Below are 141,261 nucleotides of genomic sequence, written 5' to 3'. Positions count from 1 at the left end.
AACAACAAGCTGTGTGGCAATATCAGGATGCCACTGTAAAACTGAGCACCGTCTTCTAACTGAATCTGAAAAGCTGTCATTTCAAATATGATACACCAGGTTATCAAAAATTTTGCATGCCCTTTACAAAACAAAAGCAAAAGATGGTGAATCAATAATTAGCCATCAATTTACCTTATCACTGGCTTTTGCTTCTTTAGATCCCAGACCACTGGAAAAAATTCAAAATGTTCAAAAAAAATGAAATAAATAAATCTAGGATTCTAACCAAAATATGGTTGGGAATAATGTAAAGAAAATTTTGATAATCTTTTCTCACCAGTGGTCCCATTATAAGATGTTGATGCTAAAATGTGCTGGACTTTACTATTCCATGATAAGAATGAAACTTCCCCCTGGCTAGCAGATCCACTACCCTGCACCGTAATTATATACACTAAGATGTGCTGGTTCATCCTTAAAACTATATAAATAAAAAAAAAAAAAAAAGGACAGACATTCAAAGATAGAGCACAGATTTATCTAGTAAAACGCTGGCATTTCACAGGTACGCACTCAAAGGAAGGAAATCTGACCTTGAGTGGCGGAAAATGAGTGGGCTCCAAAGGATTGGCCAAATCCCATATGCAAATTTCACCATCATCAGCCCCAGATGCAAGAAGATTTGGTGCAATAGAATTAAATTCAAGACCTCGAACCTGAAACATAAAATTCAGAGGTAGCATTTTTTTTTCAACAGTTCAAGAAAATAATACATAGTCTAGATGAGGAAGAGCATTTACGAACTGCAGGCTCATTCAAATAGGAAAAGAAAACTTACAGGTCCTTTATGTCTCTCAAGGTGTGCAACAGAAGCATTTCATTTGCTTCCGAACTGAGAAAATAAATCAAAAAAGTAAGTTCATTAGAAAAACAGGAAAATTTGTGTGCAACCTTCAAATGAAAAAAATCATAGAACCAAACATTCAGTTTTACGAATCTTTGGATCAATAATTTAAATCAAATCGAAGAGAATCTCCAAACTAGCAATCATGCACCCTTTGGTTTCCAAAGGTCAATGGCTATCCTTTATTTTCAAGACAACCATAAAATACATAATGATTTGAAAGTACATCATTTTTGAGTTAGGATCAATTATCAATTAATAGAAGTAAAATAGCCAGTATTAAAATCAATGCCCACTCACGTCGCCCGGAAAGAGACCACCATCCATCTAATTGCTCAGCAAAAATGGAAAACAAATAACATTAAATTCACAACAAATCAAATTTAGAACGATTTTCAAACAACGGTGCAATATTTCAACGATATATTGTTGTTTATAATTTTAATCTGCATCTCTTTTCCTTCCATATTTTCCCACCAAACCTACTCTTGGAGGAGTTGAAAGAATTTTTTTCAACATGCGCCGTCAAAAAGAAAGGTCAGCGAACGAACACAAAAGCACAAGAAACTTGAAAGAATTACAATGGCAAAATGCATGGTATACAATTAGCGGCAATACAATATCAAACAAAATTCCTATTCTAACTCAAAATAACAAGACATCAAGTAATTATTCAGAAATCTTCAATGCACTACACGGAAGAGCATCACAATACATGAAAGTTGCCAAATATCTAGTTGAATGCAATCAGCATAAAGAGCTTATAATCCTATATATCTTCATCGCACTCCATTCCTGAATTACTTAACTTTAAACAAGTATCTAATTTATGCATCTAGAGGCGGAGCGCTAATCAGTTCATAATCCTTGAAAGCCATTTAGCGTGGATCCAGTAACAAACTGAAAGACGAAGTTTCAAATTGTCTTTTTGAAACTCTAACGGCAGGTCCCCTCATTAAAAACACTAAAACAGAATAAAATAAAGGAAGAAACATCCTCGACGACATTCAATTTCGAAGGTCGACCAAGAAACAAGGCTCTAAAGCAAAACTCAATTACCGGATCAGAGTAAGGGGATTCCAGATGTCAATGTTCCCATCAACCAGTCCACCGGCAATAAGGCCGAGACCAAAACCTTCAGACGAAGAACTGTTGTTCCCCCAAGATAGACGATTGAACCGCTCGGAACTAGGAAACTCGGCGACCAAAGGCAGTTCCTGATCATCCGACTGAAAATCAAGCTTAAATATTTCAAGATTGGCAGAGGAGCTGAATGACAGATCAACCGCCCCCGCCATGGTTCCGGCCGCCATGTAAGGATCGTCCGGCGCCAGAGCCACAGAGGCCGATCGATTCACCCCTTTTATGCACGCCATTGGATTCGGAAAAACCTAATCGCCCCCAACTAAAAACAAATTCAAGTGCTCACTCAGCAAAAGAAAAAATTGGATCTTAGAGATGGAAAATTGCGAAACTAACAATTGGGCAGATTTCGATCTGATCTGTGAAATGTGTGAGCGAGAGGGCGGAAAACACTCTCTCTCACGCTTCGCCCTTCTACTACTTCTTCTTCTTCCTAGCCTTCCTCTTTATTATCCTTCGCTTCCGTTTCTGTGTTTCAATATCAAATTTGCATTAACGAGGGCTATGGAAGCGTGTTCGAGCTTATTTTCTGAGTTAATTTCTTCAACTTTGTGCGAGAGGCACAACTTCGGGCTTTGGATCAGAGAGACCAAAGGTAAGGGACTAAGGGTAACTTTGTCCGAGATGGACAACTGTCGGAGCTGGTGTATGAGGGGTGTACGTTAGAGACGCTGCATCAGATCCTAACCCCTTAAGGGAATTACAGGCATCGTCAGATGGACCAATTAGAGCTTGACGTGTCGGACATAATATGCGATTAAGGGAGCTTTTCTCTTTTTCTTTCTCTTTTCTTTTCTTTTTTCTTTTTGGGGATGAATTTGCCGAAAGAAATAGAAATGTCGACTTCAAGAGTTTTGTTAATTACATCATCCATTCCCAACTTAATAAATAATATTGATTGATATTTAATATAAAAATTACTTGCCTGATTTAAATAGATTAAAAAATCAAATAAACTAGTTGTATCCAACAAAAAATCAAATAAACTAGTTAATTATAATAAATATGGTAAAATCTATCTAAAATACTTCTACACTAAATTGTATCAGTTTATAAGTAAAATAAATTAGTTTGAAAAAATAATAAATATAAGAGATAAAGTATATTGAATAATATTATGTTTAAGATCAAACCTAATCATCAACTTGCTCTTTATATTAAGAAATAGAGACAGTAATAAATAATATTTTTATTAATTCTGTATGTATTTAATGTATCTATATCAACCTATTATAAAATTAAAATGTAGAATAGACCTTCTATCCAAAAAAAAATGTATAATAAACCATACTATTTATAAGTTAGTAGTAATGCAAAATCACTCCGAACTTGTTTGATTAATAAAGTAGAAAGCAATGTGTTCAAGGAGATATCTCATCCATGCATTCGGAAACAGTTATTTAAAATGATAGCACACGGGTTAAGAAATGATTATTGATTAATTAATGTAAAAAATTTATAAAATGACTAAAATACACTCATTTAATGGGCTATTTTGAGCTATTTATTCCATCTTCTTCTCCATTGATATTAATGGTAGCCTTAGGTTACTTCAAGGGTGATAAGGGGTTAATAATTTTTTTCTCCACATGTGTGTCATGTTATTGAAGATAATTCTATTTAATACATTGTTAAGAGTAACCCTTTACATTAGACACAATCCATATTGGTTAAGAGGTTTAGAATTAAGATAAAAAGGTGCTATATTTCCTTTATACCTTTTAAGAGAATAGGCACTTCTAACTCAAAATAATCCAATTTCAAAGTTGGGTCACGAGTCCAAAATCAATGCCTATAGGGCCCAATAACTTTTGAATCACCAAAATTCAAGTTTAAGAAAATAAAAAGAACTTACATATCAATAAAAATTAAGTCTAGTAGATTCGAGAGTGTTTGGGTAGAAACCAAACCATGGTTTCAAAAGTGTTTTTACGGATTACCAAGCAAATATGTGGAGAAGGTTACCTCGTTTTGCGGAAAAATGCTTCTGAAACCGCGGTTTTAAGAATGCCAAACACCCCCGAAGTTGGATTCAATAGAAAGATCCTTGTGCTTAATGGAGAAAAAAAGACACTTATAATTCTACGATCCAAAATGTCCAAAAGGTTCCATATATAGAATCCAAAATATTCAATTGATGGTATCTATGAAGAATATCACTATCAATCATTTAAAACAAAGCCAATCCCAACTCCACGTAATGGAAATTTGCACAGGAAATTCACCAAAAATCAAAGACCACTAACTTTCAATCCACCAATACCAAAATCATATTCGAATAGACAGATCAAGATTATTCACGGCATAATCCCCAAATTTCAACACTTTATCATAGGGTTTGGCCCAACAAGCAAAGAACCTCAGATTCCACCCATTAAATTCATAACCAAGAGCAAACTTCATATAGTGATAAACTACAAATTACCATCATAAGCAATTTGAAACCCTAGTTGCCAAAATAGAAATCCTTATCAATCCACAAAACAGTCGTATATGATATGATTATCATGGCTCATCCGATGTCGGCTGAGCCATGCTAATCATATCACTCACTCAATGCTAGTCGTATTCCAAAATCTGAATCTAAAAGTCATTATTGTTGTCCAACATTGGCTGAGTCCCTACAACTAGCTAGATTTATCTGGTGCTGATATGACAAGATTTTAAGCTTTTCATTTAATTTACCAAAATTTCCCTGTTATTCCACTTCCTCCTAACCCTTTCAACCCTTAAGTCACATCAAAGACTCTCAATTCGATCAAAAAGACAAACTGGGATGTTAATTTCTTTTCAAAATGTGTGTGGAGATATATAATTTCGGGTATCTAAATGTTATGGGTAATAAGCCGGCAGAAAAATTTCATAATTGTTGGCATCCTAAATATATATATGGTGTGCTACAATCGTCCCATATCAGTATTGTGGATGCTTTAATTTGTTTATTTTCATTCCAGTAGATGTGTGTGCATGCATTGGGCAGAAAGGGATATAGGATTATCAGTTCTAGGTTGGGTTTCATGATCTTAATTTTATGTTGTTAGATGTTTTAAGATTGGAATGTTTTGTGGCTCAGTATTAGATGTTTTAAGCTCTAATTATATTTGTTACAATTCTTTTGAATAATTAAAGTTAAAGGTAAGACTAGGGATTGTTCTTTTTGAGTAGCCTCTACATAAATTAATCTATTTGTAATTCATCTGCATTTATATCGAGTGTGATAGTAATGAAATCGAAGAATTAATTATAACGGCAATAATTAAGCACACTAGCCATCAGGGTGTCTTTCACATCATAAAACAAAGATCTTGTTGGTAGTAGCTTCTCTAATTTGGACTTCTCTCAGCTCTTGATCAAGAGATTAGAGATAATAATAATATATATAATACAATAAAAATAATATAGAATATGGTATATGTTGTTATTGCACCAAAGGTATTAGTAACTTAATTAATTAGTTTGCTATCTTGCCTCTGGTATGTAAATGATTGATTAGTTTAATTACTTTGGATGGATCATCGACGACGTGAGGTATCTTTGTAGAGCTTGGAATGAAACTTACTTTAATGCTAATTTAGCCGGGGGGGGGGGGAACCAAAGAGAAGGAAAATAAGAGTAATAGAAGAGTAGAGGATGATAAATTAAAAGAAAACATGATAATAAAAAAGATAATTATAGGTGGTTAAAATAATTATCGAGATAATCACTAAATGAGGATATAATTAAAAAAAAATGGCTATCGACTATACCTTGCATTTATAAGTTAACAAAAGTTTTAAAACAAAAAAAAAGAATAATTTTTTAATGGAGGAAGCATATAAAATCCATAACAAATTATTGTATTATATGAACTATGAGTAACATGTAGCACATTATTTCTTCATGGGTTACAGAGATATGATTTGTCAAGAGCTTCCTAGAGACTCAAAAAAAATGCCGTTGCTTCATTTATAAATAAAAAAATTATAAAAAAACACTTGTTAAATTTCAAAATGACAAATAGGTGATTTTAACATGTCAAAACCAATACAAAAGAATATAGTCAGCATGAACTATCTGTCTTTTTAAAATTCAACAGGTATTTTTTTGTCTTTTTTTTTTTTTTTTATAAAATGAGAGTATATACTTTACCACAATAAAACACATGTAGGGAAAAAGTAGGGAGAATGACTATGAAGAACATTAATTTATAAGAATATTAATGTAAAATAAGAACTTAGAAGTTGTAAATATACAGAAGTTAGATTAATAAAATTTGAAATTTCAGTAGTAAACAGGTGCTTATTTTGTATTAATTTTTCTATAGGATCCTTAATTGTCATTCTTCCAGGAAAAATATAGCACACGCACACAAAGCCAACTTTGTTAATTAGGGTACATAACATGGTATAAACCAAATGGATAGAGTTTGTTGCATAAGTGAGCTGATCATGAGAGAATCATATTGATTTTGACTAGAAACTAAAAGGATTAGATTGAGATGCAATAATAATTCATCATGTGTATCTGATGTTATATATTAAATAATCCTCTTAATCTATTAGTATATACAATTAATTTACAAAGTGATTTGTTAATTTATATGCATGCGTGCTTGTTTTTTAAGGATGATATGATGAGAGCATGCCAGAATTCCCAGCGACACCTAAAATAATGTGTGTTTTGTTGTCAAGTTCATGCTTATATACAAATGGAGAAACAAAAAGTCTATTGTTCACATGTCTTTATATATTATCCTTAACATATGTTTTGGTCCCATTTGTCTTTCTGGTTGTTATACCATATGATTATTAATCAAAATACTGATTTATTTCATTTACTAGTCTGACTATGATAAAAAAAACATAATAATTAAATTCACATATGTAGTGAATGAAAAAAAAAAAAGAATAATTATGTGAGCCCAAATTGGAAAAAAGGAGTAATTTGGTTACATAATTTATACTGCTACTGCTATATATTTTTCAAATATGTGAGACATATTTTATAAAATCCTATGTTAATCACTTTGTCCTCAGAGTATACATATCAAAATTACTTATCCCTTACTTAACAAATAATTAATGATTGGTAGTATTAAAAAGGGTAAAGTTGAACAAATCTAGAATCTTAGCTATCTAACCATTTTCTTGATTCGTATGTTTTAGTTAAAAATGTCTTCTAGTACTCCTTCTCATCTCAAATACAAGAGTTATTAATTAAAGAGACTTTTTTTTATCCTGAATATATCTAAGACTTTCATTACTTTATCTTCCAAAATTATAATTTTTTTCCTAAACTCTCTCGAGGTTTTGTCTCCTATCATATATCAAAAAGCAGTTTCTAATGCAAATAATTAAAACAAGTATTTTTAAAAAAACAAACACATAGTCATTATAAATAATTAACTTAAATAATTAATTATTGTAATGCCTACATACTATTTTCCTAGCTATTATGTTTAAAAACGGACAAAGTAGTAGTATTTTGTTAACAAAGGAAGAGGGGAGTTAAGAACTAAGAAGGTGAATGATTTTGATATTGCACGGCCGGGGCAGGTGCTTTCCAAAACTGGCCGGTCGGGGACCGGTCGGGACGTTTTTGTTCAATTCAAGTTTAGTGTGAAATTGTGAATTTCTCATATTCACATTCTCCGGCAATCCCTTGTCATCACTTAATAAATTGTCGCTTAATATAGTGCTTAAATTTTTGTGAAAAAAATTGATTACAAAATTTTAATTTAATATAAAAAAACATCGCTTCATCGCAAACACTTTTGGATTATATTATATATGACAAGTCGTTCTATTATTGAAAAAAATAATGTTTCATCTGAAATTTTGTTCAGATATATACAAGTAATCACCCAAATTTTTTAAAATAAAAAGTCACAATAAAAAACATAATCTTCACATAAAAATTGACCATGATGCAAATAAAGATTGGTCCACCAAGTAAAAGGTTTACTCATTATAGCTTATAAGATCAAAAGTTCAAATCACGGTACCAATATAAAGACTTTGTTAGTAGGTAATATATAAATATTTTTATGCGTACTCTTTAAATAATTAAACCTAAAAGTATATCCTAACCATGATAATCTAACCCAACTCACCTGATTACTATGAGAGGTGTGGGGCCAATTTTTAATCATTAAAAAAAAGTATATATTTTTCTAAGTGAACTATTAATAAAATAATATTTGAAACTCACAAAATAAAGAAATATATATATTAATTATTTAATTCTACATACCTGGTAACCTGGCTTACGCCATTGAAACCTCATCTCCTCCACTTGGGGTATTCTCCGGCCCCAAGAAAACGGAGCAAGATTTCCAAAATTCACTTATTTCCCTTTTTATTTGGTTATTTCAGTCTGGACACTCTTTTTGTGAGTTTGACGCTATCCAATTAAAAGCAAATTACAGAAATTCATGGGAAGAAGTAAAACATGAATCTATCCAAACGCTCTTAAAACGTGATTATATGTTGGTGTTTCCCATTTATTTCTGCTTTTGTTTGTGTAAGAAATCGCTCTGCTAATTATGATACTGCGTGTATATTTAAAATTAAATAAGGATTGAAGTTACACTTTTTTAAATTTAAAATTTAAAATTAAAATATATAGTTAAAGGACTAGCTGCAACTTTGTCATCTATATAATAATATTTCACCTTAAATTTTACAAAAATTTCCCTAAACCTGTAACATTTATGTGAATAACTCTCACTAAGATAGGATTTAGATTTAACATAAAATTTACACATCACTTAAAATTTTTAAAATCATCTATATACATAAAGCTAAAAGTTTAAGGGGTTATTACAGAAAAAGTCGAATAAGAAACATTTCGTCAATAATATATTGTATTTTGATATTAAAAAACAGAATAATGCAACAGAAAGCCATTCATAAACAGAAAAGTTTACGAAGATCCAATATAAATAAATATAAAATATATTAATTTAATAGTCACGACTAGTTTAATCACATGGTCGGTTTAAGTTTTTTGATCAAACCTCCATCAACTTAATGATTGGCTCGGATTTTAATACCCTAAAATGTTAGTAGCAACATATGTGATTGAAAAAGCAAAAAGAAAAAAAAATTAATCTTTTGTTTCATAAATTCTGACTCAATACCATTTCATTCCCAAAATTTTAAATCAGTTATAACTCAGTCCTTAAACTTTTAACTCAATCCTTCAGCGTTTACACGATGTGATTCAATTCCTGTATAGTTTAACAATTTAAATTGTTAGTCTTTATGTTTTATAAAATAAAATTACATATTTCACGAAATTTAGAAACCAAAGTTTTAAATGATTTAGATAAGTTAAAATTCAAGGACCTAGTTTCTGTAGAGCCAAAACGATAAGTACTGAGTTACACAAAGTCGACGTTAAATGACTGAATTATAACTGAGTCAAAATTACGGTTAGGAAAATATTTAACTTGGGCGAACCAAAAAACATGGGGAATGAGGCGGGGGGAGTTATAAAGTTGAATAATAACGCATGGGCAGTCCAGAAATAAGGGGAAGAAAGAGGAAGTAAGGGTGAAACAGAAAGGAAGAAATTTTGGGGAGTGATGGAGGCGTGTTATGTCAGGAAGCAGAGAATGAGAAGGTGTGAGTAAGTAAGTGAGAGATTTGGTTTAGGTGACACGTGAACGACAAAGACAAACACAACCCCTTGGCTTCTCCGACCTCTTTCTGTATAACCTACGTATGAAATTATGTATGGCTGCTAATAACTCCTACTAACTTGTCCTAAACAATCACCAATTTGTTATAACTTTGATGTAAGATCCATCATCATGTGCCACCCCCTCCTCCTTCACGTTCTCCTCCTCCCCTACTCAATCACTTTCTCTTTATAAATACCCTCCTTTCTCTCCTCATTTCTCTCTCGATATCTATCCCCCTACGTTTTCCTCGTTCTCTGTGTGTGCGTGCGTGTGTATATATACACAAACTGGGGTGTCGAATAGCCGCATCCCAGGCCACAAGCTTCAATATAGTAGTGCTCTCGATCGCCTGAGATTAGCTCGAGATCCTAAATAGCTAGCTAACATGGCCATCATGAGCTCTCAACATACTTTGGCCCTTACCTTTGGCATCCTCGGTATATATATGTGGTCCTTTCTCTTTCTAGAGTTTGTCTGTTTTTCTTTTCTGGCTCTGGAATTTCTTATACCAGTTGGTTTAAATTTTCTACTTTTCCATCTTTGTAGTAATCTCTCTCTCTCTCTCTATCTTGTAGTTGAACTCCCTGTGCTTCAAATTAAAAGTGACTTATATATGGGAAGGGTTTTGTGAGTCCTCCGCTGGTAACTTGATAAGGAAAGCGGGGTTTATTTATTAAGTTTGGGGACTTCCCTAACCAACTAGTCTTTTAGGATAGGCTTCTCCTGTGGGTCATGATGCAGTATGTTTTGTAGCCTTTACTTCTAATTGATGAATTTTTTTAACTGGAGAATTCTACGTGTGTGTTTGGCTTGGCGTTTTGAAGCCCAAAAGTGGCTTCTTGATATCATAAGTACGATTGTAAATTTTATAGGTGTTTGGTGGGGTTTTTAGGCCATCCCACTTATGGCTAAAAAATAGGATTGAATCACACAAATTGATATGCTCCTAATAGTAGCTTATTTTGAGTTTTACCGTGCTTGTGATTGGTAGGAGTATACAATTGAAACAATTATTACACTATCATATTTTCTCACTCTTTCCCTTACTTTATTCTCTCTCATTCTCTCATTATTCAAAAGCTTTTCATGCTGGTTCTTATTATTAAAATAATATTTTAAAAATATATTTCAGTGATGAAATTTTGCTTCTCCACATTAAAATAATTTAAATTTATTTTATTATGTAAATTTATTTTCTTAATCATTTATCATTATTTAATAAAACTCATACTCATTTGGGTAATTTTAGAAACTAAACTTACTAATTTAAATTTATTGTATTATGTAAATTAATGTCTCTATTATTTTTCATTATCTAATAAATCTCATACCCATTTTGATAATTATGCAAACTAAACTTATTTTTATTCAATCATAATCCAAACAACATTTTATTCAAACTAACTTTTATAAAATTCAATCCAAACATAATTCACATTATCTAATTTAACTTTTTTAAAAGTCAAATTGATAATAAACTATTTTTCTAATTTCTAATCCAAAATGACCCTACATCTCCTGTACATTGGTAGTTGTTTATTTTTATAGCTCTGTCACAGCCAAGTGCTTAAATAGTTCTCTCGTGTTTGGATTCGCAGGGAACTTCATATCCTTCCTGGTATTTTTGGCACCTTTGTAAGTATATAACTTCTTCTCCCCCACAAACACCCTTAAGTTTTCGGAACTATCATATATATATGTGTGTGTGTGGGTGTGTGTGTGTAATAATGTGGAAGGATTTTAAGGTCGGTATATTAATGAATGATGATATGAGATTAATTTGGAAAAATGAAAATGAGGACAGGCCAACATTTTACCGGATATACAAGAAGAAATCGACGGAAGGATTCCAGTCAATCCCGTACCTGGTGGCGTTATTCAGTTGTATGCTTTGGCTCTACTATGCCTACCTCAAGACCCACGCCCTTTTGCTCATCACCATCAACTCATTCGGCTGCGTTATTGAGGTCATCTACATCCTCGCCTTCATCACATATGCCCCCAGGGAAGCCAGGGTATGTGATACACACACACCATGATCTTAATTGCTTACTTAATGAATATTAATAATTTGATTTGGTGTTGCAGAAGTTGACGATTAAGCTGATAGGAGCCATGAACTTGGGGTCGTTCGGTTTGATCATGTTGGTGACGCAATTTGCTATCCATGATGCTGCCTTACGTGTTCATGTGCTGGGTTGGATTTGCGTTTCCATTTCTGTCTGTGTCTTCGCTGCTCCTCTCAGCATCATGGTCAGTCAGTAACTCAATGGTTCCAGCAGAAGCTATTCCAACATGAAACCAATTACATGTTCAAGTCCTCTCCATATATCTCTTTCACTTCAATTAAATTGAATCTGTGTTTTGCAGGCACAAGTTGTTAGAACAAAGAGTGTAAAGTATATGCCATTCACCCTCTCATTTTTCCTCACATTGAGTGCGGTCATGTGGTTTGCTTATGGCCTCTTCCGCAGGGACATATGCGTTGCTGTAAGTTCATATATATATATATATGCATAAACTTTGATTTGAGAGAGAGAGATATATATATATATATATCCCTCCACTTACTAATATGAAAGTGAGGTTGCATTTGATCCTAAATACTACCTTTGCCTCTAAATATAAGAGCTAATTGACTAATTTGAATAAATTAAAGAAATAAGTTAAGTTAGTTATTTGTAATAAATAGGTGTTGTCTTTTCTAAGATATCCTTACTAATCAAGTTTATTGGTTAGAACTATCATTATTAGAAGGACTATCTTGAATAAAAAAAGGATTAATATGAGAAACAAATAGATTGATGTATTATATTTAGGCCAAAAAAAAAGTTAAGTGAGGTCTTGTATTAAAGACCGGAGGTAGTATAAGATATGAATATACTTTTTTGCTCATATTTGACATTCTCCTCTATATGTCCCAGACTAATTTACCTAACCTTTGAATAAATATATGTGTGCGCCATTTGGTATAATTAGATAATTTATTTGTATATCTAGGTGCCGAATGTGCTGGGATTTGCGTTGGGGTTGATGCAGATGGTGTTGTATGGGATATACAGAGATGGTGGGAAGAAGATGATGGAAGGAGAGAAAGAGGTGGGGATGGAGGCAGTGAAGGAGGTGGTGGTGGGAATGAACCAGAGAGGAAGCAGTGAGGTGTTTCCAGACCCAGTGGGAATCGTTGTTGCTGATGATGGGAATAATAACCTTAATGTTGCTGAGTTTAAGGATTGTCCTGTCTGAGTTTCTCGGATTAAATATACATATCAACTTATTATGAGGGAGAAGAGAAAGAGAACAAGTGGGGGATAGAGACATATATATGGCCAATTGGTTGCATTCTTTCTGTGGAACTTTCCATTATTAGAAAGACTCTTATGATCATCGACCAACACACACACACACACCAAAGCGGGATCATCAACAGTAGTTTTATTTTGCTTTTTTCTTCTGTCGTTATTTGCCTATATATGCTACTGCAGGTTTCCTTATCATCAATATTATCGTATTGCGTGCGTGCGTCGTATTTGTAACCTTTAATTTCTATAAATGGAAATTTTGATGTTTCTTTTTACTGCAGATCGATCATATCACCCTGTGTACGCGCCAAATCCTTTAGTTTTCCTCTTCTTCTTTACATATTATGAATATGTCTCACTTCATTTCATCACCTCGATCAACTTTCATGCTGTTTTCCTTCTTCGTAAAGGTGATAATTTTAGTTAATTTAGAGCCGTTTAAAGAGCCATTCTGCAATATTACTCCTGAAATTTCCAATACATGGAAAACCTTCCAAACAAGGAGGCTAAAGTAAGATGATATATCTGCGTATATATGTATGTATATAAAGCACCCATATATATACACACACAAACTACCTCTAATCCTTGATTTTAGAACTATTTAACTAATTTAAGTAGTTAAAAAAATTAATTAAGTTAGCTATTTAACTAATTTAAATTTTCTAAAGTATCATTTTAATCATGACACCGTGACGACATACAAAATAAAAATAATAAATCAGATCAAGATATTTTAGACTTTCGGTGTTTTAAAATTCATGAATTTCAAGATAAAGTAGGTTTATTCTCTGTTTACAATTTTTACTACAAAACTAAATTTACATATATTGTCTTTATGTTAAAATTTGCAGCTTAGGCTTTTATATGTTAAAACTTACAAATTTAAATAAACTATAACTTTCGGTGTTTTAAAATTCATGAATTTCAAGATAAAGTAGGTTTATTCTCTGTTTACAATTTTTACTACAAAACTAAATTTACATATATTATCTTTATGTTAAAATTTGCAGCTTAGGCTTTTTATATGTTAAAACTTACAAATTTAAATAAACTATAACTTTCGGTGTTTTAAAATTCATGAATTTCAAGATAAAGTAGGTTTATTCTCTGTTTACAATTTTTCCTACAAAACTAAATTTACATATATTGTCTTTATGTTAAAATTTGCAGCTTAGGCTTTTTATATGTTAAAACTTACAAATTTAAATAAACTATAACTTTAGTTATCAAATCTTCTTTTCATCCAAAGAGTTGAGCCACTTGGCCTCCTAGGCTAGCTATCCTGTTAGTTTGAGCTCAAGCAAAAATTCTGTTTTTTAATTTGTTTCTCATTTCTTTTCATTAACAAATCTTTTTTTTTAAAAGAAGAAAAAGAAATTATAGCAAGCAACTGAAAAATAGCCGAAATGGACCTCGGAGACACAGACAAAAATGAAAAAGGAAAGGAAAGGAGATATTCATGATACAAATAGATATTTGTCACGAGAAGAGTTCGAAAGAATACTAAATTATTCCTAAGAAAAATAAAACCTAAGAATACAGAGGCAGCTCAAAACCTTAGAATTTATGTCGTTTTCCCTCTTTTTGTCCTCCTTCGAACAGCAGATGGAAATGAGAAACAAACATGAACAGACATAAAAGAACAAAGGAACAGATATATGTAATGAAAATGAATCATGAAAGATAATGACAAGCTAGAGTGGCGATTATTATTTTGCATGGCGGTGGGCGGTGGCGTGGTTGGTTTCGACGGGAGGAGTGTGGTGGTCGGAGGGAAGCTTAAGTTTGCTGAGAGAAGAAGGAGAAGAAGGAGCAAGCTTCAGATCCTCACAGTTACAAACCTCAACCATGAAACCATCAGGATCGTTGAAGAATAACTGATTCATTACTGTCCCATCCTCTGCTTCCATCGTCTTCTTCATGTACTTCACATTGATCTTCTTCAACCTCTCCTCCATTCCTTCCATGTCCTCACACTGAAAAGAAATATGATTGTCCTGGGGATCCAACTGGTGAGTTTTGGAAGGCAATTTCTCATCATCCTGAGACTGAACCAGATGGATGCCTACTCCATAGTTAAACAACCAAGCTCCTTCAAAATCCAGAACTTGAGGCCTCTCTATCTCCACAAACCCTAGCACCTTCGTGTAGAACTCTATCGATTCCTTCACGTCTCTGCAAACCCTCGACACGTGATTCAGAGCCTTCAATGGAGCTGCTGCTACTTCTTTTTCCTCTGGTTTTTTCTCACCGTTTCTTTCTCGAACCTCCTGCGTCTCCGCCATTGTTGTTCTCAGGGTTATGGTAAATCACTTAGTTCTGAGATCTCTGAAGGGTTAGGGATGAAGGTGATGATGATGATGATACAAATTTGAGCTTTACTTGCAATGAGGTTGATGGATGTACGCAAATGTGAGGGGAGGTACGTGATACGTGTGTGAATCTAAGAACGACACGTCGTTTTGTTTGTGGGGGTGAGTGGGCTGATGAGTTCTGGAGGGATGCACACGTGTGTGCTGTTTTTGTTTTGTTCTTTCAAAAGAAAGTTAGCTATACGTAATTGGATTTCAACGTTGATGAAATTGGACTAGCTAGTTACCCACCAGAAAAACATAGTGCTTAATGATTGCTTACCTGCACTTATGAATCATTTTCCCAATATAATTTTTTCAGTTTTGTAAGAAGCACCGTCTTAGAAATGTTTTGTGTGGTTCTCGTGATAGCACTATTCATTTTGTGAAATGTGTCATCAGAAATTTCATACTAACAATATTATTTGATGTTATCAGACATTAAATACAGGCACATTTACTAACAAAAATTTAAATATTGTTTTTTTTGGGTTGCCTACTCAGTTTACTGGACTTTTGCTCCGACTATATTTAGATCTGACCCGCGTCGTGCACCTGGCTGTGGTAAGTAAATCTCCCAACAGGGATTTCTGCATACGCTGAGGATCAAACTCGAGACCTCACTTAAGTAATTCTAAGCTGCTTACTACTTAGACCAACTCTCGTTGGTAACAAAAATTTAAATATTGTGTCGGCATGTTATGAGTAACGAACCAATCATGTGAGATCCCATCCTAAGCTAGCCAAAACCTAAGAGGAGGCTACTGAGAACATGTGGCCTTAGGACTGTGAAGATTCAGTGAGACTCCACGGCCCACTCCAGTTTTATTTTTATATTCACTGGGCTTAGTCTCTTCTACGAAAAAAATGTAACAAAATGAATATAAGTGGTATGTTTTAAGAAAAATAGAAGAGTTGGATGTAGCAAAAAAAAATAAGTCTAAGTGAGTTAGGTTTAGGAGTTCATCAAAATCAGAGCATGCCTTCAAAATTAACACCAAATAATAAAGTCATCACATTAGTAATGAAATTTAAACTCACAACTTTGTAAATTATAAATTGACTTATTATAAACTAGATCAACTCTTGTTAAAAACAAGTTTTTACACTTTAGAAGAGGATCATGGTTGAGAGTAATAAGGAGGAGAAATTCTTTAAAAGGGGGTTGGCCCTTGCTGGGAACAAGTCAAAAGATCGCATACAACAAAATAAAGTGCTAGGGAAGGGAAAACAATGGAAACGGAATGAGTTTTGAATCAAGACCAACAAATACCGTAGTTTAGCAATAAAAAATGTCTGAGGTTTTCTAAAGTAACTTGAAGGTACCCTAAATTATACCTAAAAAATGTCTAAGGTTAAAATTTTAAATGTTAACAAAATATTTTTACTCTCTAGCACATTAAGGTTACTTTTTAAAATAATAATAATAAGCATAAAATATTATTTAGAGCTAATAACATTAGAATTAAAAGACTAAAAAGTACTTATAAAATTAAGAGAAAATTAAAATTTTTTATAAAATTAGAAAATAAAATGTATACTTTTACATTTCAAAATATATTATTATTCCAAGTTTTAAATATAAAATTCACTTTGTAGTGCAATTTACATTATAAAATAGATCTTATATTTAGGATAAGAGGTAGTATTGAATTATTTGGTACATGTCACTTTTTGAGATCAAATGAAAACTTTAAGGAACATCAATTTTACATCACATAATGTCTTCGTTTAACAAATTGTTGAAGGAGATTAGAAAGGAAAAAAAAATCCTCCATTTCGGTAATATTAATCAAAGTCAGTATATTAAAGTAAAAATATCACAAATTTTAAACACATTAATTTCGAATAACTGATTTCATCCTTTTATAATATTGTTGAATTATGTAAAAAATTCCTACATTTGTTAAGGAAGGAAATAATTATCGTTTACATACTCCGTCTCATTCTTAGCATAAAATCAAAAGTCGATAAGAGCTAAACTGTTAAAAGAAAATAAATGTTTTAGGAAAAATTGCTAAAAAGGTCCCCTAATATGTGAAATCACAAAATGGGTTCCTGAATAAACAAAATTACTTGTAGATACCAGGTCTTAAATTGTAATTATGAAATAATGGAGAAAATACCAAAATGCTATTTCTTTCTTCTTCTCTTCCTCCTCCTATTTGCTACTTCTCTGTCTCCCTCTCTTCCTCCTCCTTTTTCCTCCTCCCTCCTTCCTCTTCGGCTCTTCCTCCTCCTCCTCTCCTAACTCCTCCTTCCTCATCCTCACCCCCATCTCCCCTACCCCATTTCCTTATTTCCACCCTTAGCCTATTTCACATCTTCAACCCTGCCAAATCCCTAGCCATCTAAGAAATACAAAGCACTTATCATTGTTTACCATCAGACGCTATCATAGAGGGAGAGAATTACCATGACTGTCTCCCTTGTAACTTCTCTTGAATTTATCTCCTCCACCTCTCTCACTTGTTTGTGGCACTGTGAACATTGAACGGGCCACTAAGAAGTCGCCGCACGACCCCTATGGATCATTAAAGCGACAATGAAGAGCGTGTCATCTTTTGCCGGTAGCTTCACAGCATTTTTCAAGCATGATTTTCCACCAGTCTTTCAAATTCAAATGGCTAATTACATAAACTGGTTATTGTTAAAGCATCTCTGATTTTTTGTTATTTGACTTACCATTATTGTAATTTTGCTTACTAATGTTGTAACTGTAGATTTGTTACTATAATGGCAGCAATATAACATGAAAATATGAAAATATTAGTCTTTTGTTTATGGGCAGAACAATATTAACATTTTGTATTTATCAGTTCTAAATGGTAATAATGTATATCTATTTAATGTTATGAAGTTAATGAGACACCTAGTCATAGATTTGTAATTTCGCTTACCAAACTTGTTATTTGATTTGCTATTCTTGTCATTTAACAGTGAAATGTAGAAATAATGTTAACTTTCCATGAAAATTAATTTCATGAGAAACCTAATCATATAATTGTTATTTCGCTTATCATTCTTATCATTTGGCATACTGTTCTTATCATTTGGTAGTAAAATGTGAAAATAATGATGGTTTTTTAGCTTAATTTCGTCAGAAACCAAATCACAAGCTTGTAATTTCGCTTACTAAACTTGTTATTTGATTTATTGCTCTTATTATTTGGCTTACTACTGTTGTCATTTGGCAATGAAATGTGAAAATAATAGCAATTCAAATTGAAACATTTAATAATCTCAAATTCAAATGTCTTTTCAGCAATACATAACTATCATTAATAATTTATAACGGTGGTGCTTATCAACAAAGTAAAAAAATATTAGATATATCTTAAATGCAGTAACAGTATATACAATTTATCCTCATTTGCCTATTAACACTATCTATAGAGACATCCTCCATTTTTTGGTCTTTCGTCCCTTGTCAGCTCGTGCAAGTATAGCAAATAATAAATTAAGTATATCAAATAACAACTTAACTATTTTAAATAACAAGTTGAGTTTAGCAAATGACAACTTAAATATTACATATAACAAGTACATCAAATAACAATTTAACTATTGCAAATAACAAGTTGAGTTTAGAAAATCACTACTTAAGTATAATATATGACAAGTTAAGCATATCAAATTACAACTTCATTATTCTAAATAATAAGTTCATTTTAGAAAATCACAACTTAAGTATTATCTATGAGAAGTTAAGTATATTAAATAACAATTTCCCTATTACATTCAATTAAGCAAACCGTATACCGGGTCTTGCAAAATATTTAACATGCAATCATTGACAACTACATCTAATAGGTAGTATGAACTCAAATACCAAATCTGACCATCAGAAATTATGGCTAAGCCATCATAGAAACAAGTGTGTAGTTATAACACCACCAAGGGAAATTGCAATAATGGTATGTGAATAACAAAAAAGTAGTATGTATTTGATGTCAATTATTTTTTGTAATATTTAGTGATAAGTGCACACTAAGATGGTCTATCCACTTAATATTCTCTTACCACAAAACATATTACTTACAAAAATTGGTATGCAGATCTACCAACACCTTGGGCCGCTCATATTGGGCCCTTCTTGGTCCCAGTCCTATTGGGACGGGACAGGCCTGTCTCGAAATTCTTCAGGACAGGATAGAAAAGAGATTGGGATAGGATGGGACGTGGGACAACCTTGTCCTATCCTGGTCCCGAATATATTTATATATATATTTTTGTTTTGTTTTTCATTTTATTATATGTATAACATATATATTAATTAATATATAAATATATAATAAATGCAAACCCTTAATTGTATCCTTTTTTCTTTTACTGCGCTGCCCATCCAAACTCATCACTCTCTTGCCTCTTGCTATCACTTGCACAGTCAAATGGGAAATAAAACGGTAGAGACAAAAACGCCGAATAGGGAAGCACAAATCTCATCAGCTACTTGCTGCATGCACAAAGCAACAAAGAGAGATTGAAGGCAAGAAAAGAGGTGCGGGGCATGACAGAAGCTAAAGGTTTTTCCCCTCCCTCTTTGTGTTTCTTCTCCACTACCCTCTCTCTCCTTGATCTCACTATTTCTTCTTTCACTCTTCATCTTTTGTTGTTGGGTTATTGTTTTTTTTTTTTCATTCGGATTTTGATTTATTCTTGGGATTATTGTAATAGAGTTGAAATTTGAAATAATGAATCTCTTGGAAAGTGAAAACCCATATGTAGTTTTTGTCTTGCAGTCTTGCTTGGCTCTGTCCTTTTTTTTAGGGACGTCCTAGTCCAGTCCCTATCTTGACAGGATCGGGACAACTTCGGGATGGGACGGGACGAGACACGGGACCGAAATGCTATCTTGTGTGTCTTTCTTGGATGGGCCCGTCCAGTCCCATGAGTACCCCTACCAATACCCTTCTCCCAAAAGATTTATGAGGGGTGGAATTTATATACACCAAAACATTAGTTGTCCCACATCTAAATTAACTTCAAGATGAGTTAGAATTTTGACAAGTCCTCTTTGTGTGTCCAGATTAGTGACACCTAGTGCAATAGTAGACTTTTTTGTTTTGCAATTGTGATTTCTGCCTTTTAGTTCTTGGTTTCCCATCTTAGTCATGAATTTCTTGTGACAGTCTCAAAAAATTCTTAATCTTACCAGCATAATAACAAGTCAAGACGCATGTATTTAAATTACAGGTTTAGTTATTAAAATAACAAGTGTAGATATAAAAATTACAAGTGTAATATGTTAAATAACAAATATGGATACAAAAATCACAAGTGTCCTATGTCAAATAATAAGCATGTATATAAAAATTACAAGTCTAGTAAGTAAAATAACAAGTTTAAATATGAGAATTATAGATCTAGTAAATGAAATAACATGTTTGGATGTGAAAATTATAAGTTTATTTAGTGTAATAACAAGTCTGGATATAAAAATTATAAGTTTAGTTAGTGAAATAACAAGTTCAGTGTTTAAATAACAAGTGAAGCATAACAGATCATAACTCTATAAATAATAAATATTCCAAGTAACAAGGTTGAATATGAAAATAACAAATTCACTATTATAAATAATAAATAAAATATAACAAGTTCATGGTTAATTAAATAGAAAATTAAAAACAAAAAACAAGCGTTCATTATAGGAACCCAAATGATCAAAAACAAAAAATTAACAAACTAATCTCTAGAAATATTAAAAATCTGTCCATTTGTATTAGCAGCACTATACAAACAAATTAAAAACAAAAAAAATTAAAAAAATCCTTTCAAATTCAATTCCCCCAATAACTAATTTCCACGACGTCAAAATCATCATTTGCAAGTAAATCATAATTGAACCAGAAGAACTAAACCAAAGAGCCACAACAGTAATAAATCTAGAAAGAAAACTAAAGAATACTTGAATAGAGATGTGTAGAACCAAGGGGGTGTGGATTGATGAACCTGAAATGGAATGACGAGTTAACGAACAAGAAGATTAAGGAATGACACCAGCAATGTACTCGAAAAAGAACAAAGAGATGGAGATTGGAGAGACAAGCCACGGTGGCAATGGCAAAGTCGAAGCAAGGATGAAGGAAGCAAAGAAATAGGAGAAAGAAAGAGAGTGAGAGGGAGAGAGAGAGAGAGAGAGAGAGAGAACACTATGTGGAAGTGATGAAGCAAATTAAAATGAAAATACAAGATAGGTTTCAGAAAAGCATAAGGGCCGCTTTCTTTTCTTTTTTTTTTTTTTAATGGGGTACTTTGGTGTTTTTCCTAACACTTCATAATTACAGTTTAAGATCTGGTTTCTAACAGCAATTATGTTAATTGAGGAATCTATTTTGTAATTTCATACATTCAAAAGTCTTTATTTGCGATTTTTTGATGTTTTATTGTAATTCTAAAACATTGAAGGAGCTGTGTTTTTTTTTTTCTTTTTTGGTTGGGTAATGAAACCCCTATCAGATTTGGAGAGAAATTGTTGGCTAGACTCAGCAGGAGTTATTTTAGATGCTTCTCCAATATTTAATATAAAAGCTATTTGATTAGATTAAGAAAGTAAATAAATTAGTTAATTATAAGAAATATGACATGTTTTTTTAAAATAACATAATCATTCTCTTTAATATCATTCCTCCCATTCCTACTTAATTATGGTTGAGGAGTATCAATAGGATAATTTAGAAAAAAATTTATAAATATAATAAATAAGTTTTATATTTATAATCAAAATCAACTAAATAATTAAGTTCTATATTAAAAACCGAAAGAGTACTAAATAATTTGTCTTTACATTGTATATTTTTCATAGAGCTTTTATTTTATGGATCTTTGTCCTATATGGCTTTATCAGTTCATACTATGATTTTTTTTTGTGGCAAAAAAACCACTTATTTCTTTAAATACTTGCCAAGTAAAAAAGTAGTATTGATATCAACAGAGTTGTATCTAACGGAAAGGACTAACTTCTCACAATATAACAAATTAATATTTAAATTATGTATCAGGAGAGATACTCATATTTAATGGCCGAAAGTATTTCAAGTATAATTCTCTCCATGCTAGGAAATAAAATTAGTATTTGATGAGGAAGTCGTCTCATTTTGAGAAAACGAACAACCTATCATAAGATGCCAACAACCAAGACAAACTAGACAACGTACCAAAATGGCCATAGCTTCATTCCCTGTGGTTTCATCACAGACGAGTCAGCAAACTGTCAAGTTAAAGACATCGCCCCACACTCCGTGTTCTCCGAGACAAGAACACCCATGCGACGATGTCCCAACCCAAGTCTAAACTCTACGCAAAGCGACAAATTGAAAACTTTGCTTCCTCCTTATTCTTTTTTTTTTTTTTCCTGTCCTCTTTCTTTTTCCTCAATCTTGGTCTACTTCCACCACCACTCATGCTCACTACACCCACCCCTATTCACCACACAACCCAACCCACTCGACAACGGCAACAAACAACCACCCCATTCTTCACCACGCGTCACCACCCAGCCTGCAATATTGAACCCCCGCCACCACCTTCTCACAAACCACTGGGATTTATAGCAAATACTTATTGTTTTCTTCTTCTTCGCTGGGAAGATGTATAGGGACGTATCTAGCTGCAACACCTACAACTATGGTGACGCAGTCTATTGGGATGCTCGCTATATGCAAGAGGGTGGCTCATTCGACTGGTACCAGCGTTATGCTGCTCTTAGGCCTTTCGTTCGTAAATACATGCCTACCTCTTCTCGGATTCTCATGGTTGGCTGTGGCAATGCCGGTAAATTTCCTGACTTACTCTTAAACTTCTGGGTTTTTCTTTTGATCGATTAGTTTATATTGTGTTGTTCTAAGACGGGGTTTTAGCTGCTTGGTCAGTTGTTTGGTTATGGTGAATCAAGAGAAAAGAAAAGAATTTAGGGTGTTCTTGTTTGTTGACTGCTGTGATAAATCCCTTTAGTTTCTGGTTTTCGCGATTTTCATAAGATGCGATTTTGGCTGGGAGTCCTGTTCGGTTGTTGAGAATTCGGTAGAAAAGTGAAGAATCCGGGATGTCTTTTCTGGTTTAACTTTTCATATAAAGTTTAGGGTTCTCTTTCTTTCTCTGAAACATATACTTTTTCATGAATAAATCCTAATTTATTTTCGAGGCTAGTCTTATGAGTATCCAAACTCGAAGCTTCCTCAGATTCAGGGCTGATCTTATTATGTCCTTCAATTTCTGTGGCTGTGACATGAGGCCAATATGTGATAGTATATCTGGTGTTTTATTGATGATGGTACTGTTTTATTGTTTCAGAGTATCAAAAGAAGAGATTTTATGTTGTTTTAACACAATACAATTATTTGGAGCATTTGAATCATTTGACTCTATTGTCATCCATCTCCTAATAATACTATCTCCAGATTTATAAGAGATAACTTATACTTAATTTTAGCTATAACTTGTAGAATTGATCATTTCAGATAAATAAAAATGATTTCCTAACTGCGAAGAACATTTTTTCCCTTTCTCCCTTCAGTAGAAGTTCCATGTTTCTTTCCCTATCTGGGACTGCAACCTTGGTTTGTTACGTCAGAGGTGCTCCACTATCATGGATCGGACTTGATCTTTTGAGATTTATTCAATGTGTCCCCATTTATTGGTGAGACGAGGCTGAGAGAGGAAGAAAGCTGCAATTCACTTCTTTAAGAAGAAACCTGTAATAATGTTTAATCATCTGGAGCTAAAAGCTGGAATGTGTTCATATATCTGAACTCACTCCCATAATTCCAGTTAATTGCTCCAAAAAGTTTGCATGTGCGTGCGCTTATGATTATAATTATTTAATGAAAACCCCAGAAAAGATACAAACCTCTATATTTCTCCTATTCCAGTTGGATACAATGAAACAGTTCTATATAAGAGGCTCTCAATGGGGAACTAGTGAAAGAAAACTTAGTAGCAGGCTCAATAGACAGCTGAACCAGTGAAGAGGAAATGCAGGAAAGACAATGAGGGGCCTTTAAGATACTAGCTGTATCCCTTCAGGATTCTTCAGAATTTTAGCTAGCCCTCCAATTTTCTCCAAAGGCCCCCCTCCCTAACTGCCAAACATACCCTTCCATTTGTATTTGCATCCTCTGCATTTTCTTCGCTTGTCCCATCCTTTTCTCTAGAATCAGTTGCATAGCTGTCACTACTGCTGTCTTTTTCCCTACTGCCCCATTTACTCGTTTAGAGATATTCTAATATGCTACACCTGAGAAACTGGGCCTTAGCATTATTACTACTAAACTTATCAGCGAATCAAAGAAAGATTCGGTAATTTAACGCACAACAATAGAGGAATGGTTTCGGTGGATTTAAGCTGCATTCATATTGGAAATGGATAATGGTAGTGTAAAGTTTCTGCTCTATGAAAGAGTGAGGTTTTACTTTTACACGAGCGAGGAATTTGAAATAATTTAGGCAATTGGAGATAGTTACGGGTTAAACTCATCTTAATTCTGTGACTCCAGTTTCCATCCGGAGTACTTAACATGCTAGAAAGTAGGAACAGGTTTTGTTGTCAGGAATCCACATTATAATCAGTCATACCTTTTCATCTTCTTTTTGTTTGAATGACAGAATGGGAGATTTATTTTATGTTGAATTGTCCTTTCTAAAGAAGCTTACGTAGAGAATTGTTTTGCTTTGTAGTTATGTCGGAGGATATGGTCCAAGACGGTTATGAGGACATCATGAATATTGATATTTCAGCAGTCGCTATTGACATGATGAAAAAAAAATTTGAGTACATCCCGCAGCTAAAATGTATCATATCAATGATCTTATATTGATCCTTTTTTATAATCTTCATCTGTTGACCAAACACAACCTTAATCCTTATGCAAATTTCCTTAATGAATCTCAAGACATGCAGATGGATGTCAGAGATATGAGCTTCTTTCCTGATGATTCATTTGATGGTGTAATTGACAAGGGTATGAGTCATTTACTGCTCTTAGTGCAAACCTTGCCATTTTTTTTTTTTGTAGAATATTTAAAATTAATGACATACTTCATATACTGATGATACTTTACTCTTGCTGTTCATTTACACTTGATCTCCTCTGATGCTTGGTCTAGGAACTCTTGATTCATTGATGGTATGTACTTTATTGTTGATTCTTTTAAACTCTTTTATGCAATATTTGCATGCTCTAATCCTCATATTTGCTTTATCATCTTTTAGTGTGGTACTGATGCTCCGATTAGTGCTGCTCAGATGCTTGCAGAAGTGTGTAGGTTGTAGACTATAGTGAGATTGATTTCTTGAGATTCGTGCAAAAACTCTTTAAATAAGTATGCTTCATTTTTCAAATTCTCACTCTGGCCGGTTTCTTCTTTGTAGACTTCTAAAGCCAGGAGGGACCTACTTGTTGGTAATCTTACTTCCATGGATGAAGCTTCAGTTTTATCACTTTGTTATGCATTCTAAATGTTCAGAGGACCCAAATTGATTATCTAATTGCCATATGCAGATTACCTATGGTGATCCAACAGTAAGGATGCCTCATCTAGGACGACGGATGTATAATTGGAAAGTTACATTGTATAATATCCGTAAGTTTTTTTTTTTGCCTTTTCACTTAACTGAGAAGATATCTTTTACCATTGTGAAATTATTTATCATGGGTTGCATACAATTTTGTCTGTTGAACTGAGAGTCTGGATTTTGAGCTTTTGGTTGGTCAAGAATATAATAAAAAGCAGGAGAATTTGATTCAAAACTTGCATATTTCATATTTGAGAACGTAACTGATGATTACTGCAGAGAACCATCATTTCATGTTGAGTAATATAGATTAGATTGTTTGTTCTCTTATTATAGAATCTTACAGTAAGTGCTTCAAAATTGCTGCAGCTAGACCTGGATTTCAAAAGCCAGAAAGTTGCAGTTCATCAAGGAAATCATTGTTGGAACCGATTCCGCTGGATGAAAAGGGATTCATTCCAAAAGACTGGGTTTTGGAAGATCCAGATTCTCACTATATATATGTTTGTAGAAAGGTGGATGATGCTGAGATAGACGATCAACTGACCTACCGGTTAGCGGCCAATTTATTATAGGCCTCCTGTTCTTGCATTGAAGCAGTGGATGAAGGTAGCTTCTGTCTTGTTGTAATGCTTTGATATATACCACAGACATTTATATGGTGTTTTGCTGTTTGTTCAAAGACTGAAGAAACTAGGTATCCACCATCATTGGGATGTTTTGTATTAATATTATGTTCTCTTGAATCAAACCAGTGGTCTTAGCTTGTAGATTACTCAAATTATTGTGATCACCAAAGGGTTATTACAGATTGCTACACACATTGTGTTATATTGCTTTTATATCAGTTTGTGTGGTTTTTGTTGCATCGTTCATGGAAATAGGGTTTTTACGTATGAAGATTGTTCTTTGCATAAAACAAAATTGTTTGGGGAAAATTGGTAAAAAGTACCCAGTTTGAAAATTTTATTAATTACAAGGACTTAAATTGAGTGGGTGCAATTCTTTCTCAATTGGATGTAATGTATATCTAGTTATGTGTAAATGACTTTCGTTTTAGAGGCTTCTATACAGTTGAAGAAAAGTTTTATCCGTTGTAGATGAAATGTATCATATACCTTTAGCTAATAGACTTCTCAAACATGGATGTTTTACAAAATTTCCCATTTATTTGTTCCAAAAGGCATGTTTTAAAATTATTTTAAAGAATTTTAAAGCCTAATATGATAAATGCATATGGACAGTTCCAATTTCTGTCCGTCATTGGAAAATTTGTTATTAAGGTCATGCGGTCAACATATATGTCATCACTTAATTTTATATCTTTCCTTTCCTTTCCTTTTTTTTTTTTTTTTAAAACTTGGAAAGAGAATTTTATATCCTTTTATGGTTACGTGCATGTGTGGTCAAGACGAGCCTTAGCTAATCGGCTTAGGCCAATACCTGGACCATAATGGGCCTTAAGTAAGCTGGGCCCAAGTTGAGACCTACGCCTATGTGCATTAGGTCTTTCACATTTAATGTGCAGGAAACCATACTCATCAGCAATAAAATAGATGGCTATTAACATAGCAAGTTAGTTTTTTGTTTTTTTTTGCCAACAATTTAGCAAGTTAGCTAACTGATGGTAATATTACTTCCGGTCCTTAAAGATGAAAAACTACTCTTCCGGTTCTTAATATAAGATCATTTAACTAATTTGATTAGATTAAAAAGTTAGGTAAGTTAGTTAATTATAAAAAATATAACATATTTTTCTAAAACACCATAATCATTTTTCTTAATATCCCATCTTCCTCTTCTACTTGATTATGGTTAAGGAGTATCCATAAGGGTAATTTAGAAAAAATTGATAAATATGAGAAATGAATCTTATATTTAGAATCAAAACTAACTCAATAATTAAGTCATATATTAAGGATCGGAGGAGTAATAGACTAATTTGAGTAGATTAAGAAAATTAGTTAAGTTAGTTATTTGTAATAAATATGTGTTGTTTTTTCTAAAATACCCTTGTTAACTAAGTATATTAGCTAAAACTACTTACAATAACTATTTAGAAAAAAAGGATAAATATGAGACAAAATATATTGAAGTCTTATATTTGTGACCAAATTGAATGTCAAATTAGCTTTTACATTAAGGAGTAGAGATAGTAACAAGGTAATAATGAAATGGGTAAATTATGGTCTCTCGTATCATAATCAAAAAGAAATTTCCCCTTGTTTAAAATGCTATCCAAGCATTAAAATAATTTATTATTATTGTTTAGCTTTGATGAACAAAAATTGAGAAATAAACTTTCAAATTTATCTTAAATTTATTTTCTTGTTTTTATATTCATGCATTTTTTCAAATGACAAAAAGGGGTAGGTGTTATAGCTCTCCGAGACTAAAGTAGGTTTCACAATCACAACTTAATATATATTTATGGAGATATTTATAAATTATTAACCAACAAAGTCTTGATATTGATAACAAGATTCATAGATATATCCTTAATTGTTTTTTTTCCTTTTATATTCTTGCATCCTTAATAAAGGGGGAAAACGCAAACCGATATATTATTTATTTCTTTCTTTTTTGATAAAATTATTTCTTTCTTTTTTGGCCCTTTCCTATTAAATTCTTCCAACCACGAATATGGCTTGGAAAACTCTAGAATTAACCAAAACCAAAAGAAGCAATTAAATTCATACCAATTTAGGAGGGTCCACTTTGAGGCTTATGAGGGAAAAAAAAGAGGAAGATGAGAGAGAAAGGGATGGGAGCAAGCAAGAGGTGGATCATCTTCAATTCTTCACATATCATAAAAGGCAAAAAGACAAAAACTCTTAAAGTAACAGTTCTTCTCCACATTTTTCATCACTTTTCCCCTACTTCTCTTGTTTTGGAAACCATCTTTTTGAATTTTTTGACATTCCTCTATTTACCCTTTTGCCACTTCCAATATTTTCTTCTTTTTTTCTCCTTTTTTTTTTTTTTTGAGATTTAATGCAATCCTCATTCCTCCATATTCAATGCTTTCCTCTCAAGTCTTTTTTTTTTTTGGCCAGAGCTTCTTACCAGGCGAGCACCTACTTTTTGGTTATTTATTTATTTTATATACTCGATATTTTTGCAGGAAGCTAAATATAGATTATAAATAGCATCAACTTAGTTTGGCAAAGGGAATAGTATCAATTTAGTCTTCTTTGACTTTACCAAGCTGGAATATACCTTTGTTAAACACAAAAAATATAGATATATGTGTGTAAATATCTTTTTTTTTTTAAATGTAAATCTCGTTTACACATTTTGGTGGGATTTAGAAGGGATCTCAATTCTTGTGCTCCTAACAACAGAAGGAAAACTATCAAAATCCGTTAAATTTGATTTGAATAATTTAAAAATTAAAAATTTTGATATAAAGTAATATTGTTAAGTTTATAATTAAAAATATTTTTATTATGTATTTTTCTGCTATCTAATATAAAATCATTGTGAAAATTAAAATAAATAATGTAGAGCATCCTAAACATTTATTAAAGCAACAAAATATTCACAATACTATAAGTGGCCCAGATATCATTTCCAAAAATATTCAAAATGATTCAAAATATCTCATTAGATGCTAGTAAGATTTTTTTCCCTTCTCTTTTACTAATTATCGAAGTGAAAAATCCCATAGTGAATGAACAAGTGTCAACTAGTAACTCATCAATCCTTAATTTTAATAATTTTTAATTATTGCAATAAGGGCAAGTGTGCATGTTACGTATATTGGATTTGAGTCTTGGATTTCAATTTTTTCCCTCTCTATCTTTTTTGAATTAATTTTTTAGCAAATTGCTCCCTTTCTTTTCTAGTTATCCCATTGCTATTAACCATTTTTTTAAAAAAAGAAATAATTAACATAAAGGTGAATTTTTGCTATTAAAAGCATTGTGAGATGTTAACTTCTCACTTTCTTATACTTTCCAGAAGACAGAAAGTACCATAAGAACACTACTCTTGACCTAATTCTGGTGGTGCCTATGCTATTAATTGCAGTTGCCATAAGTGGCAAATAAGAAAGAAATAGAAACAAATCAGGAAAAAGAAACAACAGCATATCTGAACAATTTTTTCTCCTAATATGTCTATAAATGTAATATAAAAATTTTAACTAAAAGAATAAATAATTTCTCATAAAATATCTATATAATATGGAAATTACATCTTTTATTTCCAAGTTAAAAGCAACGACCTTTATCATAATTTATCTTTTAAATTCCACACAAGGTACGAGATTTACAATCTAATTCCTAACTAAAAGGTTAACATTTGAAGGGTTTTATGAATTTTGAATTCGTTGAGTAAAATAGGTAACACGAAAGAAGAAAAAGTGAATTGCCATTAAAAAAAATACAGATATAAAATTAGAAACAACCTGAAGAAGAAAATGGAAAAAGGAAATATAAGGAAGGAAGTGGGACCCAGCGGATACCCAATGGCACGAAAACACTCCAAATGTGGCAAAAAAGAGTCATGCACTACTCTAAATAGATAGATACAGAGCCATGCAAAGAAAGTTGCCGTTTCCAGTCTCTCGCCATTTGGGGTTAAAACGCTCTCTCTTCTTTCTCTCTCTCTCCATCTCTATTCCTCTTCTCCAAATTTAGAGTCTTTCCCTCAAAAACCCCTTCAAAACACCAAAGGGAGCTTTAGAAAATCCAGAAAGGAAGCTCCTTTAGGGGTTGCTAGAGAGGAAGAAAGAGAGCTCAATCAATTTCTCGAAACAGAGATCTCTGCATTGAACCCCGGATTGATCTTGACTCTGGTTCTGCTTCTGGGTTTTGATCAGTTGGGTCTCTGTGATTTCTTCTGAGTTAGAGAAATGGGTCGAGGGAAGATTGAAATCAAAAGGATCGAGAATGCGAACAGCCGGCAAGTTACATTCTCCAAGAGGCGTAATGGATTGCTTAAGAAGGCTCAGGAACTTGCTATTCTCTGTGACGCCGAGGTTGCTGTGATCATTTTCTCTAATACAGGGAAGCTTTTCGAGTTTTCGAGTTCTGGGTATGCGTTTAAATTTTTTTGAACTTTCGATTTCATTGCATGTTGTTTTTCACTACAGCCCCTGTTGTTTCTATAAACTAGGCTGGGAAATTTCAGCGTGTTCTTGGAAGTTTGGTTGACATGAATTATGTCGCTTTTGTTCCTCTTTTATATATTTACATTATTTGCATGCGCTATTTTCTTCCATTTCTTAAAAAAAAAATAGTAGACTTCTACATCTTTGGCCCTTACTGTGTTATGTAGAGTTCCTTCGTTTCTGGCGTATCTCAACGCATTTCTCTTCATTTTTCTAAAACATTGTCGTAAATCACTTCTTTTCTCTGTCTAAGTTTTTATATGATGGGTATTTGTGCTCCTCGAATTGATCATCTTATCACAAGCTTCCTGAAGTGAATTTGAAGTAAATGAAAACTTGAACTTTTTCTGTTTCCTTTTTCTCGTTTTTGACTTCGTTCATATGACCTCTATCTCATATTATGAACTTGAATTGCCTTTTGAAGTTGTGTTCAGCAACAAGATGGCATGCACTGTTTTACTGCAACTGGGTGTCTTCAAGATTTTGAAGTGCCATGTTAATTTTTTGCACTCCTGAGATTTATGGTGCAGATTTTATATTTTTACTAATTGTCGTTGTATAAGCAGCTTGAATGATAGTTTTTGACCAGAAAAATCTTGATCTCATACATTCATATGCATTTGAGTAAACTCAGCATATGGCCTAGCAAATGATATAACATAGTTCCTACTAACCAAACATGTGTCTTTGTACTTGCAATTTACTCTTGCAGTATGATGCGAACACTTACAAGATACAACAAATGCTTTAATTCTTCAGAGGCTGCTGTGGTGGAATGCAAGACAGAGGTACTCTGTCATATATCCATGAAACATGAACACAGTAAAATTCATAATCTTTTCCCTAATTTAAGGTAGTTCATGGTTTCCTGTCCATCCAGCTACAAAGTGTGCCTCCGGCCAACGCACATTATTTTGTTGTGATAGTTAATGTTGGGGACTTTCAATATATCTTCCTTGATTTAAATAATACGCAGTTACTCATCCTTCAAGCTACAGAACTTCGTTGTTTGTGGAACTGCTATGTTAATCTAGTTTGAATGTTTTATTTACTTGTGGGCTCTACCTACTATTTAGGTATAAGTAATTTATATTCTTGACCTTCATGAATAAGCATTATAGTTGCTATCAAGTACGGACTTTATTGAGGATCCTATTAGCAAGCCTAACATAACTGGCCAATCTCTTGATTTCGGCTTGCAATTGATGTTCCTATATATATGTGTAATCTTGAATATTTATGCCAAATTTTGACATGCTGTATATGATACTCCACTTTCTACGACTAGAGATGGGAAATGCTGAAAAGCGACGGCACTATTAAAATTACTCTGGTACAAGTCTGCTGCACTAAAACTCCAATATTTAAGAACTGCAGATGAAATTAGGAAAAATGATCTCCTATTCTTGCTCTGCAAATATTAGGAATTTTAAAGCACTAGTGAGCGTTCATTAAACAAACAACAAGAAGCGAATTGCTCCAGTTCAAATGGCAGCATCTAGCAATTAAAAATTCTTTGCTTTCTTAACCATTCTTCTATTGCTGCTTCTTGCATTAAGCAGTTGGTACTTCCTTATTGTCATTTCCTTTTGATCCATTCGTGGGATTATCATCTAACAATTTTCTTTTTTCAGAAGAAGGAAGATCCTAAGGCAGTGGAGACTCTGAAAGATGAAATTGCAAAGCTAGAAAAGAAGCAGCTGTATGTATTTTCAATGTGTTCTCGTAATCTCGTCTTGTTTAATATATTATGCTCATTTGTGCATTTCTCATGAATATTAACTCCTGATTTTACAGGCGGTTATTGGGTAAGGACCTGACTGGGTTGAATTTAAAAGAATTGCATCAGCTTGAGCAGCAACTTAATGAAGCGTTATTGTCTGTCAAGGAGAAGAAGGTTTTTCTCATTTTACTCTATTCTCTTCTGTCTTTAGAGTTTTTTCCCCCACTAATAAACTATAATTCATTGGTTGGTATGTGCCTTAATGTTTCTTTACAGGAGGAATTGCTTTTGGAGCAACTGGAGCAGTCGAGAGTACAGGTATATTGGAATCTGACCTTATCATGCAGACTTTTCTCAAATGAGATAAATTAACATTCAAATTTAGGAGACACCGCGAGCCTTTTGTTAGTAAAAGTCAGGAATTTTGTGTTAACAATGGATCATTGCAAGATTTGAGATTAGCCTGGAAGTATTCAGTCATGAGCCATGACCAAGCAAGCCTGAAAGAAATCAAGCTCCTTTTAATGGATTAGTTGTCAACTCTTGGATGGGAATTTATTAATAGTTGGTTTTCTCAAGTATTCCCTATGTACAAGAATTAGCTATGAAGTTCTTTGGTAAATAGTAAGTTTGTATAATGAATTTTTCTAGTTATTGGGCTTGAATCCTAAACCGTCAGAGTTTCTCAAATTGACACAAATGGATGCACTTAAATCTCTATCATCTTGAGGATTGTGTGCTGCTTCAGCATGCACTTATATCTTCTCAAAAGTCACAAGGGGCGAAAATATATCTCTTCCGTATGGTAATGAACTAATGAGTTTAATTTATTCTTTCAGGAGCAAAGGGCAATGTTGGAGAATGAAACTTTGCGCAGGCAGGCAAGTTTATTTTACCAAATGTGAAATTAATTATACAAAATTGTATGTCTGGAACAATGTATTTCTTATGACTCTGTTTCTCCTGAAATGTGTTGCAGATCGAGGAGCTTCGCTGTTTGTTTCCTATAACTGAGCATGTGGTCCCATCTTTTCTTCAATACCACCATGGGGAAAGAAGGGACGCCCCTGTAAATAATGGTGTCATAAGTTCCAACTTGGTCAGTAACTGTGAAAATGAGAATGGGGATTCAGACACTACCTTGCATTTAGGGTATTCTACTTCTCTTTGCCTAACTTAGAAACTGAGTTACTTGAAATCCTTATGCATTGCAATTTCTCTGTGAGCTATCATATTCATCAATCTCTTTTGTTGATTGCTATGTAAGCAATACCCATATATATCATTCATGTTTATGGTGGCCTCAGCTGCTTTGTGATCTACATTATAACTTGATAACTATCAAGGTTAGAACTTCAATGAATTTGCATTAGATGTTTAGCTATTATGTTTTCCTGCTAGGGCATAACATGTTGATCTTGTCTTCCCTAGAATTTTCGCATACTTAATTGCACTAAATTTTCTAAGGTGGGACCGGTCTTCAAAAATAGATCAAGCGAACCATAAAAAGACATTATTATAGTGTACATAATGGATCTTCGTTAAAAAGTGTATCTGACATGCTTACATGTTCATTCGTGATTAAGGGGGTATTTGGATGGAAATCAAACTATAGTTTCAAAAGTGATTTACAGTATACGAAGTAAATATATGGAGGAGTTTATCTCGATTTGCTGAAAAGTATTTTTCAAAAGCACTCCTCATGCCATCCAAACACCCCCTAAAACTAGTCTCCCTAAGTTCATAGGTTCCTTAATATATTCTCATATATGGCTCCTGTCCTGTAGGTTGCCTACTGATGTTCATCACAAGAGGAAGGCACCTGAGAAAGAAACATTCTCCAATGACTCTGAATCTCAAATGGCTCTACTCTGATCCAAATCAGGGACCAGAAGAGATGAGACTAATTTAGTGAAGTTATAGTTGTGCACAGTAAGAGTTTAGGCTACAGGTGAAAGGTAGGATCCCTAGGTGACCCCTAAAAGGAAAAAAGAACTCGTAGAAAGTAGATTTTGGCTCTTCCCTTGTAGGAAATTGATTCGCAGGATGCAGAATTTTTCTTCCCCGTTTTTTTAACCAAATTTGGGTGTAATGAGCTGGGAAAAATGAAAATCATGAACCTTGTTTTTGAAAGATCCCAGGAAGAGAATGATGCTTTTAGCTTTTAGGCTTAATTTTATCATCCAATGTTCATTTTTCATTGTCTTCTTCCTTTCTCCTTGGTCATTTATTATAGTTGGAAGCTTAGATGCAGCTGCATAAATCGGCATTGCGGAGATAAAAGGGTTACTTATCAATGGAATTTTAAATCATCCTTGGAAGTGTTATTCAACAGATACCTTGTGAAGCTAAATCTGTCACCTCCTCACCCTCTGGGAGATTGAAAAGAAAGAGTTTCTTAGCTAATGGGTTGAATTTCTTAACAAAGATTTTTTTCTTCGTAAACTTGGAATTAGATTAAATTAATCATTAGTAAACATGAGATTACATTACTGTATTTAGAAGAGTTATATTTAATTTTTGTTTTCTAATCAGATAATTGATGAGAAATTTATTTAAAGCATGTTTGGTCTTTGGATGCATGTTGCCAAGTAGGGCAGGTCATGAAGCACAAGGTCCCCCCCCCCCCCAAAAAAAAAAACGTAATGAAAATATTTCCAGCCCTACCCACTTTTTTCATGATTTGGCTTGGATAACATATTTCAATTTTTGGGCTGGACAGGTAGCCATTTAAGCCTTCAAGCACATTTAAAAGTGTGCCCGTGCCTCAAACACAATAAATAAAAAATCAGACTGGATATTAAACTGATAGAAATAGTAGTTTAAGAGTTATGTGATCAAACCAGAATCAACTCAGAGTCAAATCAGTCATATTAAAATAAAATAATTTACTTGAAAATAATAAAATACAATAACATCAATAATCATTAATAATAAAATACTAAGAAATACAACAATAATTTGGTTGTAATAAGATCAAAGTATAATAACATTAAGAGTTTTGATCTTTACAATTCATTAATAACTAAAATTAATAATTATTGATACCAAAATCACTACTAAAATTCATTCAAATTTATAGTAACTGAGATATTAAGAGTTGAACGGAAAAAAAAAAGGATCAATAGCAATATAATCATTTAAATTAGTTCATCATCAATTCACATAAGTTTTTATTAGTTTTCACCGGTTCACACTGATTTCATTGGCTCAATATCAGTTTAACTTGATCAATTCATTGCCTAAACCGGAACCAGCCGATTCAGTCTGATTTTGTTATTCTATAAGGGGGTTTGTTGTGGCTCCATTGACCAAAAAAGGATAATTTGTTTTCTTTGGATGAAAAAAGACAATTAATAATTATATTTATAAGATTTTTTTAAAAAAAGAATGTTAACAATAAAAATTTATCTTCTTTTCTTTTATACAAAAAAATTTAGACGGGTTGGGTTTCAAGAGTCGGCTTTTGTCTTTTGAACATAAATTGGGCTTTTTCTGGTTACACATAGATATACTCCTATTAAAGATAATCTTGTTTGAGAATAGAACAAAAAATCAGATTGAATTGGCCGATTTAATTGGAAAACCAGTGAATCATCCAGTGGTATCGAATTAGTCAAGAGCTGAGCTAGTATCAAATCAGTTTTTAGCTCTTGACCGATTCACTATGTAAACCAAAACTGCTCAGTTTAGTTTGATTTTTTTGTTCTGAGGGGAAGTTGTCGTGACTCCATTGAACAAAAAAGGACAATCTTTTTTTTTTAATAAAAAAGGACAATTAATAATTATATTTATAAGATTTTTTTTAAAAAAGAATGTTAATAATAAAAATTTAGGCGGATTGAGTCTCAAGAGTCGGTTCTTGTCTTGAACATGAATTGAGACTTTTTTTGTTTACACGTAGATATCTTCCTATTAAAGATAATCTTATTTAAGCAAAGAACAAAAAATCAGACCGAACTGGCCAGTTCACTTGTTTTAAACCAGTTAAGAGGTGAACCGATATCGAACCAATTAAACTGGCATGAACTAGTAAAAATTGATGATGAACTAGTTTGAATTATTATGTTGCTATTGATAGAGACAGGAATAATAGGGCCAACGGGTTTAAACGAGCCAATCCTACAAGGTTAAAATTTCAAAAATACTCTAATTTGTTAAGCTCGTTTGTTGACGGGCTTAATGCCAGCCCACAGGCTTTTAGCTCGTTTAGAAAAAATATTATTTTCCATATTTATTATATTTTTTAGTCAAAAAATGGAAACAAACTAATGAAATTATTAATAAAATATATAAATGTGAATAAAATTAAGTTACAAATACAAAACATTACTATATCTAAAGATCTATCAACATCCGAGAATATCTAAAACATCTATCAACCAGACAACAACATTCAAAAGTTTTATGAGTAGTGCAAATGTGTAATAAACAAATACTATTATTAATTTTTTAAAATTTCATCATCACTATAATCAATTGCTCTTCTTCATGAGTATGCTCTTTTTTCTTAGTAAAAATATCAAGTTTTTCTTCTTTATAGGAATTTTACTTTTAAATTTTACACTCTAACTATTATTTTACTTTAGTTTGACAAGTATTTGTTGAAACTCATAAATTTTTAATTCAAATTATAGAATAACAAGTAATATAAATATAAAAATACTCTCTTATCAAATATATATAGTTTTAAAATATCAACACATATATTATAAATCAAATCATTATTAAATTTCAAATTAACCCATTTTTTTAAAATTTAACTAGATAAATTATTGTCTAAAACCAAATAAATCAAATCATTTTGTGAAATTTAATTTCAAAATGATAATATTTAAAGTATCATTAACAATGTAAAAAAAATTAATAATATTAAAATTACAAAAAAAATTTGAAAAACAAAAAAATATAAAACGGCCTAAATGGCTGATTCTCGGCCCTGCAAGGCTAGTTTTTTTAAACCCTCGGTCCTATAGGGCCAACCCTTTTAAGCCCAACCCTCACAATTTTTGAGCCTAAATGAGCAGCCTTGACAAGCTCGACCCATTTTCCTCGCTCTAGTTATTGATCCTATTTTTTCTTATTTAACTCCCACTATCTCAATTACTATATATTTGAATGGATTTTAGTAGTGATTTTGGTATCAATAATTATTAATTTTAGTTATTAATGAATTGTAAAAATCAAAACTCTCAATGTTGTTGTATTTTGTTATTGTTACAATCAAACTATTATTATATTTTCTTATATTTGTTATTAGTGATTATTAATATTATTGTATTTTGTTATTTTTAATTAAATTATTTTATTTTAATATGACCAGTTTGACCCCGAGTTGATGTCAATCCAACAAACTAAGTCTTGAACCACTACCTCAACCAGTTTGTGTTCAGTCCAATTTTTTGTCTTGAGAGGCCAGTCCTGCCCAATGAAAAAAACACCGGATCGAACCAGTCGACTCAACCAAAAAATCAATGAACTGGCCAGTGATTTGGTTTGACGTAATCAATGAAGTAGCTACAATTCAAACCGATGGCAAACTGGTAAAAACTAACGTGAACCGGTTTAGATAATTATATTATTATTGATTCTATTTTCTCTGTTTTAGCTTCTAATATCTCAATAATTATGAATTTTAATAATAATTTTAGTATCAATAATTATTAATTTTGGTCATTAAGTAATTATAGAAATCAAAATTCTTAATATTATTACACTTTGTTATTGTTATAATCAAATTATTGTATTTTCTTATATTTTGTTGTTAGTGATTAGCATTGTTGTTATATTTTTTTAATTAAATTGTATTATTTTAATATGACAAGTTGAATCTTGACCTGACTCGTTAATTTTTAAACCACTACATCAGTTTAACTATCTTTATTTTTTTCTCCCCCGATCCCACCCCATATGCTGAAAAGCTCTCTCTGATCAGGGACCGGGGGTCAAGCAGCACGAACGGCCAAGATCTGTTGCAATGTTAACCGCTGAGATACTTCCTCAGTTGTCACGAATTAAAACGCTGCGTTTGAAAGGACGGCACCGGTAGCTTTCCTGAAACGCGGAACACGTCATCACCAGACGAATAATAGTAGCATAGTAATATAATAATACTGACACGGCAGGCTCATAGGGGCCCGATCAACCTACCAAGCAACTAGTAGACTACTATTCATTGTCAACACCTTAACGCGTAGAAATTAATCTTTTTGAAAAGATATAGGTAGCCAAAGCCAATTTCTTTTGAAAAATCATATATTCTTCAAAGATAAGTACAAAATCACTGTACTACTATTACGCAAAGAAATTACAAAATATTTACATATATTATTATTAGCATTACTAACATCAATACACCCAAAGGACAAAGACCCTTTAAAAAAGAAAAAAACTAAAAAAAAAAAAAACATAATCCTGCCAATCTTGAACGGTAAAATTCAGATCAAGCAACGGATTTTTTCCTAGGTGATCGGTCTCTGAATCTGAAGCAGTCAATCAATTCGTTTCTCTGTGTCATGACCTTGTTAAACATATCATCAACCTCCTTGCTCAGATCGTCCAGTCCTTTCTGGAACGAATCCACCTTCTTTTGTAACTCCAGGGCCGCATCATCTTTCGCAGCATCTTCAGAGTCGGAAGCAGCAAGAAGATCACCCACAGCATCGTTGATCTCTTTCACCTCCTTCAAAACCGGGAGTTTCTCACCGATTTTTGAATCTAGTGGGAGAAGAACCGAGCGAGATCCAGGAAACACGCATGATTTTTTCCTGATTTCCATATACGAGCCGGCATCGCCGGCTACAGCTGAGAGAACAATTCCACACACCCAGAATCCTACACTTCTTAGCTCACTAATAGCCTCTCCAAGAACCCTTTCTTTCCCAGAGAAATCCTTTGATTTCTCACTTCCACTGCTAAATCCACCCTCCAAATTGTGGGTAATCTTGTTATGATTCTTGCCAGAACCGATTTCAATTCCCTTCAGATGATCTTTCGCGGAAGAAGCCGATTTCTTGAGCTTAATCAACCCAAAAGACAGAGAAAGCCGAGATTGACCGATGTGAGAGAGAGAAGAAGAAATTACATTAAAAAGCTGAAGCAAACCCAAGCAGTAGTTGAGATACCCTTCGATAGAATCAGAGCTCCACTTACTGATCGGATAATCGATATCAACAGCCAGATTCGCAAACGCCTTGTGGGCAGCCGGTAACAGCCCAAAGCACTTGTTGATCCAGGACAAAGAAAGGTTCGGAGGGGAGGGATTTCCCAAACTGAACCCTAATTGCGTGACCAACTTGGAAATCTGGGACCGAAAATCCTGCAGAGAAGCAGAGAGAGCAAGTTCCTCCTGTGAATCATGACGAAGAGGAGGGGTTTGCTTCTGAAACCTGGCGAATTTCTGAAGCAACAGTGCCATCGGAGATAAGCAAAACACGAAACGAAGATTAGAGAGGAAGGGACGAGGTTTGAATGTTTGGTTGCTAAGGTTGGAGAGAGAGGGTGAGGATTAGGTTTTATATAAACGTTAAAAGGACGGAGGAAAAGGAAAAGTCAGAAACAAGGGGTGTGGCTTTTTGGTAGGGAGGTAGTCAAATCAGTCGACTCGGTTTTGCGTTAACGCTGGGGACACGTTGTTCTTGATCTCGACCGCATCGCCGAAAGTGGGTCCACGTGCAGAACCCGCAGGTTCCGGGAAGGAGAAGTTCGTGAGGGGGAACAATCTAGAGAGAGAAAATGTGTCTCCCTCTGTCTCTCTAGATTTTTTCATATACGACGGTAAAACATAAAATATCTTTGAAGCCCCGTGATGAAATTAATAATTAATCATCTAGATTTTTCCCATGAATTCAACGGTAGAATTATAAAATATCTTACACAGTAAACAAAATTAAAAAATATATATAAACGTACGTAAGGTTACTTATTCCCTTTGGGAAATTATTGTGATGGATTATAAAAGATCTCAAATATCCAAAATTATTTTGAAAGACTAAGGTCTTTATTATTTGCAAAAGAAGAAAATCATAAGCATAGTGACCAATTCATTCCTTACGAAGTGTTTAGGTGAAACCAAATTATAGTTTTAAAAATAATTTTATAATATACAAAGTAAATATATAAAATAAGTTTTATCATAGGGACAATTGCACTAAGGTCCCATACATCACAAAATACAATAAAAAAGTCCCACCAAATTCAGTAATGCCTTAAAAGTCCTAAAAGGACCTGATTGCATTAACAGAAAAGATGAAAATACTCTATTGTCCTTAGCTAATAGAAACACTAGATCTTATCAGGTTTTTTCCTTCCCTACCATTCTCCCCTTTTCTGTCGATGTGCAGAGGGAAGGGGAAAACCTGATAAGATTTAGTGTTTCTATTAGCTAAGGGCAATAGAGTATTTTTATCTTTTCTGTTAATGCAATCAGGTTCCTTTGGAACTTTTAAGGCATTACTGAATTTGAATTTGATGAGACTTTTTTGTTGTATTTTGTGATGTATGGGACCTCAGTGCAGTTGTCCCTTTATCTTAATTGGTGTGAAATCATTTGGCAAAAATGCTTTTTCTGCCAACGAAACACCCTTTAAATCAATAAAAGCAAAACCTATCAATATTGAGGATGAGCAATGCTAAATACTCTAAATTAAGTTGCTGCCCATGTTGAAGTGCGTGACAAAGCTGTTTCTAAACCACAAATCTTCGCACTTACGAACAATTCACATTTCACAATGTCCAAAGTTACGTTTTGCACTCAAAACGTGAATCCAAACAAGACGGAACCGAAACAGAGCAAAAGCCAAAGGGGTGACGTGACGGCTTTACTAATAATCTCTCGATTCTTTATTATAAGAGATATTTGATTCGTATGACATGTTTCTATATATAATAGACATTTAAAAATTGTTTCTATTTTTTTGTATTGATTTTCCATTTTATCCCTATTTATTTTGTCTCCAACTCATACTCTCTCTCCCTCTCATTTCTCTTTCTTTTAATAATTTAATTGTTCTCTCTCATACTCTCTCTCCTTATTAACAGGGGCATTGTTGGAAAAAAATATTATACTTTTTACACATTAATTGTTCTCAACTAATTTTAACTGTTTTTTATCAACGTAATTTGATTATTTGTCTCTTATATCAACGTAATTTGATTATTTGTCTCTTATACTAAAGAACAGAGGGAGTATTTGATCATATTTCGGGGGTCTTATTTTTCAAGCCATTCATCTATGGTTCTTGGGATGTTAGAAGTTGAGGAAGTGAGGGCTTGGTGATTTTGATTGTTAGTCATTTTTCACCTGTTCATTTGGATTTAAATAATTTAGAAAAGACCAGATTAAGTGTCCCGTTTGTTTAGATTCATCCCACTCCATTATATGATTAGGAAAGGAATATTTGAGACTAGGTTTTTGTATGAAAGTGTTGGGTTTTTAAGCATGTTCAAAATTAAAAATAATTCTCCTAAGATGTGTTGCACGCAATTTACCCTTGGAGTGTTTAAATAAATTCAGATAATTTTTGTCAATAAAGTTTACCACGAGAGTTTTCAGTAATTTTCCCATAACTTAATCACACATATAAATATACATATATAGGGAAAACGGTAAATAAACATCCTCAAAAAAATAAAAATAAAAATAATAAAAAAGACCGTCAATAAAAAAAATTACACACAAGGACTGATTTATAAAAATTATTATTAAAACTTATATTACTGTTATCAAAATACATACTGATATCATCATGGGTCTTTATTTATAATTTTTTTATTTTCATGGTCTTTTTCTGTTATTTTCCCAATATAAAATTGCGATTTGGAAAAAAGGGTGGGGAACGTATCACGCATGGTAGGAAATGAGCAGTGACTCAACGGATAGTGCGCTTCGGCCAAAAAAAAAAAATAAAACGGATAGTGCGCAGATAAGGACAATATGATGCGCCAGCTGTCGTTTGTCCATTTGTGAGGGGCAGGCATAGATGGCACAGAAGCGGGATCATAAGAGCAAGGGCAAAACAGTGATTTCGATGGTTGCTCAGGGACGCGAAGGTCAATGGGCGCATAATCATGTTGCGGGTGTGAAGTGTGAACTGCGTCATCATCGTCAATTTAACATTTAACAAATCAATAATCAATTCTATTAGTTTAATATTTAACTTGGTTTTAAACATTACATCTTAATTTATTTTATTTTTTATATTTATTTATTTTTAAGATAGTTTTTCTAGTAACCACATGTATTAAAAATTTCATTAAATAATATTTTTAAGTAATACACATGATTAATAATGATATTTTAGGAGAGATAACACTGATTTTTTTTTTGAGTAAGCAAGACCGATTTTATTACAAATAACTAATTTAACTAATTTTGTTAATCTAACTAAATTAGTCAATTAATTTTTATATTGAAGACCACAAAACGGAGGTAGTATTAAGCAATAGTTGGCAAAAAATAAAAATATTATCAATAGCAAAAATAAATAATATTTTTTAGGGGGGAAAAAAGGAAGGAAAGAGATGCTAGTTCAATGTTTGGCAACTTGTAGGGTGGATAACTCATAACAGGATAAGCATGCCGGGTTGCTTCCCTGAACATGCTATTCCAGTTTCAGTGCACCCAAATCCGAACTGGGATTATGTTCCCCCAATGCCAGTTTGGTTCTTCTGTATTCCTCTCCTATTTTATTTGTAGCCGCCCCTTCTGCGCTTTCATAGTTTCCTCCTAAGCCAATATTTTTTTATTATTTATATATCACTTCTAACATGAGATACGAACATATTTTGTGTTTGTTAACATTTTGAATTGTGAAATCAATAAGAATAATATTAAAAAATGAGTGATGGAGATAAAATATATAAGATCCTATTTATTTAGGGACAAACCACGCTCATCAGCTATATCTAATATTTAAGACTAATTAAATCCGGATCAGATCGCATGTTGGGATATGGGATTTGGGATCTATTTAAGCTATCAAATTGATCCACCAACCCAAAATAAATATTAAAAAAAGGAAGAGGAAGAAACAAATAACAATTAACAAAGAACTAAAATTGACATAAAACTTCAAAATGACAACATTCAATCATTCAAACAAAACGAGTAAGGAGAATAAGAACATCTGAAACATATTGATGGGCCTGAAATGAGTGCTTTGACTTCCACCTCGTCAAGTTAGCGCGGCAACTCTTACATGCGAACCAGCACGCGTTGCTGACAACTGGTAAGGGAGTTGTGTCCCTTAACCATCGCTTCTGGGATTCGATTCCTGGAGGGATGGGAATGGAGCAAACGTGCTGGGAGAGTCGGCCCTATTTTGGGCTCGACAGTACCCGAGAAATTAATCATTGGGCTCGCTCTGATAGATACCCTGGTGAAAACCAAAAAAAACTCTTATATGCGAAGTTTTTGTTCATTTCTCACTCTTTTTTTATTATTAAAAATATAATAAATCTAATATCTCGTGCCACATGGTAATATTTACACCTTATCCACAATAAGATTGGAATTCCTTGTTCCTACTTCCAAGGAATCATATTCCTGCGCTCATCTTTTTCTTTTTCCAAAAAAAAGGGGTTGGTCAACAATGACTAGAGGAAACATCAATTAAGATATGATGCTATCAAAATTTATTAATATGTTATTTATAATAATAATTGAGGCCAAAAATTCTTATTGGACCCAAAGCCAATGGGCTGAGTACAGTAAATTGTGGCCCATTCACAGAAACAATGATGAATGAATAAAGCCCACGTGTGACAGAAGTGGGTTCGTTATTGAGCTGACATTACAATGCGGTCATCACTGGATATTCTAGGAAGTCCAACATTTTGATCCAACTCTTGTGAAATTATATTACGTGACATTTACTAATAGAGGTTAAGTTTAATGGAAAGGGTTAGTGTGTCATAATATAATAAATAAATGTTCAAATTTTTACTAAGAGAGATATTTATATTTAGTGCCGGACAATGCTTCTAATATATAAATACCCATACTTACCAAAAAAAAAATATTATGTGACATTTCAGCTAATGTGTGAGACTTTTGTCTAAGATGAATAAAAGTTAGGTTACAAAATAGTACTGCCTCCGGTATATAAGAGTTAAACAACTAATTTAAAGAGATTACAAAAATTAGTTAAGTTGGTTATTTTTAATAAATGTATGTTGACTCCCCTAAATTACCCTTACTCAATCATTTACATTAAAACTACGTTTGAGTGAAAATACCTTACAATTAATAGGGATATTTTTGAGAGCACATTATGAATTTGAAAGATAAAGTGGATTAAAATCTTATATTTAAGATCATGAACTAATTCTTATATTTAGGACCAGAGATAGTATTAATTTAATGATATAGTTTAATTTAATGATATAGTTTCTCAATTAGAGCATGTGCAAATGAAAGAAGAAGAAGAAGTACCTTCTATTTTAACTCAACGGTTCTCAAATGTATAAAATATTTTTCTTTTGATCCCAAATATTGCATATAAAGTTAGATATGCAAATAATACCCATAAAAGTGTGTATAATTCATTTAACTTGTAGTCCCAATTTAGGGAAATGCCAACTAAGAAGCTTCCCAAAAGAAATAGGGTCCAGAGAATGCATGGGTATTCCCATCACTTTCTTATCCGAATTTGACACTTAAATTAATTGGTCCGTTCCTCCAAAAAGGTTTGGCTTTTTTTAATAATAATAAAAAAAAGGTTTGCATTTAATTGGTGCATTCCTTGAATATGCTCTATCATTTCCCACTCAAAGCCTACCTAATGCTCCATTAATTTTTCTTTCCCTTTCTAATTCTTCGTTTTGGCCTTCAGGTCAAAAAGCCTCTTTATTTCAGCTTTTGATGGTAGTAATTTTGTGCAAGAGCCACTTTGGTATTTTTGGTTTTTTATATTTATGTAGGGTCTTGTCACAGGTGATCAAAGGTGATTATTATTACTATAATGTTTATCTTTGTCATGTTTTTCTTTGATATACCAGAAATAAAATTGCCATGTTTTATGTATATAATCTCAGATCAAAGAATAATTTGCAATTTAAAATTTAAAATTTAAAAATATTTAGAATTGAGTTTCTTGATCATTATTTCATACTTATTGATTTGTTCAATATAAAGTAACATAACGAAATTTGTACTCCATATATATATATTTCATTTTTTTCATTGTTTTTAATAGCTATCAATAATAGTCAAAATTAATCTCTAACTTAAAGACTAAGTTGTTGTGATGAAATTGGAATTAATTTGAATGGGGCCTTGACCAATTACTTAGAAGTGTGAAAAATAGATATAAAGAATGATATACTTCATTTCTGATTCTGTGAGTCTCGCGTACACATTATCCTATTCTTATAGATGACCTTTCTTATATTTTTGTGCAAGTGGTAAGTTTTTTTTTTTTTTGACTTTTATATATTTGTGTAGGGTATTGTCACGGGTGATCAACGGCCATTATGATTATAACTTATCTTTGATTCTTTGCCATGTGAATATATAGATCCATATATATAGAATTTCAAATCGAAGGAATAGTTACACAATTTTAGAAATATAATACTATATATATAACATTAAAATATTTAGACAGTGGCGTCAAAATTGTTTTTACACCATATGTAATATAATTTCATATTAATTAGCTCATCAAACTAATCATCATAATTATGACCTAGCTTATTTTATTTTGCACAGTTTTCACCGTGGCCTCTGTGATCTGAAAAATAAATAAAATAAAAACAACGTTCACATGGGCTGATGATCTTATTATATACAAGCAGTATTAATAATATATCCATAGAATTTCTTAAAGTCATCATATATATGCAATATTAATTTTATATATAGTTGTTGTCAATGTGATAAAAATAAACTCGAATCGGTCTTTTGGACTGTACACTGAAAATCAAATTAGGTTTAGGATACTTCAAAAATTGAACTCCATAGAAACTAACCTAAAGCAGGCAAAATTCGTCGACAATTGATTCATAAATATTAGTTTTTATTATGATCTATATAAAATTAATAAACGTTAACCATCTGTTTGACTTACAGTTCAATCACGACTGGGGTCAATAAATTTTGAACAAGTGTCTTTAATGCCTCTTGATTTCTCTCCATTTTGATTCCTAAATCATCGGATCAATTTTTAAGGTCCATGTCAATCCCAATATGTTGAGCTTTCTTTTTTTTATATATATAATTATGTATTTATGCTATGAATTACAGCTTTTTTTTACCATTTTCTTTTGACTGATTTTCGAGTACTGTCCTTTAGGAATTAGGATGGCAAATTTTATCAGCCTAAGGTGCAATGTGTTGAGCAATATACTTGGGAATTGATGTGGGCTATCAAAATTGGTTCAATTAATGACCAAAAAACTAATATAAACAAATAAAAAGGCACTCTCAGAAGTCAATTAGAATCTGAAAAAGCTAGCTAAATGGGGGGAAAAAAGGATATTTCAGACAATTGACTTTTTGCTTTAAAAAACTCTAAAGTTAAAGCTTTTTTTTTTTTTTGGGTTTTTCGTGTTTTTTTCCCTTTCCATTTTAATTTTCTGAAACCAACTTTTCAATATATTATATAACCAAGTTTATGTTAAGCTGATTCTTTTATAAAAATTTGTTAAAACATAAATCATATTATGCTAATTCATCTTTACTCCTACTTTGCCGAAATCAACTAAGATAAATTTAAACAAGCCTTCTAGACGGGGAGGATTTGGCTTTTTTTTTTTTCCCCCTCCCTGTATCCCGAGAAAATTAAAATCAATCTCTGAAAGATAGTCTTGGTCAAAAAAAAAAAAAAAGAACAAAGCAATAATAAAAAGTCTTTGGCCGTTGCCACTCTCCTACTTTCACTATAAATTCACACACAGCTAGCTAGCTAGCTAGCTAACCCGTCCTCTTCTCAACTTGCGTCTCTTTTTCTTTCTCATCATCGACTTTCTTTTTGAATACTGATAATTTTCCCAAGAAACAAGACAAGCAATGGGAAGAGAAACTTGGTGGGTCCTTTTCCTTCTCTCAGCACTACTCTTTCCGGATGAAACCCATGGAAGCTGCAGAAGGCAAGAACAAGCCCTCAAGAATCTGAATAAGGCCAAATTCTGGGGAGGAGGTTCCATTGACAGAAGCAGTGAAACATCCTTGGAGGTAGATAAGGCTGTGTTTGGAGACTCCGATGATAATTCTCGTTACTACTACCCTCAACAAGGACTGAAAGAGAAAGATAGGATAGAGAGACTTCCAGGACAGCCTGAAAATGTCAACATCTCTCAGTATGGAGGGTATGTGACTGTGGATAAAGTTGCAGGAAGAGCTTTTTATTATTATTTTGTTGAAGCCCAACAATCTAATAGACACAAATTGCCTCTTCTTCTCTGGCTCAATGGAGGTATGTATAGTATATTACTTCTTGCTGTTTAATTGATTATTTAGCCATTTAGGTTTGTTTTTCTCTTCAGTTGCGTTTGTGGCCACCGTTGGAAAAGAGGAGATAAAATGCATATTGTAGTGGTGGAGCCTACTTATATGTTAGGTGCTTGTGAAGTTTTGTATGCGTCTGTTAAATAGTCAAACACAGCGCGGATGACCCGACAGTATTGCATAGAAAGAAAAAGTGAGAGGCAAACAAATTAAGCCGCTGAAATCATGGAGTATGTGTAATGACATGTTCATTTGCCTCTCTTGGTTTTGTCAATTACAAGTGTTTTAAACGGCTAGAAATCAATAACGATTTTGATTTCTTCTTATCTGTTGATGAGTGTGCAGTTGACGTTGACTGTGGAAATTAAAATGAATCACTAACTAGCCAGCTTCCAATAATAATCCTCGATCGTGCTGCAAATTGATTGAAAGATATATAGCAGGAATTAAGGTCGTGTTTGATAGGAAGCATTGAAAATAGGAGATAGGGACTTGGAATGTGATTGAAAAAAATCATTAAAAAAATCTTTAGCAAGAGTAATTGTTTGTTATATGGGATTGGACAAACTCATAGAAGTAGGATCGGGAAATACCATCTTCTCCCATGGTATTTCCCATTCCCTCATACATGCATGAGTTTATCTAATCCCATGTAACAAGTAATCTCTCATGCTAAATATTTTTTTAGTAGACTTTCTCAATCCCAATTCTAATTCCTATTCCTTATTTTTAATACCTCATACCAAACAGGACATAAAAGTTTCTCACATTAATTCTCTCAGGTCTGAATCTGATCCATTATTATAGGTCCAGGATGTTCATCTCTAGCATATGGAGCAATGCAAGAACTTGGACCTTTCCGAGTAAACAGTGACGGCAAAACACTTCAGACAAACAAATACTCATGGAACTATGGTACCTCTCTTCACATGATCAATATTAACATAAATTTGTGCTATACTATATTAATTCATGTCATTGTAAATGTCTATAATGATTGATATATATGGGGATTGGAGTTGCAGCTGCAAATGTATTATTCTTAGAATCACCAGCAGGAGTGGGATTTTCATATTCAAATAAGACATCGGATTATGACATTAATGGGGATAGAAGAACTGCTGCAGACAACTACGTGTTCTTAAGGAATTGGTTGAAAAGGTTTGCAGAGTATAAGAATTATGATTTCTACATTGCTGGGGAGAGCTATGCTGGGCATTATGTTCCTCAGCTTGCTCACAACATTCTCTACCACAACAACCACCCCAACTCCTCTTTCTTCATCAATCTCAAAGGCATCCTGGTATGTATATGTCCCTTCCATCTTCTTTCTTCTTGATCATATGGCTATAAGAATTGAAGATATATTATGGATCATGCAGATAGGGAATGCAGTGATAAATGATGAGACAGACAACAAAGGAATGTGGGATTTCTTGGCGAGCCATGCCATAATATCAGACCAAGCTGCGCATGATGTTACCAAATTCTGTGACTTCTCAGAGATTACCACTACTCATAGCGATGAATGCAAAGCAGCTTATGAGGAAATAGGCAAAGATACTTCCTTTATTGACATATACAATATCTATGCTCCTCAGTGCCTTAATTCCAACCTCACTTCCCACCCTAAGCCTCCCTCAGTAAGTATTCTACTTCTTAGATTTTCCTTAAGATATGTAAAGAAGTTGAACATGTAGAAACAAAACATTGTTAACGGCGACATTCCCAAATTGTATTATCAGAAAATAAGGTACATTGGCCAATGGATAGTACATATAGTATAATACTAAGATCCTTAAAGCTTAATTTGTTAAACTGTGAGTTTAATTTGTTAATGATATGTATATATGTAGGTAATGATAGATCCATGCAGTGAGTATTATGTGGATGCATACATGAACAGGGGTGAGGTGCAAGAGGCATTACATGCCAATGTCACAAAACTGACACATGAGTGGTATCCTTGTGTTGGTGTCCATTGGATTGATAGCCCTTCCACCATGCTTCCCCTCTTACAAGAAATCCTCAATCATAGCCTTCGTGTTTGGATTTACAGGTATATACATGTCCACTCACTAACCATATTTACTGTGTGATTTTATCAGAATGAGCTGTATTTGTTTATATTTTAAGAGGTAAAATTTAATCTTTTGGTATTTACAATTTTGACTCTGTTGTAATCCGGTATCTAAATTTTAACTTGGTGCAACTCAATCCCTATAATTCTGACATGGTTGTAACTTAGTCTCTGATGAATTTTGACTTGTTGCAACCTAACTTAACTATTGAAAATGTTAGTCCTATATTTCAATATGTGTACATATATATATATATATATATGTTTCATGAAACTTAGGAATTAAAGGTCTAAATAGTATCATTATTCATCATAATTTGCACAAACCACGATATTGTTGTTTTGTATTAATCAAAGTTTGGGACCATTAATAATTTTATTCATAAAGTATAAATGTAGAAAAATACATTTGTGTGTATTTAAAATAGTGACCTAGAATATGAGAAAATAAAATGCAGTGGCGACATAGATGGGATGGTGCCAGTAACTTCAACCAAGTATTCCATTGAGAAGTTGAATCTTCCTCTCAAGACTGTTTGGCATCCTTGGTTCCTAAATGGAGAGGTAATTAATAATTTATGCATTCACAATGTCACCCACAACTTTAAAATTCTTTTTCCAAAACAAAAGGTTATTTTATTACGTTGAAGTGATACTACCTCACATCTTAAATATAAGATCTTGAATCGGAGGAGTTTTGAAATTCTAAAAATTTCCAAAACAAAAAATATTATTAATGTTAGGGTTATTTTATTTCGAGCAATTTTAAAATTTACAATTACAATAATACTTTGAAATAATTTTTTTTTCCCAAAACCATAACATTCAAGAGAACAAATGAATTCTTCCAAACATTAATTCTAATTAAGATTTGAATGAAAATAGGTAGGAGGATACACACAAGAGTACAAGGGAGGCTTGACATTTGCAACAGTGAGAGGAGCAGGGCATGAAGTGCCAAGCTACCAGCCAGGAAGAGCCCTTTCTTTGGTCAATCACTTCTTAAAAGGCATCCCTCTTCCTAATTCCACTGCCTCAATACTACATTATGCCTAATTTCCATGTTTAGTTTTCACCCATTTTGATTAAGTTCTTTTTTTTTGGGTGATTTATGTTACTTTCAAGCAATGTAATTTCAGTTATCCATCATTATAATAAAGTTGTGGTTGGAACAAGATTCTAATGGTCCCATGCCATATCATAGCACCTTATGAATAGGATAGGTTTCTTGTTGAAATTTAAACGGATCATGACGCATGAGAGTTTTTTTTTTTAACACATATATGATATAAATAACTAGCTTAACTAATTTTTTTAATAATCATAAATTATCTATTTAGCTCTTACATATTCAAGAGGAGAGAAAAATATTAATCTATGGTATGCATGGGTAATTGGTTAGAGGAACTATGGCTTCGTATTTTTTGCCATATGCAATTTATTAGGCCAGAAATCCAACTTATTATAATAACATGCCGGAAAATATATGCATTTTAGCAGAAATATTTAAAAATTTATTTTTTTATTATAATAACATTATATTAAAAAGAAAAATCGACATCTTGTTCTTGCTGGATTATTGTTGCACATCATCAATTTATTTTACCAAAAGAGGACCTTTTTTGTGTTAAAAGAATTACTGGGGACAGCCCATGTTATAATCCGATACCATAAAGCCCACCTATAGAATCCAGGAATAATCGTATACGAGAGAAGTGGATTGGGCCCAACAGTTTGAGCCATTTTTATGTGATGGCGTAGAAGTTTTGTAGATAAATGCTTTCCCGAGATATTAGGTCTAATAGAAACAGCTAGTCCTCTACAATATAGTGAATTATAATATTCAAATTTTTGCTAAGAAAAGTGCCTATATTTAGTATCTTACAGTGTCTTGAATGGGTCTGGATCCTCTCAGAATCCTTCTTTCTCCTTTTTTTCTCAGAATTTGATCTCCAACTTTAAATCAAATAATGAATTGTTCATATTTCATCTTTTATAAGACTATTATTATAACATTGCATAAATAAGAGAGAGAATGTGGATATCTGTTTTTGAAAATATTAAATCTGAATCACCTATTATTTGATCCAATAGTAGAGATGAGATTCTGAGAATAAAAGGAGAAAGAAGGATTCTGAGAGATTCAGATCCTGTCTCAAACAGAATTACTTTCAATAAAAAGGATATCTGTGTTGAGCAAACAAAAAAAAAACACTTTTTGGAGATTAAATTTAGTGAAAAAGGTTAGTTCTTTATAACGTGGTAAACCAAGATTAAATTCAAACTATTTAATATATTATTAAAATGTTAATTTTCTCCTTTTTTTTAAAAATATTTTCTTTATCTCATCACATCTAAATTTATTTGTAGAATTTTGTCTGCTTTATACTATGTTTGGATGGAGAGAAAATGAGAAAGGAAAGAAAATTGGGAAGGAAAATGGGAGGAGAAATGGTTTTTTCCCTATTTGGATGAGGGAAGAAAAGTGGGAGGAAAGAAAAGTTGAAGAGAAAATGTGGTGGGTCCCACTGTCCATTTTCTTCCCAACTTTTCTCTCCATTTATGAAGAGAAAATGAGAAGAAAATATATTTTTCCTTTCTACTCTTACATATGTTTTTTCAGCAAAATAATACCTAATTATTTTTTTCATTTTTTCACTTTATTTATTATTATCAAGTCTTTCTTCTGTATTTGCTTGATTAAAAAAAATAAAATAACTAAAATTGCAAAAATCCTTCTGAAATGAATTGAAAGGAAAAACAAGTTTGTCGTTTTGGTTTTTTTTTAGCATTACATTACACAAAATGTTATTTTTTTTCTTTTTTCTTTTACAAAATTATTTGATATTAAAAGATAATAACATGATAATATATCTTTATCAAATAATTTGATTTTAAATTATATGATTATGTTAATATAAATATGGTTTTTCATTATGATATTTAATTTGATTTTAATCAGAAAGGGTATTTTAGTCATTCATATTTTACTCATTTTCTTTTCTTTCTGTTTTCTCTTGTCCATTCAAACATAAGAGGTGATAATATTTTCTCTCAAATTTTCTCTTCTCTCTGTTTTCTCTCCTCTCATTTTCTCTCCTCTTAACTTTTCTTTCCATCCAAAGAAAGAGTTACAGTGATATGGACAGTCACTTAATTAGGCAGTGACAGTGGCTGCTTTTTGAATAATAATTAAGTTATTTCCATTGACTCAAAAAGAAGCCATCTTTGAAAGAAATTGTTCACAATCTCTCGATGACAACAGTTTAAAAAATTGAAACAAAAATGATATTTATATTAAATAAAAATTCAAAAAAAATTAAATATGTAAAAAAATTAATATTTGTTTTGCAAGTTTTCATTTTAAGATATTTTCACTTAAATTTATAGAATTTTCAACATAATATCTTTGACCTAAAATTATTAATTTTCCTTCTAAACAAAGATTGTATAAGAAAAGAAAAAGAAAGAGAAAACAAAAAATTGATGGCATTTTCTAAAGTGGTGATTGAGTTGTTACACAAAAAAGATTCCGTTCTAACGGACGCATGGGATCAAACAAAGTAGCAAGAGCCAGATTAGGAGTGTTTAAACGGTTGTCCTGTTCTAGTCCAGGTAAGTTCGGGATGGGATGAGACAAAAAAAAAAAATTCAGGACGAGACAAGTATGAGACGGAACGACTCAGGATTTTTTTTTTAAAAAATTATTTGTTGATAATTTTTATTAGATTATTTAACTTACTTATTAATAATAATTATTTTTATAGTAATTTTTAATTCTTAAGTTGTAGTATTATCTCAACAAAATCTCTTTTCTCAATAAAATAATTCATAAAGCTATTATATAATGTTTCTTTTACGGTATTATTTTTACAATATTATTTTTACACCTTTTTTATATTATATAATTGAGCTTTTTACATAATATTTTTTTATAATGTTTTTATCTTCAAAAACCTAATAAAAAATAAGCATTATAACATAAAAAATTTATAAAAAAATTATAGTATTTTTTTTAAAGGAGAAATGGGACGGGATAAAGGACAAAAGTCCTGTCTCGTCTCTGTTCACTGAGACAGGACCAGGACGGGCTTGTCCTAGTCTCGTTCCGTGAACACTCATAAGCTAGATAACTACAATAATGAGAAAAGTGCATTTTAGGATTTCATTTTGTCTAAAATGATAAGACGCTTTATATTAAGACGCTTTATTTTAGATTATATTCCTAATAAGTTAGTCAATAGCCTTTTCTTTTTTTTTTTGGCCAAAAGTCAATAGCCTTTAAGAGTAAACGTTTTTGTTCTTTTCATGAAAGATAAAAAAATGCCTTTTATTTTGAGCATGATACTTCAGAGAAAAAAAAAGGTCCTCTAATATCTGAACGGCACGGTGTTTTTTTTCATCTTAGCTCATGCACTTATTATTTTCTACTAAAAATTGAAACTCACAACCTAACAAGGAAAAAAAAAGAGAAAGAAATGTACTTGATGTCTTTGGACAATAAAGCTCCAAAATCTTCAAGCATATTTTACAACCTATTCTTTATTTTAATTCATTCAAATTAAAAAAATCAATTAAGATTGGTCCAAAAAAATTAAGAAGCTTCCAAAAAAGGAGTCCAAAGTTAGTATATCCTACTACAATCTTTTCAGAAAATGAAATCTAAAGTTAAATCATTCCAAAAAAAAAAAACATGGTTTGTATTTCATTTGTGGATTGCATTACATCCTAGCATTTCAATTCAACAAAACCCACCTAATTCTCCATTAATTTCTTTCCCTTTCACAAGTTTGTTGCCATGGCTTATATGCATATTCTGGTCAAAAAGCCTTTGTTTTAACCTTTTTGACTTTGTGTGGGTGCGCACGCGCGAGAGGCACTTTATCACTTTTGGGTTTTGGGCGTATATGAAGCTTTTATCATTGTTGACCGATGGCTTTATAATTCCACAGGGATAATTATTGGCCCAAAACAGGGGGGAAGAAATGATCATGCAACTCTTGGAATCTAAAGAAACAAGAATATTACTGGTCAACATTGCCAATGAGGGTTGGTCTGCTAATCCCTCACACAATAGGAAACTAATATTCAAATTCCTATTAAAAGATGTGTTCACATTTAGTACCCGATAATGTCTTAAATAGAACTGTCTCCAATAAGAGGATACTTATGTTTTAATAAAAAAAATTATTGGTCAACATTTAAATTGAGTTGTTGTAAATAAATTTCCATATGTTATACCAGTGACAAATTCTCATAATTACTTAAAAAAAAAGTTATGTCCTCTCATATGTCTATTTTATACCGTATAAAATCATTTAAAATAAATTAATTCAACCAATGGACTCTTCAAGTTGCTAAAAAAAGTAGCATTCAATTTGGCACATATATAGGAAAAATAACATAAAAAGAAACCTGAAAATCTGAAATGTCAAAACAAGAAGCCAAGCAAATGTAATGACAAATTGCGAAGTGTTGCCTCACAGGGGATTATAGAAATGTTGCTCAATTACAAAAAAAACCCTTGTATGGCTCAAATAATAAACATTTATAGTGGAGAGAAGAAAAGTGTGGCGAGAGCTAGGGGAAAAAGTTGGAAAGGAACATGAACATAGGAGCACAAACGTGGAAAGCAATTGACGAACGAAGTAAGCCAGTGAGGTTAGTATTCAGTGACCATATTCTTTTTCTCTTTCTTTTCTCCATCTCCTTTCTACGCTGGTTCATCTTCTTGTTTCCGTTGGACAGGAATGTTGTCAGAGTAAGGCTGGTTTTGAGATGGAGAGGGTGGCGAAGTAGGGAGATGTTTTGGGTATATAGAGCCTGTAGGGAAGGACAGCAATCAGAGGGTGCATGCATGGGGAAGCAAAAATATTGAGGGAGAGGGGTTTGATGGTGTCACAAATGGGTCAGAGTGATTAGTGTTAGAAAAAGGGGACAATATTGAAGGGGGATTCGAATAATAGAGTCGATTGATTCTAGGAAAATGAAGCATGAGTGTGGATAGGAAAGAAATGAGTGTTTGTTACAAATTATAAGCATGAATGTGTCAAACCCTAATCTGGTTGTGTAAGCTGATGATGATGGTATTATGTTGGTGAAATTGAAGTGATGAGCTAAATGTTAAGTCATATAATCATTCTTCTTCTGTTATGAGGGTAGGTAATGATGCAAAATGAATTTTGAAGCTAGGTTATCTTGTGGGAAGGAGTTGTTCTGTTATTTTCATGTGGGTGAGAAATTTGTGACAAATGGTGAAGGTAAAGTGAGATATAATGGAGGTAGCATGAGGTTAAGAAGCATTAAGGATGAGCTAATACTTGAAGAATTGAGGTTAATGATATGTGAGTAGGTTGGTGGTGATGGAAGAAATTATGACATTAAGTACACAGCAGCATTTGATAAGAAGACATTGATTGGCCTTTATGACAATGTTAAAATATATAACCTTTTTCAATACAATGGGAACAATGGTCATGTGTATGTGGCAAAAAAAGGACAAGGGGATCCCAAACCAAAAAACAATACAGAAACATAAGTGGAAGTTTGTCCTAATTATTTGTTGTCATTTATGAATTTCATCTTGTCATTCGTGTTAACCACTCCTGTCATTGTGAATGCAAAACAGAGAGATTTATGGGTATGTCACAGTAAACGGAACTGGATGCATCTCCTATTAGTTTGTGTTATGATTATGGTTGGCTCAGTGAAGAAAATACGGGTGAATGTGACAATGATGGAGGAAGTGGGCCTTTTAATATGGATACATCCATCAGAGTTGAAGATATTGATGGTAGTGAGATAAGTAGTGTGAAATGGAGGGGATTTTTTACAGGGGTAGGTCAACGTTTTCCAAGTATAGATGCATTTTGGGTGTTTGCATATAAGTTTGCACTTACACACAAGTTTGTACCCAAATATGTGAAGAATAGCAAGGAATTCATGTTGGTGAGGTGTAAAGTTGAAAGTTGTCTGTGAAAGCTATGTGCAAATCATGTGGGGAAGAGTTATCATGTGTTACGAGTGACGAAATTTATAAATTGGCATGTTCATTCAGCTCAAGATAGCTTAGAAGTGATGCATAGTGAAAGAACTAATTTGAACTCATCAATAATAATTGATGAGATAAGGGATCATGTAGACAAGCGCACTTCTGAGATAAAGAAAGAGTTGAAACGAGAGTATGAGATTGATCTAACATATAAATAGGCTTATCGAGCAAAAGAGAAGTCATTGGAAGTCATGTATAGTAGGCCTGAACAATCATACATGCTCATAAGATGGATATGTCAAAGGCTAAAGGAAGCAGATGGAAAAACCGTGGTTGAATGGACTGCTATTGGGAACTAGTTTGAGCATGTTTTCATAGCCTACGGATTATGTATTAAGGGTTTCTTGGATAGTGTGAGGCATATTCTGTATGTTGAATGAACTCACTTAAGCGAACCATAGAAGGGGACAATGTTGTCAACTTCAGCTTAAGATGCAGATAACGAGCTGTTGCCATTTGCAATTGCAATTGTGAAGGGAAAAACACTAGATGACTTGATATGGTTTTTCTATATGATAAAAAAATTCTGAGTTTTGCAAAAGTGACGATTTTATCAGATTGACATAATGCTATCATCGGAGGAGTGGCATCAATATTTGGGGGGTCAAAGGCATACCTTTTGTTATAGACACATTAAAGAGAGTTTTAGTTCATAAGTGATGAAAATAAATAAGGGGCTAACAAGGATGAATGGCCAATCAAAGGAGGATGCACTACATTTATTGGATAAAATTACATATGCAAGTATAGATGAGAAATTTGAGGCAGTAATGGATGACATAAGAGCTTTTTCTCCAAGGCTATTTGATTGGCTTATCAATCACAGGGATGTAGATAGGTGGGCTAAAAGCAGTTTCCCATATAAAAGGTAGGACAATATTACAAGTAATATTGTAGAATCATTCAATGCATGGATGGTTAATAAGAGAAAGCATACTGTATCCCAGTTGATCCATAAGCACCAAGAGAAAGTAGCAAGGAAGTTGCATGCCTCCTATGTGGCTATGACCAAATAGAAGAATTGTGCTGGTCCAAATATAGATAGTAAGGTGATGGATATGGTGTTGGAAATTGTGCCCTAGGGCCCAATCATTATGTTATGAACATTGTTGATTTATGAATTTATTAATTACGTTATTATATTATTTGCATGTTTACTGTGATGACTATCGTTGGATAACTCATGATTTATCCTAAATGTCCTTGGTCGGTCATCTATGTGGGAGCAGAGATGAAATAAGACCAGTATGACTTTAAAGATATACAGAGATATAAATTAAAGTTATAGGCACATGTAAGAGTACAAGGTGTTGGACCGACCAGCTATGAGAGAGCTGCATGGGTTAAGTCATAAGCTTCTCTCATATACAAACCATGTCACTGTGCCCTTTGACCTGAGATCATCATGGATTCCTACATGAGAAACGCTCAGCTTTAACCTAGTCAAAAGTCACTTTTGACCGAGTGATCATAAAGACTATGTTCAGGCTTAGTGGTTTTTCATGCGGAGAAATGTGAATGGTCAAGATGGAATTTGTCCCTCACATTCGTAGAGAGATATTACTGGGCCCCTCGATGAGTGAGTCTAAGAAATGTATGGCCATACTATAATGGAAAGGTAGTTTCATTTCTATACTCAGACTACTCAGGGATCGAGAAAGTAACGGTCATGAATAGGAGGATGACGTTCTCCATGCCTCATCCATGACCAAAATGTCGTGTGACAAAAAGGACGTGATATGGTTGTATGAAAGGTTACATCGTTCAATGATCCTCATATGATTTGGGTAGTCGTGATGTCTTGCTAGAGACCGCTTACGACTTGTGAGTCATTATAGTTAATGGCCCACTGCCAACTTCATATGGGCCTACAAGGTCGCACACAAAATAGCCCAACACGAGTTATGATGTTCAAATTCATTGAATCTAAGATATGTCCAGATTCAATGAATAATATAGGGTGGACGTGTATATATATATAAATTCATATATATGTACATATTATATAAATATAAGAGATATTAATTGTTAGATTTAATTTATAAGGATAAATTAAATCTATATAAATTAATTCCGTCATATCTTTATTTTGAATTAAATAAATAGGTGAATTAAATATGTGAAACGGATTTAATATAAACCATATTTATTTAATTGTTCTCTTATCTGATTAGGCAATATTTGATATTGTATTAATTTTGGAATTAATTTAGGATTAATTTCGAAATTAAATATCATTCATAATACCTATAGCATCCTATATATTTGATATTAGGAGCTAGGGTTTTGAGTGAGAGAGTGAAAACACTTGCAGATAAGAGACGGCCAAAAAATAGAGAAGGAGGACGGACTCTTTGAAAAAACCCTAGACGGGTAAAGAGGCACTAGCACGTCGTTCATGACTAGAGAGCTGTTCGTGTGGATACCGGTAGAGGAAGCTGACAGGAGTTGTCGACTTTGAGCGACAAAGGAGGCGAGCAGAGGCATCCTGAACGGCGGAATCATCGAGCCACCAAGAAATCGAACATCAAAGGTAATGCTTCTTACTACTTGACTTAAACACGATCGGTAGATCCGGGCAAGGGATTGAAATTTTAAATTTATTTTCCGTTGCGCGTTTTTCAATTCCCTCCATATGGTAATTGGATCTGAGCATATGTATACTGAAAATTATGGTGGGGGAAGAGTAAAGGTGACAACATCATGTGGAGATCATCAGGTTGATCTTGGACTACACCAAAGCAGTTACAGATCTTGGCAAATGACAGGGATCGCTTGTTGCCATGCTTGTGCAGCCATCAAGGTTGTCCATGATAATGTTTATGATTATGTTGATAATTGCTATAAAAAGTCATCAGAAGAAAAGATTTATGCTTACAATGATTCCTGTGGTAACAACAGACATGCCTCACCCAAATGATTACTATAGGATAGGAAATGTCAGTGAGCAAATATTCTTGCTACCTCATATAACATCTTGACCACTTGGAAGGCTAACAACAAATAGGGATGAATCACAATTTCAAAACAAACAGATATACGAATATGGAATTATAGAACTCCTAACCCATCATGAAGTTTTGAGTACAGTTGTGATGGGTTATTTTTTGATGTACATAGATGTATGCTCTACCTTTGTCAACTTTTTTGGGACTTAGGTTGTAGTTAGAAGCCAAGCGTGGACATTCTTTTTGTAACTAAGGTGATAGAAATGTCAGTGACAAGGGAGCATTAAGTGTGGCTAGTATCTTAATGTGCACTTGTCATTGAATACATGAAACCAAGTTACTGTTATGAAGATGTTATCTTTTGTTAATGGCACATTAGTTGTTGTCATTTTCAAATTTAGTGTTGTTATTGGCAGTGATGTAATCAGGCGAACCTGACAGTTTATATGAAACTAATGTTATATATGAAGAACATGTTATGTCATCTTCATTGTTGTTATTTTCGGATACGTTGTTGTCATGTTCAAATTTCTTCTGGTTATTGGCAGTGATGTTATCAGGTGAATCTAACAGTTGATGTGAAACTGATGTTATATATGAAGAATAGGTTATGTCACTTTCATTGTTGTTATTTTCAGATATGTTGTTGTCATTTTTAAATTTCTTCTAGTTATTGGTAGTGATGTTATCAGGCTAGCCTGACAGTTTATGTGAAACTGATGTTATATATGAAGTACAAGTTATGTCATCGTCATTGTTGTTATATTCGGATTACTATTTGTCATTTTCAAATGGATACGAACAGGACATATTCAAGTAAAATAGAGTGACTTGAAAAGAAATGGAAACCAACAACACATGTTCAATATGGTTGTTGTTATCATTTGTTTTCGTGTGGTTAAATTTAAATTCATTAATGTCACTCAGGGAAAAAATTGGCATCATGTATCTCAAACATCCATTGATGTCATTAGGTACACTTATCTCTGTGAAGCATAAGAATGGAACACACATCATCATAAGCTTAAATTATATTCATTGACATGGCAAAGTACACATTAGGTCAGCCTACAATGCATATTATATACAGCAATCTAATAGAAAACAAGTGAATTATCATCCTAACATCGAGACACTTAGGACAGACGCCTTTTCTTTGACTTTTTGCTCTTAGGGGGTTGTGGTTGTCGAATAAGATCTAACATCTCATCACGTTTTTCATTCATTTCATGATTCACCAACCACCATGTTAGGTCATGACGAAAGCCAGAAACTTCTTCCTCTGTGTAGTTAAGGGTCACACCAGGTTTCCATCTTCTCAGCCACATCATGCAGTGCACCCCATAATCTCTCATGTGGATATAACAATATCAACGCAGTTAGTTAATGCCTCTGACATGTTCATTTACCTGATAAAATTCCAAATTGACAAGACTGACAGGTTATTCTGCTAAGGAACTTCTACAAATATCATTTCAGCTAGCTTGATGAAGTCCAAGATAATATTGCTTTCTACTCCTTTGAAAACCCATTTTTTTGCTAACGTCACAGTTCTCAACTTTGTTATAAAAAACACTAGCATGCCATAGAGACTCAAAATAAATCCTTAATCACCATTCTAATCATTCACAAACTTCATCGTGTCATTTCTAAATATTGACTAATCGTTGCTTCCCCCAGTCACCTAGAAATGTCAACCACAGCATGAAACCTAAATCCCTAAACTTACCTCAATTAAATGCTATTGATGCTTGCTAACTGCAATGGTGAATCATCGATCACCAACCTTTATCCTTCCACCTAATCAGCCAGAGCCAAGGATGTTCGCCCTTCAAATAGAATAGCCTTCTACTTCAAACTCCTCTCCTCTTTTACACACACACTATTTTGGGGTCATCAACTCTCCAACTTGCCGGTATTTTTAGGATAGTAATGGGGATGATGGAAGTGAGAAACCAGGAAGCACGAGTGGTCATTGGTCAAATCGCGCCTCTCTCTTTCTCTCTGCTTTCAAACTTTGCCAGAAGGGCTTTTTTGTAATTCAGCAACATTTCTATAATCCCCCATCAGGCAACACTTCCCAATTTGTCACTACATTTGTTTAGCTTCCTATTTTGGCATTTTAGATTTTCAAGTTTCTTTTTATGTTATTTTCCCACATATATATGTGCTTAAAAAAGGTGGCACATTTATCCTGATCATGTAATAATAATATCCACAAAAAATTTTTGTAGGTCATCATATCCAATATTAACTTTACAATTGTTGTTATTACTTCTGGTCTTTAATATAAGAGCTTGTTTGACTTTTATTTTGATCCTAAATATAAAATCATAATTCACTTTTGTCTCTCATATTTATCCATTTTTTTCAAGGTAGTTCTCATAATAATAGTAGTTCTAGCCAATACACTTTATTAGCAATGATATTTTAGACAAAACAACACCTATTTATTATAAATAACTAACTTAATTAGTTTTTTTAGTCTAGTTGGTAGTAACTTGATAAAGATTCGAATGCAAATACTTGAAACAGTTATCTTCTGTTGCCATCGATTTTTGTGCTTTTTCTTTTTTGTTGGTTTGTTTCTTTCCTGACTTTTCTTCGATCACTAATAAAACAAAATACAAAAACTTTGGAGCCCTCTTGCAAATTCTTACTGAATATATTGGGATTGATCACAAGTTGCAAATAGAACCATTAAAATCTTACAGTTGAGTTAGGCTTTTCTTTTAGTGGGTTTTCAACCTTATTCCTCAGTGGGTAACTAGATTTTCATAAGTATTATATTTGAAACTCAGAACTAATTATAAGTAATTTCAGCAGTTTGATAAGTTCAAAATAATTCTACTAGTTGTAGATGAGATTATTGGAATTGCATAGGGTTGCAAATTTGTCCTAGAAGTTTTTACTCGTAAGCGTTGGGCATTCAACAGTTTTTTTTGGGTGCAAATTTTACTCTAAAGGTCTAAAACTGTAGCAATTTTGTTTCCTATAATAAAAAATTAATACCGACTATCAAAATAGGGATATTTACCATTAAAAATTTTAACGATAGGAGGCAAAATTATTGTGATTTTAAACTTTAGGGGCAAATTTACATCTAACAATTTAGCACCCAAATTTAATGCAAACAATTTGAGAAGAAAGTTGTCCTTGTTTCCATGTGGTTCTTCATATTTCAATAATTTTTTTTTGACCCGACATATTTCAATAATTGGATGCCTGTAATTAGAATTAAATCAATTAATAGCTTAATAAGAAGGTTGTAATATTAATTATTAATTTTCTAATCAAAGTGGAGACAAATGGAGAGATACTCTAAAGTGTAAAATCAATCATTTGCTTGTTGCCACTCTTCTCCGCCACAAATATCTTCTCATCTTCTAATTTCATTATAAATATTCACATGCAGCTAGCTAGCTATCCCATCCCATATCTCATCATCCTTCACTCTCTTCCCCCCTCTCTCTCCCTCTCTTTTTCTCATCAGCTTTCTCTGATAGCTTTTTGAATACTGATACAACGCAATGGCAATAACGGGCAAAGAAACTTGGTGGGTCCTTTTCCTTCTATCAACACTACTACTCTTTGTGGATGAGATCCATGGAAGCAGAAAGCAAGAACATGCTCTTAGAAATCTGAACAAGGCCAAGTTCAGAGGAGGAGGCACCATTGACAGAAGCAGTAACACAATCTTGGGGGTAGATGATGAGGCTGTGTTTGGAGACTCTAATGATAACAAGTCTCGTTACTATTATCTTCAAGAAGGATTGAAAGAGAAAGATAGGATTCAGAAGCTTCCAGGGCAGCCTGAAGATGTGAGTATCTCTCAGTATGGAGGGTATGTCACAGTGGATAAGATTGCAGGAAGAGCTTTTTATTATTATTTTGTTGAAGCTCAACCATCTCATAGGCACAAACTGCCACTTCTTCTCTGGCTAAATGGAGGTATGTACAATAATAAAGTAACATTTATTTGAGAGAGATTCAATGCTTATAATTAACTTGAGAGAGATTAGAAAGAGAAGTTGATGACATGTAAAACTCTTCATTAGAAGCCACGCACATCTCATCACTGATCAATACTCCTTTGTCCAGTATGGTCTAGTTAATTAATTATATGATATGTATATGTTGTTTGTTCTTTTTGGTTGTTATTAGTAGGGTTGGTTTTTGTTCTCATACATGTAATGAAAATAGAATTCAAAAGTTTTTCATTCATAATATAATCTGATCCATTGGTGTATTTACATGCAGGTCCTGTATATATGCTCATCTCTGGGGTACGGAGCAATGCAAGAGTTAGGACCATTCCGAGTAAACAGTGATGGCAAAACACTTCAAACAAACAAATACTCATGGAACTATGGTACCTCTCTTCACATTTTTGATGAATATTATCACAGATTAATTTAGCATGTTAAAGTCATCGAAGCATACATATATAAAGATTCATATATACATATATATGGGCGTTGGTGTTGTAGCTGCAAACGTATTATTCTTAGAATCACCAACTGGAGTGGGATTTTCATATTCAAATAAGACATCAAATTACGACAACTATGGGGATAGGAGGACTGCTACAGACAACTACGTGTTTTTAAGGAACTGGTTGGAGAGGTTTGCAGAGTACAAGAATTATGATTTCTACATTGCCGGGGAGAGCTATGCTGGCCACTATGTTCCTCAGCTTGCTCACACCATTCTCCACCACAACAACCGTCCCAATTCCTCCTTCTTCATCAACCTCGAAGGGATCCTGGTATGTCCCTCTCATCATCTTCTCACATAAAGTATATGAAGGAACAATAATATGAACATTATATTATCTGTGTTTGTGCAGATAGGGAATGCAGTAATAAACGATGAGACAGACAACAGAGGAACATGGGATTTCCTAGCAAGCCATGCCATAATATCAGACAAAGCAGCGCATGCTGTTAGCAAATTGTGTGATTTCTCCGAGGTTGCATCATCATCAACTGATGATGATGATGTGAACAATGAATGCAAAGCAGCATCAAATGAAATAGAGCAAGACATTGGTTCCATCAGTATAGACAACATCTATGCTCCTCAGTGCCAAGATTCTAATCTCACTTCCCTACCTAAGCCTCCTTCTGTGAGTTATATATTTCACTTACATATTTATTCCTAAAAGGGCCTATATGTGTTTGTGTGTGTGTGAGAGAGAGAATGAAGTGAAATTTATGTGAAGTTTTGTGAATGTGTCTGTGCAGAAAGTGGCAGACTCGTGTATTGAGTATTATGTGGATGCATATATGAACCGGGTTGAGGTGCAAGAGGCATTACATGCCAATGTCACGAAATTGAGTCATGACTGGGGACTTTGTAGGGATGTCATCATCACCAAGTGGAATGATACGCCTTCCACTGTGCTTCCTCTTTTAAAAGAATTCCTCAATCACAGCCTTCGCGTTTGGGTTTTTAGGTATTTGCTGTTTAATTCAGATTTAGTTTGAAATCTGAACCATTCACATTAAAATTGGACGGTCTACTAGATTTATAACTTTTCTTTTTACATTTTTATAAATAGTAAATAGCACTCCCGGTCTCTCAAAATTTCATGCAATCTCAAGAACATGATGTATATTTTTTTAATGATATACACACACATATATCTGAAAAATATGCAGCGGTGATTTTGATGGAAATGTGCCGGTTACTTCAACAAAGTATTCCATGGAGAAGTTAAATCTCACTCTTAAGACGAAGTGGCGCCCTTGGTTCGTCAATGGAGAGGTAATGATATATAATGCACTTATAATATTAATTACACAATTTTAAATATATATAAATGTTATACTGAACCAATCTAATTTTTAATATTATTTTGGAAAATTGTCAAAACAAAGCGCGCTTTCACTCAAAAATATTTGACCATACAGTTTAAACTTTCAATGTTTAGGGTTATCTAGAATAATAACAATATATGGGATTCTTTGATGATAATAGCACGCCTTGTGTTACCCCAAGTATAAAACAATAAGTGGGCTCATGAACAATATGCCTGTTAAAATTTTTTCAATTATACTACATAATTTCAAATAATAACGAAGATATAATGATTAGTATACACCAGTACATGCAAAATGAGATCGAATTCTCTAATTTAGCCATGAATCCTTAAATCATCATCTTAATCGATTCAATGACCAATTTATTTTATTTTCAGTATCTGAATACCACCTCTGTTTTGATCCTTAACATATAAGTGAGTTTGACATTTAATTTGGTTCTAGATCCCACTCCACTTTATCTATCATATTTATCTATTTTTTTCAAGATAGTTATTATAGTAGTTGCACATGTTAAATATTTTATCAAATATAGTTCTAGCTAACACATATGATTAGTAATGATATTTTAGAGAAGACAACACTTATTTATTAACAAATAACTAAATTAATGTTTTTTAATCTACTCAAATTAGTTGACTGATTCTACGGTAATAATTTTTTAATGTTACAGGTATGAGGATACACACAAGAGTACAAGGGAAGCTTGACATTTGCAACAGTGAGAGGAGCAGGGCATGAAGTGCCAAGCTACCAGCCAGGAAGAGCCCTTTCGTTGGTCAATCACTTCTTAAAAGGCATCCCTCTTCCTAATTCCATTACCTCAATACTACATTATGCCTAATTCCTATATTTAGTTTTTACCCATTTTGATTAAGTTCTTTTTTTGGGTGATTTATGTTATCTTCAAGCAATGTAATTTCAGTTATCAATCATTATAATAAAGTTGTGGTTGGAACTGCTGGTTGATTCGGTCAAAATTCTAATGGTCCCATGCCATATCATAGCGCCTTATGAATAGGAGAGGTTTGGTGTTGAAATTTAAACGGATCACGAAGCATGTGAGCTTTTTTTTTTTTTTGTAAATAATGAGAGTAATAATTAAAAAGTATATTTAAAAAATCAACACATATCTTATATGAATAACTAACTTAACTAATTTTCTTAATAATCATAAATTATCTATTTAGCTCTTACATATTCAGGAGGAGAGAACAATATTAATCTATAGTGTGCATGGGTAATTGGTTAGAGGAACTATGGCTTCCTATTTTTTGCTATGCGCCAGAAATCCAACTTATCATAATAACATACCGGAAAATATATGCATTTTAGCAGAAATATTTAAAAATTTATTTTTTTATTATAATAACATTATATTAAAAGGAAAAGTCGACATCTTGTTCTTGCTGGATTATTGTTGATCATCAATTTATTTTACCAAAAGAGGAGCCTTTTTGTATTAAAAGAATTGCTGGGGACAAAGCCTATGTTATAATCCGATACCATAAAGCCCACCTATAGAATCCAGGAATGTCGTATACGAGAGAAGTGGATTGGGCCCAACATTTTGATCCATTTTTATGTGATTAGATCGAGTAAAAGTAGCTAGTCTTCTTCAATATGATAAATCAATATTCGAATTTTTACTGAGAGGTGTGTTCATATTTAGTGCCTAACAGTAATTCAAACAAAATTACTTTCAATAAATAATATCTATGCCTGGCAAATAAAAAAATGCTTTTTAGAATTGAATCCGGTGAAAAAAATTAGTTTTTTGCAATGTGGTGAATCATGATTCAATTCAACTATTCAATATCTTATTAAAATGTTAATTTCCCCCCTCTTATATTCAAATATTTTCTTTCTTATCTACTGTCCTCCAGTTTCTGGAATAATAAACCTGATCATATTCAATTACATCTAAATTTATTTGTAGACTCAGGCCAAAAAAAATATATTAATTTTTAGACTTTTGTCTGCTTTACAGTGATATGGACAGGCACGCACTTAGTCAATGACTGTGGCTTCTTTTTGAATAATGATTAAGCTCTTTCCATTGACTCAAAAAGCAGCCGTCTTTGAAAGAATCTGTTCATTGTCTCTCAATGACAACAGTTTAAGAAATTGAAACAAAAAAATGATATTTATAGTAAAATAAAAATTCAAAAAAATTAAAATATGTTAAAGAAAATTAAAATCTGTGCTGCAAGTTTTTATATTAAGATATTTTCACTTAAATTTATAGAATTTTCAATGTAATACTGTTTTCTATCCTAATTATAAGATTTTATTTGTAGTTTATAAATAATATCTTTGACCTAAAATTAATAATTTTCCTTCTAAACAAAGATTGTCTAAGAAAACAAAAGGAAAAGGAATAGAAAAAATTGATGGCATTTTCTAAAGTGGTGATTGAGTTGTTACACAAAAAAGATTCCGTTCTAACGCACGCATGGGATCAAACAAAGTGGCAATAGCCAGAAAACTACAATAATGAGAAGAGTGCTTTTCAGGATTTCATTTTGTTTAAAATTATAAGACGCTTTATATTAGTTTATATTCCTAATAAGTTAGTCAATAGCCTTTAAGAGTACACGTTCTTGTTCTTTTCATGAAGGATAAAAAATGCCTTTTATTTTGAGTATGATATTTCAGGAAAAAAAAAAAGTCCCCTAATATCTGAACGGCACGGTATTTTTTTTCATCTTAACTCAAGCACTTATTATTCTCTACTAAAAATTCAAACTCAACCTTACAAGGAAAAAAAAAAGAAAAAGAAAAGAAATGTGTTTGATGTCTTTGGACCATAAAGCTCCAAAAATCTTCAAGCATATTTTACAACCTATCCTTTATTTTAGTTCATTCAAATTAAAAAAAATCAATTAAGATTGGTCAAAAAAAATTAAGAAGCTTCCAAAAGAGGAGTCCAAAGTTAGTATATCCCACTACACTCTTTTCTGAAAATGAAACCTAAAATTAAATCATTCCAGAAAAAAACATGGTTCGTATTTTATTCGTGCATTGCGTTACATCCTAACACTTCAATTCAACAAAACCTACCTAATTCTCCATTAATTTCTCTACCTTTTACAGGTTTGTCGCTATGGCTTATATACATATTCTGGTCAAAAAGCCTCTTTGTTTTTAACTTTTTGACTTTTGTGCGTGAGGCACTTTATTATTTTTGGGTTTTGGAAGTATATGAAGCTTTTATCATTCTTGGCCCCACGTTTTATAATTCCACAGGGATAATTATTGGCCCAAAATAGGGAAGAAATGATCATGCAACTTCTGGAATCTAAAGAAACAATATTATTGGTCAACGTTACCAATGAGGGTTGGGCATGTTAGTTTCTCACGTAATAAAGAATTAAGTTTCGAATTCCTATTAGAAAAAGTATTCATATTTAATACTTAATAGTATCTCTAATAAAAAAAATACTTATGTTTTAGCAAAAAAAATTATTGGTCAACATTAAAAAAATCGAGTTGGTGTAAATAAACTTCTATACGTTATACCTATGACAAATTCTCATGATTACTTAAAAAAAAGTTAATTAAGTCCTCTCAGATGCCCATTTTATACAATATAAAATTATTTAAAATAAATTAATTCAACTAATCAACTCTTCGAGTCCCTCAAAAAAGTTGGCACATACGTCCTGATCACGTAATAATAATATCCGCAAAATTTTTTCGTAGGTCATCATAGCCAATATTAATTTTATATTTGCTGTTACCATCTCTTGTATTTAATATAAAAACTCATTTAATTTTTATTTTTATTTTAAATATAATATCTTAATCCATTTTTGTTTCTCATATTTAACTATTTTTTCTAAGATAGTTCTTATAATAATGGTAGTTCTAGCTAATACATTTAATTAGCAAGGATATTTTAGAAAAGACGACACCTATTTATTATAGATAACATTTTTTGGCCAGCTATTTATTACAAATAATTAATGTAAACAGTTTTTTTTATCTACTCAAATTAATCAACTAGCTTTTATATTAAAGAGCAGATGATGTAGTAACTTGATAAACATTTGATTCGAAACTGGGAAGGTAATTAAATTGACAAATCAAAATTATTATTTTTTTGAGCGAAAAATCAAAATTATTTTAAAACCCTTGAGAAATTGAACTTCATAAAGATTAATTTTTACTTGCATTATATTAAAATAAATATATGGTAGGTTAAGGGTCTTCCATGATATCATATCATTATCTTCATGAGCATTATAAAATTATAAAAGCTACTATCTCGGGTTCTTAATATAAGACCCTGTTTGATTTTTATTTTGATTCTAAATATAAGATCTCAATCTACTTTATCTTTCATATTTATATATTTTTTTTCCAAAGTAACACTTCTAATAATGATAGTTCTAGTCAATACACTTGATTAGTAAGGATATTTTACGAAAGACAACACCTATTTAGGATAAATAACTAGTTTAACTTACTTCCTTAATCTCTTCAAATTAGTCAACTGGCTCTTATAATTAGGACTGGAGGTAGTACAATAAGATGCTGGTGGTCGTATCTTCTGTTGCTATTGATTTTTGTGCCTTTTCTTTTTTGTTTCTTTCTTTCTTCCCTGATTTTTCTCCTATCACTGATAAAACAAAATACAAAAACCTTGGAGCCCCCTTAAAATTGTTGTGGAATATATCGGGATTGATCCCAAGTTCCAAATAAAAGGAAAAATTTCATTTGAAGACCACAATAGTGAATTAATATTAGTTAATCTCCAAAACATTTCAAAATTTCAATCAACTCCCTTTGAACTAAAATGAAATTGAAATTAAAAGTAAGATTACAATCATACCCCTCATTTTTAAATTTTTTAAATATAAATATTAATTGTCGTCAGAGTTCTAGCCACTGGTGCTCAGGTGGCTGCCGTCAGAAGTTAGAGTTCTGGTGGCCAAAAGATATTTTTTTTAAAATAAGGTGGCCAAAGGAAGGTTTGAACTTATAACCCCTTGACACACCAAAAATAATATAACTACCAAACCAACCAAATCATTTAATTATGTGATGCAAAGAAAAATATATATAATAAAACAAATGAAGTGTTCAAGTGTAAGTGAACAAGTGAAATTCGATAATTTACAAGTAAAATTCAGTAATTTATAACAAAAATTTAGCGATTTACAAATAATATAATGGAGTTCATAACCATAAATACAAATGTTTAAGTGTAAATGAGTAAGTGAAATTTGACAATTTACAACAAAAGTTCATGAATTTACAGCCGAAATTCAGCGATTCACAAAAAACAAAAAGAAATTTACAACCCAAAATGCAAGTGTTTGAGTGAGAATGATCAAGTGGAATTCAGTTATTTACAACTCAAATTTAGTGATTCATAAGAAATATAAACATTACAAAACTAATAAGAGAATTCACAACTTCAAATACAAGTATTCATGTTTCTTATGAATCGTTGAATTTAGGTTGTAAATATCTGAATTTTTGTTTTGAATTGCTAAATTTCACTTGTCCATTCATATTCAAGCATTTATATTTTGGGTTGTAAATTCCCTTTTGTTTCTTGTAAATTGCCGAATTTGGGTTGTAAATTTATGAACTTTTATTGTAAATATTCAAATTCTACTTGCTCATTCACACTTAAATACTTACATTTGACGTTGTGAATTCCATTATATTACTTGTAAATCGCTAAATTTTTGTTGTAAATTGGTGAATTTCACTTGTTCACTTACAATTGAACAATTGCGTTTGTTTTATTATATATATTTTTCTTTGCATTACATGACTAAATGGTTTAGTTGGCTTGGTGGTCACATCACTTTTAGTGTGCCAACCACATATGTGATAAAATACTTCATTTAAAAGTCCATATTCTAACACTTCATCTGGTCATAATTTCAAAATATTTTTGATATAACTTAACAAAATAAACTATTGAAGTCTTAGTCATGGCAAATAAAAATATAACATTGCATGTGGTTGAGGAGCACAAAAGCCTTCATGGCTTACTCCCTCTGTGCCTTCCCTTGATTCCTACTAGATCCGTCACTTGAAAATGTTAATATAAGGGATAAGGTCAAACATTTCAGTAACTACTGAAATTCAAACCTACAAGAGCAAACCATATTTGATAAACAAAAATGTGTTTATATGTGTATGTGTGTGTGTGTGAAAATCACGGATTTGATACATTCAACTCAATTTCATTTTTTGATTAAACAATATACCAATATCATTTTTCCAATATATCTAAAAATAATGCAATATGATGCCTCTCTTATATCACCCTCCACCCTTATACTGTTGATTAGAGCCATAGGCTAACACATAGTCCGATAGGAACTAATCCATTTTACTGAATTAGTCCAAGCACATCGATACTAGAGATATATTCAGCCAAAGATATAGAGCTCAAGCTCGGACTATGGCTCCCCTCCTTTGCAAATAAAAATAAGGAGGTGTCACATGTCCCACAGCTCTAATGAATTCCCGACCGAAGGAAGACATAGAAGAAGGGGCCCTAACAGGTTCCATCTATTGTGCACCGAGTGATGGCGTACGACGGGTAATTTATATCTATGTAAATCTCTTTCTATCATTAGCCCAACAATGCATATGTCAGATGTAAATAATATTACATCATAAATATGTCCTCAAATATATCATTAAAACTAAGATAGCAATAAAATTTATGTACCATTTAATAGTAACTCATGACAATTCCATAGCCATCAATATATTTAAATATTGATCATAATTAATAGCAATAAATCTTAACAAAATCAAATAACATATCAAAACATTTATTTGAAAAATCATAATATTATATTTTAGTATGATATAAAAATTAATAAATCTACAATATAATCATATACAATTCACATGTACAAGAAAAATTTTTCAAAGTTACTTGACATTGTTTAGCTTATAAATATTTACACAAAGATTACTCCAAAATTCTCAAGAGTCTACAAAATTACACATAAGCATTTATTAATATAAAACTCAAAACTACTCCAATACTACTCTAAAAATCTAAGACTACCTTCTAAACCAAAATTACATAAATATATTAACTCTCCCAAATCTAGTCATTTATAATAGATATAATATTATTTTGAAAATATAATTTACATATAGGACTATTTAAATTTAATAACTTAAGTAAATATATTTTTATTTCCCAAAAATCTAAATATTTCATATTAAAATCTCAATTATTTATTATAGTCTTATTTAAAATTTTTCCTTAAACCAATCAATTCTTTTGAATTCTCAATTTACAATTTTTCAAGCTTTCAAAAATTATTTCAACAATATATTTGACCTATTTAACATTCAAACCAATTAAAATCTCAATAATATATCAAATAACTCAAATAAATTATTTAACTCAAATTTAACTGGTAAAAATATTTTATATCTTCGAATAACAAATTTTTCAACTAAAATCTTAATTTAAAATTCTCAAAATAGTCATTGAACAAATATAAACTGATTAAAATTTCTTAACAATCTTTAAATTTCTACGGTCATATATTATCAAAACTCTATATTTACTTCATATCCAAATAGTAAAATTTTCTCTAAATATTATAACGATACTAATAATATAATGCTCTAAATATATAGAAGATACTCAAAAAAAATTTGATAAAAAGAAGTATATTTGTGTACCTAAGTGATCACTAAAACTTGTCACTTATTCTGCAGCTCAGCTCACTTGCTCTCTTTTCCTCTCTGCCTCTCGCTCTTGCTTTCTCGACTTCTTGCACAAAGTGAAAGGAAGACAAAGGCCGCAGGTATTTAATATCACGACATTTAATTCTCTTCCTCAATTTTCTTCTGCCTACACCCATCCTATTTCTTCTTCAATCGCCCCCTGTATCTTGTTTTTCAACCTGTGTCCTTCCTTTTTCCTTCTTCAATTAATGCCACTCCCAATTTTTCCACCTTCATTTACTACTCCTCCCCAACATTCTTTCCTCATCTGTTCATTCCTTTCCTTTTTTTCTTCTCTTCATTTAATACTTCTGCCCAATATTCTTCTTTCATTTAATACACTCCATTTTTTTCAATCTCATTCACTACCCTCTCCCAAAATTCTATTCATAAGTCAAATGCCACAACTTTCCACCAAATTTAGTGAAAAGTTGTCTTCTTAAAAAAAAAAAAAAAGTATGTTACAGGGGTCATGGATTTAAACTTTCTATTGGCCACCTTATTTTCAAAAAATATCTTCTGGCCACCGGATCTATAGTGGCGACCACCAGAACTCCAACCTCCGGCAGCAGCCACCTGAGTGCTGATGGCTGGACCTCCAACCTCAGGTGGGAAGAACTCCGGCGACAATTAATATTTATTTTTAAAAAAATAAAAATGAGAGGTATTATTGTAATCTTACTCTTAATTTTGATTTTATTTTGCTCCAAAGAGGGTTGACTGAAATTTTGAAATGTTTTGGGAGTTGACTGATATTAATTCACTATAGCGGTCCTTAAATGAAAATTTCCCCAAATAAAACCACTGAAATCTTACAGTTGAGATTAGGCTTTTCTTTTAGTGGTTTTTCAACCTCATTCCTCAGTGGGTAACTAACTTCATTTTCATAAATATTCTATCCAAAATTCACAACTAATTATATGTAAGTTATGCAGTTTAATAAGTTCAAAATAATTCTACTAGTTGTAAACGAGATTATTGGAATTGCATGGAGTTGAAAATTTGTCCTACAAGTTTTTACTCATAGGTGTTAGGCATTCAACAGTTTTTTTGGGTATAAATTTTACTCTAAAGGTTAAAATCATAGTAATTTTATTCCCTATAATAAAAAATTAACGCTGACTATCAAAATAGAGATATTTACTGTTAACAGTTTTAAGAATAGAAGACAAAATTATTATGATTTTAAACTTTTCAAACAAGTTTATATCTAAAACAATTTACACCCAAATCTAATACAAACAACTTGAGAAGAAAGTTGTAGTTGTTTCCATGTGGTTCTTCATATTTCAATAATTTTTTTTTGGCCCGACATATTTCAATAATTGAATGTCAATAATTAGAATTGATAGCTTAATAAGAAGGTTGTAATATTAATTATTAATTTTCTAATCAAAGTGGAGACAAATTGTGAGATAGTCCAAAATGTAAAATCAATCATTTTCTTGTTGCCACTCTTCTCTGCCACAAATATCATGTCCTCTTCTAATTTTATTATAAATATTCACATGCAGCTAGCTAGCTATCCCATCCCATATCTCATCATACATCACTCTCTTCCTCTCTCTCTCTTTCTCTGATAGCTTTTTGAATACTGATACAACGCAATGGCAATAATGGAAAAAGAAACTTGGTGGGTCCTTTTCCTTCTATCAACACTACTACTGTTTGTGGATGAGATCCATGGAAGCAGAAAGCAAGAACAAGCTCTCAAGAACCTGAACAAGGCCAATTTCAAGGGAGGAGGTTCCATTGACAGAAGCAGTAACACAATCTTGGAGGTAGATGAGGCTGTGTTTGGGGACTCTGATGATAACAAGTCTCGTTACTATTATGTCCAAGAAGGATTGAAAGAGAAAGATAGGATTCAGAAACTTCCAGGGCAGCCTGAAGATGTGAGTATCTCTCAGTATGGAGGGTATGTCACTGTGGATAAGATTGCAGGAAGAGCTTTTTATTATTATTTTGTTGAAGCTCAACCATCTCATAGGCACAAATTGCCACTTCTTCTCTGGCTAAATGGAGGTATGTACAGTAATAAAGTAACATCTACTAGGTTAACTAAATCAAATTTTCTTATACTCATCATGACTGCTTATAATTAACTTGAGAGCGATTAGAAAGATTAGTTGATGACATGTAAAACTCTTCATTAGCAGCCACAAACGTCTCATCACTGATCAATACTCCTTTGTCCAGTATGGTCTAGTTCATTAATTATATAATATGTATATATGGTTTGTTCTCTTTTGTTGTTATCAGTAGTTTTGGTTTTTGTTCTTATATATGTAATGACAATAGAAAGTTAGAATTCAAAAGTTTTTCATTCATAATATCATCTGATCCATTGTTGTATTTACATGCAGGTCCTGGGTGCTCATCTCTAGGGTATGGAGCAATGCAAGAGTTAGGACCATTCCGAGTAAACAGTGATGGCAAGACACTTCAAACAAACAAATACGCATGGAACTATGGTACCGTTCTTCACATTTTTAGTATTATCACATATTAATTTAGTATATTAAGGTCATCGAACTATACATATATAAGGATTCATATATAAATATATATGGGGGTTGGTGTTGCAGCTGTAAACGTATTATTCTTAGAATCACCAGCAGGAGTGGGATTTTCATATTCAAATAAGACATCAGATTACGACAATAATGGGGACAGAAGGACTGCTACAGACAACTATGTGTTCGTAAGGAACTGGTTGGAGAGGTTTGCAGAGTACAAGAATTCTGATTTCTACATTGCTGGGGAGAGCTATGCTGGCCATTATATTCCTCAGCTTGCTCACACCATTGTCTGCCACAACAACCACCCTCACTCCTCCTTCCTCATCAACCTCAAAGGCATCCTGGTATGTCCCTCTCAATTTTCTAAGATAAATTATACTACCTTTAGTCTTTAATATAAGAACTACTTAATTAATTTAAGTAGATTAAAGAAGTTTGTTAAATTAGTTATTTGTAATATTACCTCCGATCCCTAATATAAGAACTAGTTGACTAATTTGAATAGATTAAGAAAATTTGATAAGTTAGTTATTGTCATAAATAGGCGTTATTTTTCTTAAAATACCTTTACTAGTCGTGTGTATTAGTTAGAACTGTCATTTAATAAAACCTTATTGATGTGGTGTATTAGATAGAACTATGATTTGATAAGTTAGTTATTTGTCATAAATAGGTACTATTACAAGGATTACTTTAAAAAGAGAGAGAGATATATATAAAGTAGATTATGGTCTTATATTTAAAGTCAAATTAAAAGTTAAACTAGCTCTTGTACGAAGGACGGGAGGTAATAAGTGTTATTTTCCCTAGAATACCTTACCAATGTGGTGTATTAGATAGAACTATGATTTGATGAAATATTTAACATGTGCAATTACTATAAGGATTATTTTATAAAAAAAATAAATAAATTTAAGAGACAAAGTGGATCTGGATCTTATATTTAGAACTAAATTAAATGCAAATTAACTCTTATATTAAAGATCGGGAAGTATTATGAAGGAACAATGATATGAACATGATATTATCTATGTGCTTGTGCAGATAGGGAATGCAGTGATAAATGATGATACAGATAATAGAGGAAGATGGGATTTCCTAGCAAGCCATGCCATAATATCCGACAAAGCAGCGCATGCTGTTAGCAAATTATGTGATTTCTCAGAGGTTGCATCATCATCTGATGTGAACAATGAATGCAAAGCAGCATCAAATGAAATAGAGCAGGACATTGGTTCCATCAATATATACAACATCTATGCTCCTCAGTGCCAAGATTCTAATCTCACTTCCCTACCTAAGCCTCCTTCTGTGAGTTATATATTTCACTTCCTTATTTATTCCTAAAAGGGCCTATATATGTGTGTGTGTGTGTGAGAGAGAGAATGAAGTGAAATTTATGGTGAAGTTTTGTGAATGTGTCCGTGCAGAAAGTGGCAGACCCGTGTATTGACTATTATGTGGATGCATATATGAACCGGGTTGAGGTGCAAGAGGCATTACATGCCAATGTCACAAAATTGAGTCATAATTGGGGACTTTGTAGCGATGTCATCACCAAGTGGAATGATAGCGCTTCCACGGTGCTTCCTCTTTTAAGAGAATTTCTCAACCACAGGCTTCGCGTTTGGATCTTCAGGTATTCACTATCTAACTCGAATTTAGCTTGAAATCAGGACCGTTCAGATCAAAATTGGACGGTTCAGATTTAATATAATTAATTTTGCATCTGATAAATAGCAGATAGCACTCCCTATCTATCAAAATTTCATGCATAGCCCAAGAACATGATATATGTTTATAAATAATGTATTGTTCATATTACCCAAAATAAATAAATAACTAAAATGTCAAAAAAGAAGAAGAAGTCATAGTCCTATTTAATTTGTTACTTGCAAGTTAAAAATGATACCACTCATTTTAAACATGCGAATGTATAGAGCCCATCTGGTTATGCGTATTTTAAATTCTAACGAAATGCGTGGAAAATATATATGCAGTGGTGATTTTGATGGAATGGTGCCAGTTACTTCAACAAAGTATTCCATTGAGAAGTTAAATCTCACTCTTAAGACCATGTGGCGCCCTTGGTTCGTCAATGGAGAGGTAATGATATATAATGCATTTATAATATTAATTGCACAATTTTAAATAAATAAATATATATAAATATTATACTGAACAAACCTAATTTTTAATATTATTCTCAAAATTGTCAAAACAAAGCGCGCTTTCGCTCAAAAATATTTCACCATACAATTTAAACCGTCAATGTTTATGGTTATTTAGAATAATAACAATAATGGGATTCCTCGACGATAATAGCACGCCCCGTGTTACCCCAGATATAAAACGATAAGTGGGCTCATGAATAACATGCCGGTCAAAGTTTTTTCAAGTGTACTACATAATTTTAAAATTCACAATACTTAGGGATAAAATATTTTTAAGACTTTAATGTCAAATAATAACAAAGATATAATGATTAGTACTACCTCATGTTCTAATTGTAAGACTTTATTTATAGTCTACAAACAAAGTCTTATAATTAGAATAGGAGGTAGTACATACTAGTATATGCAAAATGAGATCCAACTGTTTAATTCAACCATGAATCATTAAAGATTCAATGACCAGTTTAGTTTTAGTATCTTAATACTACCTCTGGTCTTTATAATACAAAAACTAGTTTGACATTTAATTTGGTCATAAATTTTAATTCGTTTTGTTTCTTATATTTATTTTTTTTAAAATAATTCTTTTAGTTGTTACACATGTTAAATGTTCTATCAAATAGTAGTTCTAACTAATACACTTGATTAGTAAGGATATTTTATGAAAGACAATACTTATTTATTATAAATAACTAACTAAATCAATTTTTCTAATCTACTCAAATTAGTCAACTGATTTCTATATTAAGAACTAGATATAATATTTTTTTAATGGGTTTGATTAATAATGTGTGGTGGTTTACAGGTAGGGGGGTACACAGAAACTTATAAGGGAGGCTTGACATTTGCAACGGTGAGAGGAGCCGGGCATGAAGTGCCAAGCTACCAGCCAGGAAGAGCCCTTTCTTTGGTCAATCACTTCTTAAAAGGCATCACTCTTCCTAATTCCACTACCTCCCCACATACCTGATTTCCCATAACTTGTTCCAAACAAGATGATTTCAATTATCATGAGAATAATAGTGCATTGTGTAGTTAAGCCTCCTTCATTACTTTAAGATTAATGTCAATTCACAATGTCGGGAGTCTAAACACCATGCCTTCTCTTTGGTTATGTTAAACAAAAACTTGGCATTTTCAATTCTAATTGGTCACTTCATCAATAAAAATAACAACAATAAGTGTTATCATGTTACGTGGGTTGGTGACATGGATCGCACAATACCATTATATTTTATAAACAATTTTTTTTAGATGAATTGTTAACCAAAAAGTTTCACTGGATAACTTTATTGAATTTTTGTTTTGGTCTTTCTCTACTCTTTTTGGAAAGATTTCATACTGTTTGATCTTTTAAAAAAAAAAAAATTTACACGCATACGATCAATAAATTTTGAACATCTACTACATCAGTTAAATAAAGAGGAAAGAACAGTGAGTGGCACGCTTTGCTTTTATTTTAGAGAATACTTTACAAATATTATTGGATTGTTCTCGAATATCTGTACGTTTTATCAAATAAAGAGCATTTTTCATTAAAAGTAAAAAAAAAACAACTATTGGACCGGAGAGTATGAGAAAAGGGAATAATACAATAAGATGAGGCCCTTTTCTGTCAACAAAAATTTATAGAAGTGAAGTCTCAAGAGGTTAAAATTCAAATCAAGAGGTTAATAAAATTAGAGCAGACCTCACAGCTTAAAAGTACTAAGACGAGGCCCATTTACAGAGACAAGAGTCCAGGTAAGCCCATGGATGGCAGAAACATCTCGGTTAATTGACTGAAGTAAAAATCAAGCCCAACAATTTAGTGGGCCAATAAAAGCCCATGTTAATACGTTGTATTGTATTTCACAGTCCCAAATATGATGAAGATAAATCGTCATTTTTCTATGATGTTGGTCATGTTTGTACTATCATTCTTTAATAAGATTTTCAATAAAATGATTTTAAAAAATTGAAATATAAAATTTTTTAATTTACTTTTCTTAATTTGACACATTTTTAAAGTCCGACGTTTTTGTGGAAAATAAAATAAATTAGAATAAATAGCACATAAAATATAAATCAATTCAAAATATAATTTCGACACTGATGACGTACATTTTACGGAACATTTTACCATTATTTAATATGTATTTTTTTAAAAATTCACTGAGAACCATTCTTTACATGATTTTGTAAAAATAATATCAAATTTGTTGTCATTGGATGAGAAAGCAGAACGTTCACGGTATTTTTTCCCTCTAAATTATTTGAGATGTCTATTTGCCCAAAAAAAATTTTTTATTGTGATACCAATTTTGGAAAATTCCAATTGACAAGCTTCCAAAAATAACATAAAATAAAAAAGAAAAAGAGTCCAAAGAACGATCATGCCCACTACTCTGTTTTCTTTTGTTTTTTTTTTTTTTGGTTTTGGGTACATACCACTCTGTTTTCTGAACATGTAACTTATGACCAATTGATCCGTTCCTAAAGTAGGGTCCATTTTATTGGTGGATATAGCCCTTCAAATCATAAAACTTTTTGAGAAAATTAAAAGAAAAACAGTTGAATTTTAAAATTCTAAATTAGGAATTATCATAAAAATGTATTATTATTTGCTTTTAAGTATAGTCATTTTCTTTACAAGTATAGTAATCAATACTAATTTAAAATTTTGAAATTCAAACAGTCATTTTTTTGGGATTTTCCCAAACTTCTTTCAGAGTTGGTTAGTTGGTTGTTGCTAAATACTAGCCAGAGGAAGGATCTAACCCTTTGTGGGCTTGGCCATTTCCACGGTAAATTCGATCAACTCTAGCTTTCACTCCAGCTCTGATCCATAAGTAATTGATATACTGACTTGACTGTAAAATTGACCCTACTTTCAAGGTCCCAATACATCTGGTCTAAGGCACTGAGGGGGTTAGGGGGCCATAGTGCGAGAATTTGCTACATGGTTGGCTCAAAGAGTAGTAGTTCAAAAGCTTGATGGTTCCAATTTCCATTTTATCAACGAAGGCACTGAGGGGGCTCTTTAGGTCCTCTTCCTTTATGGCCACATAGGACAGATTGGATAAGGGGCCTAGGTCTCCTACCCAATTATCAGCCTAGAACTTAATGCTATTGTCATTACCAATTTTCCATTTAATCCTAATGTCAATTTCCTCAAAGAGAGGATTCAAGCTACGCCAAAGATGGGAACTATTCTTTGTTTTCAAGGGCAGTTGTTCCTCGTTTGACCATGCATATTTTCCACACAGTACTTGCACCCAGAAGAGGTTAGGTTGCGTTAAAATAGCATAGGCTAGTTTCATTAGGAACGCTGAGTTAAGGGCTTTGAGGTCTTTGAAGCCACATCCCCCACGGTGTTTCAGTTGGCACCTGATCCCACTTGATAAGATGTATACCCTTATGACTCTCTATGGCTCCCCAGACAAAATTGCGAGTCAAAGTTTCAAGCTTTTCACATGTAGAGCTTGGCAACCTGGTGGATTGCATGACGTAAGAAGGGATGGTGTTCAGAACTGATTTGGCAAGAGTGATTCTTCCTACAAGGGATAGGGAGCGTGTCTTCCATCCCAATAGCTTCCTCTGCACATGTTCTTTAATAAATCTATAAGTGTCCTTTGTGATTCTGTTATGGAGAATTAGAACTCCCAAGTAATGCCCCAGATTACTCGTTACTAAAATTGAGGAGGTTGTTGATAGCACTGGCATTATGGTGGTTTACATTTCTGGAGAAGTATATGTGAATCTTCGCATTACTAACTCTGTGTCCAAAGTATTTGCAGAAATCATTCAAGATTCTATGGATTAGTGCAACCTGTGACAGGGTAGTGGAGCTTAAGAGGACTAAATCATCTGCAAAAAAGTGGGACAGAGGGGGTCCAATGCCATCTACCGTTACTGACCTTAGCACAAATAGTTTGGGATAGGCACTCCATACACAACACAAAAATATGGGCTAGAGAGGGTCACCCTATTTGATTTCTTGCTGAGGGAGAAAAAGTGTTGAAGCCTTACCATTCCATAACATGTGCATGGAAGGGGTGGTGATGCATTTCATAATCAGTGTACAAAGATTGGTAGGGAGACCTGCCGCTTTGAGGGTATCTTCAATGAATTCCCACTGTAGTTTGTTAAAAGTCTTTTCTAAATCGACTTTGATTGCCATCCATCCTGTTTTGCCCCCTTTTTTCCTCATGGAGTGCATTGCCTCTTAGGCCACAATAATGTTGTTGGTGATGACTCGCCCTTTGATGAAACTAGACTGGTAGGGCAGTATAAGATGAGGCATAATTTGCTTGAGTCTGTTAGCAATAATCTTCGTTATAAGCTTGTAACTTGAGTCTAAACTTCTTCAAAGTCTGCTGCCTGTCCATCTTAGGGATTAGAACAATTTGAGTGCAATTTATACTTTTGTGGATGTTACCTTTGCCAAAAACTACTTTGATATCTCTGTACAGAGAGTCTCCCACCACCTCCCAATGAGTTTGGAAGAAAGATGCATGGAGCTCGTCAGTTTCAAGGGATTTGAGAGGATGCATGTCAAGTAGAGCACTTTTAGTTTCTTCCTTTGTTACAGGACATGCGAGTGAGTAAATCATAACATCAAAAAGAATAGGAAAAGCACTTGGGTATATGCTTGGCTTGTGGGAGGTCTGATCTTTGGAGTAAAGACGTTTGAAGAAATCCGTGGCCATGAAGCAAAGTTTCTTTTGGTCGGATTCCCAAACTCCTTCCTCAGATTGAAGCATCAAAATGCGGTTGTGTCTCCGTCTTATCAGAGCCTTTGTGTGGTAGTATTTGGTATTGCGGTGACCATCTCGGATCCATTAGCATCTTGCTTTTTGCATCCATAGCACCTCTTCTTGGTAGCAGATTTGCTCATATTCCTCAATCAGTGAGCATTCTAGACTTAAGTGAAAGTGTGAGCGTTCTAGACTTTAGTGAAAGTGTGAGAAAGCTTATCGCTCTAAAGCTTTTTAGACCTCTAGAATACGTCGTCGTAGCTCTGATTTCTTTTTTCCCATAGATCTGTGTACCTCTGCATTCCATTTAGTGGCTTTGCAAGTAAAAGCTTCAATATTGCAAGCTAAGCTCTGATCATTCGTCCATGTTCTTGAAACTGAGTTTGCAAAATCTGCATGATGGGCCCACGAGGCTAGATAGCGGAAAGGCCTTTGGATGCATTGTCCCACCTCTACTTGCCTTATTAGAAGGGGCCGGTGATCACTTAATTTTGGGTAGGTGCATAATCTGGGTATTTGGTGGGGTTTGTATCCACGAACCATTGCTTAAAGCCCTGTCTAGCCTTACTCTTAGGTTTCCTCTCTGCCAACTATATTTGGGCCTTGCATAGCTGAGGTCTATTAGGCCCGCTGCTTCTTCCTGCATTATTAGCAGAAGAGCCCAATTTGTATTGAAATTAGAACCCAACTATAATTAATTATAATATACTATCTCCTATTCTTAATATAAGAACTCATTTAATTTTTATTTCAATTCTAAATGTAAGACTCTAATTCACTTTGTGTTTCATATTTATTTATTTTTTCTTAAAGTAATTCTAGTAATAATTGTAGTTCTAGTCAACACACTTGATTAGTAAATGTATTTTAGGAAAGATAACAAATATTTATTACAAATAATTAGCTTAACTAGTTTTTTTAACTTACTCAAATAAATCAACTAGTTTTTATATTAAGGATCAGAGCTAATAATTATTTTATTATACATTAACCCTGAATAATTATTTTTTTTTGGTTACCATGAAGAGTCCGAATTAGTATAAATTTTATTAATATATTTATATATTGACTAATGGAAAGATGGAGCCAATATATAGGATCGAGGTATGTCTAATATAGATCTCGTATGTCATACAGGGAACTAAAAGGAATAACTGAAGATTCCAACAAAATCTGAAGCATACGAAAATGTTTAATTTTACCAATAAAATTATATATATATTTCTTAAGTACTTAGGTACTATTTACCATTTGGATAAAATAACTGTGTTGGCTAGAGATAGAGTATCTATTTAATTTATATCACTCGTTTCGTCAAACCTGTCTTCCTTCCTTTAATTTAACTTTAAAAGTCTTCAATACAGTTAATGTTTTTGTTAGTTAATAAGGTTTTGGTTTTTCTTTTTCTCCTCAAACTTTTAATGTGTTTTATTAAATAAATGACAAGTATTTCACTCTCTAAAAAGAAACAGTCACGTGGCCAGAACATGCATGATTGGCAAGCCGGCACCAAAACTTCACATAAAAAAGTACAATTTGGTCCACATCATTTTTTTTAATAATAATAATAATATCTACAAAATCTGTATACATGTACGTGCCTTGACTACTCTTATTATTCTTTTTTCAAGATATCATCATACACAATATTAATTTCATAGCTATTTTCAAACAATGTTATGAACGTAATTAAACTTCGATGGGCCGTATACATACAAACCAAATTCTAACGCAACTTGTTGGCCAAAAATTAAACATTTTTTGAAAAAAAGTCAATAGGCAATTATTAAGTATATCAATAAATTTTGAACAAAGACACCAATCAAATGAAAGATTCCAATTAATTTAAAATCTTAATCTGGTTCCGTTTCTTCTGTGCAGCAAAAAAATTCTACTTCGCTTCCACATTCACATTATAATAAAAAAGTTCTCATAAAAAGTTCAATTTGGTCCACATCATTTAATAATAATAATAATATCTACAAAATCTGTATACATGTGTGTGTCTTGACTCTTATTATTATTCTTTTTTCAATATATCATCATACCCAATATTAATTTCATAGCTATTTTCAAACAATGTTATACAAGTACTCTTCAAGTCCTTAATATAAAACCTAATTATTGAGTTGATTTTGGTTCTAACTATAAGATATATTTAACATATTTATTAATTTTTTTTTAAATTACCTCTGTGGATCTCCCTTAACCATAATCAAGAAAAAAAGGGAAGAGAGGACATTAAGGAAGATGATTATGGTTTTTTTGAAAAAAAATATGTCATATTTCTTATAATTAACTAATTTACCTAACTTTCTTAATCTAATCAAATTAGTTAAATAGGTTTTATATTAAGGATGGATGAGTAATTAAATTTGATGGGCGGTATACATACAAACCAAATTCTAACATCACTTGTTGGCCAAAAAGAAAACATTTTTTGACAAATAGTTAATAGTCAACTATTAAGTATATCAATAAATTTTGAACAAAGACACCGAACAAATGAAAGATTCCAATTAATTTAAAATCTTAATCTGATTCCGTTTCTTCTGTGCAGCAAAAATTCTCCTTCGCTTCCATATTCACAATATATAAATCCACACACACACAGAGCTTACCCAGCTAACTATATATCCCATCCCATATCATCCCCCTTCACTTCCTACCTCTTTTTTCTTTCTCATCTCTTTCCCACACACACTGATATTTTCCTGAGAAAATCAAACAAGCAATGGGCAGAGAAACTTGGTGGGTCCTTGTCCTTCTATTAACACTACTACCCTTTGTGGGTGACATCCATGGAAGCAGCAAGCAAGAACAAGCTCTCAGGAATCTGAACAAGGCCAAGTTCAGAGGAGGAGGCTCCATTGACAGAAGCAGTGAAACAATCTTGGAAGTGGATGATGAGGTTATGTTTGGAGACTCTAATGATAATAAGGCTCATTACTATTATCTTCAAGAAGGACTGAAAGAGAAAGATAGGATTCAGAAACTTCCAGGGCAGCCTGAAGATGTGAGTATCTCTCAGTATGGAGGGTATGTCACTGTGGATAAGATTGCAGGAAGAGCTTTTTATTATTATTTTGTTGAAGCTCAACCATCTCATAGGCACAAATTGCCACTTCTTCTCTGGCTCAATGGAGGTATTTACAATAATAAAGTAACATCTACTAGGTTAACTAAATCAAATTTTCTTATACTCATCATGCACTACTTACAATTAACTTGAGAGAGATTAGAAAGATAACTTGATTACGTGTAAAACTCTTCATTAGAAGCCACACACGTCTCATCATTGATCAATACTCCTTTGTCCAATATGGTCTAATTAATTAATTATATGATATCTATATATTGTTTGATTTCTTTTGTTGTTATCACTAGTGTTGGTTTTTGTTCTTATATACGATATGACAATAGAAAGTTAGCATTCAAAAGTTTTTCATTCATAATATAATCTAGGGTTAAGGTGCACCCAGTACCCCCAAGTATTTTTCCAGGTGCACCCAGTGGCCTAAAGTAATTTATGGTGCAATTTTGCCCTCAAAGTAATTAAAATGGTGCACCGGTATCCCATGCTAACAGATCTGTTAGTTTGATTGTTAAATTGATGAGTTAGCACAAGTTTGACCAGAAAATCTGACGTGGCATGTCTAATAAACAGGTGATGTGGAATTTTTTCGGGGTTAAGGTGCATCCAGCACCCTCAAGTATTTTTCCAGGTGCACCCAGTGGCCTAAAGTAATTTATGGTGCAATTTTGCCCTCAAAGTAATTAAAATGATGCACCAATATCCCATGCTAATAGATCTGTTACTTTGACTGTGAAATTGATGAGTCAGCACAAGTTTGACTAAAATAATCTGACCTAGCATGTCTAATAAGCAGGTGACATGGCTTTTCTTGTTAATTCCATTGTTTTGTCTAAATATTACTCCTCTGGTCTTATTTATAAGGCACTTCCAGCATGTTTCACACAGACCAAGGAAAACCCTAAATTTCATTAACTCTCATTTAAATTTTAATAACTTTCCAACTTTATCCCTATTTAATATACATTATACCTCATATAAACAAAGTCAATACAATAATAAATGAGGTGTAAATTTGTACATCCATACAAAAAATTTCTCTCAGTGTCTTATAAATAGGACCAAAAAATATCTTTTCTCTCTATCCTATAAATAGGACTAGAGGAGTATCTCTGAAAAAATTTCTTACTTTGAAAAAAATTCCAAGAGCCGAAGAGAGCATTTACTGAATAGAGAAAACAAAGCAGTGGCAGACGAAAAAAATTCCACATCACCTGCTTATTAGACATGCCAGGTCAAATTATTTTGGTCAAACTTGTGCTGACTCATCAATTTCACAATCAAAGTAAGAGATCTGTTAGCATAGGATACCGGTGTACCATTTTAATTACTTTGAGGGCAAAATTGCACCATAAATTACTTTAAGCCACTGGGTGCACCTGGAAAAATACTTGGGGGTGCTGGATGCACCTTAACCCCAAAAAAATTCCACATCACCTGCTTATTAGACATGCCACGTCAGATTTTCTGGTCAAACTTGTGCTGACTCATCAATTTAACGGTCAAACTAACAGATCTGTTAGCATGGGATACCGGTGCACCATTTTAATTACTTTGATGGCAAAATTGCACCATAAATTACTTTAGGCCACTGGGTGCACCTGACAAAATACTTGGGGGTGCTGGGTGCACCTTAACCCTATAATCTAATCCATCGGTGTATTTACATGCAGGCCCTGGATGCTCATCTCTAGGGTACAGAGCAATGCAAGAGTTAGGACCATTCCGAGTAAACAGTGATGACAGAACTCTTCAGAAAAACAAATATTCATGGAACTATGGTACCTCTCTTGACATTTTTCAATAAATACTATCATAGATTAATTTAGTATATTAATGTCATTGAAGTGTGTGTATATACTCCTCCGGTCACTACCACAAATTTATAAATATTTGACGCCAAATACCTGACAGTTATTTTAAAAACCGTCAAATCAGAGTAGATGCTATATAGAAAAATACTCATCCGGTCCTAAATATAAGACCCTTATACATACTAGTATAAGGGTTTCGATTTTTTTTTCCTGTTTTGAATGAATGAAATCAGGTAAACTAAAACGAGAATTCTGAAAAATCTAAATGAGTAAGAGATATTGGTATTGGTTGACACCGGTATATAAGTCATGTTATACTGTTGATAAAGGTCTTATATTTAGAATCGAAAGAGTAATACCTCACAGTTGTTCATTAAGAACCATCAAGTTTTTTTTACGGTTCTCCTTGTTAATCGTAAAAAATGTAATCACCCTCATGGTCTTCTTATCAGGCTCTTTCTGAATATTTTTCCACCACTCTGTCCCAACCTCGATTCCCTTTTTCACTCAGCCTTTCTCGTCGTCAAGTCTCACTGATTACCATCCTCATCACCGCCTCTGCCTCTACCCACTTCTCCATCATCTCCTTCCACAATCTCCTCCAACCCTAAGAGAATCTCAGGTATTATAATCTTGTCTTTGCCACTCACTACTTTAGCCTCAACGTCTTCCTCATCGCTACTTCATGAGCTGCTCAAAGCTATGTACCTCATCGATTTCAACTATTTCAAGCCCAAGCCGAAGAGGATTTGCCTCAAGGAGATCGCATGGAGAGATATAGTCCAAAAGGATCATTTACGAAGGAGAATTTAGGGTTTCTAAAGAAGATTCTAGAGAGGTCAAGATTATGGCAAAAGATCTATTTGCCACCAATGGTTGTTTCACTGAATTTATGTATGGCGGTAGCGAGAGAAAAGCCAGATAGTCGTTTGTGGTGTCAATTTTTCTAACTAGTTTTTGCCGTTTAGCTTTCCCCATTCCTCTGGCCCTCTAGAACTTTTCCTTCCCCGTGAAAGCTTCTCAGTGAGGGATGAAAGCATTATTTGTTTGATCAGATCCCCATCGTCCCTCACTTTTCCATTTATATATTTGAAGAAAGAATCTGTTGAATCCTTTTCAGGTTTGAAAGCTGGAGAAGGAAATAGAAATGGGGCTTTTGTCCAATAAGTATCTTTATTACCACTCATAAATCATGCTGTCTTTATGTTTTAAGCTTTCTTTTTAAGCAGAGTTTGGAATATCTTTTGCTCACTAAAATTTGTGACAATCTATGTGCTGTTTCAAATTTTTGTTGATGAGTATTGTTCCTTTTTTCCTTTTCCTTAATAACAACAATATGACGAATAGAGTCCCTAAAGAGGGCTTGAAATTTGGGGATCATATCTACTCTTGGAGGACTGCATATATTTATGCCCCATCAGGGTTCTGTCAATCTTTTTCTCCTTACTTTTTCCTTCATAATTTTTTGTTTGGTTTTAAATTTCTTCAGTTGACATGCTTGTCCTTTTATGTTATTTGGAAATTATGGCGTAAAGGAAGATAACACTAGTGCTACCCTTGTTTCCGCATTCTCTTAAACAAGGAAGATATTGCAAGTTTTGGGATGTCAATGGATGTTGACAACAAAGCTCATGATACTAGATCTACATTAGAAAGGGCGAATAGGTAGATGGCTCCAATAGGTAATGAATTGTAAATTAATACAGATTATTAGATAGATTATCCAAATTAGTTAAACCTAAGTCAACGTTGATGGCTACGATGCTTAGCTATGTTGTAAGTTGCTTCGTATATGCAAGATAGTCAACTTGATAGTGTATTAATGCTGATGGCAAGATTTCATCATATTCAGATACGTTTTGGATAATTTGGGATGGTTCATATATGAGAAATAGTAAAATAATTGATAGCAGAACTTAATGAATAGAGAATTGTAAATTAAGAAATTTTGATCCTATAGTGGTTTATTCACAGCAATTTGACTCACCTTGGTTGTTCTGTCTTGTGCTCAATATAGGCAATTGGATATGACTTCGACTACGATGATCATAGTTACAGGACCTCTTCTCTTTAAAACTTTTTGCCCCATCACTTACACTTAACAAGTGACATTTTAGATTATTAATGAACAAAAAAAAACAAGTCTGGAGTAGTAAGACTATCTCATAAAACCTTGATGCTTTAATGACTAGCAAATGTTAAATTTATGGTCACACTTGTAGAGAAGGAGGTACATGATTTGTATTAAACTACTTCCCCCTGTTTTAGTTTTTTTTTCCCCCAATTTATTAGTATGTCAATCTCTACTTACAATAGCAAACTGGACAAAGCAGAGATCGATGCTGAGACTAGCTTGTGAACTTTTTAGCATATCTAATACATGCTCTCCACTATTTCATAGTTCTTGCTGTTTTTAAAACCATCACAGCCATTAAATTAAATGAAGAAAATTACATGTACGTTATAGAATTAACTTTGTATCGACTACCAACAAATAAACATTAGCTTTAATTTGTAGCTTTGTTTCATGTGAAGATTTTGAGCCTTCGTCAAATGGAAAACATAACCTTACATGTAATAGTTACGTGTGAAAATATAGAGATGTGTTGGGGTGGCTTCCTCTCTTCACTCTAGCATGATGATTCTTCTATTTATAGTAGTTTCCCATGGAAATTTAAATACAGCTTAGATTTTTTTTTCCCCAATTGTTTTGTCAGTGGGAGATTGCCTTACGAGAACTTGAAAACCAGAACTAGTTCACAAATTTTTTTTGTGAACTATGCTTATAAATTGCTTGAATATAAACGGTTGAGAACAATAAATTAAAAGGCAGTTGCATGGTACACAACTCTATTATGTACATTTTTAATATGTTCTTGTAATTGAGCCTCTTGAAAAATTGAAGGCACTATTCTAATAGGTACCCGATTATAAAATAGAAGACTAAGAGGGCTTAGTTGATTGGTTTCTATCCACCAAACTCTGGACAGTGATAATCCAAGTGACATGCTGGGTAATCAAATACTTGAGAAGTGATTAGTCACTTTTGCATACTTGTTTATTTAAATATTTGAGAAGTGAGATGGTGATCCAAATAACTACTAATTTAGAAATGTTGATATTTTGCAGACTGAGTATTTGTGACTAGAAGCACTAATACCTAATCTTTGGATAGTGAAAAGACCTCTTCTTAATATATAATTATAAAACCATTTTTAAAATGATAACCATGGTAGAAAAAGAATTAAGTTAGAATGTTAAAATACTATCATGGTTATAAAGAGTTTGACTTATTTCGAAAACGTCCCAAGTAGCTCAGGATGCATAAAACACCCATGGGTTTAACAATGTAGAACAAAACCTCAAGGCACAGTAACCGCCCACAAGCCCAACATAATATTCATCCCACAAAGACTTAGGGCACAAGAAACACAGGGTGCTCAACCCAGCCCATAAGTCATACATCGCACACAGCAGAGTCTTATGGCCTGCAGCCATTTTAACAGTATTCCATCAAATACAGTCATCCAAACAAAAGAAAGTATACGTCAACGCAGTCGTGGGCCCTAAGATGGCAATATACATAACATTACATGCCTAAACCAGAAGAGGACTGCTAGGCTATGCTCGCCTATGCCTCTGGTTTCTTCCCTTCACGTCGAGCCAAACTAGATGGCTCTCCTGAAAAGTATTGATGAATAGCGGGGTGAGACGTAAAGTCCCAGTAACCAAGTATTAATTTATGACATATACAAGTAGGATGGTAAGTTGGTGAAGTAGTGCTTAAATATAGTTTAAGAAATAAATGGTACTGTAATAGATATAATCACATAAAAAGAGTACATCTCTCCATCCACAATACAATTCATATAAAAGTACATATATGCAACAACACAATGAAATATGCCCTCCCATCACCTTTCTCCTCCTTATGACTCCTTGACAAGGACCCGGGCTTTCTGTGCTGAGTAACCCGGCCAAAGGTCACCCCACTCACATCAAGCAACGGGCCCCCTCCTGTACCTACACCGCCCAAGAATGGACTATGGTGCAAGAGGTGTCTACCCAAGAGTTCATTCTCAATTCCGGGCCAAGGAAAAGGAAGAACTACAGGGGTCTAACAATAAGGCCAAACACTGGGATCCGTAGTGTAGGCATGCCGCGCGGACTTCAAGAACAATTATCCTCCACATAACAAAATCCCATCCTCCACATATGAACCCCATGTATAGTCACAATATAAATCAAAATATCACAATCTTCAAAGTAAGATGATATAATTTCAAACAAAGTATAACACATTTTCATTTCATTTAATAACATAATATTAGTATATTAGATTCAGTACTACACGAAAACACAATTTCCAATAAAACACAACTCAAACATAATTAGATCAACATACTTCCCACTTCACCAAAATTTGTCATATAATAAAAATATATTTTATTCACAGGCATACTTTTACAAATTAACTAAGAAAAAAAACATAATAAACACCTTACAATCCAAAGCGTGTATATAAAATAAATTAACCCCGGTTACCTCTACTCCAAGCTTAACCTCACAGCTTGAGAAATAAGAGCGCAAATTACAAACTCCGAAGTACAAGATAATCTACAAATAATATAGATACAATTTAATATACATACAAATAATTAACTTAAATTACATAGAATTTATTATTAATAATATCTATACTTATATTTACTATCCAAAAATTCTTACTTCAAATAACAATTTTTCTCTACCCAAATAACTCATTTAAATTATAAATATTTATAAAATATTGTTTTTATCTAATATTGTAAGAATCTCAATTTATAACTTAAGTTTCCAGTTTCAAAATTTTTCTAATAATATAGTCTTAACCTATTTTACATTTTAAACCGATTAAAATATCAATAATATATTAAGTAACCCAAATAAGTTATTTAACTTAAATTTAATCGGTAAAAACATTCTATATATCTTGAATAATACATTTTTCAACTAAAATCTTAGTTTAAAATTCTCAAAACAATCAATAAACAACTATAAACCGATTAAAATTTCAATAATATATCAAACAACCCAAATAAATTATTTAACTTAATTTTAATCGGTATAAATATGATATATATCATAAGTGACAGATTTTTCAACAAAATAAATTTGATTTTAAATACCATAGGTACTAAATTGACAAATCTAAACCGATTAAAATTTCTTAATAATAAATCTTTAAATTCCTACGGTCAAATATCTTCGAAACTCAATACTTACTCTATACCCAAATCACAAAATTTTTCTCCAAACATTATAATGATACTACTAATATAAAGCTCTAAATATATAGGAAATATTCATAAGGAAAAATTTAATAGAAAGAAGTGTTTAATGTACCTATATGATCCCCAAAGCTTGTATGACTCTTCAAACTGCTAACACTTCTCTTCTTTTCTCTCAATCTCTCCTTCTGCGCATCTCACTCTTTCTTTCCATTCTTTGCGATCACTCTCTCTTTTTATTCTTTAAATTGCCAAACCGTCCTTCCTCAATTTTTCCTCATTCATTAATGCTCCTTCCATATTTTTCTTACTTCAGTCAAAAACTCTCCCCCAAATTCCTCTTCCTCTTAAATACGTTCAGCTTTCGGTGGAAAGCTGAACGTGTTGTCCCCTTCCCCCATTTTTTTTTGTTTAATAAAAATATTATTATTTAATAGTAATAAAATATTATATAATTTTTTTTTTTGAAAAAAATAACTCTTTTTTTTTTTTTTTAAGGATGTTACAGATAGTCTACAACAAAGGCTTTCGGGAATATTGTGGCAACAGTGTTCTACATCGTGGAATTTTTTATTAATAGATTTTCTTTTAAAATTAAAAAAATAGAGACATTGTTCTTTTGTACATGGAGTGTTCAAGTAATTAATTTCTTTTAAAACGTATGATGTTTATTGATAATGTATTGGATTTTGAATTCCATAAATTTCATTTGTTTATTTATTATTATTCTCTTGTTATTATCACCAGTTTTATTGTCTTGTAAATTAAAAAAAATAGAAAAATAACTATATATAATAAAGAAAAGAAGCTACTTTATCTATCAAATAAGGTCCTTATTTGACAGTTATTAGTAAAGAACTGTCAAGTATTTTTGAAAATATTTTACGATTCAAAACCGTCAAATATGCTTTCCAGAGAATATATGATGCCCTCATATTTGACGGTTTTGAACTGTCAAATACGAGAAAAAATAACCATCAAATATTAGCAAATTTGTAGTAGTGGGTCTTAAATATAAGACCTATTTTGTTGTGTAAATTTACACTACAAAATAAGTCTTATATTTAGGACCGAAAGAATATATATAATGATTCATATATTTATATGTGGGGGATTGGTGTTCCAGCTACAAATGTATTATTCTTAGAATCACCAACTGGAGTGGGATTTTCATACTCAAATAAGACATCAGATTATGACAATAATGGGGCCAAAAGGATTGCTACAGAAAACTACGTGTTTTTAAGGAGCTGGTTGGAGAGGTTTGCAGAGTACAAGAATTATGATTTCTACATTGCTGGGGAGAGCTATGCTGGCCACTATGTTCCTCAGCTTGCTCACACCATTCTCTACCACAACAACCATCCCAATTCCTCCTTCTTCATGAACCTCAAAGGCATCCTGGTATGTCCCTCTCATCATCTTCTTACATAAATTATATGAAGGAACAACAATGTGAACATTATACTATCTGTGTGTTTGTGCAGATAGGGAATGTAATGATAAACGATGAGACAGACAACAGAGGAAGATGGAATTTCTTAGATGTTGCATCATCATCAACTGTTGATGATGATGTGAACAATGAATGCAAAGCAACATCAAATGAAATAGAGCAAGACATTGGTTCCATCAATATATACAACATCTATGCTCCTCAGTGCCAAGATTCTAATCTCATTTCCCTACCTAAGCCTCCTTCTGTGAGTTATACATTTCACTTCCTTATTTATTCCTAAAAGGGCCTATATACATGTGTGTGTGTGTGTGTGAGGATGAAGTGAAATTTATGGTGAAGTTTTGTGAAAGTGTTCGTGCAGAAAGTGGCAGACCCATGTATTGACTATTATGTGGATGCATATATGAAACGGGTTGAGGTGCAAGAGGCATTACATCCCAATGTCACAAAATTGAGTCATGACTGGGGACTCTGTAGGGATGTCATCATCACCAAGCTAAGTGGAATGATAGGCCTTCCACTGTGCTTCCTCTTTTAAAAGAATTCCTCAATCACAGCCTTCGTGTTTGGATTTTTAGGTATTTGCTGTTTAATTCAGATTTAGTTTGAAATCTGAACCATTCACATTAAAATTGGACGGTCTACTAGATTTATAACTTTTTCTATATTTTTATATATAGTAATGTATATTTTTTTAATGATATATATACAAATATATCTGAAAAATATGCAGTGGTGATTTTGATGGGATGGTGCCATTTACTTCAACAGAGTATTCCATTGAGAAGTTAAATCTCACTCTTAAGACAATGTGGCGCCCTTGGTTCGTCAATGGAGAGGTAGTGACATATAATGCATTTCTAATATTAATTACACAATTTTAATATATATAAATGTTATACTGTACAAATCTTATTTTTAATATTATTTTCGAAATTGTCAAAACAAAAAGAACTTTCGCTCAAAAATATTTGACCGTACAATTTAAACTTTCAGTGTTTAGGGTTATTTAGAATAACAACAATAATGGGATTCTTTGATGATAATAGCAAGCCTTGTTTACCCCAAACATAAAACACTAAGTGGGCTCATGAATAATATGCCTGTTAAAATTTTTTCAATTATACTACATAATTTCAAATAATAACAAAGACACAACGGTTAGTATATACCAGGCCAGTTCATGCAAAATGAGATCGAACTCTCTAATTCAACCATGAATCCTTAAATCACTGTCGTAATTGATTCAATGACCAATTTATTTTATTTTTAGTATCTTAATACTACCTCTGATCTGATCCTTAATATAAAAGTTAGTTTAACATTTAATTTGGTCCCAGATCTTAATATATTTTATTTCTCATATTTATCTATTTTTTCTAAGATAGCCCTTATAGTAGTTGAACATGTTAAATATTTTGTCAAAAGTAGTTCTAGCTAATACACGTGATTAGAAAGAATATTTTAGAGAAGACAATACTTATTTATTATAAATAACTAATTTAATTAATTTTTTTAACCTACTCAAATTAATTAATTGGTTCTTATATTAAGGAGCAAAGATAGTATTTTTTTAATGGGTTTGATTAATAATGTGTGGTGGTTTACATTCCTGCCCTTTCTTTGGTCAATCGCTTCTCAAAAGGCATCCCTCTTCCTAATTCCACTTCCTCAATACTACATTATGCCTAACTCCTATATTTAGTTTTCACCCGTTTTGATTAAGTTCTTTTTTTGGGTGATTTATGTTACTTTCAAGCAATGTAATTTCCGTTATCAATCATTATAATAAAGTTGTGGTTAGATATGCTGGTTGATTCGGTCAAAATTCTAATGGTCTCATGCCATATCATAGCTCATTATGAATAGGAGAGGTTTTATGTTGAAATTTAAACGGATCAAGAAGCATGTGAGTTTTTTTAAAAAAAAAATTAATCAGTAATAATTCAAAAGAGTATGTTTAAAAAATCAACACATATCTGATATAAATAATTACTAATTTTTTTAATAATAATAAATTATCTATTTAGCTCTTACATATTCAAGAGGAGAGAAAAATGGGTTAGAGGACATGTGGCTTCCTATTTTTCGCTATGCAGAATTTATTGGGCCAGAAATCTGACTTATTATAATAATACAGGGGAAAATATATGCATTTTAGCAGAAATATTTAAAAATACGTTCTATTTTTTTTATTATAATAACATTATATTAAAAAAGAAAAATCAACATCTTGTTCTTGCTGGATTATTGTTGCACGTCAATTTATTTCATCAAAAGAGGAGCTTTTAGCAACAAGAATTGGGTCTAGCGGAAGGGGCTAATCTTTCACAACATAGCAAAGCAAGGTTCGAATAGCCGCTAGGAGAAGTACCCACATTTAGTGTCAGACAGTGCCTCGAATAAAATTGCTTCCAATAAGAAGATATCTATGCTTCAGCTTTTGTATTAAAAGAATTATTGGGCCTAAAACCAATGTCATAGCCTGATAACATAAGCCCATTTATAGAAACCAGAATCCAGGAAAGGTTGTATATGAGAGAAGTGGATTGGGCCCAACATTTTGATCCATTTTTAGGTGATGGAGTAAAAGTTTGGGAAAATGGTGCAAAATATCTATTTGAAAATTTATTTGGGAATTGGTCCCTGCAAATGTGTCAGAGGTCCTTAAGGAAGATTAAATATTATGGTGAAATTACTATATTGCCCTAATGGAAGTTCAATTGCATTTAGAGAGATTTTCATTTACATATATGAATGATATGTTGCACTCGATAGAAGTTCATTTGTACCTGGGCTCATGTAAATAGAATGGAAGTTTAATTGCACTTAGAGGAATTTTCATTTGCACATACAGATGATATGCTATACTCAATTGAAGTTTGTTTACACCGGCCTCATGTGAACATAATAGAAGTTTAATTGCACTTAGAGGGCTTTCATTTGCACATACAGATAACATGTTGCACTAGGTGAAAGTTTGTTTGTAGCTAGGTTCATGTGAACATAATGGAAATTCAATTGCACTTTGAGAGTTTTCATTTGCACGTATGTTGCACTAGATAGAAGTTCATTTGCACATGGGCTCATGTGAACATAATAGAAATTCAATTGCATTTAGAGAAATTTTCATTTGCACATACAGATGATATGTTACATTTCATTGAAGTTCATTTGCACCTTTGCTCATGTGAACATAATGGAAGTTCAGTTGCATATATGGATGATATGTTGTACTCAGTTGATGTTCATTTACACCAAATCTCATGTAAATATAATAAAAGATTAATTGCATTTAGAGGGTTTCTCATTTGGACACATGGATGATATGTTGCTTTCGGTAGAAGTTCATTTACACTTGGACTCATATGAATAAAATGGAAGTTCAATTGTCCTTTGGGATTTTCATTTGCACATGCGGATGATATGTTGCACTCGATTGAAGTTCGTTTGTATTAGGACTCATGTAAACATAATGGAAGTTCAATTGCACTTAGAGAGATTTTTATTTGAACATATGGATGATATGTTACACTCGGTGAAAGTTCATTTGCACATATCTGCAATGAATCAGACAAAACTCTTTTAAATTTTAGTTTAGGGCAATATAGTAATTTCACCAAAATATTTAATCTTTCTTAAGGACCTCAGCCTCTAACACATCTGCAGGGACCAATTCCCAAATAAATTTTTAAATAGGTATTTTTCACCAATTTTTCCTAAAAGTTTTGAAGATAAATGTTTTCCAGCAGGATTTGACCTAGTAAAAGCGGCTAGTCTTCTTCAATATGATGAATCAAGATTTGAATTTTCACTGGGAGATGTATTTACATTTAGTGCCCAACATTACTTCGAATAATATTACGTTCAATAAGAAGATACATGTACCTAGCAAATAAAAAAAATACTTTTTAGAATTGAATCTAGTAAAAAAAGTTAGTTATTCGCAATGTAGTGAATCATGATTCAATTCAAACTATTCAATATCTTATTAAAATGTTAATTTTCCCCCCTTATTCAAATATTTTCTTTCTTATCTATTGTCCTCCAGTTTCTAAAATAGTGAACTTGATCATCTTCCATCACATCTAAATTTATTTGTAGACTTTTGTCTGCTTTGCTTTACAGTGATATGGACTGTCACTTGATTAGTCAATAACAGTGGCTTCTTTTTGAATAATAATTAAGTTATTTCCATTTACTCAAAAAGCACTAAAGCAGCCGTCTTTGAAAGAATTTGTTCACAATCTCTCAATGACAATAGTATAAAAAATTGAAACAAAAATGATATTTATATTAAAATAAAAATTCAAAAAAATAAAAATATGTAAAAAAAAATTAATATTTGTTTTGCAAGTTTTCATATTAAGATGTTGGGAAAATGACAATAAAATACCACTTGAATTCCAAAAAGACAAATAAGGACACCTGAATAAGCAAAATGACAAATAGGGCACTGGGTACCAATCTGGAATTCATATTTTCGGCCAAAAGACCAAAATGCCCTGATGAAATGCGGAAAGACCGACGCTGAAAGTGAGAGAAAGGAGAGAGGAAGACCAACGCAGTGAGAGAAAGGAGAGAGGAAGACCGATGCTGATGAAATGCGGGAAGAAAGAAAGAAGAATGTTGGAAATGCTATTATCTTACTCCTTCGCATCACCATTCTGTAGAGATTGTTGATTTGGTGGGTTTTGGTTGTGGGAAAGAGGATTTGTAGTGAGAGAGGGAGTGAACCTGTGGGAAAGATGAAGCAAAAATCAGAAAATAATGGCAAGCAATTACGTAACGTAACTGCTGTTATATGCCTGCTGGTTTTTGGTAAATCCCATTACGTGAATGGTAAATTTTACTATACATGTAGTTAATTATGAAAGTTAATAGTTCAATATTTATTGTGACGTACTTCAGGTGCACGTTCACTGAATGATTTATTTATGCTTATAAGTTGCCTTTCTGGTGAAAACAGGTTTACAAAACCCATTGAAGAAGTAGTCACTTTTACTATAAAAGTTGTGAATCACATTATGTGTTTTGTAAAATTCAGTGTGAAATTTTATTGGTGGTGAAAAGTAAGTTACTCATCCTCCAAAAATATGTTGCAAACCTATTAACAAAGTGGTCACTTTTACTACAAAAGTTGTAAATCCCAATATATGTTTTGTAAAATTCAACGTGAAATTTTATTGGTTTTTAGAAACAAGTTGCCCATCCCCTGAAAACTGGTTGCAAAAGCCATTTAAGAAGTGGTCATTTTCACTATAAAAGTTGTAAATATCACTATGTGTTTTGTAAAATTCAGCGTGAAATTTTATTGATTTTTAGAAACAAGTTGCTCATCCCCTGAAAAGAGGTTGCAAAACTCATTTAAGAAGTGGTAATTTTCACTACAAAAGTTGTAAATATCACTCTATGTTTTGTAAAATTCAGCATGGAATTTTATTGGTTTTTAGAAACAAGTTGCCAATCCCTTGAAAACATGTTACAAAACCCATTGAAGAAGTGATCATTTTCACTACGAAAGTTGTAAATCTCACTACGTGTTTTGTCAAATTTAGTATAAAATTTTATTAGTTTTTAGAAACAAGCTGCCCATCCCCTTAAAACAAGTTACAAAACCCATTGAATAAGTGGTCATTTTTACTACGGAAGTTGTAAATCCCACTATACGTTTTGTCAAATTTAGCGTGAAATTTTATTAGTTTTTACAAACAAGTTGTTTATCTCCTGAAAACAGGTTGCAAAACCCATTAACAAAGTAGTCACTTTCACTACAAAAGTTGTAAATCACAATATGTATTTTGTAAAATTCATAATTAACTACATGTATAGTAAAATTTACCATTCACGTAATGGGATTTACCAAAAACCAGCAGGCATATGACAGCAGTTACGTTACGTAATTGCTTGTCATTGTTTTCTGATTTCCGCTTCATCTTTCCCACAGGTTCACTCCCTCTCTCATTACAAATCCTCTTTCCCACAACCAAAACCCACCAAATCAACAATCTCTACAGAATGGTGATGCGAAGGAGTAAGATAATAGCATTTCCAACATTCTTCTTTCCTTCTTCCCGCATTTCATCAGCGTTGGTCTTCCTCTCTCCTTTCTCTCACTGCGTTGGTCTTCCTCTCTCCTTTCTCTCACTTTCAGCGTCGGTCTTCCCGCATTTCATCAAGGCATTTTGGTCTTTTGGCCGAAAATATGAATTCCAGATTGGTACCCAGTGCCCTATTTGTCATTTTGCTTATTCAGGTGCCTTATTTGTGTTTTTGGAATTCAAGTAGTATTTTATTGTCATTTTTCCTAAGATGTTTTCACTTAAATTTATAGAACTTTCAACGTAATATCTTTGAGCTAAAAGTATTGATTTTCCTTCTAAACAAAGATTGTATAAGAAAACAAAAGGAAAGATAAAACAAAAAATTGATGGCATTTTCTAAGGTGGTGACTGAGTTGTTACACAAAAAATATTCCGTTCCAATGGGCGCATGGGATCAAACCAAGTAGCAATAATTAGTATATCCCACTACACTCTTTTCTGAAAATGAAACATGGTTTGTATTTCATTCGTGAATTGCATTACATCCTAACATTTCAATTCAACAAAGCCTACCTAATTCTTCATTAATTTCTCTCCCTTTTACAAGCTCGTCGCTATGGCTTATATACATATTCCGGTCAAAAAGCCTCTTTGTTTTCACCTTTTTGACTTTGTGTGCGTGCGCACGCGCGGGAGGCACTTTATTATTTTTTGGTTTTGGACGTACATGAAACTTTTATCATTGTTGACCCAACGTTTTATAATTCCACAGGGATAATTATTGGCCCAAAACAGGGAAGAAATGATCATGCAACTTTTGGAATCTAAAGAAACGATAATATTGTTGGTCAACATCACCAATGAGGGTTGGCCATGTTAGTCCCTTGTATAATGGGGAGCTAAGATTCAAATTCTTATCAGGAGAGGTGTTCATATTTAATACTCAATAATGTCTTGAATAGAATTACTCTAACAAGAGGATGCTTATGTTTTAACAAAAAAAATTATTGGTCAACAAAAAATCGAGTTGGTGTAAATAAATTTCCATACGTTATACCTATGACAAATTCTCGTAATTACTTAAAAAAAAAGGTTTAGTTCCTCTCATATGTCTTAAAATTATTTAAAATAAATTAATTCAACCAACCAACTTTTCGAGTCGCTCAAAAAAGTAGCATTCAATTTGGCACATATATATATATTTGGCCAAAAAAGTTGGCACATATACCCTGATCACGTCATAATAATATCCACAAAATTTTTTCGTAGGCCATCATAGCCAATATTATTTTATATTTGTAGTTATCATCTCCACTCTTTAATATAAAAACTTATTTGACTTTTATTTTGATTTTAATTATAAGATCTCAATCCACTTTTGTTTCTCATAGTTATCTATTTTTTCTAAGATAGTCCTCTTGTAATAATATTAGTTCTAATTAATATATTTAATTAACGAGGATCTTTTAGGAAAGACGACACCTATTTATTATAAATAATTAATGTAATTAGTTTTTTATTTCTTCAAATTAATTGATTAGCTTTTATATTAAGGAGTAGAGGAGATAATAACTTGATAAAGATTCGATTTGAAACACTGGGACGGTAATTAAATTGACAAATCAAAATTATTTTAGAACCCTTGAGAAATTGAACTTCATAAAGATTAATTTTTACTTGCATTATATTAAAATAAATACATGGGAGGTTACGGGTCTTCTATGACATCACATCATTATCTTCGTGAGCATTATAAAATTATAAAAGCTACAATAGCATGCTGGTGGTGTTATCTTCTGTTGCCATTGATTTTTGGCCTTTTCTTTTTTGTTTCTTTCTTTCTTCCCTGATTTTTCTCCCATCACTAATAAAACAAAATATAAAAACTTTGGAGCCCTCCTGCAAATTGTTGTGGAATATATTGGGATTGATCCCAAGTTGCAAATAAAACCACTGAAATCTTACAGTTGAGATTAGGCTTTTCTTTTAGTGGTTTTTCAACCTCATTCCTCAGTGGGTAACTAACTTGATTTTCATAAATATTCCATCCGAAATTCACAACTAATTATATGTAATTTTAGCAGTTTAATAAGTTCAAAATAATTCTACTAGTTGTAAACGAGATTATTGGAATTGCACAGGGTTGCAAATTTGTCCTATAAGTTTTTACTCATAAGTGTTAGGCATTCAAAAAAAATTTGGGTGTAAATTTTACTCTAAAAGTCTAGAATTGTGGCAATTTTGTCCCCTATAGTAAAAAATTAATGTTGACCATTAGGGACATTTGACGATAAAAGTTTTAATGATAGAAGACAAAATTATCGTGATCTTAAACTTTTGGACAAATTTACATCGAAAATAATTTACAGCCAAATTTAATGCAAACAACTTGAGAAGAAAATTGTAGTTGTGTCCATGTCGGTCTTCATATTTCAATAAATTTTTTTTGGCCTGACATATTTCAATAATTGAATGTCTGTCATTAGAATTAATAGCTTAATAAGAAGGTTGTAATATTAATTATTAATTTTCTAATCAAAGTGGAGACAAACGGATAGATAGTCCAAAATGTAAAATCAATCGTTTGCTTGTTGCCACTCTTCTCTGCCACAAATGTTATCTCCTCTTCTAATTTCATTATAAATATTCACATGCAGCTAGCTAGCTATCCCATCCCATATCTCATCATCCTTCACTCTCTTCCTCTCTCTTTCTCTTTCTCTTATAGCTTTTTGAATACTAATACAACGCAATGGCAATAATGGGCAAAGAAACTTGGTGGGTCCTTTTCCTTCTATCAACACTACTACTCTTTGTGGATGAGATCCATGGAAGCAGAAAGCAAGAACAAGCTCTCAGGAATCTGAACAAGGCCAAGTTCAAGGTAGGAGGTTCCATTGACAGAAGTAGAAACACAATCTTGGAAGTAGATGAGGCTGTGTTTGGAGACTCTGATGATAATAAGTCTCGTTACTATTATCACCAAGAAGGATTGAAAGAGAAAGATAGGATTCAGAAACTTCCAGGGCAGCCTGAAGATGTGAGTATCTCTCAGTATGGAGGGTATGTCACTGTGGATAAGATTGCAGGAAGAGCTTTTTATTATTATTTTGTTGAAGCTCAACCATCTCATAGGCACAAACTGCCACTTCTTCTCTGGCTCAATGGAGGTATGTAATATAATAAAACATTTATTTGCTTAACTAAATCAGATTTTCTTAGACTCATCATGCACTTCTTACGATTAACTTGAGAGAGATTAGAAGGATAACTTGATGATGTGTAAAACCCTTCATTAGAAGCCACACACGTCTCATCACTGATCAATACTCCTTTGTCCAATATGGTCTGGTTAATTAATTATATGATATCTATATATCGTTTGATCTCTTTTCTTGTTATCAGTAGTGTTGGTTTTTGTTCTTATATATGACATGACAATAGAAAGTTAGAATTCAAAAGTTTTTCATTCATAATATAATCTGATCCATTGGTGTATTTACATGCAGGTCCTGGATGCTCATCTCTAGGGTACGGAGCAATGCAAGAGTTAGGACCATTCCGAGTAAACAGTGATGGCAAAACACTTCAAACAAACAAATATTCATGGAACTATGGTACCTCTCTTCACATTTTTAATAAATATTATCATAGATTAATTTGGTATGTTGAATGTCATTGAAGTGTATATATATAATAATTCATATACACACACACACATATGTATGTATGTATGGGATTGGTGTTGCAGCTGCAAATGTATTATTCTTAGAATCACCAGCTGGAGTGGGATTTTCATATTCAAATAAGACATCAGATTACGACAGTAATGGGGACAGAAGGACTGCTACAGACAACTACGTGTTTTTAAGGAACTGGTTGGAGAGGTTTGGAGAGTACAAGAATTCTGATTTCTACATTGCTGGGGAGAGCTATGCCGGCCATTATGTTCCTCAGCTTGCTCACACCATTCTCCACCACAACAACCACCCTCACTCCTCCTTCCTCATCAACCTCAGAGGCATCCTGGTGAGTTCCTCTCATCATCTTCTAAGATAAGTTATACTACCCCGTTTTCTTAATATAAAAACTAATTGACTAATTTGAGTAAATTAAAAAAGTTTATTAAATTAGTTATTTGTAATACTACCTCTGATCTTTAATATAAGAGCTAGTTAACAAATTTAAGTAAATTAAAAAAATTAGTTAAGTTAGTTATTTATTATAAATAGGTGTTGTCTTTCCTAAAATACCCTTACTAATTATGTGTGTTAGCTAGAATTACCATTTGATAGAACCTTTAATGTATGCATTTATTACAAAGATTATTTTGAAAAAATAAATAAATATGAGAAACAAAGTAGATTAGGATCTTATATTTAAGATTAAATTAAAAGTTAAACTAGCTCTTATATTAAAGACTGGAGATAGTAGGTGTTATCTTCCCTATAATACCCTTGTTAATTTTATGTATTAGTTAGAACTACTATTTGATGCAAACCTTAACATGGACAATTAGTACAAGGATTACTTTAAAAAGAATGGATAAGTATGATAAACAAAATTAATTTGAGTCTTATATTTAGGACCAAATTAAATATCAAATTAGCTTCTATATTAAGGATGAGAGAGGTAGTATGAAGGAACAATAATATGAACATTATGGTAATCTATGTGTTTCTGCAGATAGGGAATGCAGTGATAAATGATGATACAGACAATAGAGGAAGATGGGATTTCCTAGCAAGCCATGCCATAATATCCGACATAGCAGCGCATGCTGTTAGCAAATTATGTGATTTCTCAGAGGTTGCATCATCATCATCATCAACTGATGATGATGATAAAAACAATGAATGTAAAGCAGCGTCAAACGAAATAGAGCAAGACACTGATTCCATCAATATATACAACATCTATGCTCCTCAATGCCAGGACTCTAATCTCACTTCCCTACCTAAGCCTCCTTCTGTGAGTTATATATTTCACTTCCTTGTTAGTTCCTAAAAGGACTTATCTGAGAATGAAATGAAATTTATGGTGAAGTTTGTGAATGTGTTTGTCCAGAAAGTGGCAGACCCGTGTATTGATTATTATGTGGATGCATATATGAACCGGGTTGAGGTGCAAGAGGCATTACATGCCAATGTCACAAAGTTGACTCATGACTGGGGACTTTGTAGCGATGTCATCACCAAGTGGAATGATAGCCCTTCCACTGTGCTTCCTCTTTTAAGAGAATTTCTCAACCACAGCCTTCGCGTTTGGATCTTCAGGTATTCACTATCCAACTCGAATTTAGCTTGAAATCATGATCGTTTAGATCAAAATTGGATGGTTCAGATTTAATATAATTATTTTTACATCTTATAAATAGCAAATAGCACTCCCTATCTATCAAAATTTCATGCCAAGTCCAGGGACATGATATAAATCATGCATTGTTCAAAAAATAAATAAATAACTAAAATGTCAAAAAGAAGAAGAAGTCATGGTCCTATTTAATTTGTTAATTGCAAATTAAAAATGATATGGCTCATTTAAACGTGCGAATGTGTAGAGCCCATCTAGTTATGTGTATTTTAAATTCTAACGAAATGTGCGGAAAATATGTATGCAGTGGTGATTTTGATGGAATGGTGCCAGTTACTTCAACAAAGTATTCCATTGAGAAGTTAAATCTCACTCTTAAGACTATGTGGCGCCCTTGGTTCGTCAATGGAGAGGTAATGATATGTAATGCATTTATAATATTAATTACACAATTTTAAATATACATAAATGTTATGCTGAACAAATCTAATTTTTAATATTATTCTCAAAATTGTCAAAACAAAGAACACTTTCACTCAAAAATATTTCACCATACAATTTAAACTTTCAATGTTTATGGTTATTTAGAATAATAACAATAACGGGATTCCTTGATGATAATAGCACGCCTTGTGTTACCCCAGGCATAAAACAACAAGTGGGCTCGCGAATAATATGCCTGTTAAAGTTTTTTCAATTATACTATATAATTTTAAAATTCACAATACTTTGGAATAAAATATTTTTGTCAAATAATAACAAAGATATAATGATTAGTACTACCTCTGATTCTAATTATAAGACCTCATTTGTAGTCTACAAACAGGATCTTATAATTAGGACAGGAGGTAGTACATACCAGTATATGCAAAATGAGATCCAACTGTCTAATTCAACCATGAATCATCAAAGATTCAATGACCAATTTATTTTCAGTATCTTAGTACTTCCTCCGGTCCTTATAATGCAAAAACTAGTTTGACATTTAATTTGATCTTAAATTCTAATTTGCTTTGTTTATCATATTTATCTATTTTTTCCCAAAATAATCCTTGTAGTAACTGCACATGTTAAATTGTTTTATCAAATAATGGTTCTAACTAATACACATGATTAGCAAGTATATTTTATGGAAGACAACACCTATTTATTATAAATAACTAACTTAATTAATTTTTCTAATCTACTCAAATAAGTCAACTGATTTTTGTATTAAGAACCATATATACTCTTCTGGTCCTATTTATAGGGTAGAGAGAGAAGATTTTTTTTTAATCTTATTTATAAGTCACTTCATAAATTTTTATCATAAATGTACCATATTGTCCTTTATTTGTTATAGTGCAGATGTTTTTTTTTTTTAAAGGAGTATATATTAAATAGGAGTAAAGTTGAAAAATTACTATATTTTAATGAAGAGTTAATGTAGCTTAGGGTTTTCTTTGGTTTGTGTGAAATATATTGAAAATACCTTATAAATAGGACAACAGGACTAATTTTTTTTAATGGGTTTGATTAATAATGTGTGGTGATTTACAGGTAGGAGGGTACACAGAGACTTATAAGGGAGGCTTGACATTTGCAACGGTGAGAGGAGCAGGGCATGAAGTGCCAAGCTACCAGCCAGGAAGAGCCCTTTCTTTGGTCAATCACTTCATAAAAGGCATCACTCTTCCTAATTCCACTACCTCCCCACATACCTGATTTCCCATAACTTGTTCTAAACAAGATGATTTCAATTATCATGAGAATAAGAGTGCATTGTGTTGTTAAGCCTCCTTCATTACTTTAAGATTATTGTCAATTCACAATGTTGGGAGTCTAAACGCCATGCCTTCTCTTTGGTTATGTTAAAGAAAAGCTTCGCATTTTCAATTCTAATTGGTCACCTTATCAATAAAAATAACAACAATAAATCTTATCATATTACGTGAGTTGGTTATATGAATCACAATACCATTTTATTTTATAAGCAATTTTTTTTAGGATAAATTGTTAACCAAAAAGTTTCACTGAATAAATTTATTGAATTTTTTAAAAAAATCTTTTTGTACTCTTTTTGGGAAGATTCCATTTTTTTTACACACATACTATCAATAAATTTTGAACATCTACTACATCAGTTAAATAAAGAGGAAAGAGATGCGAGTGGCATGCTTTGCTCTTATTTTAGAGAATACTTTACAAATATTATTGGATTATTCTCGAATATCTGTACATTTTATCAAATAAAGAGCATTTTTCAATTAAAAGTAAACAACAACTATTGGACCGGAGAGTCTGAGAAAAGGAATAATACAACAAGATCAGGCCCTTTTCTGTCAACAAAAATTTATACAAGTGAAGAAGTCTCAAGAGGTTAAATTTTGGCTAAGTACAAGTATCCTCCTGTTAGAGACAATTCTATTTAGATTACTATCTGATAGTTAATGTGGGTACTTCTCTTGATGAAAATTTGAATCAAAATGTTAATAAAATTAGTACACACCTCACAGCTTAAAAGTACTGAGACGAAACCCATTCACAGAAACAAGAGTCCAGGTAAGCCCATGGATGACAGAAATATCGTGGTTAATTGACTGAAGTAAAAATGAGGCCCAACAATTTAGTGGGCCAACAAAAGCCCATGTTAATACTTTGTATTGTATTTCACAGTCCCAATCGTCATTTTTCTATGACGTTGGTCATGTTTTTACTATCATTCTTTAATTAGATTTTCAATAAAATGATTTTAAAAAATTGAAATATAAAATTATTTGATTTAATTTTCTTAATTTGACAAATTTTTAAAGTCCGACGTTTTCATGGAAAATAAAATAAATTAGAATAAATAGCACATAAAATATAAATTAATTTGAAATATAATTTCGACACTGATAATATACATTTTAAGGAAAATTTTACCATTATTTAATATTTAGTTTTTTCAATTTCATTGAGAACCATTCTACACATGATTTTGTAAAAATAATATCAAATGTTTTGTCATTGGATGAGAAAGCAGACCGTTCACGGTATTTTTTTTCTCTAAATTATTTGAGATGTCTAGTTGCCCAAAAAAAATATTTTTATTGTTATATCAATTTTGGAAAATTCCAATTGACAAGCTTTCTTTTGTTTTTTTGTTTTTTTGGGTACACGCCACTCTGTCTTCTGAACATGCAACTTTTGACTAATTGGTCCATTCCTAAAGTAGGGTCCATTTTATTGGTGGATCTCATTAGCATAGCGCTTCAAATCATAAACCTTCTTTTCTCTTTTTCACTTTCGGAAACCAATTCTTCCATATGATTCTTTGTTTTGGATTTTATAAATATGTTTTTCAATTCTTAATATAAAAGATAGTTAGAAATTAAATTTGATTTTAAACATAAGAGTTTTAATATAAATGATTAAAGATGGCGGTATAGGGAGTTCAATACACCTTTGTTATAATCAACTGACTTAAACTAATTTTTTTATTTTTTTCAAATTAAATATCTAGTTCTTGTATTAATGACTGGAGAAGGAAATATTAGTTATTGATTTGACAGTAAATAAGTGTATATGTGGCATTCTTAACCTATCTCAGCAACACAAGTCTGATGATGTGGCTGCCATGTCATCTTTCTCTTGCTTCTACATTTTTCTTTTTTTTTCTTTTTTTTTGTTGTGAGTTGGATTTTAGAAGGGGAGAACCGTAATTAGGCATGTGCGATAAAATATTTGAATCATAAATTGCAAATATTAATTCAAATAATTACAAATTGAGGGTTACAAATGACTAAACTTGCAATTATTTGAATTTATATTTACAACTCATGTTTTTAAAGAATTTTTTTCCGATGTAACTGTTATTAAATTAATTTTTTAGGACCTAACTATCATTATTCCTTTTAAAAACTCATTAGGGTCAAGGTAAGTTTTATGACTCAAAAACATATTTATAAAAATATTTATAAATTACTGCTTATCAACCATGTCTTCCACTTCAAACTCTCTTCTAGATCAAGGCTATGTTCATACAGACTTTTCGATTAAACCTAAACCCAAATTTCTTTTTCCCTTCCCTCTATTTTCTTTTCACTTTTTCCCTCCCTTTTCATTTGTCAAAGTTGATTTTTAAGGATAACAGTAATTTCAACTCCATTGCCAAAAATTCAAAATTTATATTAAGTCAAAAATTTTACCTGAGAAAATTGTTAGGATTTGATCTTTTCAGTGTTTTAAAAATGCTAAAAGTTAACTTAACGCCCTACATAATTTCACCTTAAATTCTAGTAAAAAACAGAAATCAAGAATTTTCTTTTCTGTTATAAAAAAAAATTATGAAACGATTTAATCATGTAACTAATAGGGAAAAAAAGTGAAGAGAGAGAGAGAGAATTAGGCACTAGTTGGTGCAAATAATATAAAACAAGGGAATTAAAAAGGTTTTTTTTTATATAAAACGTTTTTATATCAGTAATTAAAAATTAAAAAATAATAAAAAACATTTATATCAATGTTATCAATAATAAAATACTCCATTGGTCCTTAATATAGAATCCGTTTAGAAGGTTGATCTTAACCCTAAATATAGGATATATTTTTCATATTTATCAGTTTTTTTTTCAAATTGCTTCTATTAATGCTTTTTAAAAAATAATTAAATACAATGGCATTAATTTAATAATACGCCTATATATTTTATACAGTGAGTAATACTCACTACTCATTAATTCCACACATACATCAATTCTGCTGTTTAATATTTTTAATAAAATAATTTAAAACATTTTTTTTAAAAATTTTAATGCAAATACTCATTCCAAGTGATTGGATTTTTTTACCTCCAAGAATAGCACAATAAAATATTAATCTTATTGTCTATTTTTGTCGCAGCTAGAAAAGCATAACCTTCTATTTATATTTTACCCAATCAAATTGACGCTGACAAAAAAAATCATCTCATGATGGTAAAAAAAAATCACTTTGAATCCATTAAAAATCTCATTTTTTAAGATATAATTATGTAGGCTTTGTGAATTTGTAAATCCCAAAAACAAAGATAACAACTATCTCTTGTCTTTAATACACTACAAAAAAATAGACTTTAGGCGACGACTTTCAGCGGCGACAAAAAAAGTCGCCGCTGAAACCAAGACTTTCAGCGGCGACAAAAGTGTCGCCGCTGAAAGTGGACCTTCAGCGGCGACTTTTTTTGTCGCCGCCGAAAGTGGACTTTCCGCGGCGACTTTTTTTGTCGCCGCTGAAAGTATATATAATAATATATATTTTATTTTACAATATTAATAAACAAATTGCCGAAAATGGACTTTTAGCGGCGACTTTTTTTGTCGCCGCCAAAAGTGGACTTTCAGCGGCGACATTTTTTGTCGCCGCTGAAAGTATAATATAATAATATATATTTTATTTTACAATATTAATAAACAAATTGCAGAAAATGGACCTTCAGTGGCGACTTTTTTTGTCGCCGCCAAAAGTGGACTTTCAGCGGCGACTTTTTTTGTCGCCGCTGAAAGTATAATATAATAATATATATTTTATTTTACAATATTAATAAACAAATTGCCGAAAATGGACTTTCAGCGGCGACTTTTTTTGTCGCCGCTGAAAGTATAATATAATAATATATATTTTATTTTACAATATTAATAAACAAATTGCCGAAAATGGACCTTCAGCGGCGACTTTTTTTGTCGCCGCCGAAAGTAGACCTTCAGCGGCGACTTTTTTTGTCGCCGCTGAAAGTATAATATAATAATATATATTTTATTTTACAATATTAATAAACAAATTCAATCTGGCTCAGCGGCAAGAAGGTTGGACACGAAGGGAGGCGGTCACGAGTTCGAACCTGGAAGAAGACACATTTAAGGTGAAAATATTTAGACGATGACATGGCGAGGAGGAGTGACGTGGCAATGACGTGGAGGTGGCTAGTGATGATGTGGCGGTCGGCGGTGATGACGTGGCCGCCGATGGCGATGACATGGAGGTCGACGGTGCTGACGTGGCGGCCGGAGACGATGATGTGGCACCGGCGGTGATGACGTGGCATTGGTAAAGCCAATTCTTCTTAGGCATTACTTTCAGCGGCGACAAAAAAGTCGCCGCAGAAAGTGTTTTCGGCGGCGACATTTATCGCTGCTGAAACTTCTAAAAGTCGCCGCTGAAAGTATCTTTTAACGACGACCTTTTTAGTCGCCACTGAAAGTTTTCAGCCACGGCTGCTACGGCAACGACTTTTCAGCGGCGACTTGTCGCCGCAAAAAACTTTCGGCGGCGACTTTTATACTTTCAGCGGCGACTTTTGTCGCCGCTGAAAGTCAATTTTTTTGTAGTGATATAAGCGTTCATTTAACTTTTATTTTAGTGTTGAATATAATACCCTACTTCATTTTAGCTCTCATATTGATCTATTTTTTTAAGGTAATCCTTATGATAATGGTAATTTTAGCTTATATACTTAATTAACAAAATATTTTTAAAAAGACAACACCTATTTATTATAAATAACTAACCTAATTAATTTTTATAACTTATTTCAATTAGTTATCTAGCTCTTATATTAAGAATGCAGGTGTGTGAGCTAGGAAAGACAACGATGGACTGGAACTAGTTTGAGAAGCAAGTTGACCAGTCCTTTTTTTTTTTTTGGGAAATGTCAGGTCTTTAAAAAAGTTTTGGCGGGGTATTTTGGAAAAAATATGATATATCTATTATTATTATCTAACTTTCTTAATATAATTAAAATAGTTAAATAGGTTCTATATGAATTATTAAGGACCAGAGGAGTATAATGATTTTTTATCAACAAGAAGTTGCTTCAATCATACTGTTAATTGCCATCTTTAAATGAGATCTCAGATTTATCATAACAACATGTTTGTATGTGTGGGCCTATTTAATTGATTTTTTTGAAGAAAAAGAAAATATAACCATACTACTTTCAATTCTTAATATAATATCTCTTTTGACTTTATTCTAAATATAATATCTCAATTCATTTTGTCTCTTATATTTAAGTATTTTTTTAAAATAGTCCTACTAATAATGATAGTTTTAGACAACACACAAAAAGTAATACTTTAATTTTGGTGGCAAAAAAACTCTTTTCCATTAAATGAAGTTGATTTGTGGCGCAGGCATAGGGAAACTCCAATGAGAATCACTTCATGTGCCTTCAATGATTTTCCAATGGATGAACCTTTCTGCTTTTCCCCCTCCTGTCATCATTATGTTGCTCCATATATTTCATCTTATTTAGAAATTATTGCACTGATAATTCTTTAAAGTATTATTCATTGCCAGTCATGTTAATGGGGATATAATGAATGGTAACCAAATGAAAAGTCATTATCATAATCATCAAAGTTTTGGCGATTTTGAAACTAGCCAGTAATATCACTAGCTATTATACTCCTCCGGTCCTTAATATAAGACTCATTTAACTAATTTGATTAGATTAAGGAAGTTAGGTAAGTTAGTTAATTATAAAAAAAGTAACACATTTTTCCTAAAACACCATAATTATCTTTCTTAATACCCCCTCTCCCTCTTCCACTTGATTATGGTTGAGAGAGCATCCATAGGAGTAATTTTGATAAAACTGATAAATATGAGAAATGGGTCTTATATTTAGGACCAAAACAAACTTAACAATTGGGTCTTATATTAAGGACCGGAGGACTATTAAAAAAAAAACTATCTCTTCCTTTTTACTTGTTCATCATCTTTATTATGAAATATTACTAAAAGAAATCTAATTTAAAAATTTTATTGATTAAAAAGATCTGAATTTGAGTAGTCAATACTCATTAATCTAATTTTTTTAAAAAAGAAAACTACACATTAATTTTTCCTTATGTCATAAAGCATTGAGCATGGATAAGAATGCAAACCCATTTCATACTGTCATGATGTTCATGACCCCATATGCAAACAGACAAATCATATAAAAAAATGAAAGAAAAATCTCTTAGCAGCCTTTTTGGATTATGAACTTTAAGAATTTATAGTTCTAGCACTTCATTTGAATTAAAGTATTTATAAAAGAATTCAAAAAAATGCTTTTGAATTTTAAAATTTTAAATCAGTCTTATTCATTATACTTTATTAATAACTGACAATATTTAAAAAGTAAATGACAATATATTTTTGTAATCATTCCTTATTTGATATTTTGAAATTTTAGATGTATTTTTTTAAAATTTTACTTATTTATTTGTCAAATAACAATCAAAATACACACACATATATATGAGTTTCACATGGGTTTAGCAGACAAAAAGGTTAGATATGCTAACTAAGAGAGTAGATTCAACTTTGGAGCATGTCGCGACCTTGGGGCATCTTCCAAGCATCTTCGGAGCAAAAGCCTTGATTGTTTGGATTATAGGTAAACTCAACCTTTTTTACAAAATTTTGTCATAAAAAAAACAAAAAAAGATATCAAATCCAAATTATCTCCCATCACCTGTAGATGCCCTATCAAGAGAGAGAGGCCCCCACCCACTCTCTTATTCTTCTTCCTGCATTATTAGCAGAAGAGTCCAACTTGTACTGAAATTAGAGTCTAACTATAATTAATTACAATATAATTATTTTCTTATACACTAACCCTGAATAATATTTTTTTTTGTTATTCATGATCCGTGAAGAGTCCGAATTAGTATAAATTTTATTTATATATTAATATATAGGATCTAGCTAGGTATATCTAATACAGATCCCATGTGTCATGCAGGGAACTAAAAGGAATAACTGAAAATTCCACCAAAATCTGAAGCATACGAAAAGTTTTAATTTTACCAATAAAATTACATATATTTCTTAATTTTGTTAACGTTTAATTACTTAATTAGGTACTATTTACTATTTAGATAAAATAACTGTGTTAGCTACAGATAGAGTATTTATTTAATTTATATCACTCGTCTCGTCAAACCTGCCTTCCCTTCTTTAACTTAACTTTGAAAATCTTCAATGCAGTTAATGCTTTTGTTAATTAATAAGGTTTTGGTTTTCCTTTTTCTCTACAAACTTTTAATGTGTTTTATTAAATAAATGACAATCATTTCGCTCTCTAAAAAGAAACAGTCACATGGCCAGAACATGCATGATTGGCGAGCTTGCACCAAAACTTCTCATAAAAAAGTTCAATTTGGTCCACATCATTTTTTTTAATAATAATAATAATAATATCTACAGAATCTGTATGCTTGTTGCTTGTATGTGTCTTGACTCTTATTATTATTCTTTTTTCAAGATATCATCATAGCCAATATTAATTTCATAGCAATTTTCAAACAATGTTATAAAAGTAATTAAACTTCAATGGGCCGTATGCATACAAACCAAATTCTAACATCACTTGTTGGCCAAAAATTAAACATTTTTTGAAAATAGTCAATAATGAATTATTAAATATATGAATAAATTTTGAACAAAGGCACCGATGAACTGAAAGATTCCAATTAATTCAAAATCTTTATCTGGTTCCGTTTCTTCTGTGCAGAAAAAAAAATATTCTCCTTCGCTTCCACATTCACATTATAAATTCTCACACACACACACAGCTTACCAGCTAGCTATATATCCCATCCCATACCATCCTCCCTCACTTCCTACCTCTCTTGTTTCTTTCTCTTCTCTCTTTCTCTGTTAGACTTTGAAATACTGATATTATCCCGAGAAAATCAAACAAGCAATGGGCAGAGAAACTTGGTGGGTCCTTTTCCTTCTATCAACACTACTGCTATTTGTGGATGAAATCCATGGAAGCAGAAGGCAAGAACAAGCTCTCAGGAATCTGAACAAGGCCAAGTTCAGAGGAGGAGGTTCCATCGACAGAAGCAGTGAGACAATCTTCGAAGCTGATAAGGCTGTGTTTGGAGATTATAATGATGATAGGTCTCGTTACTATTATCCTCAGCAAGGATTGAAAGAGAAAGACAGGATTGAGAGGCTTCCAGGGCAGCCTGAAGGTGTGAGTTTCTCTCAGTATGGAGGATATGTGACTGTGGATAAAATTGCAGGAAGAGCTTTTTATTACTATTTTGTTGAAGCTCAACAACCTCATAGGCAAAAATTGCCTCTTCTTCTTTGGCTCAATGGAGGTACATATAATATATAACCATTCAATTACCTCAGATCTTTTTTAATCATTCTGTTCGATTTTAAATATAGGAGCTTTTTATTTTCCCCCTAAATATAGATCATAATCTTGTTTGGCTCACAAATGTATAATCATTTTCCCAGACAACCTTATTGATTACACACATAATAAAAGGAATTTTCACTAGTGAAGATAGTTTAATCCAAATTATTAATGAGCTATTTTAGAACATCTACACGTATATGTGTATTACAAATAACTAATTTAACTTATTTTGATTAATTTTTGTAAATTAATTAGCTATCAAACTCTTGCATCTAGAATCAGAAGTAAATAGCCAGTGATATTATAAAGAGATAAAGTTATAGACTTGACTAAAACTTGCCATCTATCTCTAGCTAATTGATATTGTTTTCTTTTTGGCCAATAGCTAATTGTTTAATTTTGCTTACAATGTAGATTCCTATAGCTTCACATGCAAAAGAGGAAATAATGCATCTTGTTGTGGTGTTAACTTGTTGGAGACTCTAATAATTATTATGATGAATGTTGAAGCTTCTTTCTGGTTGTCATGTAGTTTTTTAATTAGACGCTTGGTGTTTGTCATTGTCCATGTTTATCATTAATTACTAATTAATTTTATATCATACCACCAAAAATATGATGATATTTTTGTCCTACAATATGCTACGAGTAATATGGATTTTTTTCTGGACGTTGATTTTGAGAGTGTTACCATTTCTAATTTTTATAATGTTTTTATAATTTACAAAACCCCTTTTGTTAAGTTTTGTGGGTATAATTAGTTATATATTATCTTAATGCTAACTGGAATAGTATAATTAACTTATAATAATAAAAATAATAAAAGTATAGATCCTAAAGTAAAATTAACTCGAAATATGATAACAAAGGCTAAATTAAAAATCTAGTAAAATTATAGGGACCAAAGTCATAATAATCTTCCTTCTTTTTGATTAATCATCAATTCATCATATATCGAAATATAATACCTTTGTGATGCCTATTGTACACATATACACATATAACTATATAACACCAATTATATTAAGACACATAAAAGTATAGTAGTTTACCAAACGACGACTCGTGCACATTGAATATTAATTATCAGGAATATATAGTATATAAATATATATAATTTCCCTGTAGTGTCTGGTTCTAAAAAATTGAAGATGAATTAAATAAATGGGGAACTTTTCCCACCACATGACAAATTCATATTTACACTAAAAAGTTAAAAATAAACTATATGTAAATTAATTACGTCGTTTTCGCATGATATATTTTCTTTGTCCAAGTCTGCGTGAAAACCACAATGTGAGTCACGGAATCAAACACATGCATCAAGACAACAATTAAGAAACCCACAAATTTAAAAGATTTAATACTCATGTAATCTATGTACATCAATAGTGTTAAAAATCTTTATTTTTTTTCAAATTTTTATATTTATTTTGATAATCAGTGTAGAAAGTTTTAAAGATTTCGAATTTTTTGCACCAATTCTTATATCGATGTAAAAAATACTTTTTATACTGGTTGGTGTTTATCCGTGTAAAAAAATTAGCCCCAAAAAAAAATTCCCTTCACTTTTTACGCCGTTTATGATCAATCTAACTGGAGGTAGTAAAATAGAAAACAGTAAAACTTTTCAACTATGTTTATGGGGTATGATGTTTCCAAGGATGCCTTTTCCCTTTAACTTTTAAACCCATTATACTCATAAAAAAGACTTAAAAAAAAGTTTGATGTTAATTACTCCCTCTAGTCCACAAGATAAATTGCTTTTAGCAGAATGACTTGATCTACAATATATATTATTTGAAGAGTAATTAATGCTTATTTGTTAATTTTATTCCTACAATTAATGCTGAAAGATAACTCCTTACGTTTTTCTCTTTCCTTCACGGCTATATTTTATATCGGTAAAATTGGAAAAAAAAAATTTTTAAAAATTTTAATTTGTGACCGTTTATTAAGTTAACTATCATTTTTTTTTATTTTAATGAATTAGTTAAATTGACTTATATTGTGCATCTCACCACGAAATTCCAACTCTGAAAACGTGTGATTTGAAATGTGTGCCTTTCTTTCTCTCACAAACGCATCTCTCAATTCTACAATTAAAGTCGAAGATTGCGTGAGGGAGACGAAAATATTCAATAGAAAAAGTGACAACATTAAAGAACCTTGCTTTAAAAGATTGTTAAATTCATGTTGTGGTGTGATTTGTTTCTCTTCCTGCCATTATTTTATCTGTTTTGTTTGATCTGTTTTGTTTTTTATCAATTGGCGCCTTTCATTGTATCATACGTAATATGTTTACTATGGAAATTTTCATTAATTAGGAGGTTTCAATCTTGATCATATTAAATAAGTAAATGTCCACTTGCTTCTTAGACCACATAAGATAAATAGACATTTTTTTTCACAATATATAAGCTTAGAAATTTGGTTATTATTAATTTAATTTATAAGTGTTTTGATTTTGAAGGAGTTTTAATTTTGTGTTGCTTTGGTTAAAAAATCTTCCAATTTTCAAATTAAACAGAAAATTATTTTAGAAGTGAAATCCCTTAGTATCCTCATCTTACAGGATTTCTTGGAAGTTCTTCTTGTGATCTGTCTTTGCAAATAATCTATTTATTATTATATTTATGGGGAAGATCTCAAAGCGAAGACCAAGTTATAATATGAATATTTGGGATCAATTAACATTATCTTTTACGGAGACTTTTTTTTAACCATATCTTTGACAGAGATTTTACTCTATCTTTAAGGTATGTATAGTTGCGCAGATAATGTTAGAGAAATTATTGCAGTTTTTAATAAAAATGAAAAAGGAGAGGTCTAAGTAATTTTACTCTTTACAAAGAATTGCTATGAAGTTTTGAATAATTAACATAATTACCAAAAAGTCTCAGTGGGAACAGCTTGTAATCAACTAAAAAGTTTCAAAACAATAAATGATAATTGTTTCCTTATCATTAAAATTTATCAATAATTATTTTCTTTTCTTGGGATCTCATTATAATTCTCCTTATTTTTTTTTATTTCTAGCTATATTTTATTGATAAAGAGAATCTCTCTGTAATTTAAGGGGGAAGGTAAACTAAAAAAATAATCAACTGTTCCAATGAAACTCATATGAAGCTAAAGAAATGAAAGTAAATAATTAATAGATCAAAATGAAAATATATAAAGTAAAAAATCTTGAGTAACTTAAAGAATTTTCTTGAAAACAATATCGATTGTAATGGCTAAATATATAATTAGAAAAAGAAGTGATGTGTTCAAAAACTCTTAGAATATTTTGTGAAATATAAATTCAGAATTTATATATTAATACCAATATATTTATAAAATATGAAATAACTTATATAGTCATGAACAAATTAGAGGCTTCAGGCTCATACAAGTTGGTGTATTTTCAGGTCCAGGATGTTCATCACTTGCGTATGGGGCAATGCAAGAGCTGGGACCATTCCGTGTAAATAGCGACGGCAAAACACTTCAAATCAACAAATACTCTTGGAACTACGGTACCTCTCTTCACATTATCACTATTATTATAAAAGGGTTAAGCCTGCTTTTAGTCTCTATATTTTTAATAAATTCTGATTTTGATTCCTATAGCTAACAGTAGTGTTAATAAAGTTAACGCAGTTAAACTCAGATATAGATCCTCATAAAAAAACTGCAGGGACCAGATTTTGGGACAATATAAAGTATAGGGGTATAGAGCAACAAAAACTAAAAATCATTAAAAGATTGGAACCAAAACTGCGTGTTTAACCCTATCATAAATGAGTATATGCTATATTGATGTCATTGTAAATATATCCTGATTCACATGTGTGTGTGGGGGGGGGGGTGTGGTTTTGCAGCTGCAAATGTATTATTCTTAGAATCACCAGCAGGAGTGGGATTTTCATATTCAAACAGAACATCAGATTATAGCAATAATGGGGACAGGAAAACTGCAGCAGACAACTACGTGTTCTTAAGGAACTGGTTGGAGAGGTTTGCAGAGTACAAGAATTCTGATTTCTATATTGCCGGGGAGAGCTATGCTGGCCATTATGTTCCTCAACTTGCTCACACCATTCTCTACCATAACAACCATCCCAATTCCTCCTTCATCAACCTCAAAGGCATCTTGGTACGTCTTTCCCATGTTTTCTTCTTCTTGTTGTTTTTTTTTAATTTTTTTTTGATAGAAATCAAGTGGTATCCTCCTGCCGATAACTAAAGACTAATCCTTTTGAGGCCACCGAAATAGGTTTTGTCCATCCCACTAAAGCCTTTTCTATCCACTTGGCCTAGTTCGAACTCAAAACATCATGTTTAAGAATTAACCTAGCCATCTACTAATTGTGCCAATTGTGCAGGTCTTTGTTGGTTCCCATCTTCTTTCCTTATTTGTTTTTCTTTTATCACAAGTTTATAGGTTGGGTGGGCAACCTCTAAAAATGAGAGTTTATCTGATATGAATAAATTAGGTTATTGTTTTCTCCGTGACTCTCTCTTTACTGCCCCCAAAATTGTTTCATGAGATTTTCCTGCCCTTAGAATTTATGTTGTCCTCTTGTATTTGGAATCTAGTCATTTGGTTTGGTTTTATAATTAGAAAAATAAATTTGATTTGACCGCTAACATGTTATGTAACCTGCAATTTTTGACCAAGACAATGAAATGACCTGAAAGGAATCTTGGAATTTCCATGACTCTATTATTTCCCTTCCCAAAAAAAAAAAAATCATTGGTTTTAATAGCTTTATTCCAAAATTGCTGTTACTATCATATAAATTGGTTCTGTGGGTGAATGAGTTGTTTGCTTATGGGTCAAGACTCATTATTGGGTTATCAAATCATGGAATGTTTTGGTGGGTTGGACCATATATATGAATAGATGGGTCCCAGTCCACTATCTGTGGTCAGACCTAATCCATTTGGCCCCTCACTTCTTTTCTTTTTTTTTTTAAATGTTAGATTGATTTTTATTACTTCAGTTTTTTATTGGAAATAATTAAGGTTGGAATGAATGACATTATACAAGATGACAAATAAAATTTTTAATGTTGATTAACGGCAATATATAAGTTCAAGAAGTTTTTTGTGTGATATACCTTAAAATGTTTGTCGAATTACCTATAATTAAAAAGAAAAGAAAAATGTTGAGTAATGACTGGACTAAATTTTAAAGGTAATAAATATAATGTTCCTATTTTTTTTTTTCAAAACTTACAAATATGTCCAACAGAGAGTAATTATGCTGGCTTCTTTCAAATTTTGCTAAAATTACATACTACCTGTGGTCCTAAATAGTGAGTAGATTAAGAAAATAAATTTAGTTATTTATAACAAATATATGTTGTCTTTCCTAAAATATTCTTACTAATCAAGTTTCTTAGCAATAATCACTATTATTAGAAGGGTTATCTGGAAAAAAAATGAATACTATTTCTAGTCCTTAATATAAGAGCTTGTTTAACTTTTATTTTGCTCATAAATATAATATTCCAATCCACTTTGTCTCTTACATTTATCCATTTTTTTCTCAAAGTAATCCTTGTAATAATAGTAGTTCTAACCAATAATTAGCAAGGATATTTTAGGAAAGGCAACACATATTTATTACAAATAATTAACTCAACTAATTTTCTTAATCTACTCAAATTAATCAACTAGCTAACTCTTATATTAAAAATAGGAGGTAGTAAATATGAGAGACAAAATAGATTAGGATCTTATATTTAGAACCAAAATAAAAGTCAAATGACATCTTATCTTAACTATTAGAGGTAGTCATATTTCTTTCTATTTCTTTGTATAATTTATACAAGCCCTTCTGAAGATAAATAGCAAAGCTTATAGGACACCAATGAGCCCTTAAAAAAAAAATTAAGAGGCAAACATTGAAGAGTTGAGATTATAGCTGAGATTAACCCATGACTCCCGCTCATCAGAAAGCTTTCATGTCATTATGCCATAAAGCCATTGTACCAATGAGTTTTCTATAATTACACATGCATATCTTCTTTGTTTAACAGATAGGGAATGCAGTGATAAATGATGGGACAGACAGCAAAGGGATGTGGGATTTCCTAGCAAGCCATGCCATAATATCAGACCAAGCAGCTCGTGTTGTGAACAAATTGTGTGATTTCTCAGAGCTTGTCGCAAACCAGAGCAGTGAATGCAGTGCAGCTTCAGATGAAATTGAGAAAGATCTTGGCTACATCGATATATACAACATCTATGCTCCTCTATGCCTTAATTCCAACCTCACTTCCCTTCCTAAGCCCCCCTCTGTAAGTATTCTACTTGTAGCTCAGGGCCCGTATAGAATAGCTTATAAATAGTTTTTCAATTATAATTTATAAAATACGAGATGAGTATGTGAAAATTTGTCTTAGTTGATGTCAAATGTGCTTACAAGTTATTTTAAATGTGATTCTAAACAAGGCCTTAATCTTTTGATGATATATTGGGAAAAAAACTTATTTAAAATATAAAATCTTATTATGTCTGAGAAGGAAGCAAAATTAATGGAATCATGTTTGTTAATGGTATTGCAGGTAGTGACAGACCCATGTAGTGATAATTATGTGTATGCATACTTGAACCGAGCTGAGGTACAAGAGGCATTACATGCCAATGTTACAAAACTCACACATGATTGGGAGCCTTGCAGCAATGTTATCTCCCAGTGGCGTGATAGTGCTTCCACTGTCCTTCCACTTTTGCATGAGTTCCTCAATCATAGCCTTCAAGTTTGGATCTTTAGGTACTCACATCATCCTTACATTCATTATGGTATAACTAGCTATATCGTTTAATCTTTTGTTTGGATGACGAGAAAATGAAGAAGGAAAAAAAAAATGGAGAAAGAAACAAGTTTTCTCCTGCTTAAATGGGGTTGAAGAGTTGGAGAAAAGAACAGTTGAAGAGAAAATAGAGTGTGAGGTCCATCCATTTTTTTCCTTCCATTTTTTATCTTCTCCTGACTCTTGTACATTCATATTATCTGATTATAAAATTTGTATAAAAAGATTTTTTTTCCTTAACGAAAGATGTGGAAAATAATGCAGTGGAGATGTGGATGGGAGAGTTCCAGTAACCTCAACCAAGTATTCTATTGAGAAGATGAATCTTCCTATTAAGACTGCTTGGCATCCCTGGTTCGTCAATGGAGAGGTAATTGTTTTTGACCTTTTTTTCAAATGATTAAATTAAAACCTTTAACCACATAGTTTAATTTTATTCAAGTTTCCAATCATTTAAAATGTTTTTAAAATCTAAAATCATCTGTAATAAACATTTTCAAAACTACAAGAATAAAATGACCGAGGTAGTCTTATAGTTTATTGAGTCAAACGTTTATAAGAATTGAATTTTTCCGTGTCAATAAATCATAGGGGTTGAGTTATTCTGAATTAAAAAATTATAGGAATTGATTTATTTCAAGTTAAAACTCGAAAACTAAATTAATAATTTGAAACATGTAAGAATACAAAATTTTCTAAATATTGATTCTGATATATAAATCAAGAACTAACACTAAAAATTATATAATCTAGACCGCTAGATGCATCACTTGATGAGATTAACTTTAAAAGCTATAAAAAGAAGTGGGATATTAATTTAATACATATGGTTAATTACAGGTAGGAGGGTACGCAGAGATGTACAAAGGAGGCTTAACATTGGCAACAGTGAGAGGAGCAGGACACCAAGTGCCCAGCTATCAGCCAGCAAGAGCCCTTTCTTTGGTCACTCACTTCCTAAAAGGCATCCCTCTTCCTAATACCACTACACATATCCCTAATTACTAATTCCTTTCTCTTTTTTCTCTCTCTGTTTTTTTAATAAGTAATTTCAATTTAATTAACGTTTCAGCAATGTAAATGAATTATGAATTATCGTAACGTTGTCTTCTCAAGAACCCCCCCCCCCACCCCAAAAAGAAAAACACTGAAATTGATGTTAGACAATAGTTCCTTTTTTAAATGGCGAGTCCATTTTGCGTGAGGTTGATTATGGGTTTATGGGTTGGGTTGGGCTTTATTTGGGTAGTTTTTCGGGAAATGAAACCCAATATGAGTTTAATTTGAAAAGAATTACTCAAGATCCAAGTACTTGGCCCAACTACTTCTTTCAATAAGAGTTAGTTTAATTGGCAAAAAATGGGCTCAAAATCTGGAAGATCGTTTTTTCAAAGCTCTTGCAGAGAATATTTTTCTATGCCAACCAATTTTAGTTTCAATAAAATGAGTTATCTTTTAAAATAAACTATGGATGATTGGACTTGTATAAATCTGGCATATGGAAGAAAAATACTCTTCAAGAGTTCTTAAATTTTCAGACCAAACCCAACTCCTTGCTTTTTTAAGCATTTGACACAAGAACAACAATATAAGTTATCTCTTTTATTATGAGTATTTTTTTGAGCAAACTCAAAAAACCTTTCAACCCCATCATCATATTCTTTACTAATTCTCTTAGCTTTTATTTAATTATGATTTATTGTTCTATAGAATCAATGAGCATAGTTTTACTGTCAAACTCAATTCTAATTGCTTAATTCAAATATTTAAATAAATAAAATAATTAAGTGTTAGAAAGATACATTCCTTTTAATTTGTAATTAAGTGACTATCACTTAATTACAAATTAACAGGAATGTATCTAATTACAAATTAACAACTATCTCGGGCTATCTCGGGCTATCACTTAATTCAATGAGCATAGTTTGTGACTCTCCGATACACACAACTCAGAACTATCTCGGGCTATCTCGGGCTATCACTTAATTCAATGAGCATAGTTTGTGACTCTCCGATACACACAACTCAGAACTATCTCGGGCTGGTTGAAGAAGTCAATGCTAAGTGACTATCACTTAATTACAAATTAAAAGAAATGTATTTTTTTATTTTATAAAAATTTTGACAGAAATTTTCCTTAAATATAACAAATCCCAAATTATTTTAAAAATGGAAAAATCAATTAATCAACAAACCAACAATATAATAAACAAATACAAGATAAATTTGAAGAACTGTAACTAAGAAAACAAAAGGAACAATTCAATCTTAAACCAATTTCATGAATAAAGATTCTTCAAGCTAAAACTTTTGAATCCAAATAGAAACACAAATGATATCCATTTGTCATGAAATTTTAAACAATACTTTGTTATCAATCAAAGTTCACAACAACAAAAAATTGGCCAAAACACTTAACAAATTATTTATTAGTAAATTCTCAAGTTTATTACAAAAATTTGAAATAAAATATTAAAAAATTTTAAAAAAATTAAAAATTTAAGAACTAATCAACTTTGAACATTTAAATATGATTCTAATACCATGTATAGGATTGAGATTTCCTAACTCCAAATGTCACCAACCAACCCCTCAAGCACAAAAGAAACACAAAATAAACAATGCAAGACATCCAAAATGTAAAACCAATCAACCCATTTGAAATACAACAAATTTCTATTATTAAAATATCCAAGACCAAGAAAAAAAGAAAAGAATGAAAGAAGAGGAAACTCACTCAGTGGGAGAAGATTAAAACACAAGAAGAGCAACAATGGTAGGCAGAAGATGGTGGAGGACGGCAGAAATCAACCATGACGCCAATGGAGGATCGAACACCACGGGAAACAGAGGGGATTTACCGGTCTTGCAGTTTCGGTGGTGGTGAGACAGAGGGGGACCATGGCACACTGATTGTGTGAAACTATGAAAATGAGAAAGACAGAAAGCGGGATAGGGTTATTCAAAACTTTCCAAGGCGGTTATTAAGATAACCTCCGTGAAAAGTATTTTTAACAACGATTAATTTTCTTAGCCATCGTTAAAAGTACTTTCCATGTCAATTCTCTTAATAAACACTGTGGAAAGTTAACGATCATGTCATTTATTTACAAAAACGCTACTGCCTTTTTTTCCATAGCATTTTTCTGTTTAACTGCCATTATTCTTGTTTTTCTAACTTTTGTGTTCCAATCAATCTTATTCTTTACAGTTTAATAATAACTGACAATATTTGAAAAGCAAATAACGGTATATTTTTGTAGTCATTTCTGATTTGATATTTTAAAATTTTAGATGTATTTTTTTTTATATTTTTCTTATTTATTTATCAAATAAAAATCAAAATACACACACACACACATATACATAAGCTCCATGATAAAGCCCAATTTTTATATATTTTATCCCACATTAATTCAGGATTTAAATGATAATTTTGAGCTTAATTGGATTTTTATGCATTATTGGATAAATTGGTTGATTTTTGGATTTTGCATAAAAATTAAGATTTTGGATTAAAAATATAAATATTTTGTGATTTCCTATTTTGACTTGGAATTAATTTTTCCTATTTCTTTGAAAACAAGTCTCATATTTTTAGAAAGATTATTTTTAGAAAGTTTTGTAATTTCTTGCCTAATTTTTGTGCGTATCTAACATTTAATTTTGATAGAGATTATATTATATTTGGATATAATCTACGTTAATAGATGCACTTAAATTCTTGTAGGTCAAGAATTTGCATATGGGAAATCCAATGGTGCAAGATTGTTTTTGGGAATCTAAGCACAATCCAATGGCTAATATTGATTCTGATATATAAATCAAGAACTAACATTAAAAATTATATAATCTAGACCGCTAGATGCATCACTTGATGAGATTAACTTTAAAAGCTATAAAAAGAAGTGGGATATTAATTTAATACATATGGTTAATTACAGGTAGGAGGGTACGCAGAGATGTAAAAAGGAGGCTTAACATTGGCAAACAGTGAGAGGAGCAGGACACCAAGTGCCCAGCTATCAGCCAGCAAGAGCCCTTTCTTTGGTCACTCACTTCCTAAAAGGCATCCCTCTTCTAATACCACTACACATATCCCTAATTACTAATTCTTTCTCTTTTTTCTCTCTCTGTTTTTTAATAAGTAATTTCAATTTAATTAACGTTCAGCAATGTAAATGAATTATGAATTATCGTAACGTTGTCTTCTCAAGAACCCCCCCCCCCCACCCCAAAAGAAAAACACTGAAATGAGTTGTTAGACAATAGTTCCTTTTTTTAAATGGCGAGTCCATTTTGCGTGAGGTTGATTATGGGTTTATGGGTTGGGTTGGGCTTTATTTGGGTAGTTTTTCGGGAAATGAAACCCATATGAGTTTAATTTGAAAAGAATTACTCAAGATCCAAGTACTTGGCCCAAACTACTTCTTTCAATAAGAGTTGGTTTAATTGGCAAAAAAATGGGCTCAAAATCTGGAAGATCGTTTTTCAAAGCTCTTGCAGAGAATATTTTTCTATGCCAACCAATTTTAGTTTCAATAAAATGAGTTATCTTAAAATAAACTATGGATGATTGGACTTGTATAAATCTGGCATATGGAAGAAAAAATACTCTTCAAGAGTTCTTAAATTTTCAGACCAAACCCAACTCCTTGCTTTTTTAAGCATTTGACACAAGAACAACAATAAGTTATCTTTTATTATGAGTATTTTTTTGAGCAAACTCAAAAAACCTTTCAACCCCATCATCATATTCTTTACTAATTCTCTTAGCTTTTATTTAATTATGATTTATTGTTCTATAGAGCAATGAGCATAGTTTTACTGTCAAACTCAATTCTAATTGCTTAATTCAAATATTTAAATAAATAAAATAATTAAGGTTAGTAGAAAGATACATTCCTTTTAATTTGTAATTAAGTGACTATCACTTAATTACAATTAACAGGAATGTATCTAATTACAAATTAACAACTATCTCGGGCTATCTCGGGCTATCACTTAATTCAATGAGCATAGTTTGTGACTCTCCGATACACACAACTCAGAACTATCTCGGCTATCTCGCGGCTATCCTTAATTCAATGAGATAGTTTGTGACTCTCCGATGCACACAACTCAGAAATATTCTCGGCTGGTTGAAGAAGTCAATGCTAAGTGACTATCACTTAATTACAATTAAAAGAAATGTATGTTTTTTTTTTTTTATTTTTAAAAAATAATTAAATTTCCTTAAATATACCAAATCCCAAATTATTTTAAAAATGGAAAAATCAATTAATCAACAAACCAACAATATAATAAACAAGTACAAGATAAATTGAAGAACTGTAACTAAGAAAAAAAGGAACAATTCAATCTTAAACCAATTCCATGAATAAAGATTCTTCAAGCTAAACTTTTGAATCCAAAATAGAAAACACAAATGATATCCATTTGTCATGAAATTTTAAACAATACTTTGTTATCAATCCAAGTTCACAACAACAAAAAATTGGCACAAAACACTTAACAAATTATTTATTAGTATAATTCTCAAGTTTATTACAAAAATTTGAAATAAAATATTAAAAAATTTAAAAAAATTAAAATTTAAGAACTAATCAACTTTGAACATTTAAATATGATTCTAATACCATGTATAGGATTGAGATTTCCTAACTCCAAATGTCACCAACCAACCCCTCAAGCACAAAAGAACACAAAATAAACAATGCAAGACATCCAAAATGTAAAACCAATCAACCCATTTGAAATACAACAAATTTCTATTATAAAATATCTAAGACCAAGAAAAAAAGAAAAGAATGAAAGAAGAGGAAACTCACTCAGTGGGAGAAGATTAAAACACAAGAAGAGCAACAATGGTAGGCAGAAGATGGTGGAGGACAGCAGAAATCAACCATGACGCCAATGGAGGATCGAACACCACGGGAAACAGAGGGGATTTACCGGTCTTGCAGTTTCGGTGGTGGTGAGAAGGGGGGACCATGGGCACACTGATTGTGTGAAACTATGAAAATGAGAAAGACAGAAAGCGGGATAGGGTTATTCAAAACTTTCCAAGGCGGTTATTAAGATAACCTCCGTGAAAAGTATTTTTAACAACGATTAATTTCTTAGCCATCGTTAAAAGTACTTTCCATGGCAATTCTCTTAATAAACACTGTGGAAAGTTAACGATCATGTCATTTATTTACAAAAACGCTACTGCCTTTTTTTCCATAGCATTTTTCTGTTTAACTGCCATTATTCTTGTTTTCTAACTTTTGTGTTCCAATCAGTCTTATTCATTACAGTTTAATAATACTGACAATATTTGAAAAGCAAATAACGGTATTTTTGTAGTCATTCTGATTTGGTTATTTTAAAATTTTAGATGTATTTTTTTTTTATATTTTCTTATTTATTTATCAAATAAAAATCAAAATACACACACACACATATACATAAGCTCCATGATAAAGCCCAATTTTTATATATTTTATCCCACATTAATTCAGGATTTAAATGATAATTTGAGCTTAATGGATTTTTATGCATTATTGGATAAATTGGTTGATTTTGGGATTTTGCATAAAAATTAAGATTTTGGATTAAAATATAAATATTTTGTGATTTCCTATTTGACTTGGAATTAAATTTTTCCTATTTCTTTGAAAACAAGTCTCATATTTTAGAAAGATTATTTTTAGAAAGTTTTTGTAATTTCTTGCCTAATTTTTGTGCGTATCTAACATTTAATTTTGATAGAGATTATATTATATTTGGATATAATCTACGTTAATAGATGCACTTAAATTCTTGTAGGTCAAGAATTTGCATATGGGAAATCCAATGGTGCAAGATTGTTTTTGGGAATCTAAGCACAATCCAATGACTAATATCAAGTGGGTCAATTAATTACTAATGGGCTTGAGTTCTGGATCCACAAAAATTTCTTTTTTCCTCGTTATACTATTTTCCTTATTTTTGGAGGAGGGAGGCACGCCTAAAGATCAGACTCTTTCCTTCTCCATACACATCCACGGAAGACCTCAACGCCTACTCCATCTCTTACCCATAAAATATTCATTGTTCTCCATCCCTCCAGTCACGCCACTTCTCAATTATCCACCCAACATCACTTTCACTATTCATTGCGCCACGCTCCCATGAATTGCACTAAGGAGCTTGGAGGAGGAGACACGTTGATGGAAGCTTAAGCTTATTTGGGAGGCAACTTGAGAGGAGCATGGAGGAGACTAGAGCCTTGGGCTAGCACTTGAAGACCACAAGGGAGTGATGTTCCATTTATCTTTTTAATTCAAGGACTTGAGATTATTTAATTTAAATAATTTTGAGTTGCATTTTGTGAGACAATTTAGTTCTAGATTGTTATTTTTTTATTCTTGGATTGGATTGATATTTGGATTTTATTTGTGTTGAGACACTTGCTGGAATTATGTTTATGAACCTTTGTATTGTTAATTGAATTGAATTTATAATTGAGTTTTCATTATGAGTTTAATTATCAATGTGGTTTGAATTGCAAAGTTGAGTCTCTTTGCCTCTTAATTGTTTAATTAAGTTGGTTGGTTATCTGATTGTTTAATTAGATAATTTCAAACATAATTTCCAGAATTAATTGAATTATTTTCATTGGTCTTGATAAGCTTAATTAACCAACCTTACACTATTATGAGTTCTCTAATAGTTTAAGGGTTTTTGAAATTGAGGGTTCCCTTTGTTCAAATAGGTGATTAAGTTTATTAATTCCACTCTTATCACTTCCCTTTGGTTAATTAATTAACTGATTAAGGTTATGAAGGTTAAATCCATGCAAATCCTAAGTTGTCCCCTCTACCGTACCGAAGAGAAAATTTTGAATTTTTACTTGCTAATTCTCTTTGCTTTCTGATTAATTTTTTTTATTCATTATTTTTATTTTTCTTCAAAAAAAACCCTAAAAATTTGCATTGCATTCATTTAGTTTAATTAATTTTCATATATTTTAGGGCATTTGCATCTTGCATTTAGAATTAGAATTTTGCATTTAGTTTAGGTCCAATTTATTACCTTTTTTTTATCACCTAAATTTTCACCTAATAATACCCACAACTTGCTCCTTGGAAGTAATGACCTAGGTCGATCCTAAACTACACAATTAATTAGGATCTAGTTTAATTGAGTGCTTTTGACGACAAAAGGCATCATCACTCCACATGGATTTAGGGAGGAAAAGGGTTGGATATGCTCACTAAGAGAGTGGATTCGACTCTGGAGCATATCACGACCTGAGGCATCTTTGAAGCAAAAGCCTTAGGAGCCATTTGGTTCAATTCCTATATGCCTAAAGATGGTAATGCAATGGAATATAATACAATGTTTATTACCATCCATATGTTTGGTATGTTACTAAGAAGATTGAGCAAAAAAATTACCCTTATATTAATCAAATAAAGTTAATACTAAAAAGTCTATAATGCATCTCAACAAAAAAAAAAAAACTCCTTTACTGGATCCTTTCTTCCTAGATTTATTATCTTCTTTCCCAACAAAAATCTGAAGCGCGAGATATAGATCACAGTCTTCTTCTTCCTTGAGCAAACAAAAAAAAAACAATATTGTTTGAGGCAATTCATAGTGGTCACACCCATTTCCATGGCTATCTCCAATTAGAGGCAGTTCATGGTCATCAAACTCCTTTGGCTTTATGACAGCAAACAGTCCAATCAGTGTTATTTGGCGCTCCATATTGGGACCTCATCCCTTTCCCTTTCTGCTGGAAAAAAAAACAATATCACAGAGTTATTCTTTTTCATATCTGAACAATACAATCAGAATATTACAATTTTTTGGGTGGTGAACATGGGACTGAAACGATGGTTATTGTGGGTGTTGGGTGTGGCGGTGCTCACGGTGGTAAGTTCATCAACGGCGAGAAGAGGTGGATGATAAAGAAAAGGTGGAAGAAGGTAATAAAGATTGGAGGGCAAAAGAGACTTTTGAAACATGCAATGAGATGATAATAATGATTCATAAGGGGGGAGGGGGAGCATGAATGAAGATTACCAAATTTTGATAATAATCATTATTACCATGGTAAAGATTATTACCATACTAAAGAGTAACCCAACATTATATCCCGGTAATGTAATTACAATTACTGTTGCAGGCTTGTAATGGGATTGAGCCAAATGAACCCTTAGTCATTTGGGTCTTAGGTAAAGTCAACTTTTTTTCTAAAATTTGTCATAAAAAAGATATCAAATCCAAATTCTCCACATCACCTATAGATGCCCTATCAAGAGAGAGGCCCCGCCCATCCTTATTCTTCTTCCTGCATTATTAGCAGAAGAGTCCAAATTGTACTGAAATTAGAGTCTAACTATAATTAACTATAATATAATTATTTTCTTATACACCAACGCTGAATAATTTTTTTTTTTAGCTATTCATGATCAGTGAAGAGTCCAAATTAGTATAAATTTTATTAATAATATATTAATATATTGACTAATCGAAAGATGTAGCTAATATATAAGATCTAGGTATGTCTAATATAGATCTCATATGTCATACAGGGATCTAAAAGGAATAACTGAAAATTCCACCAAAATCTGAAGCATACGAAAATGTTTAATTTTACCAATAAAATTATATATATTTCTTAATTTTGTTACTTCTAAAAGTGTAAAACGTTTGATTATAATTGGGTACCATTTACTATTTAGATAAAATAAGTGTGTTAGCTAGAGATACAGTATTTATTTAATTTATATCACTCGTCTCGTCAAACCTGCCTTCCCTCCTTTAATTTAACTTTGAAAGTCTTCAATACAGTTAATGCTTTTCTTAATTAATAAGGTTTTGGTGTTCCTTTTTCTCCACAAACTTTTAATGTGTTTTATTAAATAAATGACAATTATTTCACTCTCTAAAAAGAAACAGTCACGTGGCCAGATCATGCATGATTGGCAAGCCTGCACCAAAACTTCTCATAAAAAATAAAGTTCAATTTGGTCCACATCTTCTGGTAAAAAAAAAAAGAAGGTCCACATCATTTAATAATAATAATAATAATAATAATAATAATAATATAATAATAGTAATATCTGCAAATCTGTATACATGTATGTGTCTCGACTCTTATTATTATTCTCTTTTCAACATATCATCATACCCAATATTAATTTCATAGCTATTTAACAATGTTATAAGAGTAATTAAACTTCAATGGGCCGTATACATACAAACCAAATTCTAGCATCACTTGTTGGCCAAAAATTAAACATTTTTTGTGAAAAATAGTCATAATCAATTATTAAGTATATCAATAAATTTTGAACAAAGGCACCACTAAAATGAAAGATTCCAATTAATTTAAAATCTTAATCTGCTTCCGTTTCTTCTGTGCAGAAAAAAAAATATTCTCCTTCGCTTCCATATTCACATTATAAAATTCTCGCGCGCGCGCGCGCGCACAGAGCTTACCCAGCTATCTATATATCCCATCCCATACCATTCTCCTTCACTTCCTACCTCGCTTTTTTCCTTTCTCATCTCTTTCTCTGTTAGACTTTAAAATACTGATATTTTCCCGAGAAGATCAAACAAGCAATGGGCAGAGAAACTTGGTGGGTACTTTTCCTTCTCTCAACACTACTGCTCTTTGTGGATGAAATCCATGGAAGTAGAAAGCAAGAACAAACTCTCAGGAATCTGAACAAGGCCAAGTTCAGAGGAGGAGGTTCCAGCAACAGAAGCAGTGAGACAATCTTCGAGGTTGATAAGGCTGTGTTTCGAGATCATAATGATGATAAGTCTCGTTACTATTATCCTCAGCAAGGATTGAAAGAGAAAGATAGGATTGAGAGGCTTCCAGGACAGCCTGAAGGTGTGAGTTTTTCTCAGTATGGAGGATATGTGACTGTGGATAAAATTGCGGGAAGAGCTTTTTATTACTATTTTGTGGAAGCTCAACAATCTCATAGGCACAAATTGCCTCTTCTTCTTTGGCTCAATGGAGGTACGTATAAGATATAGCCGTTTAATTAACTCAGGTGCTTTTTAACTACTCTCTTCGGTTTTAAATATAAAAACTAGTTAAAAGGTTTATTTTATTCCTAAATATAGATCCCAATCTTGGTTGTCTTACAAATGGATAATTTTCCCAAAACAATCTTATTGATTACACACATACTAAAGGAATTTTCATCAGCAAGGATAGTTTCCTTTGCCAATTATTAATGAGCTATTTTAGAACATCTACACATACATATGTATTACAAATAATTAATTTAGCTAATTTTTTTAATTTTTGTAAGTTAGTTATTAACTCTTGCATCTAAAATCAGAAAGAAGTAAATAGTAGTGTAATCAGAACGTGTGATTTGAAATGTTGCCTCTCTTTTTCTCAGAAACGCATCTCTCAATTCTACAATTAAAGTCAAAGATTGCGTTCTGGAGACGAAAATATTCAATAAAAAAAGATTAAAATATACATTGGATTCTTTAATTTGTACAATATTTTAATTTAATCTTTAACTTTAAAAAGTATATTTTTAGTCCTTTAACTCTAAAAATTTTTTAAAAAATGATGACATTAAAATTTTAAATGTTGATAAAATATTCTCAAATGTTAATATATTAAGTTTAATTTCAAAACTCTATAATTGTTACAGAAAATTATCATTCACAAGCCTAATGATTTTAAGGATTAATATAAATGTAATATTTAAAACCAAATTGAAACTTTGTATAAAATTAAAAAAAAACCAGATGCATACTTTAGCCATAAAAAAAAGTGACAACATTAAAGAACCTTGCTTTAAAAGATTATTAAAATCATGCTGTAGTGTGATATATTTCTCTTCCTGCTCTTATTTTATCTTTTTTTTTTAATCTGTTTGTTGTTTTTCAATGGCATCTTTCATTTCTCATAAGCAATATGTTTATTATGGAAATTTTCATTAATTAGGAGGTTCCAATCATGCAATTGCTTGATCATATAGTAAATAATTAAACGTCCACTTGCTTGTTAGACCAAATCAGATTAAGAGACATTTTTTGCCACAATATATAAGCTTAGAAATTCTGTTATTATTAACTTAATTTATAAGTGTTTTGACTTTGAAGGAGTTTTAATTTTGTGTTGTTTTAGTTAAAAATTGTCATTTTTCAAATTAAACAGAAAATTATTTTGGAAGTGAAATCCCTTCATATCCTTATCTTGCAGGATTTCCTGGCTGCTTCTTGTGATCTGTGTTTGCAAATAATCTATTTATTATTATATTTATGGGGAAAATCTCAGAGCGACGACCAATGGATTAACTAAGTTATAATATGAACATTTTGGATCAAGTAACATTATCTTTAACAGATATTTTACTCTATCGTTAAAATATGTATAACTGCCTAGAAAATGTTAGAGAACTTATTGCAGTTTTAATAAAAATGAAAAAGAGAGCCTAAGTAATTTACTTCTTAGCAAGAATTGTTATAAAGTCTCAAATAAAGAACATAATATCTGAAAAAAAAATATCTTAGTGACAACAATGCAGTTTATAATAACAAATTTTAAAGTTAGTAAATGACAACTATTCCATTATCATTAAGACTTATCAGTATTTTTTTTTTCTTGGAATCTCATTGTAATTCTCCCTACTTTTTATTCCATTGTCATTAAGACTTATCAGTAATTTTTTTTCTTGCGATCTCATTATAATTCTCCCTACTTTTTATTTCCAGCACTATTTTGTTGATAAAGAGAATCTCTGTATTTCAAGGGGGGAACGTAAACTAAAAATAAAAATAAACTGTCCCAATAAAGGTCAAATGAAGTTAAAGAAATGAAAGTAAAGAATTAATAGATCAAAATGAAAATATATAAAGTAAAAAATCTTGAGTAAATTTAAGAATTTTCTTGAAAAAATATGGATTGTAATGGCTAAATATATAATTCAAAAAAACAAATATGTTCAAAAACTCTCAGAATATTTTGTGAAATATAAATTCAGGATTTATATATTAATATCAATTAATGTATTTATAAAATATAAAATAACTGGTATTGTCATGAAAAAATTAGAGGCTCCAGGCTCATACAAGTTGGTGGTTTTCCAGGTCCAGGATGTTCATCACTTGCGTATGGGGCAATGCAAGAGCTGGGACCATTCCGCGTTAATAGTGACGGCAAAACACTTCACATCAACAAATACTCTTGGAACTATGGTACCTCCCTTCACATTATCACTATTTATTATTAAAGGGTTCAGCTTATTTTTAGTCCTTATAGTTTTAATAAATTCTGATTTTGATTCATATACCTAACAGTAGTGTTGATAAAGTTAACGCAGTTAAACTCAGATATAGACCTTATGAGAAAACTATAAGAACCAGCGTTTCGGATTAAAAGTATAGGCATACAGAAAAAACAAAATACTGGTGCAAAAACTAAAACTCGTTAAATGAGTACCTGCTATATTGATGTCGTTGTAAGTATATAATGATTATTGACATTTATATATATATATATATATGGGGGTTGGTGCGTTGTTGCAGCTGCAAATGTATTATTTTTAGAATCACCAGCAGGAGTGGGATTTTCATATTCAAACAGAACATCAGATTACAGCAATAATGGGGACAAGAAAACTGCAGCAGACAACTACGTTTTTTTAAGAAACTGGTTGGAGAGGTTTGCAGAGTACAAGAATTCTGATTTCTACATTGCTGGGGAGAGTTATGCTGGCCATTATGTTCCTCAGCTTGCTCACACCATTCTCTACCATAACAACCATCCTAATTCCTCCTTTTCTTCAACCTCAAAGGCATCTTGGTACGTCTCTCCCATCTTTTGTTTTTTCCCCCTTTGGTGGAAATAAGACGGCATCCTTCAGCCGATGGCTAAAAACTAATTTTTTCAAAGTGTAGAGATCACCAAAATAGGTTTTGCTTTTCTATCCACATGGTCTGGTTTGAACCCAGAGCATCATGCTTAGCCATCTATTAATTGTGTCGGACTTTGTTAGCTCCCATCTTTTATCCTTATTTGTTTTACTTTTATCACAAGTTTATAGGTTGGGTGGGCTACCTCTTAAAACGAGCGTATTTGATGTGAGTAAGTTAGGTCATTGTTTTATCTGTGACTCTCTCTTTGCTTCACCCAAAATTGTTTCATGACATTTCCCCCCTTAGAATTTACGTCGTCTTCTTGTATTTGGAATCTAGTCATTTGGTTTGGTTTTATAATTAGAAAAATGAGTTTGATTTGACAGCTAACATGTTATGTAACATGGAATTTTTGACCAAGACAAAGAAATGACCTAAAGGAATCTTGGAATTTCCATTGGCTCTATTATTTTTCTTCCACAAAGAAAAATCATCACGGGTTTTAATAGCTTTATTCCAAAATTGCTGTTACTATCATATAATTGGTCTTGTGGGTGTAAACGAGTCGTTTGCTCATGATGGGTCCTAGCCCACTATCTGTGGTCAGACCTAAGACATTGGTCCATCAATTGTGATTTCCCCCCCCTTAAAAATGTTAGATTGATTCTTAAAATCCACCATCAGTCCATTATTTATTTTTATTACTTCTTTTTTTTATTGAAAATAATTAAGATTGGAATGAATGATACTACCTCCAGTCCTAAAATAAGAGCTATATTATCTAATTTGAAGAGATTAAGAAAAGAAGTTAAGTTAGTTATTTGTAATAAACAAGTGTTGTCCTTAATAAAATATCCTTATTAATCAAGTGTATTAACTAGAACTACTATTATAAGAAGACTAATTGAAAAAAATACATAAATATAAGAGACAAAGTGGATTGAGATTTTATATTTAGGATCAAAATAAAAGTTAAACAAGATCTTATATTAAGGACCAGAGGTAGTATTATACAAGATGACAAATAAAATTTTTAATATTGATTAATGGCAATATATAAGTTCAGGAAGTTTTTTGTGTGATATACATTAAAATGTTAGACGAATTACCTCAATTGAAAAAGAAAAGAAAAAAAAAGAAAAATGTTGAGTAATGACTGGATTAAATTTTAAAGGTAATAAATATAATTTTCTCAATTTTTTTTCAAAAACTTACAATATGTCCAGCAGAGAGTAATTGTGCTGGCTTCTTTCAAATTTGCTAAAATATATAACATTTATTTCTATTTCTTTGTATAATTTATATAAGCCCTTCTAAAAACAAATAGCAAAGCTTATAGGACAACAATGAGCTTTTAAAAAAAAAAAAAAAATTTAAGAGGCAAACGTTGAGTTGAGACTATAGGTGAGATTAACCCATGACTTCCCGCTTATTAGAAAGCTTTCATGTCATTATGCTTCAAGCCATTTGTACCAATAAGTTTTCTATAATTACACATGCATATCTTCTTTGTTTAATAGATAGGGAATGCAGTGATAAACGAAGAGACAGACAGCAAAGGGATGTTGGATTTCTTGGCAAGCCATGCCGTAATATCAGACAAAGCAGCTTGTATTGTGAACAAATTGTGTGATTTCTCAAAGGCTGTCACAAACTGGAGCAGTGAATGCAGATCAGCTTTAGATGAAATTGAGAAAGATCTTGGCTACATCGATATATACAACATCTATGCTCCTCTATGCTTTAATTCCAACCTCACTTCCCTCCCTAAGCCCCCCTCTGTAAGTATTCTACTTCTCCCTAAGTCCGTTTAGAATGGCTTGTAAGTAGTCTTTTAATTATAATTTATATAATACAAAATAAGTATATGAGATGAGTGTTGTTTTGACTTATATACAATGTGCTTATAAATGATTCTAAACGTGATTCTAAATAGGATCTTAATATTTTGATGATATACTAGGGAAAAACCCTGATTCGAAATATAGAATCTGATTATATTTAAAAGAGAAGGTAGGAATATTATGCTTGAGAATAAAGCAAAATTAACAGAATTATGCTTATTAATGGCATTGTAGGTAGTGACAGACCCATGCAATGATAATTATGTGTATGCATATTTGAACCGAGCTGAGGTACAAGAGGCATTACATGCCAATGTCACAAAACTCAGCCATGATTGGGAGCCTTGCAGCAATGTTATCATCTCTCGATGGCTTGATAGTCCTTCCACTGTGCTTCCACTTTTGCATGAGTTCCTCAATCATAGCCTTCAAGTTTGGATCTTTAGGTAGTCACATCATCCTTTCATTCACTATGGTATTATTAGCTAGCTACATCAGTTAGAAAGTTTTTAATCCTTTATTTGGACGAAGAGAAAATAGAGGGGAAAAAAAGAGAGAGAAAATAGAAAAAAGAGTGAGTTTTCTCCCCGTTTGAAGGGGAAGGAAAAATTGGAACAAAGAAAGGTTGGAGAAAAAAATAGGGTGTGAGGCCTATCCAGTTTTCTTTGCTCTCTATTTTCTTTCCTTCTGACTTTTGTACATCCACATTTTCTCTACACTGATTAGAAAATTTGTGTAAAAAGCTCCTTTTCCCCCCCCTTTTGTAACGAAAGATGTGGAAAATGATGCAGTGGAGATGTGGATGGAAAAGTGCCAGTAACCTCAACCAAGTATTCTATTGAGAAGATGAATCTCCCCATTAAGACAGCTTGGCATCCCTGGTTCGTCAATGGAGAGGTAATTGTTTTTTTTAACCTTTTTCAAATGATTAAATTGAGACCTTGAACCACATAATTTTAATTTTTTAAAGTTTCCAATAATCTAAAATGCTTTTAAAAATCTAAAATCATTTGTAATAAATATTTTCAAAACTATGCAATAAAATGACTGAGGTAGTATAGCAATAGTTTTTTTTCCAAAAAAAAAAAAAACCCAACTTGTAGTCCTCACTATTTGGTTATCAATTTAGTCTTGTCTCATTAATTACAACTCAATTCTTATAGTTTATTGAGTTAAAGGTTTATGAGAATTGGATTCTTCCATGCCGATAAATCATCAGGGTTGATTTATTGCGAATTAAGAAATCATGGGAATTGAGTTATTTCAATTTAAAACTCGAAAACTAAATTAATAACAAGAATTGGAAGTCATAATTTGAAACATGCAAGAATACAAATTTTTCTAAATTTTTTTTTTGGTAAACACATGTTTCTAAATATTGATTCTGATATATAAATCAAGAAATTACATTAAAAATTATGTAATCTAAACCGCTAGATGCATCGCTTGATGAGATTAATTTTAAAAACTATAAAAAGAAATGGGATATTAATTAATACATATGGTTGTTAATTACAGGTAGGAGGGTACGCAGAGATGTACAAAGGAAATTTAACATTTGCAACAGTGAGAGGAGCAGGACACCAAGTGCCCAGCTATCAGCCAGCAAGAGCCCTTTCTTTGGTCACCCACTTCTTAAAAGGCATCCCTCTTCCTAATACCACTACACGTATCCCTAATTTCTAATTCCTTCCTTTTTTTTCTCTCTTTTTATTTTTAATAAGTAATTTCAGTTTAATTTACGTTTAAGCAATGTAAATCAATTATGAATTATAGGCCCCCCTTTCACCCAAAATAATATTGAAATTGATGTTAGAGAATAATTCTCTTTTAGATGGTGAATTGATTATGTATCCGATTGATTATGGACGTATGGGTTGGGTTGGGTTTATATGACTTTAGCCTGAAAATAATTACTTGAGATTCAATTACTTGGCCTGGCTCCTTCTTTCAACAAGAGTTGGGCTGATTCATAAAGAAGTCGGCCCAAAATCTATAAGATCATATTTTCAAATCTCTTACGGAGAATATTTTTTGAGAAAATGACAAAAAAAATAAAAATTATTAAATCTCAAATTAGATTTAGTAACAATACTTTATTTGTTGTTGACAATACTAAATTTTTAAATAACAACAACTTTTTGTTGACATTCTTTATTTGAAATTCAGTAATTTTCAGCTTTTTTTTTTTTTTCATTTCTTTATTTTTCTATGCCAACCAATTTTAGTTTCAATAAAATGAGATATCTTTTTAAAGTAAGCCACGGTGGACTGGACTTGTGTGAATATAGGAGTAAAAATGCTCTTCAAAATTTCTTAAATTTTTGGACCAAAACCCACCAACCCAGTTCTTCGCCCCCCCCCCCCTTCC

The 141,261-nt window shown here is 32.1% G+C and overlaps 12 protein-coding genes, 3 long non-coding RNA genes and 2 pseudogenes across 17 annotated transcripts; 13 read left to right on the top strand and 4 right to left on the bottom strand.

Moving 5' to 3' along the window:
* Positions 1–866, bottom strand: LOC114733071 (uncharacterized). The gene is made up of 5 exons (XR_003739047.1): positions 821–866; positions 576–698; positions 320–416; positions 175–211; positions 1–73 (listed from the first exon to the last, which is right to left on the bottom strand). It is a non-coding gene; the product is annotated as an uncharacterized LOC114733071 (long non-coding RNA).
* Positions 175–2,515, bottom strand: LOC114733106 (protein transport protein SEC31 homolog B-like; the record flags this gene model as incomplete). The annotated part of the gene is made up of 3 exons (XM_028920509.1): positions 1,946–2,515; positions 821–874; positions 175–211 (listed from the first exon to the last, which is right to left on the bottom strand). Coding segments are annotated over exons 1-3 (408 nt in total), but the record flags the coding sequence as incomplete, so codon positions are not given.
* A 7,565-nt stretch (positions 2,516–10,080) lies between these two features.
* LOC114733105 (bidirectional sugar transporter N3-like) lies at positions 10,081–12,941 on the top strand. Its single transcript, XM_028920508.1, has 6 exons — positions 10,081–10,132; positions 11,294–11,330; positions 11,500–11,710; positions 11,784–11,948; positions 12,066–12,185; positions 12,696–12,941. Exons 1-6 carry the CDS (start codon positions 10,081–10,083, stop codon positions 12,939–12,941), a joined length of 831 nt encoding a protein of 276 aa, XP_028776341.1.
* A 1,768-nt stretch (positions 12,942–14,709) lies between these two features.
* Positions 14,710–15,285, bottom strand: LOC114733104 (lactoylglutathione lyase-like). Its single transcript, XM_028920507.1, has one exon. It carries the CDS (start codon positions 15,283–15,285, stop codon positions 14,710–14,712), a length of 576 nt encoding a protein of 191 aa, XP_028776340.1.
* A 7,469-nt stretch (positions 15,286–22,754) lies between these two features.
* Positions 22,755–26,739, top strand: LOC114733047 (EEF1A lysine methyltransferase 4). Its single transcript, XM_028920457.1, has 8 exons — positions 22,755–23,124; positions 25,027–25,140; positions 25,242–25,310; positions 25,456–25,475; positions 25,562–25,614; positions 25,721–25,751; positions 25,851–25,932; positions 26,234–26,739. The coding sequence occupies exons 1-8, from the start codon at positions 22,941–22,943 to the stop codon at positions 26,437–26,439; spliced, it is 759 nt and encodes a 252-aa protein (XP_028776290.1). The 5' UTR covers positions 22,755–22,940; the 3' UTR covers positions 26,440–26,739.
* A 3,818-nt stretch (positions 26,740–30,557) lies between these two features.
* Positions 30,558–34,903, top strand: LOC114733041 (agamous-like MADS-box protein AGL15). The gene is made up of 8 exons (XM_028920452.1): positions 30,558–30,904; positions 31,693–31,768; positions 32,615–32,682; positions 32,778–32,877; positions 32,980–33,021; positions 33,543–33,584; positions 33,683–33,855; positions 34,491–34,903. Exons 1-8 carry the CDS (start codon positions 30,723–30,725, stop codon positions 34,576–34,578), a joined length of 771 nt encoding a protein of 256 aa, XP_028776285.1. The 5' UTR covers positions 30,558–30,722; the 3' UTR covers positions 34,579–34,903.
* A 4,242-nt stretch (positions 34,904–39,145) lies between these two features.
* On the bottom strand, positions 39,146–40,120 carry LOC114733103 (protein BPS1, chloroplastic). The gene has a single exon (XM_028920506.1). The coding sequence runs from the start codon at positions 40,118–40,120 to the stop codon at positions 39,146–39,148; it is 975 nt and encodes a 324-aa protein (XP_028776339.1).
* A 7,534-nt stretch (positions 40,121–47,654) lies between these two features.
* On the top strand, positions 47,655–51,406 carry LOC114733061 (serine carboxypeptidase-like 40). 2 transcript variants are annotated; one of them, XM_028920470.1, is made up of 7 exons: positions 47,655–48,119; positions 48,959–49,066; positions 49,171–49,454; positions 49,534–49,794; positions 50,008–50,210; positions 50,690–50,795; positions 51,117–51,406. In XM_028920470.1, exons 1-7 carry the CDS (start codon positions 47,714–47,716, stop codon positions 51,285–51,287), a joined length of 1,539 nt encoding a protein of 512 aa, XP_028776303.1. In that variant the 5' UTR covers positions 47,655–47,713; the 3' UTR covers positions 51,288–51,406. The 2 variants fall into 2 exon arrangements, with proteins under 2 accessions (XP_028776303.1, XP_028776304.1); XM_028920471.1 differs by having other exon boundaries at positions 47,667–48,119; positions 49,177–49,454.
* Positions 51,407–63,760: 12,354 nt separating this feature from the next.
* On the top strand, positions 63,761–64,213 carry LOC114733102 (serine carboxypeptidase-like 40). Its single transcript, XM_028920505.1, has one exon. The coding sequence runs from the start codon at positions 63,761–63,763 to the stop codon at positions 64,211–64,213; it is 453 nt and encodes a 150-aa protein (XP_028776338.1).
* A 313-nt stretch (positions 64,214–64,526) lies between these two features.
* Positions 64,527–65,719, top strand: LOC114733101 (serine carboxypeptidase-like 40). The gene is made up of 4 exons (XM_028920503.1): positions 64,527–64,602; positions 64,721–64,998; positions 65,080–65,358; positions 65,477–65,719. Exons 1-4 carry the CDS (start codon positions 64,527–64,529, stop codon positions 65,717–65,719), a joined length of 876 nt encoding a protein of 291 aa, XP_028776336.1.
* Positions 65,720–65,856: 137 nt separating this feature from the next.
* On the top strand, positions 65,857–67,017 carry LOC114733068 (uncharacterized). Its single transcript, XR_003739046.1, has 2 exons — positions 65,857–65,999; positions 66,729–67,017. It is a non-coding gene; the product is annotated as an uncharacterized LOC114733068 (long non-coding RNA).
* Positions 67,018–75,327: 8,310 nt separating this feature from the next.
* Positions 75,328–79,620, top strand: LOC114733059 (serine carboxypeptidase-like 40). Of its 2 annotated transcripts, XM_028920467.1 has the most exons (7): positions 75,328–75,808; positions 76,150–76,257; positions 76,372–76,649; positions 77,350–77,616; positions 77,736–77,944; positions 78,306–78,411; positions 79,285–79,620. In XM_028920467.1, exons 1-7 carry the CDS (start codon positions 75,391–75,393, stop codon positions 79,447–79,449), a joined length of 1,551 nt encoding a protein of 516 aa, XP_028776300.1. In that variant the 5' UTR covers positions 75,328–75,390; the 3' UTR covers positions 79,450–79,620. The 2 variants fall into 2 exon arrangements, with proteins under 2 accessions (XP_028776300.1, XP_028776301.1); XM_028920468.1 differs by lacking the exon at positions 78,306–78,411 and having other exon boundaries at positions 79,285–79,364.
* A 6,332-nt stretch (positions 79,621–85,952) lies between these two features.
* LOC114733100 (serine carboxypeptidase-like 40) lies at positions 85,953–97,760 on the top strand (annotated as a pseudogene).
* On the top strand, positions 89,470–91,302 carry LOC114733066 (uncharacterized). Its single transcript, XR_003739045.1, has 3 exons — positions 89,470–89,808; positions 91,066–91,139; positions 91,256–91,302. It is a non-coding gene; the product is annotated as an uncharacterized LOC114733066 (long non-coding RNA).
* Positions 97,761–103,585: 5,825 nt separating the features above from the next.
* On the top strand, positions 103,586–108,087 carry LOC114733058 (serine carboxypeptidase-like 40). The gene is made up of 7 exons (XM_028920466.1): positions 103,586–104,069; positions 104,409–104,516; positions 104,651–104,928; positions 105,586–105,870; positions 105,967–106,175; positions 106,520–106,625; positions 107,752–108,087. Exons 1-7 carry the CDS (start codon positions 103,652–103,654, stop codon positions 107,914–107,916), a joined length of 1,569 nt encoding a protein of 522 aa, XP_028776299.1. The 5' UTR covers positions 103,586–103,651; the 3' UTR covers positions 107,917–108,087.
* Positions 108,088–115,751: 7,664 nt separating this feature from the next.
* LOC114733062 (serine carboxypeptidase-like 40) lies at positions 115,752–124,469 on the top strand. Its single transcript, XM_028920472.1, has 7 exons — positions 115,752–116,315; positions 119,773–119,880; positions 120,226–120,500; positions 122,392–122,652; positions 122,920–123,128; positions 123,433–123,538; positions 124,009–124,469. The coding sequence occupies exons 1-7, from the start codon at positions 115,907–115,909 to the stop codon at positions 124,174–124,176; spliced, it is 1,536 nt and encodes a 511-aa protein (XP_028776305.1). The 5' UTR covers positions 115,752–115,906; the 3' UTR covers positions 124,177–124,469.
* Positions 124,470–133,645: 9,176 nt separating this feature from the next.
* On the top strand, positions 133,646–140,763 carry LOC114733060 (serine carboxypeptidase-like 40; annotated as a pseudogene).
* The last annotated feature ends 498 nt before the right edge of the window (positions 140,764–141,261 follow it).

Source organism: Neltuma alba, unplaced genomic scaffold, assembly GCF_004799145.2.
Source record: "Neltuma alba isolate B1F8T4 unplaced genomic scaffold, ASM479914v2 tig00012964_pilon, whole genome shotgun sequence".
NCBI lineage: Eukaryota > Viridiplantae > Streptophyta > Magnoliopsida > Fabales > Fabaceae > Neltuma > Neltuma alba.
Note: the sequence above shows the minus strand (reverse complement) of the source record. Positions and strands in the feature narration are given on the sequence as shown.

What these genes read in the sequence shown, in the direction of transcription:
- LOC114733105 (XM_028920508.1), top strand. Translation starts at nt 10,081, where the DNA reads ATGGCCATCATGAGCTCTCAACATACTTTGGCCCTTACCTTTGGCATC. An exon ending in CTGGTATTTTTGGCACCTTT is followed by an intron (nt 11,331 to 11,499) that starts GTAAGTATATAA and finishes AAATGAGGACAG; the next exon opens with GCCAACATTTTACCGGATAT. An exon ending in ATGCCCCCAGGGAAGCCAGG is followed by an intron (nt 11,711 to 11,783) that starts GTATGTGATACA and finishes TTGGTGTTGCAG; the next exon opens with AAGTTGACGATTAAGCTGAT.
- LOC114733104 (XM_028920507.1), bottom strand. Translation starts at nt 15,285, where the DNA reads ATGGCGGAGACGCAGGAGGTTCGAGAAAGAAACGGTGAGAAAAAACCA.
- LOC114733047 (XM_028920457.1), top strand. Translation starts at nt 22,941, where the DNA reads ATGTATAGGGACGTATCTAGCTGCAACACCTACAACTATGGTGACGCA. An exon ending in ATGCTTGCAGAAGTGTGTAG is followed by an intron (nt 25,615 to 25,720) that starts GTTGTAGACTAT and finishes TCTTCTTTGTAG; the next exon opens with ACTTCTAAAGCCAGGAGGGA. An exon ending in CAGGAGGGACCTACTTGTTG is followed by an intron (nt 25,752 to 25,850) that starts GTAATCTTACTT and finishes TGCCATATGCAG; the next exon opens with ATTACCTATGGTGATCCAAC.
- LOC114733041 (XM_028920452.1), top strand. Translation starts at nt 30,723, where the DNA reads ATGGGTCGAGGGAAGATTGAAATCAAAAGGATCGAGAATGCGAACAGC. An exon ending in TTCGAGTTTTCGAGTTCTGG is followed by an intron (nt 30,905 to 31,692) that starts GTATGCGTTTAA and finishes TTACTCTTGCAG; the next exon opens with TATGATGCGAACACTTACAA. An exon ending in GACACTACCTTGCATTTAGG is followed by an intron (nt 33,856 to 34,490) that starts GTATTCTACTTC and finishes CCTGTCCTGTAG; the next exon opens with GTTGCCTACTGATGTTCATC.
- LOC114733103 (XM_028920506.1), bottom strand. Translation starts at nt 40,120, where the DNA reads ATGGCACTGTTGCTTCAGAAATTCGCCAGGTTTCAGAAGCAAACCCCT.
- LOC114733061 (XM_028920470.1), top strand. Translation starts at nt 47,714, where the DNA reads ATGGGAAGAGAAACTTGGTGGGTCCTTTTCCTTCTCTCAGCACTACTC. An exon ending in TCTTCTCTGGCTCAATGGAG is followed by an intron (nt 48,120 to 48,958) that starts GTATGTATAGTA and finishes CCATTATTATAG; the next exon opens with GTCCAGGATGTTCATCTCTA. An exon ending in CAAATACTCATGGAACTATG is followed by an intron (nt 49,067 to 49,170) that starts GTACCTCTCTTC and finishes TGGGGATTGGAG; the next exon opens with TTGCAGCTGCAAATGTATTA.
- LOC114733102 (XM_028920505.1), top strand. Translation starts at nt 63,761, where the DNA reads ATGGCAATAACGGGCAAAGAAACTTGGTGGGTCCTTTTCCTTCTATCA.
- LOC114733101 (XM_028920503.1), top strand. Translation starts at nt 64,527, where the DNA reads ATGCAAGAGTTAGGACCATTCCGAGTAAACAGTGATGGCAAAACACTT. An exon ending in CAAATACTCATGGAACTATG is followed by an intron (nt 64,603 to 64,720) that starts GTACCTCTCTTC and finishes TTGGTGTTGTAG; the next exon opens with CTGCAAACGTATTATTCTTA. An exon ending in CCCTACCTAAGCCTCCTTCT is followed by an intron (nt 65,359 to 65,476) that starts GTGAGTTATATA and finishes GTGTCTGTGCAG; the next exon opens with AAAGTGGCAGACTCGTGTAT.
- LOC114733059 (XM_028920467.1), top strand. Translation starts at nt 75,391, where the DNA reads ATGGCAATAATGGAAAAAGAAACTTGGTGGGTCCTTTTCCTTCTATCA. An exon ending in CAAATACGCATGGAACTATG is followed by an intron (nt 76,258 to 76,371) that starts GTACCGTTCTTC and finishes TTGGTGTTGCAG; the next exon opens with CTGTAAACGTATTATTCTTA. An exon ending in CTTGGTTCGTCAATGGAGAG is followed by an intron (nt 78,412 to 79,284) that starts GTAATGATATAT and finishes GGTGGTTTACAG; the next exon opens with GTAGGGGGGTACACAGAAAC.
- LOC114733058 (XM_028920466.1), top strand. Translation starts at nt 103,652, where the DNA reads ATGGCAATAATGGGCAAAGAAACTTGGTGGGTCCTTTTCCTTCTATCA. An exon ending in TCAACCTCAGAGGCATCCTG is followed by an intron (nt 104,929 to 105,585) that starts GTGAGTTCCTCT and finishes GTGTTTCTGCAG; the next exon opens with ATAGGGAATGCAGTGATAAA. An exon ending in CTTCGCGTTTGGATCTTCAG is followed by an intron (nt 106,176 to 106,519) that starts GTATTCACTATC and finishes ATATGTATGCAG; the next exon opens with TGGTGATTTTGATGGAATGG.
- LOC114733062 (XM_028920472.1), top strand. Translation starts at nt 115,907, where the DNA reads ATGGGCAGAGAAACTTGGTGGGTCCTTTTCCTTCTATCAACACTACTG. An exon ending in TCTTCTTTGGCTCAATGGAG is followed by an intron (nt 116,316 to 119,772) that starts GTACATATAATA and finishes GTGTATTTTCAG; the next exon opens with GTCCAGGATGTTCATCACTT. An exon ending in CCTGGTTCGTCAATGGAGAG is followed by an intron (nt 123,539 to 124,008) that starts GTAATTGTTTTT and finishes GGTTAATTACAG; the next exon opens with GTAGGAGGGTACGCAGAGAT.